Below are 144,179 nucleotides of genomic sequence, written 5' to 3' on the forward strand. Positions count from 1 at the left end.
AATCTGGAAGTATAGGTGTGGCTTAAAGTGATTGGGCTCTATCCTTGAGCAAAAGAAGCTCAGGGACAGTGCCCAGGCCCTGAATTCAATTTCCAGGACTAGAACACACACAAAAAAAGAGTCAAGAGATCCAAAAATACAAATAAAAGGCTGGATAAATGGGGTTGCATTAAACTGCAGAGTTTCAGCATGGCACAGGACATAGCTAGCAAAATAAACAGAAAGGCTACAGATTGGGAAAAGATCTTTACTATCTATACAACAGATAAGAAACATACCAAAAATATACTCAGAGCTCAAAAGATTAAACCCCTATTCCCCCCAAAAACCAAATACTCAAAGAAACAGCAACCCCATTAATAAGTGGGTTGAAGACTTAAAGAGAGCTTTCTCTGAAGAAAAAAATAAGAATGGCCAATAGACACATGAATGAATGCTTAATGTCTGTAGACAAAAAAGAAATACAAATAAAAGCAACATTGAGATTCCATCTCACCCTAGTTAGAATAGTTATTATCAAGAAAACTATGTAAACTTCTTCAACCACTCTGGAAAGCAGTATGAAGGTTCCTCAAAAGACCATACATAGAGCTTCCATATGACCCAACAATCGCACTTCTGAGCATTTACACAAAGACCACAAACAAGGCCACTCTAAAGCTAGAAGGACAACTGTGTTCACTGCAGCATTATTTACCATAGCTAAGATATGGAGTCAACCCAGATTCCTCTCAGTAGATGAATGGATCAAGAAAATGTGCTATATATACACAATGGAATTCTATGCTTCCATCAGACATTTCCCCATTCTTTTTTTTTTGGGGGGGGGGTCCAGTTGTGGGGCCTGAACTCTGGGCCTGGGCATTGTCCCTCAGCTCTTCAGCTCAAAGCTAGCACTCTACCACTTGAGCCACAGCGCCACTTCCAGCTTTTATCTTTTTGCTTATGTGGTGCTGAGGAATCGAACGCAGGACCTCTTGTATGCAAGACAAGCGCTCTACCACTGAGCCACCTCCCCAGCCCCATTGCCCCATTCTTAAGGAAATAGAAAGGTTTGGAAAAAAATATATTAAGAGAAGCAAGCCAGACCCAATAAACATAGGCTGCATGGTTGTCCTCATTTTTAATAATTAGAATATGTCCAGGATATTCTTAGCAAAGGATCACAATTACTTGATAGCTATGTGCATATGGCTATACAAAATGATGCTTATCAAAATGAACTCCAAGAAATCGAAACAAAATGCTTTCTTTTTGTTTTTTAGTATACTGTTTGCAGTTCCTCTCCCACCCCACTTTGGTTTATTCCCTAATTGTTACTGTTTTGGGTTTCTGTACCCTTTGTCTCTTTTATTTCCTCAGCTCTTGTTTATTTGTGACTCACTTTTTTAAAAAAAATTTTATTGTCAAGGTTGTACCCTTTGTCTTTTTTTTTTTTTTTTTTTTTTTGCCAGTCCTGGGGCTTGACTTCGGGGCCTGGGTCCCTAAGCTTCTTTTGCTCAAGGCTAGCCTTCTACCACTTGAGCCACAATGCCCCTTCTGGCTTTTCCTGCTTATGTGGTACTGAAGAACCAAAAACTCAGGGCTTTATGAATACTAGGCAAGCACTCTACCACTAATTCATTTTCCCAGCCCCCTTGTCTTATATATAACTTTATCTGACTTGGGGAAGGGAAGAGGAATCACAGAAATGGTGGGACAAAGTGTGAACCAATGCAACATTGATAGTAGACACTTGGTTGGATATGAACTTTACAACTTGGGAGGGGAGAGGAGTTGGGGGAAGGGTATGGGAGAAACTGAAGAGGGTAACACTGTTCAAAAAGAAATGTACTTGTTGTTAGGAAAATGGAGGAGAAGGGAAAAGGAATAGGCAGGACTCATCATCAACAGGTGAGGACTGTTTATTGAGGAACAGCGAGGGGCACAGGCCTTCCGGCAGGTTTGGAGGTTGTGCCCTAGAGTTGGGACAGGAGCTGGGTTTTTATTAAAGGAGGCCCGAGAAGGAGGCAGAGATCAATGAAAAAGCAACTAGGTCAAGGGAGGTGGGAGCCTTTCAGTTGGGCCCACAATGGATGTTTACAGCTGGGCTTTTGGATTGCCCTGCCTGCCCTTCAAACAAGTTCACAAATACCTGGGATTTTGCATGGCATCTGTATGGGCCTGGGATAATAGGATGGGTGTCAATTCTTCACTCATTACCTTACTTATGTAACTGTACCCCTCTGTATATCACTTTTTTTTTTCCGTTGGTCGTGGGACCTGAGCTCTTTTTCTGCTTATGTGATGCTGAGGAATTGAACCCAGGGCCTCTTTTGTTTTGCACAGCATCAGCTGTTCCCTCTTTCCCACTTGTTCCCTCCCTCCCATCACTGCCATTGAGTTGCTTAGTTCATTTTGATCAATGTCCTGTGCAGCTAATGGGTCCCGCTGTCGTATGTTTTTCCCTGATTCCCTCTAGTTCTGTGTCGTCCTCCTGGTTTTCCTCTGGTATGCACATATATACCATATATGTGATCAGCAGGATGGGGTTATTTAGTAGTGATTCAATCAGATGAGAGGAAGTCCTTTGTTTGTTAAGTCTTGTTAATTTTGTCATATCACCTTACATTTTGGATTTAGCATCTACTTATCACGGAGACCATAGGCCGTTTGTCTCTTTGCTCTTGGCTTACCTTGCTCAACATGATTTCTTCTAGCTCCATCCATTTCCCTGCAAATGGCATTATTTTGTCCTTTCTAATGGCTGCATAATATTCCATTGTGTATAGCTACCACAATTTTTGGATCCATTCATCTGTGGTGGGACATCTGGGTTGTTTCCATATCCTGGCTATTGTGAACAGTGCTGCAATAAACATGGAGGTGCATGTGTTCTTGTATACTGGTTCCTGTTGTTCCGGATAGATGCCTAGAAGTGGTATGACTGGGTCGTAAGGGAGGTCAGTATTTAGCTTTCTGAGGACCCTCCAGACTGCTTTCCAAAGTGGTTGTATAAATGTACATTCCCACTAGCAGTGCAATAGGGTTCCTCTTTCTCTGCATCCCCTCCAGCATTTGTCTTTGGCTGACTTTAGGAAGTAGGCCATTCTGATTGGGGTAAGATGGTATCTCAGCGTTGTCTTTATTTGCATTTCCTTCACAACCAGGGATGGTGAACATTTCCTCATGTGTTTCTTTGCCATTTTTACCTCTTCTTCTGAGAAGTCTCTCTTTATTTCCCTTGCCCATTTAGTAATTGGTTTGTTAGGTTTGGGAGGGCTTAGTTTCTTGAGTTCCCTGTATATACTGGATATTAACCCCTTGTCTGATATATTGCTGGTAAATATTTTTTCCCAGTTAGTTGGTTGTCTTTCTAGCTTGGTTGCTATATCTTTAACTGTGCTGAAACTTTTTATTTTAAGGTAGTCCCATTTGTTGAGTCTCTCTCCAATTTGTTGTGACCCTGGGATTCTGTTCAGGAAGTTCCTGCTTGTGCCTATAAGTTCAAGTGTCTCTCCTACTCTGTCCTGAAATAGTTTCAGAGATTCAGGTTTGATGTTAAGGTCTTTAATCCATTTTGAGTTGATGTTGGTGCATGGTGATAGGCTGGGGTCCACTTTTAGTTTTCTGCATGTGGCCTCCCAGTTTTCCCAGCACCAGAAGTTGAAGAGGCTGTGTTTCTTCCACTGTATGTCTTTGGCTCCTTTGTCAAATATCAGCTGACTATAGGCATGTGGTTTTATTTCTGGATCTTCTATTCTATTCCATTGGTCTTTGGGTGTTTTTGTGCCAGTACCAAGCTGTCTTTGTTATTATGGCTCTATAGTAGAGTTTGCAGTCCGGCATCGAGTTCCCTCCCATGTTGTCTTTTTTGCCTAGAATTGTTTTGGCTATTCTAGGTCTTTTGTTGTTCCATATGAATTTTTGGACTGTTTTCTGTATTTCAGAAATGTATGTCATTGGGATTTTAATAGGAATTGCATTGAATTTGTATATTAATTTTGGCAGTATTGCCATTTTCACTATATTAAGTCTGCGTATCCAAGAGCATGGAAGGTCTTTCCATTTCCTGGTGTCTTCTTTAAGTTTTTATAGTTTTCGTTAAATAGTTCTTTTACATCTTTGGTTAGGTTAATTCCTAAATATTTTATTTTGGGGGGGGGGTTATTGTCAATGGGGTTCTTCCTTTATGTCCCTCTCTGCTTATATATTGTCAGTGTACAGGAAGGTGACTGATTTTTGTGGGTTGATTTTGTATCCTGTGACTTTGCTGAAGTGATTTATAATAGCTAAGAGTTTGGGGATGGAGTTTTTGGGATCATGAAGGTATAGTATCATGTCATCTGCAAAAAGGGATAGTTTAGCCAGGCACTGGTGGCTCACGCCTGTAATCCTAGCTACTCAGGAGGCTGAGATCTGAGGATCACAGTTCAAAGCCAGCCCGGGCAGGAAAGTTGGTGAGACTCTTATTTCCAATAAAACCACTAGAAAACTGGAAGTGGCACTGTGGCTCAAGCGGTAGAGTGCTCGCCTTGAGCTGAAGAACGCAGGGACAGCACCCAAGCCTAGAGTTCAAGCCCCATGACCGACCAAAAAAAAAAAGAAAAAATGGATAGTTTAACTTCTTTCCCTATGCAGATATCTTTAATGTCTTTTTCTTGCCTTATTGCCCTGGCTAAGGGTTCCAGGACTATATTGAAGAGGAGTGGAGACAGTGGGCATCCTTGCCTTGTTCCTGTTCTTAGGATGTATATCACTTTTATAATAATTTTTTTTTTTTGGTCAGTCATGGGGCCTGAACATTGTCCCTCAGCTCTTCAGCTCCAGGCTAGCACTCTACCATTTGAGCCACAGCACCACTTCTGGCTTTTTTCTGCTTATGTGGTGCGTAGGAATCAAACCCAGGGCCTCATGCATGCTAGGTAAGCACTCTACCACTGAGCCAACTTCCTAGCCATTATAATAATTTTTTTAAAAGAGTCAAGCTAGGTGATAAATACATTGTCAAAGGTTATTGATTATAAGAATATGGTCCTGTGCATCCTATCAAGTGCTTTACCACTGAGTTACATCTCTAGCATTTCTATCTTTTCATCTTTGAAACAAATTAACAAAAAGTATTTAAAAACTTCACTACTTTCTGCTGAAAACAGGAAAGTTTCTTGAAATGAAAAGGACACAAAAATCCTTCACATGAATTAAACTAATCTGGGCTGGGAAGGTAGCTCAGTGGTAGAGCACTTGCCTTGCATGCATGAGGCCCTGGGTTCAATTCCTCAGCACGACATAAGCAAAAGAAAAAAGCCAGAAGTGGCGCTGTGGCTCAAGTGGTAGAGCGCTAGCCTTGAGCTGAAGAGCTGAGGAACAGCGTCCAGGCCCAGAGTTCAGGCCCTACAACCGGACCCAAAAAAAAAAAAAAAAAAAAAAGAATTAAACTAATCTGTCTCCATGCAGGAAGACATAGAAAAAAGCCAAAAGATGTTATCACTAATTCTTCAGTATTAGTATTATTATTATTTTGGTTAGTCATGGGGCCCAATTCTGTGCCTGGGCACGTTACCTGAGCTCTTCAGCTGATGAGCACTCTACCGCTTGAGCTACAGCACCACTTCTGGCTTTTTCTGCATTTTTGGTACTGAGGAATCAAACCCAGGGCCTCATGCATGCGAGGCAAGCGCTCTACCATTGAGCCAACTTCCCAGCCCATATTTATTTTTCAACAAAACCTAATCCTAATAATTTGAGGGGCTGGGAAGGTGGCTCAGTGATAGAGCGCTTGCCTTGCATGCATGAGGCCCTGGGTTCAATTCCTCAGCACCACATAAGCAAAAAGAAAAAAGCCAGAAGTGGCGCTGTGGCTCAAGTGGTATAGCGCTAGCCTTGAGCTGAAGAGCTGAGGGACAGTGCCCAGGCCAGAGTTCAGGCCCCACGACCGGACCCAAAAAAAAAAAAAAAAAAAAGAATAATTTGAGGCAGCTTACCTAACTTGATAATGATAGTCTAGTCCATTGCTTTGTATCAAAGTCTTATTTTTATTTGTTTGTGACAGGCCTGGGGCTTAAACTCAGAGCTTGGGTACTGTCCCTGAGCTTTTGTGCTCAAGGCTAGTGCTCTACCACTTGGAGCCACTGCACTATTTCTGGCTTTTTGTTGATTAATTGGAGATAAGAATCACATGTTGTTCTTACCTGGGCTGTGTTTCAACCAAGATCCTCAGATCTCAGCCTCCTGAATAGCTAGGATTACAAGCATGAGCCACTTAGCACCCAGCTCTCAAACTCTTATTTAGTGTTAAGTGGTGATAATGATGATATTTACTTTTCCATACTTGGAAACACAATACCAGTATGAAACAACTTGGCATACTTGCTAAAAAAAGAATACTGTCAACACTAACACATATGAATGTCTAAGTATATGAAAACCTAACACTGAGTTTTTTTAGAAACTATTGCTGCTTCCTCTGCTTTGTAATCATTTCATATACCCTTTGTCTCTTTCCTTTCTCATGCTAATTTTACTTCTTAGGAATAGGTATGAAGAGAGTGTAACAGCAACAGGTTTCAAAATGTGTTGCTTGACACAGAAGAAGCTTTGAGAGCTGAAGAGAGGGCCACGTCTACTTTTGCAGTAAGTTCCTGAGACTAAATTTACAGTCATTATAATCATTTGAGGATGGACATTGGCTTATACAATATGCAAAAGCCACGGGCTCTTTTTTTATTTTTTATTTTATTTTTATTTATTTATTTATTTTTTGGGCCCGGTTGTGGGGCCTGAACTCTGGGCCTGGGCGCTGCCCCTCAGCTCTTCAGCTCAAGGCTAGCACTCCACTACTTGAGCCACAGCACCACTTCTAGCTTTTTTCTTTTTGCTTATGTGGTGCTGAGGAATCGAACCCAGGGCCTTGTGCATGCAAGGCAAGCACTCTACCACTAAAACACCTTCCCAGCCCTCTTTTTTTTAATTTTTTATTTTTGGTCCAGTCGTGGGGTCTGAACTCTGGGCCTGGGCACTGTCCCTCAGCTCTTTAGCTCAAGGCTAGCGCTCTACCACTTGAGCCACAGTGCCACTTCCAGCTTTTTTCTTTTTGCTTATGTGGTGCTGAGGAATCAAACCCAGGACCTCATGCATGCAAGGCAAGCGCTCTACCACTGAGCCACCTTCCCAGCCAAACACAGGCTCTCTTTAAAACATCATACATTTCATTTAGGAAGCAGTCAACCATGTTGCTTATAGCAATAAGGGAAAGGGAAATTCAGATAATGGACAACTCGCAGGCAATTTACTTACCTTGTGCTAACTAGCAGTTTCTATCTCTTTTCTTTACTAAACTGTTTAGTCAAGGTGTCTAACTGAAAGCAGAATAAAACAGTTCTCTATTCCACCTTCTGCTGGAAGTGCCAAAGCCAGAGTGTAGATAAAGAGAGAACTTGAGTAGTTGATCTATAGTGGGCCTTTTTTTGTCCTGCTAAAGTATTAATTACAAAGGTTGCCCTATTACCATCATCTAGCACACTGAATTGATCAGGAAAAGGACAATTTTCACAGCTCTGGAAGATGCTCAAAGTTGGCTTCTTAAAGATTATGCCAGGTTAAACAGTACACAGTTATTTTTTTTTTTAGGCTGATTCTCACAATGTAATACAGGCTAAATTATGATTCTCCTGCCTCTGCCTCTTGACTCTTGGAATTACACACATGTGATTATACTGGCCCATTATTCCTTTTTCTATTTCTAGGTTTTTTGGACCTTTATATACACTTCAACTCATTAAAAAATTATCTTTCAGTAGTTCTAAAAGACATTTCAATTCAACATGTAATTTATGAGTACAATGCATTTTCATTAATGTTACTTCTTACAAAATCCTCCCCTACTGGCAAAAAAAACAAAACAAAACAACCCTCCCTATAAACTCTTTAAAACTTGCACTGGGCTGGATGTAGCTCAATGTCATATACTTAGTAAGCTTGCATGAGGCCTAGTACTATGAAAAGATCCAAATCAAGCAATAACAAATTTTGATAAAAATTTGTAATATTTTTCCTTTGGTGGTACTAGGTTTTGATTTTGGAGTCTAACTCTTTAGCTAGACAACTACTCTACCACATAAAACATGGTCTCATTCCTTATTGTTTTAGTTACTTTTCAAATAAGGCCAGGCAGTTTGGACCATGTTCCTCTTACCTTTGCCTGCTGTGTAACTGACCTGACAGGCTTATTGGTTGAAATTGGTTGAGACGTCTAGCTTATTGTTTGAGATGTCTTATTAACTTTTTGTCTTGACTTGCCTCAATTATCCTCCTGTTCCGTCTCCTGAGTAGTTGGGATTACAGGTATGAGGCACTGTGGCTGGTCTTGTACCCCCATCTAATTTCTTTTCCAGTACTGCATATCAAATATAAAACCTCATGCTTATTTGGCAAGTGTTGTACCACTCATCTACAGCCTCAGGCCTGTTCATTTCTATGGACAGGATATATAGCATCATTAGATTCATACAAGGTCATGACTGAGCACTAATTAGGAATCTTAGAACTAATTTGGATTACATGTATTGTACAAGAATGAAAAAGAAGATTGCAGTAATTGCAATTAGTATTTGTAGTTTGATTTAGAATTATAGCACAAGTATTGTAGTTCTGCTTTGACTTCTGGAAAAAAATAGAAAAAATAAGTTATTCAATTGAATCCTTTGTTCAGATTCAATTCATGGGTTTATCTCTCTCTGTCTCTCTGTCTCTGACTCTGTCTCTCTATCTCTCTGTCTCTCTTTCTCTTTCTTCCTCGCACCCCCTCCCCACAGTAGTAGGGCTTTAATCAGGGCCTGAGCACTGTCCCTTAGCTTTTTTACTCAAGACTGGAGCAACCTCATGAACCACAGCTCTACTTCAAACTTTTTACTGGTTAATTGAAGATAAAAATCTCATGGACTTTTCTGCCTAGGCTAGCTGTGAACTGCAATCTTAAAATCCCAGCCTCCTGACTAGCTAGAATTGCAGGCATGACCACTGATGTCTGGCTCTCTCACCCTCTTTTGTTTTGCCAGTCCTGGGGCTGGAACTCAGGGCCTGGGCACTGTCTCTGAGCTTCATTTGCTCAAGGCTAGAACTCTACCACTTGAGCCACAGCTCCACTTCCAGCTTTTTGTTTATGTGGTACTGAGGAATCGAACCCAAGGCTAGGCAAGCACTCTACCACTAGGCCACATTCCCAGCCCCTCTCTTACCCTCTTTTACAATAAGAGTATGAGCTAGAATCACTGTGTTGTTCCCACAATAAAATGCATGGCCAAGCTGGGTGCCAGTGGCTCACATCTGTAATCCTAGCTATTCAGGAGGCTGAGATCTGAGGATCGAGGTTCAAAGCCAGCCTGGGCAGGAACATCCATGAGACTCTTATCTCCAATAAACAACTAGAAAACCGGAAGTGGTGCTGTAGCTCAAATGGTAGAGCGCTAGTCTTGAGCTGAAGAGCTGAGGGACAGCGCTCAGGCCCAGAGTTCAAGCCCCCAACCTACAAAAAATAAATAAATAAATAAAAATAAAATAAAATACATGGCCAAAATTCTCTTCTGACTTTTGGAGTTTCTATAGGTTTCATCTAGTAGTTGGAGTTTTAAATCATATAGTAGATAATATAATTGGTAGCATTTTAAATCTAATTTATCCACTGCAGTGGCATAGCTATTTTCTACTTAATTCAAGTTACAAATATTTACAGTTCAAATCAAACAATCACATAATTAAATCTTGTTAAGAAAGTATTCATGCATATATGTATGTGTATGAAGATTATTTTGCTATGTCCCTATTAAGATATATCAAGGAAATACATGAGATAGTAGTTAGAAAAAGTGGTTTTCCTCTCTTTATAAGCTAAAAATAAATTGATTACATTTTCATCCAAATTATACAAATATATGAATAACATACAAATATACTAGTAATATACAAAAAATATACATACAAATTATACAAACATACAAATTAAGACCATGAAATTAGAGAAACACCCCTCAGTAGATGAAAGGATCAAGAAAACGTGATATATATATATACATATACACACAATGGAATGCTATGCCTCCATCAAAAATGACATTGCCCCATTTTTTTGTTGTTGTTGTTTTTTTGTTTTTGGGTCTGGTCGTGGGGCCTGAACTCTGGGCCTGGGCGCTGTCCCTCAGCTCTTCAGCTCAAGGCTAGCGCTCTACCACTTGAGCTACAGTGCCACTTCCGGCTTTTTTCTTTTTGCTTATGTGGTGCTGAGGAATCAAACCCAGGGCCTCATGCATGCAAGGCAAGCGCTCTACCACTGAGCCACCTTCCCAGCCTCGACATTGCCCCATTTGTTAGGAAATGGAAAGACTTGGAAAAATTTATAGGTCCCATGGTTTCCTTTATTTGCAATAACTAGTACATGTCTGGGATAAGTAGATACGGTCAAAAGCTATATACATATGACCAGATAAGATGAAGTTAAGCAAAATGAACCCTAAGATAGGGACACAGGTGATTTTTTCTTTCTTGCTATTGTTTCTAACATATTTGTAAAGTACCATGTGATTTTTTTGTTGTGTTGTATATCTCCCCTCCCCCCCAACGGTATAACCCCTGTTGTCACTGTATTTGATGTTGGTATAATTTGGGGAAGGGAAAAAGCAAAATATTTCAACAGGGATACAGGTTGACCCACTGCAACAATGAGATATACAAGACAATATGTTGAAAAATGAACTTTCCAATTTAGGTGGGGTGGGGGGAGTGTAGTTATGGAAGTGGAAGGGAAGTAGTAGGGGGAAAACAAACGAGGAGGCAACAATGCTTGATAAGAAATGTACTCATTACCTTGCTCATGTAACTGTAACCCTGTCCTACTCCTCAATCTGAATGCAGTAGATGGTTACAGTAACTGTAACCCTCTGTACAGTGTTTTCACAATAAAAACATATTTAAAAAGAAATTAGAAAAACACAAAATGTAATGTAAATGGAAAATGGAAATGTAAATAGGAAAAATGTGCCTAAATTCTGACTTTAAAAGCTTATAAGGGCTGGGAATGTGGCTTAGTGATAGACTGCTTGCCTAGCACTAGCATGAAGCTCTGGGTTCAATTCCTCAGTACCACATAAACAAAAAAGCCAGAAATGGTGTTGTGGTAGGGTGAGAGCCTTGAGCTCAGAGAGGCTCAGGGACAGAGTCCAGGCCCAGCCAAGCCCAGGACTGGCAAAAAAACAAAAAACAAAAAACAAACAAACTTATGAAAGAACAAAAATAATATAAGAAATCGAAAACCTTAATATAGAAATAATCTAGGTCAGGTAGTGTATGTTCATGGTTTTAACACAGAAAAATAGGATTTTACTGTAGCAGCTGAGTTTGTGCGACAGTGGTTATATGACACTGGGTTGAATCTGAGTGGGAATATGAAGTTGAATTTCAGCACCAGTGAACACCTGACTTATTGTAAACATTTAGACTTCAATGATGTTTTAATGAGGAAAAGTTATCTTATAATGACTTTATAATATTTTAGCATAATGTATAATGTATAATAAGGAAAAACTTAATGTCCTTAACATTTAAATATAATCACCACTTAGAAGTAGTGATTATAGTGTATGCCTAATGTAAAGAAGCAAAAATGTCATTTTCAGAAATGATTACTGTGAAATAGGAGTTTGTCATGCAAAGCAATTTAATACAATTAGGTGGACTTCTAATTTTTTTGGTTGAATGCTAGAACATAATTACTTAAAGGAGGCCATTACCCACAACCACTATTCTACTTTTCTATTTTTTCCTCCATTGAACTCATTGTATTCACCTAAAAACAAACAACAACAACAAAAACCACCACCACCACTTTCTATTTACTTCTTCCCTGAAGCTATCTACCAATTTAGGAAATCAGAAAACTGGACAGATAAGGCAATTAAAATAATAATAACCACAAGAATAGTAACAACAAGCAACATTTATAGTTCATGTTATTCTGTAAGATACAACTGCTACAATGATCTCATACATTACTCATAACACTAATAAAAAGGTACTATGATCTCTTTATGATAAAAGAAAACCAAACCTGAGATTGTAGAGTTTCAGCCACATGTCCAAGGACATACTGCTGTTAGAGCAAAGCGAGGATTCTAATCTGTAAGTTTGTCTGCCCAGCCCTGAGGCATTTTTCTTCTAACCATTTAAATATATGACATAAAGCTCAAAGAATCATTTATGTGTTTATTTATTTGATTATTTTTCTGGGGATGGAACTCAGGGCCTTATGCATGTTAAGGAAGTTCTCTACAGGAGGAAATATTTCACTGAAAAAAAAGAGTAGCTATTTTCAAGAGTTTAATAAGAAGATAAAATACTAATACATGAATGGTATGACATGTAGCAAGTACTAAGTAAATATGAGTTAATAGTTCTATCTTGTTTTTTTTTTAATTCTCACTCAACCTTCATGCCAGTAACAAAAATTACTCTAGCTTTGTATCATATGGTTTCTGTACACCTCTTTCCTTCTTGTTCTCTCTAGATAATCACCTTTGACCAGAAAAATACTCATCAAAGAATTTTAGTCTGAGAACATGGAAATGTCCATCTCCAATTTTCCACCTTCTTGTTTCACAGAAGGAAGCAACAGAGGGCTTGGATCAGCTAAGTGATCTTTAAAAAGCAAAGTAAAGCGTTTTTCATGATTAGCAAGAAGTATCATAGAAACAATTCTCGTTTTAATTTCTGGAAAAAGCAAAGCTAAAGATAGCAACTTAACTACACATAGAGCTCCCCTATGACATAGCAATCCCACTTTTGGGCATTTACCCAAAGGATCACAAAGCTACCAGCACAACTATGTTTATCGCAGTATTATTTACCAAAGCTAAGATATGGAACCAATCCAGATGCCCCTCAGTAGATGAATGGATCAAGAAAATGTGGTACATATATACAATGGAATTCTATGCTTCCATCAGAAAGAACAACATCGCCCAATTTGTTAGGAAATGGAAAGACTTAGAAAAAAATCATATTGGGGCTAGGAAGGTAGCTCAGTGGTAGAGCGCATGCCTTGCATGCCAGAGGCCCTGGGTTTGATTCCTCAGCACCACATAAGCAAAAGGAAAAAAGCCGGAAGTGGCGCTGTGGCTCAAGTGGTAGAGCGCTAGCCTTGAGCTGAAGAACTGAGGGACAGCGCCCAGGCCCAGAGTTCAGGCCCCATGACCGGACCTAAAAAAACAAACAAAAAAAAAAAAGAAAGAAAGAAAAAAGTCATATTAAGTGAAGTTACCCAGTCCCAAAGAAATTTAGGTACCATGGTTTCCCTTATTTGCAGTAATTAGCATCCATATAGGATAATCTCTTCAGATGAGCTGAAAAGCTCAAAAACAATGTACAAATGACCATATAAGTTGATGTTAAGTGAAATGAACCCCAAGATATGAACACAAGAGGCTGTCTTTATTGTTACTGTTTTAAATGTACCATGTGACTTTATTATTATTATTTTGGGGGGGGGGAGGTCCAGTCGTGGGCCTGAACTCTACCACTTGAGCCACAGCACCACTTCCAGCTTTTTTTTTTCCTGCTTATGTGGTGCTGAGGAATCGAACCCAGGGCCTCACGCATGCAACACAAGAGCTCTACCACTGAGCCACCTTCCCAGCCCGATTTTATTATTTTTTGTTGTGGTTGTTTCCTTTGTATGTTCTTTCCCCTATGGCATATCCCCTGTTGTCACTGTACTCGATTTTGATATCTTGAATCTTGTATATACATATGTCTAATCTGGGAACTAACAAAATGCTGAAATAAGGACACAGGATGACCCATTACAACGAAGATGCCTACTGGACAGTATATTGGAAATGAACTTTACAACTTTGGGCGGCAAGGGGAGGAGGAGGATAGGAGTGTGGGAGCTGGAGGAGGGAAGGGATAGTGGGACAGCAACAAGGAAGGGAAGGGGTAACAATGATCCACAAGTAACGGACCCACTGCCTTACTCGTGTAACTGTAACCCCTCTGTACAACTTATTAACAATAAAATAAAAATTTTTCAAAATGTGATTAAAGCATACTGATACTTTAAAAAGAAAAAGAAAGCAACTTAAAAGAGCCATTATATCAGTTAGGGAAAAGTATTCAGACTTCAGCTGAGAATTGAAGATTGTGACTATTTATAAAGATTTGGGCTCTAGTGGAAACTGGACTCATCTTCAGGGGTGCACAAAAAATGTAACGCCATCCAACTGGTCTTTAATACTATCACAGAAAAGAGCACATATGAATTTTGAATCACATTGATAAAGGATCCAGTATCAACTTTACCACTTTCTAGATTATGGCTTTTCAGTCATTAAAAAAATCATTGAAATTTCCTCATTTGTAAATAAAAAAGAATATAACCCAGTGGAAGAGCACTTGCCTACCATGCACAAGTCCCTGTATTTGACAGTAGCACAATATGTGTTAAAAAAAAAAAAAAAAAAAGAACAAAAAAATCAAACCAAAAATATAACATTTTTAAAGATTTCTTTTGCTACAGGTAGATGATAAAATAAACTGGAATAATAGGAGCTGACAGTACTAAAACATTTAATAATTGTTCATTATGATTATTACTACTATTATTATTCCTGGTTAGAGATATTGTAATAGTAGTCATACAAATTGTTACCCATTAAATCAAGTTTCACTGAAATAGAATCCCCACTCCCTTAAACAAAAGACCTGTTAAATCCTTGTTACTTCTGTGAGAATGGAGGAAGTAGGGAAGAAGGGGCAAAAGGAAAAACAGCAGTCTCCCAAAAAAGGTCTTAAAAAGCTTACATTCTATTGGCCAGAACATTGGTTGCAAGGTCAGAGTAAGTTGCAAGGGAGTCTGGGAGATGAAGTCTTTATTCTAGTTTTAAGACTAAAAGAGATTACACATTCCTCTACATATACACTGAACAAATAATATACATATGCATACAGCATGTGATTTTAATAACAAAATTCTTGATAAAAATGAAGAGAAATGAAAAATTGTAAATAGTTCCTTTAGATTTAATCTCTTTCACTCAATATACTTTATTACATATACTCTATTACAATTTGGAGTTAGCTTGTCTAACAATTAGTATAATAATATTAATTGAACAATAAGACTAGTCTCTACAGAGGTCTCCTTGGATAGTCTGAGTTACAAGTATCTGCACGCTTAGAAATATGACAGTAGCTTTTCTTGAGTAAAGAGTTGTTTTCAAATTCATGTCATTCTTGTCTGTTTAAATGTTAAACTTTAGAATTGGCTTATTTATAATTTTATTAAAAGAGCATTGATTTTCTTCCCCAACACTCAGCACCTTTTCTTTTCTGGCTGCCCTAAACTATTCAAGTGATTTTTCTTTCTTTCTTTTTTATTTTGGGGGGGGGGGGGGGGGAGTCCGGTTGTGGGGCCTGAACTCTGGGCCTGGGCACTGTCCCTCAGCTCTTCAGCTCAAGGCTAGCGCTCTACCACTTGAGCCATAGCGCCACTTCCGGCATTTATTCTTTTTGCTTATGTGGTGCTGAGGAGTCGAACCCAGGCCCTCATGCATGCAAGGCAAGCGCTCTACCACTGAGCCATCTTCCCAGCCCTTTAAGTGATTTTTCCTTCCCAGTTTTGCACTTAATTTCTCAGGCTTCAGATCCTGGCCTCTCGTAATTGAAAACGTTAGGGATCGGAGGTGTGGCTCAGTTCCTGGAGGCCAGTCAATGAGCGAAAGTGTCAGGCATGTCAAGAGTTCAAGTCCTGAACATGACCCTACCAAAAAAAAAAAAAAAAGAAGAAGAAGAAGAAAAAAGAAAAGAAATTAAAGTGTTAGTGATCAACTAACTAGAAAGTAATCAGGTATAGGAAATAATAGTAAATAGATGATCTCTGTGATGTGTTTGTATTTTTAAAAAGAGACCACGCAGCAAGAATTCAAAGCAATTTAGCTCTATGCATAGAATTCCAAAAGTACCCTGGCACTGGTGGTTTACGCCTGTAATCCTGGCTACTCAGGAGACTGAGATCCAACGATAGCGGTTCAAAGCCAGCCCGAAGTTCAAGCCCCACGACCGACAAAAAAAAAAAAATCCAAGTGTAGTATATGATTATGACATTTTATTATTATTAGGAATAGTATTATTTTAATAGTTCGTAAGGGAAACACCTTCAGTCTACTCTCTCTCTTGTTAAGATGCTAAAAGATTTTCATAAAAGTATAGTAGCTTTGGGCTGGGAAGATGGCTCAGTGGTAGAGCGCTTGCCTTGCATGCCTGAGGCCCTGGGTTCGATTTCTCAGCACCACATAAGCAAAAAGAAAAAAGCCGGAAGTGGTGCTGTGGCTCAAGTGGTGGAGCGCTAGCCTTGAGCTGAAGAGCTGAGGGACAGTGCCCAGGTCCAGAGTTCAGGCCCCACGACCAGACCTCCCCCCCCCTCCAAAAAAAAGAGTATAGTAGCTTTTAGAAATGTTTTAAGGCTATTATCACGTTTTTCTGAAGGGTTTTATTAATCCAATGATAGTTTATTAATTTTTAGAACTTTGTTACTGACCTAAATTAATAAATACAATCTGAAAGATTAACACAGAGAAAGAAGGTAAAATCCAAAATATCAAAGTGGTCTAACTTCTCTTGGTTGGAGTAGTTCAACCCAGTCATCCATCCATCACGTCGGTCCTTCATTTCTTCACCTTGGGGCGGTGGGAGGGGAGGGGAGGAGACAGCTAGCGTGTCAGTGGGAAGAACTGTTCAGGGGACCCACGAGATGGGAGGTAAAGTTTTCCAGGAGTGGGGTTTAGGGTGGAGGCTGACTCGCTCCCTGAATAAGCACGTCTTTATTGTGGCCTGCCAGGCGTCAGGGCCCGGGAGCGACTCCTCCGGATGGGTGTTCCCGGTTGACAAATGCCAGAGGCCGGTTATCTCAGGAACTTGAGTTCTTCCCACATCCGAGCTCCTCCCGCACCCAGTGTCTCGGGGAGCGGGAGTGGGGTGGGAGGGAGGCCGGGAGGGGAGCCGCGTTCCCTCCGAGCGCGACATCTGCTGTGTTCCGCGGGCAGCGTCTGTCAGGCCGTGGGGGGATGGAGGGAGGGCCGGGCGCGGGGAGCTGCCAGCCCGCTCTCCGGCGGCACTGGCTGACAAACACCCCCACCCCCAGGGTGTCTTTGGGGGTGCTGTGCCAAGGCCACTTTGGGAAACCTGGAGGAGAGGGGGTGGGGTGGGGTGGGACAAGCAGAGAAGAAGACATCAGGGGGTCCCCGCTTAGGCTTCGGGTTTGGCCCTCGAACCCCCAGGTCCCGCGGAGTGGTCCGCGGCTGTGAAGCCGAGCGGAGCGGACCCGGGCCCGCCGGCTGCAGTTCCTCGTCCGACCTGGCGGGGGCGCCGGCGCGCCCGATCAGGTGACCGCGCGCGGGTCCGGGGCTGCGGGAAGCGGCCTCGTTCTCAGCCGCCGGAGACGCCGCCGCCGCTGCCGCCGCCACACCTAGTGGAGGAGCCCGGGAAGGCCGCTCGGTGGGGGCTGGGGCGCAAGCGCCGGGGGTGGAGACGGAAGGGCGGCGGGCGGAAGGCGAGGAGGCTGCGGGGCGCAGGCTGCTTCTCGGGGGGCCGAGAGGGGGAAAGGAGCCCCGCGGGGAGGCGTCCGGCGCGCCTGGCTCTGTCACCCGCGCGGGGTTGGGGCGCGCGGGCCATGGGCGCGCTGGCCTGAGGCGAAGGTCTCGGGCGGCGGGGGAGGAGGCCCAGGCGCGGCTGCTGCGGAGGCCGCGGGCCGGGGACTGGGCGCGAGGCGGCCGGCGGCCGGCGGCGGCGTTGGCAGCGGCACCACCACCATCATCGCGACCACCACGGCGACCACCATGTCGCGCTCCGTGCTGCAGCCCAGTCAGCAGAAGCTGGCGGAGAAGCTCACCATCCTCAACGACCGGGGCGTCGGCATGCTCACCCGCCTCTACAACATCAAGAAGGTGCGCACCGGCCGGCGAGGCCGCGGCGGGGCGGGGGCGGGCGGGCGAGGCGGAGGACGGAGGCCGGGACGGAGGCCGGGGTGGGGGCGGCGGGCGGCGGGCGGCGCCCAGGGCCGGGAATCTCGGCCTCCTCGCCAGGCCGGGCCCGAGGTCGCCGGGGATGCGCCGCGGCCTAATGTGGAGTCCGGGGCGCTTCCCCCGGCGGCTCGCGGGCCGGCCCGAGGCTGGGAGAAGCCATTTCCCGGCTCCCGGAGGCGTGATCGGTGCCCTCGCGTCCCGGACCGTGTCCGTGGGAAGGAGGGTGATGGGTGGGTGGAATTCCGGAGGGGTCAGGGGAACTTGGGTGTCCCTCGGCTGAGGTTGAAGGGGGGGGGGGCTCTGGCATTGGGCCGGGAGTCTCCCCACCCCCACCGGCACAATTTTCTTTTTGGTCGATAAGTGTGGGAATGTGGAGAAGAAATGGCTGATGGGATGACCCTCGAATCCCCTCCACTGCCTTCTCGATTGCAAATACAAACCCTGTGGCGAGCGTGTTGACGTTTGGATTATTTCATTTTGAAGGTGAAGAGGAGGGAGGCGGGAGGGTGGAACCAATTTTCTTCTGAAATACTTCTAGGCTGTGAGTCACTAGAACAGGAATAACAACCTTCTCTCTCCGCTCCCTACTCCTCCTCGTTTTAGTGTTTTTTTTTTTAAGCCTTATCTGATAGTCCTGACACACCAATTCTTAAAGTGCAGTCTCTGCACATGAGCAAGCGATTTAGAGTGTAGTCTGATCATCTGAGTAACTAGCTAACAGGGTCACTGAATATTCCTTATTTCCTATGCAGAGAACTGCATAGAAAAAGTAGATGTAAAGACGGACACTAACATGACATTAACGTACCTTGGGGGAAAAGCCGTGCGAAGTTTGATAAATTTCAATGAATTTCATAGAGAACATTAGGAGGTTGTTTTTTGTACAGTAGATTTTGTGAGTTGCCATATTGTAATTATTTTTCTTGGACTTTTAATATACTACGAATGTTACCTTTCAAATTATAGTAGTAGATTTAGATTGTAGGTTGTGAGTTAGGGCTGTTGATTTTTTAAAAAAAAATTCCTATCAAGGTATTTGAGTATATAAAATTGATTTATATTTCAATTTGATTTTGACATTAAGTGTAAAAAAGATAATCCTGAGTTAATAGTGATATGTATTGGGAAAGGATAGATGTGTTTGTTAACCTGATTGCCAGGATCCATTCACTATAAACCCAGTGCAATAGTTTCCACATGCTTAGTCAGTTTGTTACAATCATGTGTCTAGAGCCCAGTGTCATGGCAAACAAGCTTTCTGCATTTACCATGGATCCTTGATTATAAATCTGTGTAGGTTATGGATTAACTTAATTTTAGATAGTAGTACTTACAAGTTGCCCTGTCCTAAACTTTTCGGTGAGATTAGCTTTTTAAGAAGTATACAAATTGTTTTGTATGTAAACTTTGTCCAAAAAAAATGAGCAAGTGAAACCTTACTAAAACTTACTAAACCTGTGGTATTGTGGTTAAAGGAAATGGTTATAATGGTTTTCAGAAGAGGAAGTGAGAGTAACATCAAAAGTGATTTGGGTTATTTGGGTAAAATACCTTATTTTAAGTAGTCGTCATAACATTTTCACAGTGTAAATGCAATAAAACTTGAATATACTAGTTTCATAGATAAATTCTGCTAAATTCTAAGCATTTGAGCTCTGATAATTCCAGTTTGCTGCCTTTACTCAAAGCAGTACTTTTATTCACTTCCTGTTTTGAGACATGTCAAGCTTTTGTATTTTTAACTACTAAACTTTAAGTTGAATGCAGTCATTATTATATCTAATTGTCAAATATTTTGAGTTATTGAAATACTATATTTCAGTACTTGCCAAATATTGATATTTTCCTGATAAGTGTTTTTCTTACCCTGCCTGATTATGAGGTTCTTCTTGAGCATATGTTTTTTGACATACTTGTATTTAGGATTATTACCTGGCCCATTAGGCTATGAGGCCATTGATTAGGGCTTGTTGAAATGAATTATATATATGTATCATATTTATGAATATAAACATTTGTAACTATGTAAACATGTGTGTTACTCTTAATTTTAATATTAATGGCTTTTATGTTGTTCTGGTCTATAATTTTGCTTATAAATGCATCAGATAGATTTTTAAAAATGTTTTTTATTGTAAAAATAGTGTACAGAGGGGTTACAGTTACATGAGTAAGGTAATGAGTACATTTCCTGTCCATCAAATAGATTTTTAATCTTTCAGTCTGGGGAATTGTCTGTAAGGCTCTTATATCTTCCCAGCTGGCTAGAGATTGAAACATTTGCTAAAATATTCTGCCAAAGAAGTAAGATCTGTTCACCATGTGTTTATAAGGTTCACACTGTCTTCATTTTTATAGGATAAGCCACATAATCTTTTCAATCTCTATCTCTTACAGTTCTCAAAAAAACTTTCCACCTTATAATACATATTGGCCAGTTAATTATTACATTTTTATTTATATGTGCATTAGATCATTTACCGAACTTGATTTTCTGCTCTATTTTTTTTTTTTTTGGGTCCGGTCGTGGGGCCTGAACTCTGGGCCTGGGCGCTGTCCCTCAGCTCTTCAGTTCAAGGCTAGCGCTCTACCACTTGAGCCACAGCACCACTTCCAGCTTTTTTCTTTTTGCTTATGTGGTGCTGAGGAATCGAACCCAGGGCCTCAGGCATGTAAGGCAAGCACTCTACCACTGAGCCACCTTCCCAGCCCTCTCCTCTATTTTGGTTAGAAGTAACAGATTTGGTTTAGAACTAATGAATTTCCTCAGATTTTGGAATATTTGGCCATATATAAATGAGATAATCTTGAGGGTGAGACCCAATTATAAAACCTGTATGATCTACATCTATGTGTGTGTTGTACACCCACACATACGGGCCCATGCAAATCCTAGGTGCTGTCCCTTAGCTTTTTTGCTCAAGGCCAGCAATTTACCACAGAAACCACATCTACGCTTTGGCCTTTTCTTAGTTAGTTGGAGATAAAGTGTTTCCTGGACTTCTCTGCCCAGGTTGGTTTTGAACCACATCTTTAGATCTTAACTTCTTGAATAGGCATGGCTCCAGGTACTTGGCTTCAAATACATCTTATACATCATAGTATAAGTATGTAACTTTACATAGTGGTTTTATTGCCTCTGCATTTTTTTTTTTTGGGTCCGGTTGTGGGGCATGAACCCTGGGCCTGGGCGCTGTCCCTCAGCTCTTCAGCTCAAGGCTAGCGTTCTACTACTTGAGCCACAGCGCCACTTCCGGCTTTTTTCTTTTTGCTTATGTGGTGCTGAGGAATCGAACCCAGGGCCTCAGGCATGCAAGGCAAGCGCTCTACCACAGAGCCATCTTCCCAGCCCTGCCTCTGCATTTTGACTGTGATCCGTCACACAGGTCAGGTGTGGAATTTTCCATGTGTGGTGTCAAAAAATTTCAGATTTTATTTTATTTATTTATTTATTTTTTGGGTCCAGTTGTGGGGCCTGAACTCTGGGCCTGAGCACTGTCCCTCAGCTCTTCAGCTCAAGGCTAGTGCCCTACCACTTGAGCCACAGCACCACTTCCGGTTTTTTTCTTTTTGCTTATGTGGTGCTGAGGAATCGAACCCAGGGCCTCAGGCATGCAAGGCAAGCGCTCTACCACTGAGCCAACTTCCCAGCCCCTCAGATTTTATTTTAGAGTATTTCAGATTTTAGATTTTCAGATTAGGGAAACATTCTGTATACAGTGGAAATGGTGCTAGTAAGCAAATGCAAAGAAACATACTTTAATGAGCTAAGTAAAATATATTTCTATAATTAATACATGTCAACATTTACTTGGAAAGCTTACCATGGTTCCTTGAAAATATTTTTGTAATTGATTTAGTCAAGAGTATTTGAAGCTAGCTGACCAGCCCCTGACAAAATTACTGAGACCCTATCTGAAACAACAAAATGTTTGTAATTCCAGCTCTGCAAGAGCAAGCCTCCTGGTCTGAGGCTAGCCTTGGTATTGAAGCCTTCTTGGGCAGAAAATTCACGAAGACCCTTTTCTTCAAGAAACCAGCAAAAATACTGAACTGGAAAAGTAGTTCAAGAGTGCTAGACTTAGCCCAGGTGCTGGTAGCTCATGCCTGTAATCCTAGCTACTCAGGAGGCTGAGATCTGAGAATCATGGTTTAAATCCAGACTGGGCAGGAAAGTCCATGAGACTCTTATCTCCAATAAACCACTAGAAAACTGGAAGTGGCGCTGTGGCTCAAGTGGTAGAGTGCTTACCTTGAGCTGAAGGGCTGAGGGCAGAGCCCCACGACTGACAAAAAAAAAAGGAGTGCTAGACTTGGGTGAAAAAGCCAGAGCTCAAAACTCTGAGTTCAATCCCTACTACTAACAATAAAAACAAATGAAAAGCCCTTTAGCAAAAAAGGGCAGGAATTGTCCTATCAAGTTTGATCTTCTAAATAATGTAAATCCTAGCATCACTAGATAAAAAATTAAAAAAACACAAACAAAAAACACTCCCCCACCCCAATATCAAAAAGTTGGAGATGTAGTGAACACTTGTAATCTCAAAATACCAGCACACCAGAAAAGTTAGGAGAATATTAGGTTTGGTCAGTTTAGGTAACATAAGAAAGAAAAAAATTGAGACCTAAATATTTACAAGTTGAGAAAATTTTAGAGGGCTTGTAGTTCGGTTGAAATTGTGAAAAAAAATAAGGGGCTTAATATAAAATATGTATTAAATTTATTTCTTAATTCATGAATATTTTATTTATTAAAAATATGCCTTCCCTTTCCAAACTTATTAATATTGCTCACTTGACTAGTGATTTTTTTTAAAGTGCTTAACCTAAGTTTTAATTGTTTAAAAATCGGCTAACAAGACAACTACAGAGGAATTTCTTACTTTAAAAGCAGCTGACAGGTCTGGACAGGAAAAGTAGAGTGATGGCAGCACTCAAGAAAGAACCTAAGTTAGGTGCTGGTGGCTCATGCCTATAATCCAAGCTACTCAGGAGGCTGAGATCTGGGGATTTCGGTTCAAAGCCAGTCAGGGCAGAAAAGCCCATGAGATTATTTCCAGCAAAAAGCTGGAAGTGGAGCTGTGGGGGCTCAATGAGAGAGCACTAGCCTTGACTGACAAAGCTAGGGACAGTGCTCAGGCCAAGTTCAAGCCATACACACACACACACACACACACACACACACACACACACACACCCACAAACACACACACACAGTTGACTGACAAAGCTAGGGACAGTGCTCAGGCTCAATGAGAGAGCACTAGCCTTGACTGACAAAGCTAGGGACAGTGCTCAGGCCAAGTTCAAGCCACACACACACACACACACACACACACACCCCACAAACACACACACACAGTTGACTGACAAAGCTAGGGACAGTGCTCAGGCCAAGTTCAAGCCACACACACACCACAAACACACACACACACACACACACACACACACACTTGACTGACAAAGCTAGGGACAGTGCTCAGGCCGAGTTCAAGCCACACACACACACACACACACACACACACACCACAAACACACACACACACACACACACACACACTTGACTGACAAAGCTAGGGACAGTGCTCAGGCCGCGTTCAAGACACACACACACACCACAAACACACACACACACACACACACACTTGACTGACAAAGCTAGGGACAGTGCTCAGGCCAAGTTCTAGACACACACACGCACACACGCACGCACACTCACACACACACACTGGTTGGTCACAGGGCTTGAACTTTGGGCCTGGGTGCTGTTCCTGAGCTCTTCAGCTCAAGGCGATTGCTCTACCACTTGAGCCACTGGGCGGGCCACTTCTGGTGTTCTGGTGGTTAATTGGAGAGTAGAGTCTTATGGACTTTCCTGCCTAGCCTAGCTTTGTACTGCTATCCTCAGATTTCAGCTACCTGAGTAGCTAGGATTACAAGTGTGAACCACTGGCACCAGTACTGTCCTTTACTCTTCTTTTTAATCCTTCCTCCCATGCCATCATTAATGTGAGATTTATCTCTGTGTCAAAAAGAGCTCAGTTAATTCTTCATAATTTTCTTTTTGTTAAATTATTGCACCAACTCATAAGGGCCAGAAAAGGAGAAAAAAGTCTTCTCAACAATGGCAGATCACTTGTATATGGACTGTTTTACCTTTTAAAAAATTTGATTGGAGGGACTGGGAAGGTGGCTCAGTGGTAGAGTGCTCAAGAGGCACAACATAAGCAAAAAGAAAAAAGCTGGAAGTGGCACTGTGGCTCAAGTGGTAGAGCACTAGCCTTGAGCTGAAGAGCTGAGGGACAGCGCCCAGGCCCAGAGTTCAGGCCCCACAACTGGACCCCCCCCAAAAAAAATTTGATTGGAGTATTTTCCCCCTACAATTATTTTTCTATGATTTTGGGTAACTGTTTCTTGAGGGAAAAATTAACCAGGTTAGCAGTGTAATGTTGAAAGTCTCTAGCTATATTTGCTTAATAATTGGCAATAAAAGATGTTTGTGAAGGGGTCCTTTCAAGGTGGGAACTAGTTTTAGCCTTCCCTTCCAGAATTGTTCTTGTCTCCATTTAGGGCATCATTTTTTTGGCTGATCATTCAAGAGCAGAGAAATTAGGTCAGTTGTTTGAAATTGGATGTGGCAGTTCTATGCTAATAGGAATGGTTAGTATAAAGTTTTTTTTTTCATATTGGATTTCATTATTGAGAGTGTTAGAGATGTTATGTAAATATCTCTCAGAAAAGCTGAATTTGCAGTATACAAGTAAATATAATAAATATAACTTTTAAGTCCTATTATGTTGGCTTGTAGTTGTTTCTCAAGGAAGCTTTGAAAGTAAGATGAATCTATGATTCTTTTTTAAAAATTCTGGTAGGCTGGGGCAGTAAAAATTTTTGGCAAATACTGAGGAAAAATGATTATTCTTAATTTTTTGATTGACAGTGATAGATTTTTCATATTATGTTTCCTTTGTGGAATTACAAAGTAACCTAAATATGAGAAAATCTATGGTTAACAAAGAAATACATATTATTTAAAACTTGAACATAACAGAAATGTGTGGCTTAAAAAATTCACTGTTCCCCTCACTTTAAAAAATAAGTCATGTATTTCTACCCTTTTCTGCATAAATGTTAACATATGTGCATGCATATTTTATTATAGTATGATTAAATTAGGTAGATTCTTCACAAAAATAAAACTGGAGAAGCAGCATGATGTAGTTTACGTGTAAATGAATTAGATTTCTTTTTTTTTTTTTTTTGGGTCCGGTCGTGGGCCTGAACTCTGGGCCTGGATGCTGTCCCTCAGCTCTTCAGCTCAAGGCTAGCGCTCTACCATTAGAGCCACAGCGCCACTTCCAGCTTTTTTCTTTTTGCTTATGTGGTGCTGAGGAATCGAACCCAGGGCCTCATGCATTCAAGGCAAGCGCTCTACCACTGAGCCACCTTCCCAGCCCCTGAATTAGATTTCTTAATCTGTTGCTTATATGTTTATGCTTAAGAAAAATTAATGGAATGGACACACATAACTAGTTATATCCAATATGCTAAAAGCGAGGAGGCCAGGATTAAAATGTGTCTGTGTGGAAATTTCTGTCCTTTTTAGTTAGGAAGAATGAAAATTTAATGCGTGTGTAATTTTCTAACAGTATTAGCATTAAGTAAAATTCCAACAATGCACATTTCTTGCTATTGAACTAAGCCATTTTATCCCTTAACTTTCTTAGACCAATTGTTTATTAAAAATAATTATGTATAATGCATAATAAAACTACTAATATCTACCATTTGTTAAGACTTCACACAGTGCTGTTTTTTATTGTCATTATTAAGGTTATATACACAGGGGTTCAGGTAATGAGTACAGTTCTCCCCCCCCCCCCCCCCGTTTTTTTTTTTTTTTTTTGGTAGATTGTGGGGCTTGAACTCAGTGCTTGGGTGCTATCCTTGAGCTTTTTTTGCTCTACCACTTTGAGCCATAGCTCCATTTTCTGTTTTTGAATGGTTAATTAGAGATAAGCATGTCATTGGGACTTTTTCACAGTTCCTTAGATCTCAGTCTCCTGAGTAGCTAGGATTACAGGCATGAGCCACTGGCCCCTGGTGATGAGTACATTTCTTAATGTCACCCCTTTCTTCACTTTCTCCCAGTTTCCCCATCTCAGTCCCAACCGCAACTTGTATAGTTCATTTTCAACATAGTATTGAGTACCACTACTACATTTGTTCACACTATTTGTATTTTTTCTTTTACTTATCTTTAGAACATTGATGTAAGTACCTATGCTGTAGAACAAAAATTGAAGTAATGTGGTGGCTGGTACAAAGAAATAAAGTGAATTAATGTTGGTTGTTGGTATTTCTCTCTGGAGCTTGGAAATCATGGATATTTAAAAATGTTCATTTTTTTCCTCATTAAGTCAAGCTCATAACCTTTAGGAGACATTTCTTAATTCCCTCTTGTAGATAATACAATTGGATATATATTTGCATGTATTACAAAATAATTATTAGTTGTGATGACTATTCTATAGTAGTGTGTGTGTGTGTGTGAGAGAGAGAGAGAGAGAGAGAGAGAGAGATGGGGTTTAAACTTAAGGCCTTATGTCCTTACTTGGCTCTTTTGCTCATGACTGGTACTCTTCCACTTGAGCCATGCCTTCAGTCTAGCATTTTGCTATTTGATAAGAGTCTCTAGTGCTTTTTTTGTTTTGTTTGTTTTTTGTTTTTGTTTTTGTTTTGGTCCAGTCGTGGGGCCTGAACTCTGGGCCTGGGCGCTGTCCCTCAGCTCTTCAACTGAAGGCTAGCGCTCTACCACTTCAACCACAGTACCACTTCCGGCTTTTTTCTTTTTGCTTATGTGGTACTGAGGAATCAAACCCAGGGCCTGCAAGGCAAGCGCTCTACCACTGAGCCACCTTCCCAGCCCCTCTAGCGCTTTTTTGCTTGGAATGACTTCAGACCACAAGCTTCATATCTCAGTTTCCTGAGCATCCAGGATTACAAGTGTGAGCTACAGGCAGATGGCCCAAACAACTTCTTAATAGCAAAAGTGTGACAGTATATAACACCTTTAAAAGACTATAATATCATTTTATAGACTGGAAATTTCTTGTATGTTGCAAACTAATATGTTTAAAGGCAATAATGACATAGCTTCTTTCGAATTGAATGGTAACTAGTTGCTCTCATTTGAGTCATTAAGGATACTATTTTTTCTTGGTCTGCAGCACAGGCTTTACAATTGGCCTTGGTCTTATTATTCTCTTGCCTCTCCAGCTAAAATAACTAAAATTTTAATATAGGATTCTGGAGCATGTGATAAATTATAAAGATTTTTCTTATCGTACAGTTTCCCCAGAATTTGTACTTAGGGAACAATAGCCATAATTTGTGTATCTTTAGATTTACTATTTGTGGATTGAAGTCATGGCTCAAGTGGTAGAGCAACAGCATTGAGAAGATCTTCTGTTTGTTTTAATCAGGAAATGTAGCTATTTAAATTCATTTGGAAACATTTACAATGATTTCAGTATGCTTTCCTATTAAGCCTTTTAATGGAAACTTACAGTGTGTTGTATTTCTTTTCACCTATCCAAGTTCAAGGCTAAATACTACTTTAAAGACTAAATACAGATAATGTGTAAGAAAAAAAATTGAGAAATTAAGCACTGATACTAGAATTCACGGTTTGATTTGATAGGTTTCTAAATACTCTGACAATTTTCACACCATATTGTTTAACTTTCATTATTTTAAAAACTAGAATACAAAAGGATGACAAGTAAATCACTTTTGTAGTTTATAATCTCAGTTGGTATCTATTCTCCTAGGTATTAATTTCAGTTTGCTAAAAACTCAGGAGCTTCTTGGTTTCATTCTGCCTACAGTTTTTCAAACCCTGCTTAAAAAGTTGTGATGTTTAGTTACAGAATGGAAGTTACATTGTCTTTCTAGCATAAATTGGTCACATTTTTTATATTTCCTCTCTTTTTTTACATGACTCAGTTATGGGTAATTCTTTTCCATATTCTCACAAATAGTGTTATTACTCTAACACTGAGCTTTTTGTTGACTTCCTTCAATTACTTCATTGAATAAAAATAAAATTTGGGGCTGGGAAGGTGGCTCAGTGGTAGAGCGCTTGCCTTGCATGCATGAGGTTCTGGGTTCGATTCCTCAGCACCACATAAGCAGAAAAAGCCAGAAGTGGGGCTGAGGCTCAAGTGGTAGAGCACTCTCCTTGAGCTGAAGAGATGAGGGACAGTGCCCAGGCCCAGAGTTCAGGACCCACCACTGACCAAAAAAAACCCAAAAAGTTCTTTGAATAAAAATAAAATTTTATTCTTCAGTATTTGTGCAAAAGAATGTTTTACTTATGTATTAGACTACAACTTAAACTGATCAAACTGATTGGAGGAAAGTTGAGGGTAGCTAAGTGTAGAAGGAATGAAATTAAATACGAATTTATATGTGGGTCCTGTTTGGCATTTGAAATGCCTTGAACAAATTAATTCTCTGAAGTTTCCTCCATCAGTATTGATAGTGTAGATCATTTCTAAAACGTAAGTGTTGGGCTGGGGAGGTAGCTCAGTGGTAGAACGCTTGCCGTGCATGCATGAGGCCCTGGGTTCGATTCCCCAGCACCGCATAAGCAAAAAGAAAAAAGCCGGAAGTGGCGCTGTGGCTCAAGTGGTAGAGCGCTAGCCTTGAGCTAAAAGAGCTGAGGGACAGCGCCCAGACCCAGAGTTCAGGCCCCGCGACCGGACCCCCCAAAAAAAAAAAAAAAAAAACACAATAAAACGTAAGTGTTTGCACACTGGAGTTGCCCAGTAACGTTTTTATTCTTGAGAAGTGTTCTTGTGTCTTGGTTGCTTGTTTCTTGATCTTTGCTTAATGTTGTTGGAATAGATAAAAGAAGTTTTAAGTCTACATTTGATTTTCTTAGCATCACTGCTTTTTAGAATCTTGATTAGTTCTTGTTAATATATGTAGAATAAACCATGGCATGTTAAGACATGGTATGTAATTTTATGTTTAACAACTTAGTGAAATGAATCAAGGGATTTGGCAGAAATGCCATTTTAAAGTTATATTTTAAAGTCCTATCAAGTCGATCATATGTTTTCTAGTCAAAGAAATTTACTTTGTGACCTAAATGAAGTATTAGTCTTTGTCCTTTATTCTTGTTAATAACATTAGGTTTGTGTTTTGTTTGTAACTAAACTTAGAGATACTTAATTGGCAATTATACTGACTTAGACTTGCTTTTGTCTAAGATCTTATTTTGAAATTGGGAATTCCCATGGTGCTGGGAATGTGGCTTAGTGGTAGAGCGCTTGCCTTGCATGCCTGAGGCCCTGGGTTCGATTCCTCAGCACCACATAAGCAAAAAAGAAAAAAGCCGGGCTGGGAAGGTGGCTGAGTGGTAGAGCGCTTGCCTTGCAAGCCTGAGGCCCTGGGTTCGATTCTTCAGCACCATATAAGCAAAAAAGAAAAAAGCCGGAAAGTGGCGCTGTGGCTCAAGTGGTAGAGTGCTAGCCTTGAGCTGAAGAGCTGAGGGACAGCGCCCAGACCCAGAGTTCAGGCCCCACAACCGGACCCCCCCAAAAAAAATGAAATTGGGAATTCCCTTTAGATGGCCATATATACTTATTTGTTTTAGGCACTGAAATAGCTTTTTTGTGTACCGTAATTTGCTTTTTAAGTATCATTAATGGCTGGACGCTGACAGCTGGGGTGCTGGTGCTTACGCCTTTAATTCTAGCTACTCAGGAGGCTGAGAACTGAGGATCTCGATTCAAAGCCAGCCTGCTGCAGGAAAGTCTGTGAGACTCCATCTTCAATAAACTACCAGAAAAACTGGAAGTGGCCCTGTGGCTCAAGTGGTGGAGCACTAACCTTGAGCTGAAGAGCTCAGGGCCAGTGCCCGGGCATAGAGTTCAAGCACCACTACCAACCCCCAAAATATATATGTAATTAACAGTCTGAAATAGGTAGAAATGGTGTACTCACTTTCTTAAGTAGGTAACTGAGGCATAGAAGTTAATCTAAGTTACATGCTATGTGTGCTGGGGATTGATCTCGTGCATTCTAGGCAAACACTTTACTATGGAGTTACCTCCTTAGCTTAGCAAGGTAGTGACATATTTTCTATAATAATACTGTGATTTTATCAGCCACTTTAAATAGTCTTCAACTTTTTGAATTTATAATTAGAATATTTATGGATAATATTTATGGAGAATGAAGTTCAAGTTATATGAACTAGAGATTTCTATCAATAAATTCATTTTAGATTTTCTGAAATTTCAAACAGTATTTAATGTATTATGAAATTAGTGAGCTAAGTAAAAATATTATAGTTTTTTTTTTTGTAATTTTGTGGTTCACGTGTTTCCTCTTTTATTTTTTTTTTTGTCGGTTGTGGGGCTTGTACTCTGGGCCTGAGCGCTGTCCCTCAGCTCTTCAGCTCAAGGCCAGTGCTCTCACTTGAGCCACAGCGCCACTTTGGTTTTCTGATGGTTTGTTGGAGATAAGACTCTCATGGACTTCCTGCCCAGGCTGGCTTTGAACCATGATCCTCAGATCTCAGCCTCCTGAGTAGTTAGGATTACAGGTGTGAGCCACTGGCGCCTGGCATGTTTCTTCTTTTGTGTTGTAAAATTTGCTCTTTTATTCAGTTCTGTGAAAAATAGTTGATAGAACTCTAGAACTTTATTAAAAGTCAAAATTTATTTATTTGTTTTTTCTCTCAGCTATGGTGGGGGATTGAATCCCAGGCCTTATGTATGCTAGACAAGCATTCTATTACTGAGCTACATTCCCAGTCACCCTTGATAGGTGATTTCTGGATTAAAGTCAGCTTTTTTGTTTGTTTTTTTGGAGAGCTGGAAAGGGATAGAAGTACTCCAAATTATTAATTCAGTCAGCAATTTATTAACTATTTCGATTTAGTCTTGTGTTAAGTCTTTGAAATGTAACTAAGTATAGTAGTATATATAGTTTCCTAAAATTTGGTTTTTTAATGATGATAAATTTAACAGTGAAGAATTAATTTTACATAATGCAGCTGTGGTAACATACATGGTTTCAAGTTTACTAACACCATACTCTGCTCAAAAAAATTGTGAATTGTTATCTTACAATTTCTTTGTCCTTGTATGAAATTCTTTTGTTAGGGTGGGCAAAATTAGTCTTTATAAAGAGACTACTGATTAGTTGGAATTTTGCTCTATTACTGTTGTTATAGTATAAAAACTTCCCTGACTGAATTGCAGTTACAGAATTGCAAAGTTAGATTTACTGCTATTCTAACTGTTGTTATACTGTTATTATAATTGTGTCATTGTTGTATATGGACACAGTGGTATTTTTATTTATATGACTAATATAAACTCCATAAATCTGTTGTATACTAAGACTCACAATTTAGGATATCTTTGCCAGTTTACCTGGTTATCACTTTAAGTAGTATCATAGTTTTATTTATTTATTTATTTATCTTGTCAGTCATGGAGCCTGAACTCTGGGCCTGGGCACTGTCCCTCAGCTGTTCAGCTCAAGACTAGAGCTCTACCACTTGGGCTACAGTGCCACTTCTGGCTTTTTCTGCTTATGTGGTGCTGAGGAATTGAACCCAGGGCCTCATGCATACAAGGCAAGCAGTCTACCACTGAGCCTCCTTCCCTGCCTCATAGTTTTATTTTTCTATTTTTATACTTTTTGTTTGAATAGTACTCATATTCATACTGAGACGTGAACTTAAGGTCTTCTTCCCTCAGTTTTTTTCCCCTGCTTACAGCTAGTGCACTACCGCTTGAGCCACACCTGCTTTTGACTGATTTATTGGGTTTAAGAGTCTCCTGTATTTGCCTGCCTAGGCTTGCTTTGAATAACAATCCTTAGATCTCAGCCTCCTGAGTAGCTAGGCCTATGACCATGAGAAACCAGTGCCTGGTTTGAGTGTCTCTTTTATTGAGTAAAAATTCAAGTAAGTTGAGAAAAAGTAAAATGGGGACCCTTAGTTTTGTATTTTTTATTGTTTTGTGTGTGTATGTGTGCACATGCACGTGTGTGCATGAGTGCGTGCGTGTATACCAGAAGTGGGAGTTGAACTCGAGGCCTGGTCATTCATCCTAAACTTTTTCACTTAAGGCTAACACTCTACCACTTGAACCATTGCTCCACCTCTGGCTTTTTTGGTGATTAATTGAATGTAAGAGTCTCACAGACTTTCTTGATTGGACTAGCTTTAAACTGTGATCCTCAGATCTCAGACTCCTAAGTAGCTAGGATTTCCTGGCGATTGTTTCCTGGCCACTGGCATACTTTGATTGCTCACGGTATACTATATACTCATAAATTCTATTCGTGCATGCTCTTTCCATGCATCTAAAACTTTTTATTGTATAGTTTGATTATATTCTGCAGTTTATTGTTAGAAGCACTGAAACAGAAGATAAAAATCATTTATTTGTGGTACATAGCTGCTATTCAGTGAAAGAGCCAGGATTTCAACATAGCTATCCTATGACAAAACTCATTCTCAGGACTGGCAGTGGTACAGTCTGCTTTTGGCATGTATAAAGCCCAAGGTTCAGTCCTCAGCACTAAAATAACAAAGCCACAAATATCTAATATTCTTAATTAACGGCTGAGTTCTTTCTATAAGTAAAGCCAGTGTAATATATGTAGATTTAGGCTAAATGGGGAAATAATACATTGAGAAGAAGAATCAATAATCATATAAGGAAATTACCACTAAATTTGCTTACTTTCATGTGTCATGAAGAGGACTGTTACTATGATTACTACCCAGATTAGACTTATCAGAACTGTTATTAACAAAGCTATAATAGTTGAGCACTTACATGCCAGTCATGTTGCTAAATGTTTTCACCTGGATTTATTTACCCTCTTTAGATCCTTATATTGAGGTAAGTACTGATTCCCACCCCATTTTACAGATGAAGAACCTGAGACTAGAGGATACTGTATAGTATTTTAAGGATCCCATGTCTAGTTTTATTTCAAAATCTGGTTTTAACCTTTTTGCCATGCTTTCTCATGTTTAAGACCCAATAAGCAATATGGAAAAAGGTAAATCATTTCTAAAAGGGATTATTTATAACTACTTTTCCACTAAAATACGGTTTCATTCTTATTGTTTTCAGACTAAGAAAGAGCTATTTACACATGCAAGTGCATACTCACACTCAACACTTTATTTTAGTTGATTAAATTGTTACACAGTAAAATCTGTGATCATGGAATATGGGTATTTTAGTCTTATATCTTCATTGCTTGATATGGATGCTATTAAAATAGATAGCTGGATTTTTAAATAATTAGAATAAAATACACGAAAAGAACTATTTGGAATTATTTTAGGATTTTGTACTATCTCAGGCATGTTTATGAAACTTGATTTTCATTATAACATTTATGTAAGGAAATGGCTATTTTAGAGTTGTTTCTTTTTGGGCAGATGGTTAGGTGTGATTTTACTTTGTTATATAATTACCTTATGAGGAATATGATCATTGGAAGCATATTTACAGGAAATAATATTTTAAAGAAATGATAGTCTGAGGAAAAGTGAGATTATATGTTAATATTATATGGAGATTGCATTTATTTAGTAGCTTTGTGTCAGTCTTGTTAAAAATAAAAATGATTAGGTTATAATTGTTTGATCTAGTTGTATTTGAGAATTAAGTTTTTTTTATTGCATTCCTATTTTCACTTCTAAAATACAGGAATGCTTGTATTGATTTTTTTATACTTTGGCTTGGAAGGAAGCTAGATGATACTTAAAATAGAGTTCAATTTGAGTTGAAGTGCAAAATTCACCCAATAACAATTTATTTTTATTCTTGGCTACCGTTTGTTTTTAAGGTATGTAAAATTTCACTGCTGGTTTTGCTCCCATTTTTATAGATGCATGTAGTCTTTATTTTTCCTTCTTTATATTATTATTTTAAATTGATTAAGAAAGACCACCAAGATACTGACGTGGGTTGTACACTTACACAATATATTTCAGTATATATGAATAGTATAAGTTATGAATCTATTGTATACTGACTCGCTATTTAGAATACCTTTAGAATATAGCAACATACAGTTCTAATCTTGATTTGTAATTCATAGTCTGCAGTGCATAAGTTTTCTACTGAGAAGTATGTCATAGTTTGACAATCATTGTTGACACGTAATTTTCTCTCTTTTTATTACAATGCTTCCCCAGCAAGGACAAGTTTGGAAGGTTTGCAAAGCTTTTCACCTTCCCTCTGCCCGCTTGCCCGCTTTCAGATCAGTTTCATGTTTCATAACTTCTCTTTCTGTAATTCACAACATAGCCATAGTAAATAATTTAAGAAATTACAATGCTTTATTTCCTTACACATGGCAGACAAATTATTTTTCAAAGGATACATCCTTTAAAAATGTAATAAAAATAATCAGGAATGCTACAATTTTAGTAATTTCTTAAGAAAGAACATCTCATTAGCAAGCAGTTAATTAAATGTCACAGAATGAAACAGTGACCAGTATTCAAGAGTCTATATTACTTTAAGGAAAAGTTCTAATGATATTTTTTACATTTGTATAATGCTTTATATATCACTACCTAGAATGCTGCACTGCTGATGTGGTCAGATGTAAACATTTTCATTTGTTCTGTGCTTATGAGATAGAGAACAAGGATAGGTTTCATTGTAGTCCTGCTGGTATGATGGAAAACAGTGTGATAACCTAAAGAACAGGGAACATATCTTAGCACTGTAAAGACAGTGTTTACAGCTTTCAGTTCTTTTGAACTAGGGCTCATATTAAAATGTTTAAAATGAATGAGGAGAACATTTTGGAAAAGACATTTTAAAACAGGCTTATCACACTTAGAAAGCAACATGTCCAGTAGTTTACTTAATAGCTAATTTTTAATACTTTGTTAGCTTTAGATGAATACAATTCTACCTCAAACCAAAATTATTTTCTTTTTCTTTTTCCTTTTCTTTTGTTTTTATTGATTTTTTTTTTTTTTTTTTTTAGGTTTGAGCTTTTCCCTTCACTGCTGTTCTGCGCTAACTGCTTTGGAACTTTTCCATGCATTTTTTTTTCAGTAGAAGAACATCTCTGTACTGTCTCCCATTGCATATTTCAGCTGTGACAATCCTTGCACTTTGCCTATTCATTTTATCACCTGCTCACCAAAAACAATAAAATATCGTTCTAATTTCTGATGGCAGATTGGCTATTCATTGATTTTAGGAGGAGGATGCATTTCACTCTTGTTTTTGTTACTGTTGTTTTTTAGGCATGTGGAGATCCCAAGGCCAAACCATCCTACCTTATTGACAAAAACCTGGAATCTGCTGTGAAATTCATAGTCAGAAAATTCCCTGCTGTAGAAACCCGCAACAACAATGTAAGTCTTCTCAATTTTCATATTGATTAGTCCTATCTGTTAGGAGAGCAATTATCAGTCTGTAGTGCTTGTAGTATTTATCTAATTCTTTATATTTTGGTGTGTACAGATTATATACATTGCTTAAGGACTTTGGAAGACATGCTTGTCATTGAAACTGCAAAAATATTTTAGTGTCATTACCAGTTGTTAAGAATGTAAGATTTAATTTCTCATGCACTAGTTCTTTCAAAGTACAACAAGAATAAGAAAATGAGATAAACATATAGTATCTTAAATTCTTTTTTTTTGTCAGTCGTGGGGCTTGAACTCTGGGCTTGAGTGCTGTCCCTCAGCTCTTCAGCTCAAGGCGAGCTCTCTACCACTTGAGCTACAATGCCACTTCCCGTTTTCTAGTGGTTTATTGGAGATAAGAGTCTCTTAACTCATGGACTTTCCTGCCTGGGCTGGCTTTGAACCGCGATCCTCAGTTCTCAGCCTCCTGAGTAGCTAGGATTACAGGCATGAGCCACTGGTGCCCGGCTTCTTATTTTGTTTTATAAGTCATAAACTTGGCCTTTTTTTTTTTTTTTTTTGGTCAGTAATGGGGCTTCAACTCAGGGCCTGGGTGCTGTTCCTGAGCTTTTTCAAGGCCAGCACTCTACCACTTTGAGCCAAAGCACCACTTCTGGTTTTCTGGTGGTTAATTGGAGATAATAGTCTCATGGACTTTCCTGCCCAGGCTGGTTTCGAACCACAATCCTCAGATCTCAGCCTCCTAAGTAGCTAGGATTATAGGCATGAGCACCTGGCTCATAGAGCTTTTATTGCTGTGGTATTTGCTGGGTTCAGTTTTGAACAAATATATCTGCTTCTCCAGTATTTTTTTTCTTTTTCTTTTTCTTTTTCTTTTTAATTTTGCCAGTCTTGGGGCTTGAACTCAGAATGGGCACTGTCCCTGAGCTTCTTTGTGCTCAGTGCTAGCATTCTACCACTTGAGCCACAGCAAACCTTGTTAGATAGGCACTCTACCACCGAGTCACACCTCTAGCCCTAAGTAATTTCTTCTATTCTTTCATTTTTATTTATTTATTTTGTCAATCGTGGGGCTTGAACTCTGGTGCTCTCCCTGTGCTCTTCAGCTCAAGGCTAGCACACTACCACTTGAGCCACAGTGCTACTTCTGGCTTTTCATGTTTATGTGGTACAGAGAAATTGAACCTAGATTGTGCATGCGAGGCAAGCACTCTACCACTAAGTCACATTCCCAGCCCTCACCAGTATTTTCATAACATGCAAAACATTTCTGAAAAGTAAATAATATAAGACTTTATTATTAGATTATTTATTGTTTCTGTACTGCTTTTTTTCTTGTTTTTGGTCCAAGATTGGGCCTATTTCACACATTGTTTAGCACTCTACCAACTGAGCTCCTCCAGGACCCCCTCCCCATTACTTTTCATGTGGAGCTTTTCTTTAGTGTATTGAAGTACAGTTGTATTCATCATCCTACTGGTATGTATACCTATTTTGGCACTTCTTTATAGTAACTTTTTTGAATTTTTAGAAAATTATAGCGTTTCACCTTATACTATGTCATTTTAATATGTTTTGTGTTGGGATCTTTCTATGTCTTTTTTTCCCTGTTTTTTTATTTTCCCATGCTATAGTCCTTGCTACCTCTTTCACTTTTTGTGCAAATGTAGTCTAGAAATCTCCTCTCATTATTTCCCTATTTTTGAAACCTGTTTAAAAGATACATTGTCATCTTTTCATTTTCTCAAATCATGTGTTGTTACCACTTAGAGCCATTTTGATGTAGAAGAAAAACCAGTCCAATAAAAATGAGTGAAGTGCTTCTTAGAGAAGTTTTTAAGTTCTGGCTTTTGGACTCAGGGACTTGCTAGATTTGTACTCTACTACTTTAACCACAGCCCTCTCTCATATTCATTATGTTTTAGATAGTGATTATCACTTAAGACCCAGGGCTGGCCTTTGGATAATAATCTTCCTACCTATGCTTCCTTCATCACAGCTGGGATTATAGGCATTACCCACCACAGAATGCCACCATGCTAGTTTATTGAAATGAAGTCTTGTTAAACTTCTGCCAGGCTGGCTTGGAACTGCAGTCATCCTGATCTTTGCTTTCTGAGTGGCTGAGATAAAAAGATTATGTTCTTAAAGTCTTGTTAAACTTTTGCCAGGGCTGGCTTGGAACTGCAGTCATCCTGATCTTTGCTTTCTGAGTAGCTGAGATAAAAAGATTATGTTCTTTAAATTTTGTTATTATGATTAGTAGTAATAATAATAATAATTATTACTTTGTGACAGTCCTGGGGTTTGAACACAGGGCCTAGGTGCTATCCCTGAGCTTCTTTTGCTCAAGGCTAGTGCTCTGTCACTTGAGCCATAGATCCACTTTTGGCTTTTTTGGTAGTTTAGTGGAGATGAGAGTCTCATAGACTTTCTTGCCTGGGCTAGCTTTGAACTGCAGTTCTCAGATCTCAGCCTCCTGAGTAGATAGGATTGCAGGCCTGGGCTACCTTCATCTGGCTAAGATTATGTTTTATAACTGGTATATTAAGGTATCATAATTCGTTTCTAATTAGAAAATAGATAATTCAAAGTATATATTTCTTTTTTTCAAAGTGTATATTTCTTTAATATACAATTATTATGTAGACAACTTTTTAGTTATTGACATTAGTTGTATAACTTTTTTGAGAGATTATATACTTGGAGAAACCTATCAATTAATTATTATTAAGTAATTGTACAAAGAGGTTACAATTTCATAAGTCAGGAGATGAGTACAATGCTTCTTGGTCAGCATCATTCCTTCCTTTTTTCTCCTCCATTTTCTCCCTCTTCTCCCTGCTTTCAGTTAACATAGTTTATTAAATCTCATGTTAATTCAGAATATATTATTATGTACTCATAAAATCATAAGCCAGAAAGAAGTTTTCAAATTTAATATGTGTGTTTATTTGTAATTTTCTTTTGAACAACATAAATTTATTCAACCATATAAGCCATTCATATTCTTGAACTGGTGACTAGAAGTGTGAGATCCAACATTGTCATGTTTTATTTGTGAATTTTAGTGTAGCATAGTCCTTATTGTGAGATCTTCCTTAGAAAATTGCTGGGGCTGGGAAGGTGGCTCAGTGGTAGAGCGCTTGCCTTGCATGCCTGAGGCCCTGGGTTCGATTCCTCAGCACCACATAAGCAGAAAAGAAAAGCCGGAAGTGGGGCTGTGGCTCAAGTGGTAGAGCGCTAGCCTTGAGCTGAAGAGCTGAGGGACAGAGCTCAGGCCCAGAGTTCAGGCCTCACGACCGGACCCAAAAAAAAAAAAAGAAAAGAAAATTGCCAAGAGTTAATTATATATATCTTCACTGTTTGATAATAGTATGTTTTTTTTGATTAAAGGCATCAGTAAGCTTTACTGTTCTTAATAGGATTAGCAAACTACTATGACAATAATGCTTTTGCTCTTTATTCTTTGATAGTTTTACTTTTTCAATTTTTGAAGTACAGAATTTTAATAACAGCTTTATTGAGATGTAATTATGTATACCATAAGTATAATACACTTTAATACACTGTTGAAATATATTATTTACTTTTTTTAGTTTACTCTCAGATTATAACTGTATTGATATATTATTCACATACCGTATAATTCACCCATTTTAAGTGTACTGTTTAATAGTGTTTAGTATATTCAATACCAAGACAATTTTAGAATATTTATATTGTCCCAACACAGAATGTCAGTGTCCATTACTATTCACTCCAGATTTCCTGCCAACTTCCTAGCACTCATTAAATGAATGCACTTTCTGTCTCTATACCTATTTGATTGTGATTGGCTTTTTGTCCTAGCATAGTGTTTTTCAAGGTTTATCCAAGTTGTCACATGTATAAATACTTCATATCTGTTTACTGCCAAATGATATTCTGTTATATGCCACATTTTATTTATAATCCATGTGTTGATGGATGTTTGGGTTGTTTTTACTTTTCTCGGCTATTTGGAATAATAATACTTTGAATTTGTATAAAAATTTTTCAGTGTATAGATATTCCAGTTTTATTGGCATATGTATAACTAGGTCTATATGGTTAATCTGTGTTGGAACCTATAAAATGGGTTGTATAATGTTGTTGAATATTGCAACTTCTTGTAGCATTTAGTGTGATTATTTGCAAAGCCTGGACTTGTCATATAGCTTTTACAGCTATTTTGTGTGATGTTACACTCTTTATTTTTTTTAAGTTGCTAAAGTACTACATACTACACATGAAGTCTTGTGATTTCAGTTTGTTTTGGGGCCTATAAAAACATTGATGAGAGTCTCCTGGCCAGCTTGATTAAGAGATGAGGAGTGAGGAGTTCAGTTTATTATTATTATTATTATTATTTGGTTGTGGGGCTTGAACTCTGGGCCTGGGCGCTGTCCCTGATCTCTTCAGCTCAAGGCTAGCACTCTACCACTTGAGCCATGGCACCACTTTCAGTTTTCTGGTGGTTAATTGGAGATAAGAGTCTCAGGAGGACTTTTCTGCCTGGGCTGCCTTTGAACCGCAATCCTCAGATCTCAGCCTCCCCAGTAGCTAGGATTACAGGTGTGAGCCACTAGCATCCAGCTAGTTTTATTATTTTTTAAGTCCATAGACTAGTACTTGAAATGTAATACCTGGGATTGATGGAAAGCTGCAAATTTCTGGCTGCTACCATGTTCAAGTGGTGTTATTACCTTCTTTGACAGGAAGTATAAGAAGTAATGGTTTTGGTAAAAATTCATCAAAAGAGTTGGGAATATGGCTTAGTGGTAGAGTGCTTCCTAGCATGCATAAAGCCTTGGGTTAGAATCCTCAGTACCATATAAACAGAAAAAGCCAAAGTGGCACTGTGGCTCAAGTGGTAGAGTGCTAGCCCTGAGCAAAAGAAGCTCAGGTTCAGTGCCCAGGCTTTGAGTTTAAGTCCCAGGGCTGACAAAAAAAAAAAAAAATTATTTTTATGAAGTTTTAAAAAATAGGCTTTTAAGTGTACAGCCAAAACATTGTTTTTGATTGCCTCTTTAGTAACTTCCCCCATCTCCATACTTTTCAATTCTACGAAAAGCCATGAGCACTTAACTATCCAGCCTTCATTGAGAGGGCACTCCTGATAGCTGTAGATATAATATGGCTTCTACAGTTATCATATTGGACTCCATTGAGTAAATTTTCCTGTCTTATTCCAGGCCACTGGTGACCATTGGTCCTTTTTTATTTATTTATTCAGTTCTAGATTTAGGGAAAACTTAGCATCAAGGAATGAGAGGTATGTCCCCACCTCCTGATGATCAATTAATAAATGATCATATGTTTAAAAGCAGGCTGATAAAAGTCAAATGAATTAAAATCATACTACTTTCATAAGTTTAACAGCCACTTATTTTATATATAATCCATGTTAGGCTAAGTGTTTTAGATTTCTTTATTTAATTTTAGTATAAACATAGTATTTGTTAATTGAGAGATAATCCAATTTATGATATGCCATCTTGAAAGTATAACTATGAAATGAGTTTTATTTTCCATGTTTCTCATTCATAGCTTTTACTCTACCATTTGGTTTGGTGTCCTTGATGGACAGATTTATTTACTTATTTAGTTAGTTGGTTGGTTGGTGGGTCGTGGGGCTTGAACTCTGGACCTGGGTGCTGTCCCTCAGCTCTTCATCTCAAGGCTAGCTCTTGAGCCACAGCGCCACTTCCTTACTCTACCATTTGAACCATACCTTCAGCTTTAACTGGGGATAGATTCTAAAGGCCCATGTAGTTGATTAAAAATTAGGATTAGTTGTAAGGACACTTAACTCCTAACCCCTTCTAGCTAGTCTTAGAGAGGATGAATTTTGGAGCCTGTGAAACTGAATTTGGAGTTCTGATCTTCCCATTTACTAAACGAATAATTTTGGGCAGTTGTTTATGATCTTGAGGTATAATTATGCTTATGTCTAAAATGAAGATGTCAATACTTATTTCAAGAACAGCACCTTCTAAATCATTTATTGCACTGTATGTCACAATTGCCCTTGAAGAATGGAAACTGTTACTTTTATTACTTCTGAACTTTTGGTCAACAGAACCAGTAATGGATTATTTCTAAAATATGTTCATATACTGTGCCAGCACTGTGTATGTAAAAAACCCTGAAGAGAGCTTCAGTCAAGTTATATACTAGCCTCTGTGTTTTGAATTTTGTTACCCTTTGCACAAATCCTCAAGTTTAACAGCAAACCTTTTCTGTAACATTAAACGTTGTCCTTTATTTTGTTTCTTTTTGTGTTTCCTCCTTTGTGCCAGCATCATGCACTTGTTTGCCTCAACTAGAACTTTCAGATCCTCCTTTGACTTTTATAAAACATTGAGCCGATCATTTAGGGCATGTCAATTTGTGACTCACAGTGGCTCATGAATTTATCCCCTTAAGGTGTACATTGTTTGCCATGATAATTCAGACATTGACTTTGTGACAAAAACTATTTTTTGATTGTACCCTATTACCTGTCTTTGTAGATCATGCATTCATCTTTGAATACTTACTAATTAGGAGGAAGTAGATCAACAAATAAGACGGGTTTAAAGGGAATTATCTCCTATACAGTAATGAGCGAGTTGTGACAATGTACCTCATTATGAGTAAATATGGCTCTATACAGAGACCCTAAGGACCCTGAAGGAATACTTGTGGTGTGTGTATGTTTATGTGTGTGTGTGTATGTGTGTGTGCGTATCTATCTATCTATCTATCTATCTATCTATCTATCTATCTATCTATCTATCTATCTATCTATCTATCTATCTATCTATCTATCTATCTATCTATCTATCTATCTATCTATCTATCTATCTATCTATCATCTATATGTGTGGTTTGAACTCTGGGCCTCATGCTTGCTAGCTAGGCAAGTGCTTTACCACTTGAGCTACTACCCCAGACCTTGGTCTTAAACTTAGGTTGCCAACATTCAAAATAATTTAATCTGAGAACTAATTTATGTGTCAGTATTCTTTTCAAAAGACTATGAGCAATAAAACCTCAAGGTTCTTGGCTTGAATGAATGTCAAAATTTTACCAGGACAAGGAAGCAAGAATAGGTTTGAGTGGTTAAAATGGAAGTAGTACTCAAAAGCTCAATATTATATCTGCTAGATTTAAAAGATGCATTAAAAATCTGAGTGGAAGTATTGAGCAACCAATTGAGTATATTAATTTAGAGCTCAGGCTGGAGTTAAGCTGAGAGCCAAATTGAATACTTATTGTGAGTTTTAAGAGGTACGAGTAGACATATAACAAACAATCTTTGAGGAAAGTGGGTAAGTGAATAAAGAATGAAAATAAAGTAGTAACTAGATGCAGGTGTCTTGTAATCCTGGCTACTCAGGTTGAGATCTGAGGATCATGGTTCAAAGCCAGTCCAGGCAGAAAAGTCAGGGAGACTCTTGTTTCCTATTAACCAGCAGAAATCTGGAATTGGAGATGTGGCCCAAGGGGTAGGGCTCTAGTTTAACGTTAAAAAGCTAAGCAGGAACAAAAGGCCCAAGTTGAAGCCTCAATATGGAGAGTGAGAGACAGAGGAAGGAAGGGAGGAGAGAAGGAGAATTTTCTAACTCAGTTATGGTCACATGTAATTAGGTTGAGATGAAGTTATCATGGGTATATACTTTCTCCTGCTGTAGGTTTTATAGTACTAACAGGACAAAAAGACAAGTGATTATAATGATGATTTAAATTTTTTTCTGTCAGAAAAAAATATTGTAGAGTAAATAGTTAAGGTGTCTTAGGTTCAAAGAAGTAGTGGAAATAGAATATTTAAGGTTTTAAGTAGGAATTATTCTCACACTAATGCTACCTTACCATGTCTCCCAAACCTCCTCCAAACAACAGATTCTAAGAAGACCTGAAAGAAACTAAGGTAGCTTAAAGACAAAGTTTATTCCTATTTTCAGGCTTACCACTTAAGGAAACAGTGTCAGCTTCCATTCTTTGCCAACATGTACATATATATACAGAAAAATCCCTAAGTGCCTTCTCAGTTCTAGGCCCATCTTTATCTTCCCTCATTTTAAGTATATAATCTTTTTTTGTTGTTGTTGCTGGTCGTGGTGGTGGTGGTACTGGGGTCTAAACTCAGAGCCTGAAACACTACCACTTGAGCGATGCTCATAGCCTATGTATGTAGTTCTGAGATACTCAGTACATTTACAGTGTTGTACAACCATCACCACCATCCCCAGGACTTTTTTCAAGTTCCTGCTAAACGTATATATTTATCCTAATTTTTCAGGTATAGAAGCAAACTAGGATAAAGTAGGTTCCTAATGCAGGCCTACCAGATTTCATGCATAAAACATCTTTCTTAATGCTTTCAACATTTAGGTTGCTATACAAGAAGACAAAAGTAGTGTAGGGACAAGCAGTGCTAAGGCTTTCTTTTAAGACAATACATGTATTAAGTGTAGTCTCATTAACCAGACGCAAAGACTCTTATCAGCTTCTCTAATGCAAAACCGATTTTTTTCCCCAAGTTTAAATTGCTAGTCATTTGTTTAATCCTGAAAAACAAATTAGGTCTAAAAAGAACTGAAAGGCAAAAAATAAATATAAAAATAAAGATATGCTCATACCTCTTTGAAATAAACTTACCATGCCTTCCTACAATAAGATTTAAGTTAAAAAAATAAAAATAGATGTCAGTATTGAAAAAAGAAGAGTTACAGTCCATAGAAAGCAGTGACATTTATTGGTTTTTTGTTGTTGTTGTTGTTGGTCTTGGGGCTTGAACTCTGGGCCTGGGTGCTGTCCCTGAGCTCTTCAGCTCAAGGCTAGCACTCTACCACCAGAGCCACAGAATCACTTCCAGTTTTCTGAGTAGTTTATTGGAGATTAGAGTCTCACGGACTTTTCCTGTCTGGGCTGGCTTTGAATGGTGATCCTCAGATCTCAGCCTCCTGAGTAGCTAGGATTACCGGCATTAGCTACCGGTGCTGGGCGGCTTGACATTTATAAGGGTGTTAAAGGACAACAGCTTCTTATTCTGCTCTCTTGAAACAATACCCTTATATGCTATGTATAAAGAAGCCTGAAATACCTTATAGAAAGAGAAAGTATTTTTGCTAGCAGACTAGCCCCGCTGCTGAATATAATTGTAACCTAGAGCTGGAAAGACCCAATAGAGAAACTGCCCAGACCAGCCACCAGCATTAAGAAGTAAGTTGTTGCTTTTCATCTACTTTTGTAGTAGGTAACTGTAATAATAATTAACATAAAAGTAATAAAATTAAACTATTTTATTACCTAAATATAATATTTTGTTTTTAGCTAAATATATTGGAAATTTAAGATTCTGGTTACAAAATGGGTAATGAATGCAAACATGAAATTTTTTTTTTTAGTATTAGAAAATCATTATGCTATTGTCTAATTGAGTTGGTCAAGTTATAACTTTTTAAATAAAAGACATCATACCACATTAGGGATAATACAACTTACCTCATTTAATGACATCATTTTCAATTACAAATTCAATTGAAATAGATAAACTAGATTCTTTACCTTCTATTTTAATAATTAAAAAATTCTTTAATATGATATATTCCTAAACTGAATATACCAGACATAATCAAGCTTTTCTAACTGATGAGATGTCATCTTGGTAATTAATTATGTCAGTGCTATTGACAGGTGCAGGTTAATCAGTCAGTATCCAGTTCTTGCCCTTACATACCTTTTAGTTTTTATTTTTCTTCATTTCAATTATCATTTGTTCCTGAAGACAGTATAATACAGTACCTTAGAAAATATACTGGGTACAGTTTTGCCTAAAAAAACTCAACAAATCTGGTCATAGGAGAATCATAAAGCCCTTCTCAAAATAAACTTCATTTATTATACAATACCATCTTTTTGCTCAAATCTATTTTTGCATAATTTTAGTAAATTTAGAGTTGTGAAACCATCAACCTGATTTAACTTTAGAATGGAGCTTGAATTCATCATCCTCACAAGATCACTTGTGTCCATTTATAATGAATCCTACTCTTATCCTCAGCCCAAGACAAATAATGGATCTGGTTTCTGTTTAAATAAACTTAGTGTTTCGAGGCATTTCCTGCAAAGGAGAATCACATAATATTAGGTATTTTTTTGTTTTTTAATGGTTGTTTTACAGTTGTTTTTGTCATTTAACTTACTGTGTTTGATGTTCAGTTGGCTTATATATACATAAGTAGTTCATTCCATTTAATTGTTGAATAGTATTCACTTAAAAGTATCTATCTTATTTTGTCTATTTATTTATTCATCCTTTGATGGGCACCTGAATTGTTTCCAATACGAGGTTGTTATGAATAATGAATGTGCTTCAGATGAATATTTTTTTCACTTGTGAAGCTTCTAATGTTTATAACTGCTTCCTTTTCTTCCAAACCATGCCTGGCTTGGAATAAAGATACTAGTATTATTTTGACCAAGAAAAATAGACAAAATTAGCTTTAGTATTATAAAAGGTAATAACTGAAAAGAAGAAAAAATTGTAATATCTTTCTATTAAAACTTGGAGTTGTATTAACCACTGGTTCCTTAGGGCAATTTTCTTTGAAAGAATGAAAACAGTAAACACTAAACTTAAATCAGTGTTTCATATAAAGTATGAGGAAAATGCTTCTTAACTGAACAAAGGTTAAATCTAAGATTTTTCCATGCAGAGATGAGAACTTTGTAGTTTGCATGCCTGATATTTACCATTTTTGTTACACTTTTTTTTTTTTTTAAATATTTGGTACCAGAGCTTGCACTTAGGAGATGGGTGCTATCCCCTTAGCTTTCCGCTCAAAGTTGAGCTTTACCACTTTAGCTATATCTTCACTTCTGGCTTTTTGCTAGTTAGGAAATAGAGTCTCACAGAGTTTTCAAAGCCCTAACTGGCTTTGAACTGTGACCTTCAGATTTCAGCCTCTTGAGTAGTAGAATTACAGGTGTGTACCACTGGTGCCCATCTCTATTATAAGCTATATATCTATAAGCTCTCTTATTCTTACCTAAAATTAAGAATAATGATCGAAATCTTTGTGGATGCACTATCATGTATGGTATGAATATGTCTAAATTATTAGTGAAAAGAATCTGTTTCCATGTAGTACTTTTCTAATGTCCTGTTGTATAATGACAGCTTATTACTGATGTATGTTTTAAATCTACTTCTCATTTTTTATGTATGTACTAAAAACTGTGAGGCTTCAAATTTTAAAATTTTTATGATAAGTGTTTTGGCTTATACCTGTAATCTTAGCACTTTAGGATTTAGTGATTGAGAGGATTGTAATTAGAGGTTAGCCTGGGGGAAAAAGTAGGAGACTGAAGCACAACCAACAAGCTTGGGTGGTACATATATCACTGTAATCCCAACTCCTGTAATTAATCCCAACTCCTGCAATTACTCCTGTAATTAAGAAGATCATGGCCCGGATGGGTACAGGCAAAAAAACAGGAGAACTTATTTGAAAAATAGCTACAGAAAACTGTGTTATTTTCAAATTTGTTACATGTTGTTTTGACCAAGTATGGTTTAAAAAATGAAAAGACATTTCAAAAGCAAAAATTTTGAATTAAGCAGTTGATACAGAAAGTTCTAAATCAGGACTGGGAAGTTGGCTCAGTGGTAGAGCACTTGCCTTGCATGTATGAGGCCCTGAGCAGAAAAAAAAACACGAAGTGGCGCTGTGGCTCAAGTGGTAGAGTGCTAGCCTTGAGCTGAAGAGCTGAGGGACAGCGCCCAGGCCCAGAGTTCAGGCCCGACGACAAGACCAAAAAAAAAAAAAAAGAAAGTAAGTTCTAAATCAGCCCTTTATCATTGTCAATTGTGACAATAATGTGTTACGAATTATGTGATCTGATAGGTTTTTTCCTATCCTTAATTTTGTGAAAATATGTCCACTGAAAGGCAAATGGTGCTCAGAATGCAATGAAAAATTTAATGTGCTTAATTTGTGATAAAGTAAAAATTTCAGATATGTTGAAAGATGCAGTATCTTTAAATAGAAGTTAGCAATGTTACAGGAAAAATGAGTCATCTTTGGTACAATATAGAACTCTACATATCCTGAACATTTCGGAGTTTTTCTTCATCGGTGGTATCTTTGGAATCATATGACTGGATACTTTAAGGATCTATGAAGAAAAGAGGACTGAGTGTGAGGATCAATTGGTAGATCACATAGCAAGTACAATGCCCTAGATTCAAACTCCAGTGCTAACAAAAGTAAAAGAAAACCTTAAGCTGGTTATTGAATCTGAAGTTGATACTTTCTGGTTGTGTTGATTCTCCTTTAAGAGTTAAAATGTAGGGGCTGGAAAGGTGGCTCAATGGTGGTAGAGTGCTTGCCTTGTATGTATGAGGCCCTGGGTTCAATTCCTCAGCACCACAAAAGCAGAAAAAGCTGGAAGTGGCACTGTGGCTCAAGTGGTAGAGTGCTCACCTTGAGTTGAAGAGCTGAGGGACAGTGCCCAGGCCCAGAGTTCAGGCCCCACGACCAGCCAAAAAAAAAAAAAAAGAATTAAAATGTAGCTATTTTTTTCTTTGAAGCTGAAGCCCCTTCTTGTAGGGTTTTGTGGAATTTATTTTTGCTGTTACATAATGTAACTATCTCATAGAGATATCTAGTGAATTGAGTGAAATACTTGTTAAATGTAATAGTGCCTGACACCTAAGAATCAGGGCATAACTGCTCAGTGCACAGTTACTTTTATTAGATGCACTAAAAGTAGTTTTAGAATTATTTAGAATAGTTTTATTTTTGCTTATTTTAAAGAACTGGTCTATGTGCCTCCTTTGTTATATATTCAACATTTAATGCACAATTTCTAGGTGTCAGGAACTTAGATGTTCTCATGTATATTATCTTGGTTAATTGCATGAATTAACTCCCATTTGATGATGCAGGTGTTAGGCTATGAGATACTAAATCACCTTGCCATGTTTTAACAGTAAGTGATGGACTTTCTAGCAGTACCTCCCAAAATTTGTCCTGATAAAATGTCCTTAAGTTTGAACTTTCATTCCCTCCCTTACTTGTTTTTTTTTGGGGGGGGGCGGGGAGGTGGTCTGGTCGTGGGGCCTGAACTCTGGGCCTGAGCGCTGTCCCTCAGCTCTTCAGCTCAAGACTAGTGCTCTACCACTTGAGCCACAGCGCCACTTCTGGCTTTTTTCTTTTTGCTTATGTGGTGCTGAGGATTCGAACCCAGGGCTCAGGCATGCAAAACAAGCGCTCTACCACTGAGCCAACTTCCCAGCCCCCCTCCCTTATTTGTTATATGTTTGTATTGGATGCTTTTTTATCTTCAGAGCTTTTGATAAGAACTAGGGAGACAAAAGCTTTAAGTCTAATGGATTGAAGGTAGCTATGATAAAATAGAAAGTGAATAGCTGCTGTTAGAAATTATGCTCATTTAGAGGAGGATAATGTTTACATTCTAGAAGAATGTAAAGGGTAGCTGTTGGAAAATCAAATGATAATTTAAACTGAGAGGTTTAATCAGTGTGATTTGGATATCCCAATAGGGAAACAATAATAACAAAGTATGAGATGTATATAGAAAATAATAAAATATACATACTGTATAGTGTATAAATGGATGTATGGGCAACTTAGATCAGGAAATGCAGTTAGCCAGATTGTAGGGGCCCCTAAATGCTTGATTTTGTATTTTGAACTTAGGTATTTTAGAGATCAATACACATTTGAAGTCAGCAAATAGTGAAATACAATTTTAGAATAAAATTGAGAAATTTAAACTATGATGTGACTATTAAGGAAGATGGTGAGCACATAGAAGAGTACACACTTTCTTATTTTTAGAAGAGATTTTTTATTTTTAGAATGAGATTTCCAATTTTGGATCTGTAATTTAGCATTTATTTAACTGGAAGAAAGCTCTTGTTTTATTGTTTTTGTTTTAGTTTGCGGTGCTGGGGTTTAAAGTCAGGACCTTGTACTTTCCAGTCAAGTGCCCTACCACTTTGTTTTAATTATTTTTTTGGATAAAATCTAGAGATTTAGACTGGGGTTCATCTACCTTGTTTCTTCCACATAGCTAGGATTATAGACTTAGACCATGACATTTGATTTATTTGTTGAGATGGAGGGAGGGAAGGTGTATCTCATTAGCTTTTTGTGGCCTCTATTGGCCTTGAGCAATGATCTTCCTGTTTCTGCCTCCCTAGGAGCTGGAATTACCAAGCATGAGATACTACACTTAGCCCTCTAAGTTTTGTTAGCAAAATGTTCTTAATAAATAAAATAAGGATTTGCATATGATTTTTAAGTTCTATAACAAAATTATGAGTTATTGTCTATAAACACTGAAGTTGGAGAGGGGCACTATTTATAATCATTCAGTTCTCCTGAAAGAAGTTGGAATTAACATGCCCATGAGCAACCAAATTAGGCTCTTCATAGCTTACTGTTATGAGTCTGCTTTTACCAGTTTTATTTTGGAAATACAAATTAGTACCAAAAAGCAAGATAGAAGGACTGAGTTATCAGTCATGGAAGTTCAGTGCTGTTGAACATGATAAAGGTAGTATAATCTGAGAAGATACAATCATTTCTTGAATATGTGTTCACTTAATAGTGATTGAACTAATGTAAGTCTAGGACAAGCAGAAAAGGTCAAAAGCAATGTACATATTACCATATAAGATGATCTTAAGTGAAATGAACCCCAAGATAGGGACACAAGTGGTTTTTTTCTTTTTTGCTATTGTTTTTAACGTATTTAAAATGTACTATGTGATTTTTTTTTTTTTTTGTATGTTCTTCCCCCACAGAATAACCCCTGTTTTCACTGTATTTAATGTCGGTGCCCTGCATCTTGTATAAACCTTTTTCTAATTTGGTGAGGGGAAGAGAAATAACAAAATACTGAAATAAGGATACAGGTTGACCCATTGTAACAATGAGATGTACAAGATACTACGTTGAAAACCAAATTTACAACTTGGGGCAGGAGAAGGGAGGAGATGGGGAGGTGGGGAGGAAAGAAATGGTAGGGGGAAAAACAAAGGAGGAGGTAACAATGCTTGATAGGAAATGTACTCATTACCTTACTCATGTAACTATAACCTCTGTGTACAGTATTTTTACAATAAAAAACACATAAAAATAGTGATTGAATATATGTACATAACATGGAAGTTATCACAAAGAGTATAAGCCTATTTTTTCTGAAATTTATAGAGAAATAAAATATTTCATTTGTGGATGTTTTCCACACCTAATTTACTTTTTCAGTTATCTTCAGGAAATGCAGTATTTAGGGTGGCTTACCCTATCATAAATTAGTCTACCAGACTGCTGTGATTGATGTGTTAAGTTGCATATTGGTAGTTCTTTTAAATATCTATATTTTCCTGATATTAGGTTTACTGTTATAAGTTTCTGATTTGCCATAATGTTTCATTACCATTATGGAGGCTCCCATAGAAGTGCTCCCATAGAAGACTAATAACTAACACATAAAGGCTTCAAACTTATGTGGATTTTGATGGAAAGTTTGATACTTTGACCCACTTTTTCATGTTTTCTAGCTTCTTCATATATTAGGTAAGTGTTTCTCATGGACAACAAGCTCACCTTGTTAGAAAAGCATTTGGTCTGAGGTGGCCTAGAGATTTTGCTTTCCTTATGAGTTCCTAAGTGAAGAGCTGCTGCTATTAAATAGGCTACACTCAAGAGTATCAGGGTTCTGACAGTATTATCATATGTAGGTCATTGGATATGACTTGATCCTTTCAGAAATTGTATCAATAATTGAATTTAAATGCAAAACTAGAACATGCAAATTTAATAACAGTCTATCCAAATATTTGTCTTTCACATTCCTTCTTCCATGTCTAATTCTAGTTTTGCTTTTTCTTCATTAGTTTTTTGTTGTGGTTTTGATTTTGTTCAATATGTATTGTGTTTCGTGGATCTGGTCAGGGAGCCGTTACTGTATTTTATGTTTGTATCTACATTTTATTTTGCATGCGTGACGTGGCTTTGCCTGGATGTTCTTTTTGGTAAGTTCCAATTTATATAGCATATTGTTTTTGTAGTGTAATTCATACTGTTTTTCATTTTTTTCTCCCACTTCTAGAAATGTGATCATGCTTATGATTTGTTTTAATTGTTTAAAATGTTCATTTGGTAACTGATTTTTTTCCCCCTAACATTTCCCAATTTTCCTTTATAGTAGTGCAGTTTGATACTAATATGCTTTGATTTGTTTTGTAGCCTCACACTATCAGTTGCTGATCACTAGCAGCAGTTGCTGTCTCAAGTATTTTGGCTTTTTTTTAAAAAGCTCTGTTCATTTAGAAATATTGCTCTAAAAGCTTATGCTTCCATATAGCAATCATAGAAGATTAGTTAAATTTTATATTGCTGTTCTCTGAAATACACTCTGTAATTTGTTTTTGCAGCAACAGCTTGCGCAGCTTCAGAAAGAAAAGTCAGAGATTCTGAAAAATCTGGCCTTGTATTACTTCACATTTGTAGATGTAATGGAATTTAAGGTATGTATTTTACATATAAAACTTGGTATTTCACAAGTGTACTTAATATATTAATTGTATAATTACTTTGTCACTCATAAATAATAAAGTTGAATTCTTCCAGAACTGAAATCTAAAATATACTTTCTGTGTTGCTGTCTTTTGAATCTAAAATTATTTTTAGAGGGCTGGAGATTGGCTTTGTGGTAGAACACTTTCTTGTTGAGTAGGTTGCTGGCCATGGGTTAAACTCCTTGCACTAGCACTAACCCTATCCCCTAAAAATAAAGACAGAAAAGAGTAATATAAAATTCTCTTTCCAGGATCATGTCTGTGAATTGCTAAACACTATTGATGTTTGCCAAGTCTTCTTCGATATTGTAAGTATCATTTTAAGGAAAAAAGTTTTATGTTTCTAGAAGGACTCGGGACTAACTGCTTTTGTTTGGAGAAAGTTCTGTAACTGGAGTACAAAGTTTAATAATGTTAAATTGGCTTGGTTAAAGAAGCATTTTTTTGGCTTAAAATTTTTTTTTATTGAGATTAGGTAATTACATAAATTTCACATATTTCACAATATTGTGGAATAGTGATACTTAGTTAAAGTTGTAGACACATTTTAATCTTCAGAAGGCAAATTGTCATTATCATGGTCTATAAAGTTTGTGAATTCTATGAGCTTTGACAGTACAACTATTCCATATCAGGTGATAGGTACATTTCTTTCCTTTTGTTTAGCGTAAGCTGTTCCCTCTTTCCCTGTCATTCCCTCCCTCCCATCACTGCCTTTGAGTTACTTAGTTCATTTTCATGTATGTTCAGTGCAGCTGATAGGCCCCTCTGTTGTATGTTTTCCCATTTCCCTCTGATTCTATGTCCTCCTCCTAGCTTCCCTCAGATGCGTGCTTACATATGCCATATATGTGGTCAAGAACATGGAGTTATTTAGCAATGATTTGACAAAATGACTAGAGTACAGTTTAAATTGGCTTCGTTAATGTAACTTTTTTTAAAAGTAAACATTTCATATTTTTTGCATTGTTACAGAATATAAATCTTGTACATATTGCAAAATAATTATAATTTTAATATTTTATCTTTGTCTAATTTTACCTTTTTTTAAATTTTTATTTTATTTTATTTTTGGGTTCAGTCGTGGTGCCTGAACTCTGGGCCTGGGCGCTGTCCCTCAGCTCTTCAACTCAAGGCTAGCGCTCTACCACTTGAGCCACAGCACCACTTGTGGCTTTTTTCTTTTTGCTTATGTGGTGCTGAGGATTTGAACCCAGGGCCATAGGCATGCAAGGCAAGCGCTCTACCACTGAGCCACCTCCCCAGCCCATAATTTTACTTTATTTTTTAAATTTTTATTTATTTATTTATTTTTTGTTGGTCCTGGGGCTTGAACTCTGGGCCTGGGAGCTGTCCCTCAGCTCTTCAGCTCAAGGTTAGTGCTCTACCATTTGAGCCACAGCGCCACTTCTGGTTTTCTGAGTGGTTAATTGGAGATAAGAGTCTCACGGATGTTTCCTGCCCGGGCTGGCTTTGAACTGTCATCCTCAGATCTCAGCCTCCTGAGTAGCTAGGATTACAGACATGAGCTACCGGCACCAGACTGGAATAGCATTGGCAATTTTTTTTTCTGTCGGTCGAGGGGCCTGAATTCTGGGCCAGGTCACTGTCCCTCAGCTCTTCAGCTCAAGGCTAGTGCTCTAACACTTGAGCCACAGCGCCACTTCCAGCTTTTTCTGCTTATGTGGTGCTGAGGAATTGAACCCAGGGCCTCATGTATGCAAGGCAAGCACTGTACCACTGAGCTACCTTCTAGCCCCCTTTGTCTAATTTTTAAAAGTAGACAATTTAGTTTTGTAAAGGCATGCATAACAATTTTTATTAATTTAACAATTCATTGATAGAGGAATTCATAATGACAGAGTCTCCTTTAAATTAATTAATGGTTAAAAATAACTCCCTGTTTTCTTCCTTCCTTTGCCCTTTTTCCTTCTTTTTCTCTTTTTTTATTGTGGTGCTTAGAATTGAACCAGGTCCTTGAATAAGCAAGACCACCTACCTGTTCAATCATTGTACTGTATCCCTAACCAGAAGAAAATGGCTCCTTTTTCTTTGATGAAATTGGTGCTAGTGTTTATTATTGCTTTTGTCCTTTAAGCTATTGCCAGTTTTAATACAATACTCATAAGCCCCTTTTATCTATTAGAATATCACAAATGCAAAGTTTTTTAAATCTGGAACTCCTAAGTTTCAGATATATTTTAAGATTCTGAATTAGATAGGATTCCAGAAATGGGGATAAAAATAGACAACTATAGAAAATTATTAACTTTCAGTAACTAATATGAAGTTTTTGTGTTTAAAAATTTGACATAAAGTTGAACTTTATTTTTTTTTTAGACTGTGAACTTTGATTTAACAAAGAACTACTTAGATTTGATTATAACTTACACAACATTAATGATACTGCTGTCTCGAATTGAAGAAAGGAAGGCAATAATTGGATTATACAACTATGCTCATGAAATGACACATGGAGCAAGGTAGACTACATTATAAAGCTTTTTCTAAATTTCTCAGTTTGATGGCTTACAACTCATTGAAATTTATGAATGTATTTTTTAAGTGACCGAGAATACCCACGCCTTGGTCAGATGATTGTGGATTATGAAAATCCTTTAAAAAAAATGATGGAAGAATTTGTACCCCATAGCAAGGTAAGAGCTACTTTTTCAGGAATGTTACTGTAGTTGTAAGAAATGACATAATCAATGGATAGTTAGAGATAAAGTTCTTTGGGAGAAAAATTATAGAAGATTTGAATGACTACTGTGTAGTTTTGCCTAATTGTGAACCATAAAATGAGTTAGATTCACAGTGGTATATACAGACTGAGATAGATAGATAGATAGTTTTTAGATTTAATATAGACAATATATGTTCATTGACAGGAGGTCTGCTCTCATTTCCATAAGGTTGTATTCTTAGTTCTTTTTTTTGTTTTTGTTTTTGTTTAAGTCAGTCATGGGGAGGAGGTGGGAGGGATGGGATGGTAGGGGAAAAACAAAGGAGGAGGCAGCAATGCTGGATAAGAAATGTACTCATTACCTTGGTCATGTAACTGTAACCCCCTCTGTACAATATTTTTACAATAAAACATTAAAAAAAAAATTCAGTCATGGGGCTTGAGCTTTGGGCCTGGGTGCAGTCCTTAATCCCTTTAGCTCAAGGCTAAGGCTCTACCACTTTGAGGCCTCAGTGCCACTTGTGGTTTTCTGGTGGTTAATTGGAGAGAAGAGTCTCATGGACTTTCTTGCTTGTGCTGGCTTTGAACTGTGATCATCAGATGTCAGCCTCCTGAGTAGGTAGAATTACAGGCATGAGCCACCAACACTTGGTTAATCTTAATTCTTTGTACTACTAACTATGTAATACTGTACAAGTTACTTAACTAACCTGACTTTTTTTGTTGTTGTTAACATAGAGTAAAAAATAACACTATTCATATGGGTTATTATGAATGTTAATTGCTTCATGAAAAGTGTTTATGTAGTATTTGATTTGTTTTAACTATATCATAATCACAGAAGAATTTTGTAGAAATAATTTGAGATGTCTGTCTTTAAAGATATATTTAAAATAGTTCTTGCCAGGCATCTGTGGCTCATGCTTGTAATCCAAGCTACTCAGGAGGCTGAGATCCGAGAATTGCAGTTTGAAGACAGCCAGTCTTGAGCAGGAAAGTTCATGAGACTAATATTTTCAGTTAAGCACCAGAATACCAGAAGTAGACCAGTGGTCAAGTGGTAGACCAGTTTGAATACAAAAGTTCAGTGATAGCACCCAGACCTTAAATTCAAGCCCCCAGGAATGGCATAAAAATGAATGAAATAATTTTGGTTGTACGGAGTATTGTCATTAGGGCTCATTCATAGAATGAAACAGTCCCTGTGTTCTTCAAGGACATTTTTAGTTACCTCATCCAGCCTTGTTCTTCATAGAGAAAATACTGGAGAAGTATCATGACAAGGTTAAAATATTTTGTAGCAAGAGTATCAAAACCATGCTGGGAATGTGGCTTAGTGGTAGAATGCTTGCTTACCACTTAGGTTCGATCCCTTAGTACCACATAAACAGAAAAAACCAGAAATGGCACTGTGGCTCAAGTGGTAGAATGCTAGCTAGCCTTTAGCGAGAGAAGCTCAGGGACAGTGCCCAGGCCCTGAGTTCAAACCCTAGGACTAGCAAAAAAAAAAAGTATCAAAACCAGAATTAAAGTTGAAAACATTACTATTGTGATCTACTGTCTTTGAATGTGAGTTAATTAGAATTCTTAATACTATTCTTTTTTTTTTTTTTCTTTTGGGTCAGTCATGGGGCTTGAACTCTGGGCCTGGGCACTGTCCATCAGTTCTTCAGCTCAGGCAAGCGTTCTACCACTTGAGCCACAGTGCCACCTCTAGTGTTCTGGTGGTTAATTGGAGATAAGAGTCTCACGGACTTTCTTGCCTGGGCTGGCTTTGAACCTTGATCCTCAGACCTCAGCCTCCTGAGTAGCTAGGATTACAGGTGTGAGCCATTGGCGCTGGCCTTTAATACTATATTTGACATACGGTTACTACAAGAATTTTCTTTCAATAAAAATGCTGAAGAAATTTTTCCAATATTATTTTGTTGTGTAGCTATATTATTTGCTAGTTGAATAATCCCAAGTTCAAAATGTCTGAAATCAGAAACTTTCTGAGCTGCTTTGGAGGGAGTTGGGAGGAGGTACTAAGATTTGAACTCAGGGTCTCTTGCTTGCACAATAGGCGCTTAACTATACCTAAACCACTGTTTTATGTTATTTATTTTTGATGAAGGGTCTTTGTTGAAGAACCACTATATGTAGTTTTTAGGTAGGAAGAATAAATAGCTGGAATAGTAAAAAAATGAAGTAAGAAACAAATACGATGAAACATTAAATACTTTGATGATAAAGTTGTAATGAACAGATAGAAGTAGACAAGACAGAATACAGATTATTTTTATAAGGCATTCTTTGGAGAAATAGAAAACATGTTAAATTCTCTTAAGACTTAGTCATACAGTCCTATGTTTTTCTTTAACAAGAACTGTCAACATAAAAGAGTTTTTATTATACAAAAGGATGACGATTCATCTCTATCCATTCTTAAATAAATATCCTGAGCTGAGAACATGGTTCATTGGGAGTATTTGTCTAGCATGTACATGGTCTGAGTTTGGTCCCCATCTCCACCACAATCAATCAATAGATAAATATTTCAGGTTGTTATACATTTTAACTTTTGAGAAAGTGACATGATTTCCTGAGTAAAGCTTTTGCACAGGGATGTAGAATTGAGGGGTGGGGGAATTAGATGGGCAAGTTTTACCTGTGTAGGAGTAGAACAATTATCTAATGCGTATATTATAGGCAGCATAGTTGTAATTAGGTTCTCTTGTAGCTGAAATTTAAATGAAAAAAAGAAAAAAATTTCTTAACTTTGTTCTTCCTGTTTTAATTAGTCTCTTTCAGATGCACTAATTTCCCTTCAGATGGTATATCCTAGAAGGAATCTTTCAGCTGATCAGTGGAGAAATGCCCAATTGTTAAGCCTCATAAGCGCACCTAGTACAATGCTTAATCCTGCACAGTCTGACACTGTATGTCTATATCCCTCTTTATGAATGAAAATTGGTGATGTTTTAAAAAAGTATATTGAAGCAATGTTGTTTCAATTTTTTTCTAATCAGCAGTTATCCTTCCAGTAATGTTTATTATAAAATGGTCATGAGTTAAGTTATGCTTTTTAATTTTTTAACTTTTAAGATTTCAACAGAAACTGAAATTCATATGACTAATAATGAGTACTTTTTCCTAATGTTTAAGCATTTGTTTTGTTCTATCAGTGCAAAAATTTGAAGATGTAGAAAAGTATAAAGAAAAAGACCCAGATTACTCCCTTACCAGCTGGAGAAAAGTATATATATATATCCTGTAGCCATTTCTCTTACTATAGACATAACATAGATGTTACAGACAAGGTACACAGATAGTCCATTGCTTTGGGCTGAGGATATGCAGAATTGAGCTCTTAATAGTACTTTATTGACTACTGTTTAAATATTATAAATTCTTATCCAGCTTATCAATTGTTGTATTTTTAAATTTTTTTTATTGTAAAAATACTGTATAGAGGGGTTTACAGTTATATGAGCAAGGTAATGAGTACATTTCTTATCAAGCATTGTTACCTCCTCCTTTGTTTTTCTCCTACTATCCCTTCCCTCCCACCTCCACAACTACACTTCCTCCCCCTCCCCCCCACCTAAATTGTAAAGTTTGCTTTTCAACATAGTGTCTTGTACATCTCATTGTTACAATGGGTCAACCTATATCCCTATTTAAGCGTTTTGTTTTTTGCCTTCTCCTCCCCAAATTAGAGAAGTGTATATTCAAGATGCAGGGCACCAACATCAAATACAGTGAGAACAGGGGTTATACCATGGGGGAGGAACATATAAAGAAACAAAAGAATCACATGGGATATTAAATTTTGTTGTATTATTTCAACCAAGAATTGAATTCTTAGGATGGTGACAGGTGACTCAAATGTTTTTTTTAAAGAATTTCTAATTGCAAATTTTTATATATGTTTTATCAAGATGCCTTGTGAATATCTTTCTTTGGATGCCATGGAGAAATGGATTATCTGTAAGTAAAATGGGTTAGTTTTGTAATTACTCCAAGTTTTAAATTTTAGAGAAAAACTTGTAACCTATCTTAACCTCTGCTTTTTATTCTTACTGTACTAAACCGTGTGTGTGTGTGTGTGTGTGTGTGTGTGTGTGTGTGTGTGTGTGTGTGTGTGTGTGTATCTCCTTATGCATTCCTCATCTTGATCCTATCAGAGTGTAGATAGTCCTGTGTATTTCATAGGTGAGAAATGTAAAGCTTTGGCTAGTGAGTGATAAAGGCAAAGTAAGCGCCCAAGCCAATTATAATGTAGCTTCTGAGCCATATTGTATTGTATCTTTTATTTTTATTTTTTGGTGCCAGAAGTGGGGCTTGAACTCAATAAGACCTCTAGCTCTCCATTACAACCCAGAAGTGACATTTCTTTTGTTTACTAGTGTGGGTTCAAGTAATTTATTTTTCAAAATACAGAAAATTACTATTGGAAAATTACAATAATTACAATTATGACTTGTCATAACCACAGTTAATGATTGTGGTTAAAAAGCTGCACTGTCGACAAAAGAATATAACTTTGGAATACTTTTACACTATATTTGTTTTTGTTTTTATTTAAAGTTGGCTTTATTTTGTGCCACGGAATCCTAAATACCGATGCTACAGCACTGAATCTTTGGAAGCTAGCTCTTCAAAGTAGTTCTTGCCTCTCTCTCTTTCGGGATGAAGTTTTCCACATTCACAAAGCTGCAGAAGATTTATTTGTAAACATACGAGGGTAAGGCATTTTCAGTTATTTTGTCTTTATAGTTATTTTAAGCCTATACTATCTTACCTGGTTCCAGCAAATTGCTTTTAACAACCATGCTGGAATGATAGGATAATATTTTTATAGATAACTTGACAAATCACAAAACTCTAGGATTCCTGCTCTTTTTTCAAACTTTTATTCTTAAGACATGATGATTTAAAAAATCATAATGTGGTTTTAGACATATTATTGAATGTACGATGCATATTTTAGACTTTAGTAGTATTGTTAAGAAAAATGTATATAATGTGAGATTTTATTTTCTAGGAAATTTGACTAAGGTACCTAAGATGGTAGGAACAGATACAGATAGATTTTGTTCATCTCTTTCATTTGAGGGCCAGTGGTTTTTTTTTTTGTTGTTGTTGTTAAAATAAGTGATTTTTAAGGTGATTTTTAGCATTTTACTTGCTCTTTTTGACTGTTACTTTTCAAATTAAGATTGACATGATTCAATTTTTTTTTTTTTTACATATAGCTACAACAAACGTATTAATGATATAAGAGAATGCAAAGAGGCAGCTGTCTCGCATGCGTAAGTAGTTTTGTTTTGTCTGTGGTACTTTAAACAAGAGGGATTTCTTTCTTACAATATGAGTGAGTACAGATTAATGGTGTGCAAGATACAGTAGAAAAGTATACCTTTTATTTAAGATGAAATAATCAGTGTATTTAAGCTCTATATGCAGTAAGTTTTGAATTAGTGCAGATTTTAAATAGTTTTGAAGTTATTAGTTTATATGCTCTAAGGAAATACCATCCAAAGCACTTTAGTTTTAGGTATCATCTTTTACTATCATTATACTTCCTGTAGCTTTTAAGCTTTGCAAATTGTGATTACTATCCCAAATAGCATTTACTATTATCTTTGAGTAGGGTTTTAACCCATCAAATTAATTTATTAAGTACAATGTATCTTGGTCACTGTCACCCCTTTTTATAGTTCTCCCCATCTTTCCCAACTTCACCCATATCCTTAAGTTGTGTAGCTCCCTTTTCAAACATATGTATATTGAATATGACTGTATTTACCTACTCGCCTCTTTTCAGTTGTCCAACCCTGCCCTTTGACTTCCCCACTCTATATTTTTGAAAGTGTGTTCACCTCATACATTTCCCCAATTTTAGTTTCTTATATTAATAAATGTATAAAAATCCTAAATTAGGACTTGGTATATTTAAGATCTTTGAACAACTTTGCAGTTTTCTCATAAAATAGTTTGAAATAATTTGAGGAAATTTGAGTAGCTTTAGTTATGTATATTGTATATATTTTTTCCAGTAATCTTAGGTAATAGAAATGGTAATATCTGACCCATTAGAAGTTTTTGTAAGTCAAAGAGAAAACAAGCACCTTCCATATATGAAAATATTGAACCATTAGAAGTTTAAAAATTCTTATTTTAGTAAGCATGCTATATGAAAATTTTAAAACATTATTTCCATGTGAAACTTTACTATGATTTAAGTCAGAGTACATAAGAATATTTTTACATTTAGCCAGGAAAGTAATAGATGAAGATTGGATATTTAAACAATCTTTATCTATTATATCTGTTCTGTCATCTTTATGCCTGCATTTTTCACCTTACTGATGAACAGGTGCTTCCATTGTTCAGAAGCGATTCTCTAGTACAGATAACATAGTTTTGAGTCTTTATTTTACATAAAATAATTTTAAATAGTATGCATGTAATTTGTTACATGTATCAGATCCAAATACATTAGATATCTTTTGTCAGTAATAATGAACATACAGACTCTTCACAGCAACCTTGCAAAGTAAAAATAGTCAAAGTAACATTTACTCATTTTCTCCTTAGAAATGACACCAGGTGACTTAATTATTGCAAAAAGAAAATGACACTGGAATTAAAGTAATATAGAAGTAGTATATATCAGGTGTCATGAAAGTTGTATGTAGCTTTTGAGGCAGTTATCATCATGCTTGTTTTATAATTGAGAAGTGAAACATAGTATTGAAGCCAAAGGTCATAGAGAGTGTCCTATAGGGACTTCCTTTTCCTTTTTTTTTTAATTGCCAAGGTGATGTACAGAGGGGTTTCAGTTACATAAGTAAGGTAATAAGTATATTTCTTGTCAAGCTTGTAACTCTTCCTTCATTTTTCTCCTACTTTCCCTCTCTCCCAGTTCCCAAGTTGTACAGATCATTTCCAACGTATTGTCTTGTGTATGTCGCTGTTGCATTGGTTCCCCCCTTGTCCTATGTCTCACCATTCTGCTGTTCCCCTTCTCTTCCCTAATTCAGATAAATGTATATACAATACCAGGATACTAAAATCAAATGCAGTAATAACAGAGGATATACTATAGGAGGAAAACATACCAAAAAAACCCCCTAAAATCACATAGTACATTAAAAACAACAAAAAAGAAAAACCCTCTTGTGTTTGTGTCTTAGAGTTCATTTTGTTTCGCATCATCTTACATGATCATATGTACATAGCTATTGATCTATTCTGCTCATCTGATAAGATTATCCTAAAGGTATACTAATTATTGCAAGTAAGGGAAACCGTGGGACCTGTTTTTTAGGGGTCCGGTTTACCTCACTTAATATGATTTTTTCCCCAAGTCTTTCCATTTCCTACTAAATGAGGCAGTCTCATTCTTTCTGATCTAAGCATAAAATTGTATGTATATATCTATCACATATTCTTGTGATAGATTCATCTGCTGAGGGGCATCTGGATTGTTCCATATCTTAGCTATGGTGAATAATGCTGCCATAAACATAGTTGTGCTGATAGCTTTCATGGGGCCTTGTTTGTGGTCATTTGGGTAAATGCCCAGAAGTGGGATTGTTGGGTGATAGGGGAGCTCTATGTATAGTCTTTTGAGGAACCTCCAGAGTGGTCGAACAAGTTTACACTCCCACCAACAATGTAATAGCGTTCCTTTTTGGCCACATCCCCTCCAGCGTCTGTTGTTTAAATTAGATTTCTTGATTCTAGCCATTCTGACTAGAGGTGGAATCTCAGTGTTGTTTTGATTTGCATTTCTTTTATGGCCAGAGTAGTTGAGCATTTCTTCATGTGTCTATTGAAGATTATATATTTCACGTAGTATGAGGAATTGGAAAGCAGAACATTTTGTGTTCCTCTTGTTAATAAAAATAAGATCAGGTTTGCATTTTAATTAAAAAATACATAAGTATGATTTTCCCCTATTCTATTTTTGAACTAACTTTTGCTTACTCACTCTTATATATTTATACGCATATACTTAATAAACAAGGATATAGATATTCAGATATTTATTAAGTTATTTGTATGAATTTTCTTGTGGAAATGACGAAAATGTACCAGTTCAAGTATTTCATAGTTAAGTTTAACCCACAAGGAACTAAAATTACAGAGATTATACAGAAATAGCTGACTATTGGGAAATGCTTTATGAAAGAATTGTATTAAAGTTGGGAAGAATTTTGGTAGATAGTAACAAAATAAATATGGTTTATGAAAGTAACAATATAAGCAACAATAACGTCAGCATTTTTATTGGGTCTTCTGCATCCTAAAAATAATGTGGAAGTTGATTTGACAAAGCTAGGTTACTTTAATTACCAGTAATTATTTTAGTAGAAACAGTTATACTCTAATGTCTTTCCCTGTAGTGGCTCAATGCACAGAGAAAGACGCAAGTTTTTAAGGTCTGCACTGAAAGAATTGGCTACTGTCTTGTCTGATCAACCTGGCTTGCTTGGTCCCAAGGTAATTGATGGGAATTTTTACTTTTATAAGTATGCTGTATGAAACAACTTAAAAACACTTTTTTTCTGTGCACATTTTTACTGTGATTTGAGCCGGAGACTATAAAGAGGATTTTTACATTTAGCCAAGAATGAATTGGCTAGCTAACGTATCGAACTTCCTCATACTTTTATCACTTACATGAATGTTCAACTAAATACAAAGCTCCACGTTCTCTCTTTTAAATGTATTTTTTTTTGTCTTCTCATGTTAGTCTCCTCTTTTGAATTTCATATTGTCATTGCTTGCTGGTGACTTTGACTTAGAAAAAGACTATGAGTAAATTTAGTTTTAATCTTTGAGAGTCAACAATGTTTGTCTGTTTGTTTTAAATAGGCACTTTTTGTTTTTATGGCATTATCTTTTGCCCGTGATGAAATTATCTGGCTACTTCGTCATGCAGATAACATGCCAAAGAAGAGTGCAGATGACTTTATAGATAAGTAAGTTAGTGACTTTAGAAACACACTGTTTGCTGTTTATTTTGATTTGTGGGCTGTAGAATATAAGAATTTATATTTGAAGCAAAGTTATTTTGCAAAACTGTTTTAGAACTTTTATGTTTGTCATAGCAGGAATGTTTGTACATATATTAGATGATATCAAATTAGAATGGGAAAGCGTTAGTGTTAATGTTTTCTCTAGTGCAGTAGGTTGTAATGAAGTTCTTTATTCTCTGGCTATATTCAGTAATATTACTTTGAATTTGTTTTTTACAGTTACATTCTGTACAAAGCAGTTAAATAAGAATTCTAGGAAAAAATTAAATATGAATACATTTAGTATACAAAAAAAAAGAACACTTGAATCACAGTGCCATTTGACATGACTATTCTTGTTTTAGCCCACATTCCCTCAACTCGAGTTAAATAAATGAGAACAGAGATAAGAGCATATAGAGCCAGGCACCAGTGGCTGTAATCCTAGCTACCTAGGAGGCTGAGATCTGAGGATCGTGGTTCAAAGCCAGCCCAGGCAAGAAAAGTCCATGAGACTCTTATCTCCAGTTAACCACCAGGAAACCAGAAGTTGCACTGTGGCTCAAGTGGTAGACTGCTGCCCTTGAGCTGAAGAGCTCAGGGATAGCACCTAGGCCTAGAATTCAAGCCCCACGACCGACCAAAAAAAAAAAAAACAAAGTCATATTTCTTGCTAATATTCTTTGTTTTTGATAATTTTAATGGTATAGTTATGAAATTTCCACATTTTATTTTCACTTTGGAATTTCTGCTATCAGTTATTAATCTTAGGGTTTTTTTGTTTTTTGTTATTTCCCATGGTTTCTGTATTCATGTAAAATCATTTAAAGAGGAAATAATGTTAAATATTAAACAATACTCCACCTAAGACAAAAGTTCTAAAATGATATCAAAACATTTAATGTTTTCTTTGATGACAAAAAGCTTATATTTGAAATATTTTTCTTCTTATAAAGGCACATTGCTGAGTTAATATTTTACATGGAAGAACTTAGAGCACATGTGAGGAAATATGGACCTGTAATGCAGAGGTATTACGTACAGTACCTTTCTGGCTTTGATGCTGTTGTCCTGAATGAACTTGTACAGGTAAAAGCTATTTCATTAGTACCCCTTTGGATTATTCTTGACTTAATAGTAATAGATTTATTTGTTTAACACTTTAAAAACATCTAATTATGTGCCAAGTAATATAAATACAGATATTAAATGGTCACTGTTAAAGAGATCATTGTCTTGAGATGAGAAAACAGTTACAATCCAGTGAAATTTGATTGTACAAACTTCAGAATGAGCACAAAGAAGAAAACAATTATTTATACTTAGGATACAGTTATACATTGGCCAAGTTATAGAAGTCTTTGTGAAACAGAGGGTTAGTCAGAAATCAGATCAACCTAGAAAGATCACTTTTGTACAGTGTGGATAATGGATTACTAAGACCTAGAGAAAAAACAGAGAAACCAGAGAGAAGAAAAACTGCTCTAGAAGGCAGATGAGAACTAAAGAGAATGTGAGCTTGGACAGTGCTGTGGGTATAGCAGTGATAACAATGTAGTTGATAATTAGGTATTAGAGGAAAAGTAGGGGAAAAAAGTGTTCTTGAGTAGTGTTTTTGATGTGGCCAAAAAGTAAAGGTTTATATTGTCATTCTAATTTAAATATTCTAATTTTACTTTTATTTTGAAATTTTCTCCACTGGTTTTCAGTTTTCTTTCTTTTAAATTTCTATATTTTACTCAGTCCTTTTTATATTACGTAAATTTCCTTTTATTTATATGTCCAGTAAACTAGCCATAACAAAATAGTATTTTACTTGATCCCTCAGCTATCTAAAAACTAAAGAGCAATGAAATGAAAATTACCTTTACTAGCCAGGCATGGTAGTACATGGATGTAACCCCAACATTTGGAAGGTTGAGACAAGAGGCTCACAAGTTGAAGATCAGCATGCACAATGTATTTGGAATCTGACTCAGAAAACAACTAAGAATTAAAACCCAAAACCCCCACAAATTCAAAGCTAATGGTTTTTCTGAGCTAGTTTATTTTTTGACCACTAGATGGAGCTCTGTTACTTCCTTTGTATACAACAATTTGTTACTAAAAAAGGAACAGAAAACCTGTTATACACCTTGATACTAGTGGCTTAGTAATTTTCCTTATATATAGTTATTACTAGATAAGCCAGAGGCTTTGGTTTATTATTTATTCATATTAGCATACTAGCTGAGAGGAACCCAAAACTCCTGGTTCCAGCTAACTTTTGAAATTATATTGTAGCCATTTAGACATTTATCAATATGATTTTTAGATACTTGATATGGTCTTCAAATGTTTGAGGCACTTGAAGTCTGTTTATGTTTTTTATATAAAATAAAGTGTGACAAAAAGAAAATTCTTAGCACTCAAGCCTTCATACTGAAAAAAAGAAAGTTCTTAGCATCTTTTGGTATTATACTAATAGTAGTATCACCAAGAAGAATAATAATGATATTAAAAATTGCTTTTTGATAGTATATGTTCTTAATTTTTTGTAGTAACTTTGATTAGGGTAGATTTCATTATTTGTTGATGAAAAAAGACAAAACCTAACGAATGAGAAACAATAGTTGATAGGGAATAGAGCAGAATTCAAACTTAAGATTTAACTCCAAATTTGACCTTTTTATCTTTCTCTTTTGTGGCAGAGTGTATTCAGTCCTTTTAACTTAGAAATAAATTTATAAACTTGTTAATGTAGTTCATTTTTATAGGTATTAGAATTTCATTATGATGACGTATATATAACAATTTATTATTTGGACTATTTTAATTGGTATACAATCCAGTGACATTATTTTGTACATTCACATTGTTATGTAGATTTTAATGTTCTGAAAATGTATTTTATATATGTTCTTTCTCAGATAAGCATCCACTTTTTAAAAGAATGTAATTTTAACACCCACTATAGATAACATTTTTTTGTTTTTTGCAGTGCTAGGGATTAATTCTAAAACCTCTTGCATGTTAGGCAAGCATTCTACCACTGAACTACATCTCTAGTCCTGAAATACTAACTTCCTTAGCCAGTTTGAAATGTTTATTTTCTTTTTGGAGGAGGGGAGGGATGAAGATAATACAAATTTAATTGAGTTATAATTTATATTAAAAGTCATAGCTGGGTATATGGGCTTGAGCCTGTAATTCTATTAGGGAGGCCAAAACTCTAGAACTGTGGCTCTAGGCCACATAAGAATTTGTAAGACTCAATCTCACTCAATAATGGCATGGTGGTGGGTATTTCTTATTTTAGCTACTAGAAAACAAAAAAGTAGGAGCCGGGTGCCGGTGGCTCACGCCTGTAAGCCTACCTACTCAGGAGGCTGAGATCTGAGGATCATGGTTCAAAGCCAGCCTGGGCAGGAAAGTCCGTGAGACTTATCTCCAATAAACCACTTGAAAACCGGAAGTGGCGCTGTGGCCCAAGCGGTAGAGCACTCGTCTTGAGCTGTAGAGCGCAGGGACAGCATCCAAGCCCAGAGTTCAAGCCCCATGACCGACAAAAAAAAAAAAAAAGAAAAAGAAAAAGAAAAAAGAAAACAAAGTAGGAAGCTCATAGCCCTCACTGTCATACAGTGATGTCATCTAGTTTTTAAACCTTTTTGAAATTTTTCATATAAGTGAGGTATATGATTCATGTACTTTATATAATCTTTACTTATTTCACATAAGTAAAGTATATGATTCATATACTTTATATAATGTTTTTGTTTTTTGTTTTTTTTTTTAATTTTATTTTATTTTATTTGAGAACATACTGTACAGAGGGGTTACAATTACATGGGCAGGATAATGCATACATTTCTTACCAAGCATTGCAGCCTCCTCCTTTGTTTACCCTTCACCTCCCTTCCCAGCCTCCCCCCTCCCTCCCACCCAGTCATACCCCCCCTCCCCCCCCACACCGACATTGTAAAGCTGGTTTTGACATGACATTTTGTACTTCTCATTGTTGCAACAGGTCCACCTGAATCCTTAAACGACTTGTTTGTCCCCATCTCCTCCACATGTTATACTGACATCAAATATAGTGAAAGCGGGGGTTACACTGTGGGGGAGGGACATACAAAGCAACAAAGAAATAATCTTATAAATGCGTTAGAAACACTTGCATGAAAGAAACAAAAACATTAAAATACATATTTGAGGTTTCGTTTTCCTAACATCACATTATCTGACTTTTTCCGCTTGACTCATACCTATACTAGATATTGCAAATAAGGGAAACCATGGGACCTATGTTTCTTTGGGCCTGGTATATAATGTTTTTATTTCTTTCACTTAGCATGGGTTTTTTGTTTTTTCATGCCAGTCCTAAGGCTTGAAATCAGGGCCTGGGTGCTGTCACTGAGTTTTTGTGTTCAAGTACAGCTTGAGCCACAGGTCCAATTCCACCTCATTGGTGGTTAATTAGAATCTCATGGACTTTGCCCAAGCTGGCTTCGAACCATGATCTTCAGATATCAGCTTTCTAAGTAGCTGGGGTTGCAGGGATGATCCACTGGCACCCAGCTAGTGTAGTGTTTTTTTGATATTGATGGTAAAGTACATATCAACAGTCTATTTCTTTTTTATTTTTGAACATTTTCTTGTTTGGTTTTTTGTCGGTCGTGGGGCCTGAACTCTGGGCCTGGGCGCTGTCCCTCAGCTCTTCAGCTGAAGGCTAGTGCTCTACCACTTGAGCCTCAGCCCCACTTGCGGCTTTTTCTGCTTATGTGGTGCTGAGGAATCGAACCCAGGGCTTCATGCATGCAAGGCAAGCACTCTACCACTGAGCCACCTTCCCAGCAGAACACTTTCTTAATGTGGATGTACCAGTTTGTTTACCTGTCTAGTAGTTGATGGACCTATGAATTGTTTCCCTACTAAATGTTTTTAAAGTTACTTTTTTTCCCCCAGAACCTTTCTGTTTGCCCTGAAGATGAATCAATTATCATGTCTTCTTTTGTTAACACTATGACTTCCCTAAGTGTAAAACAAGGTAAGTCTTAAATCAATGCATACTTCTTTCTGTAGATTTCATGCTTGATTAATAAGGAGAGAATTTAATAATGGATGTTTACCTAGTCATCTCAGTTTTCAATATATTTAATCTCTTCTTTTTTGTCTTAATTTTATTTTCTGTGAGGCAAAGATGAATCTGGAATGTTATTTATAAACAATCATAAGAATTATAGCTTGATATTTCTTATGTGGAGAAGAAAAGCAGGTTTTTTCAAGTAAAGCAACATGATACTGATTACAGAAATAAAGTATGTATTTGGTCCAAGCATGCCTGTAATAATAATGTGTAACATTTATAAAATGTGTAGCCTGTGCCAGATGGACCATGCAGTGTATATGTATAATCTATATCACTTTAAAAATTATTACTTTCATATAATAGATTTGTAAACTAGGGTTTGAGGAATTAACCTCTCAATTATGTAAGTTTTTGGAGCTAGTAGTACTTAGAGGTCAGCTATATCTATCCCCCTGATGGACAGTTTAAGTAGAATACCTACTCTTCATTTTAATAGTCTAGTCAACTATATTGTTTAATACTTTAGTAGTTTTTAAATTAAAGGTATCAAAAGCTTGAAAACTTTTGAGTAATAAATATGGAAACATTTATATTGGTTCAATCAATGTTTATGGTTACTGCATTTAAATAACAAATGTACCAAAATCTTGGTGGTGATGCTTGGTTTCTATAGAGGTATTTTAAGGAGCTTTAGTAAACTGTCCAAAATGCTATGAATGTTCTTTCCTTGTATTTTTTATGTAGTATACATTCATAGAATATCCCATACATAGGATTTTTTTATATTGTATACAGTTGTTTCAAGATGACATATAAGCACACTGAAAATCAGAGAGCTTAGGATAAGCTCTATACTTATCCTTCCATAACTGTTAATTTATCTTTATAGAATTTGAGAAGTGTTTCAATGTCAATTCTTCAATTAAAACATTAAGAAAATTTTGTTTTTCAATATTAAAATATAAGCCAAGCACTAGTGGCTCATGTCTTTAATCCTCATTACTTGGGAGGCTGAGATTGAGAGGATTGTGGTTCCAGGCCAGCCCAGACAGAAAAGTTTATGGGATTCCTTCTTAGTGGATAGAAGCTGGGCATGGTAGAATGTGTCTGCATCCGAGCAAGAAGGGCAAGCCTAAAATAGGCAGATTATAGTTCAGGTAATATACCTGGGAAGGTGAGTAAGTCCCTATCTCAAAAATGAACAGTACCAGTCAGGGCTGGAGGCATGGCTTAGTGATAGAGTACCTGCTTAGCAGGCATGACACCCTGAGGTCAAATCCCAGTACACCAGAAAAGAAATAATTGCTGGGCACTGGTAGCTCACACCTATAATCCTAGCTACTCAGGAGGCTGAAATCTTAGAATCTTTGAACCAAGGTTCAAAGCCAGCCTGGGCAGGAAAGTCTGTGAGGCTCTTGTCTCCAATTTACCACCAGAAACCAGAAGTGGAGCCGTAGCTGGAACTGGTAGAGCACTAGCCTTGAGCAAAAGAGCTCAGGGACAGAGCCCAAGCCCTGAGTTCAAGCCCTGTGACTGACACTGTTGCCCTCCCCCCAAAAATATATATAACTATAAAATGTACTTAATCTAAAATTTACCACCTTAATCAGTTTGTAATTGAATAGTGGTAGGTACTACCAGTATTGTTACATCATCAATCTCCAGAAATTCTGGCCATTAAACAACACTTGTCTTCTACCAGTTCTAGCAAGTCACCATTCTTTTAGTTTGTTCTGGATACCTCATATAAATAGAAACAATGCAGTTTTTATTTTTGTGCCTGGTTTCTTTTTTTCCTTTTTAGACAAGATCTAATTATGTTGCCCAGGCTGGCCTCAAATTCCTTTGGCTCAGGCAGTCCTTCTATCACAGCCTCCTAGGTAGGTGGAACGTAAGGCCTCTGCCACTGCACTTGGCTCTATAAATGTTTTATTTCATTGAGCATGATATCTTTAAGGTTCATCCATGTTATACCATGTGTCAGAAAGACTGAATAGTATCCATTGTAATTGTATACTACATTTTATTCATCTGTTCCTCTGTCAGTGGACATTTAAAATTTCTTCTTCTTTGGACTATTGTGAAGAATCTTGTTGTAATTACAGATATGTAAATATCCCTTTGAAACTCTCGTGTTCCTTTGCTCATATATATTGCCTTAGCTGTTAAGTTATTGTGAGATAAATGTGTCAAAATTTAATTTACTTTGTAATCTTCTTTCCATATTGTAGTTGAAGATGGGGAAGTATTTGATTTCAGAGGAATGAGATTAGATTGGTTTAGGTTACAGGTAAGAATACTTAATTTTCATTTTTTGTTATTGCATGCATAATTATTAACTAACATTAAGATTTGTATAGAACTATATAAATTGTTGTGTGCCTATTGAAAAGACTTGTTTTGTATACCTAACCTTAAAGAAACATTTTGTGTTAGTTACTATACTTGGATAAATGTATTTCTGATTTAAGGGTTGAGAATTTATTTTTATCCTATTTATAAAGTGGTAATGTTTCTTAATGTTTTATGGATACTGATGGAAGATATGAAGCTCTCAGGACAGATCCCAACCAGATCTTTCACAAACAGAAATTAGTGTGAGAATCAGCATATGTACATTTTCCCTGTCTCTCTTCTAAGTCCTGTAGAGGAGCCCAGATGAATACTGTGTATGCAGTGGGGTTGTTAAATGACAGGTTATTTGTCTCTACCTAAACTGCTTTTGTTCTTTTGTTGAACTTTACAGGCATATACTAGTGTCTCTAAGGCTTCACTTGGCCTTGCAGATCACCGAGAACTTGGAAAGATGATGAATACAATTATCTTTCATACAAAAATGGTAGATTCCTTAGTGGAAATGTTAGTGGAAACATCAGATCTCTCCATATTTTGGTATGTTATAGTTTTCCTTAAATCTAGCTTTGAAATTTTTAGTATCTGAAGTTAAGTTTCTTTATTGGGTTCATGTTAACTTGCACCTAAGACAATTCAATAATAGGTTCTTTAAAAAAGGAGGAGGGATTATAGACTTTAATAAAAACTTTGCAACAAAAGACACTTTCCAAATTGGGATTTTATTTATATTTTTAGGTTTTTGTAAGAGTACTTTTTATTGCTGTGATTTTTTTTTTTTTACTTTTGTTTGAAGACCTATAAAATAGCTCAGATTACCTTAAGACAGCCTCCTTTACATGATTAGACTAAGGGAAATTCAGAGTGGATCAGGTTCAAGTAAAATAAATATTGGAAATTAAATACTTAATAACGTCTGTGGTACTGAAATTTAATGCTTGTATCATGATATCTTTGCTTTATTCATAGCCTCTTTTATTATACTTGGTACTATAGCTTACTTTTCTCCCCTTCCTAATCAGAAAAATGTAACCTTTGAAAGGTTTTGTTTCCTTAGTGTCTAATATGATAACTACTTTTTTTTTTTTGGTCAGTTGTGGGGCTTGAACTCTGGGCCTGGGCGCTATCCCTCAGCTCTTCAGCTCAAGGCGAGTGCTGTACTATTTGACCCACAGTGCCAGTTTTCTGAGTGGTTTATTGGAGATAACAGTCTCACAGATTTTCCTTGCCCGGACTGGCCTAAACTGCGATCCTCAGATCTCAGCCTCCTGAGTAGCTAAGATTACAGATATGAGCCACCAACTCCGTGCTTGATAACTACTTTTAACATGATAGCTACTTAATAAAAGTTTGAATGAATAAGTGAACTTGGTGGTAATGAGACGAATAGACTCAAGTATTTAGTAGAATTGAACCACAGTTCAATATCAAATATTCTTAAATTCAGTGTTCCATAGTTTCAACTCTTGTCTTGCTTCTTGGCCTTGAGGGAAGTGAGTTGAATAACTTAGTTGTTTCCTTATTTCTAAAATGCTGAGATTAGCAGTTTCTACATATTGAATAAAATCATTAGAAAAGCTTTTCCTGCCTTTTACTTTGGAAAATAGTAAGTCCTTTATGATTTTGGTATTTATTAGAATGACTTTAATTAGTATTAGTGCAGAAGAAATCTAAATCACCAAGCAGAAAAGTCTTGCTTCTTAAAAGGAATTCATGATACATATAACCATATACACTTTTTAAAATGTGGTTTTAGTAAACCACATTTAAACTTGCAAGATTTTTAATGATTATCTGTTTGACCCAAAGGCTAGTCTAGAAAGAAAATGAAATATTTTATATTTAGACATATTTAGCTATGGAAAGTTTTGTAGTGCACGAGAGTATAATTAAAATTATCTTCAACTCTGAGTTAAAAAATACTTTGAATAATGTTTAAAATTTAAAATTTTTAATAATTTTTCATTTTTATATTTTATCCAAAATAAAGACATATTTACTGTTTGTTTGAGATTACTGTATTGTACCTATTATAATCTTTTACATTTAGAATTTATATATCTTGAATTTACATGTAATTTAAAATTGATGAAATGTGATTTTTTTAGTTGGCATTTTTTTCTTAATACTTAAAATGATGCTTCTGATAATTGATAGTGATTTGGCTTTGATAAAATTTGATAATACAGGATTTTATGTATTCATATTCTATGGTTATAACATGTTCTATATACATTTTTTCTTAAAATACTTACTGATGTTTATATAGATACTTTTTGTATACATTGAAATAATTATTAGCATATAAAAGATACTTTGGGGGAGAAATAGTTATTCTTAAAGGAATGAATGAAACCAATTAACTCTCATTCACTTCAGGCAAAGGAAAGTAACTGTAGTATACTGTAAGGAAAATTTTGTTTTAACTATAAACCATATAACTGTTTAACTACTAATGATAAAAGTTACGATTCTAGTTTTCATTTCATTTTCTAATATAGTTTTTATAGTCGTGCTTTTGAGAAGATGTTTCAACAGTGTTTGGAGTTACCCTCGCAGTCAAGATACTCAATTGCATTCCCACTACTTTGCACTCATTTTATGAGTTGTACACATGAACTGTGTCCAGAAGAGGTAATTTCAGTCTAATATTGTGATTATCTGGTATGCAAAGTACTCTAGATTAAATTAGTAGCCAAACACATGTTTATAAAGTCCTAATCTTTCTTTCTACTCAAACTATTTTTATGCAATCAGAAAAATGCTTAAGTGGATATATATGATAAAGATATCTATGTATTTATATACTTATTTATGTGTGTATATATGTATATATATGTGGTGGGTCAACATGTATATATCAGCCACATTTTGCTTATATTATATATATTCGTATATATAAATGGTGAAGCAGGTATTAATATTTGTAGATTTATTTCTTTGGATATATATTTATTTAGGTATATATAGTAATTAGGTCTGCATACCTGCTTTTCCTCTTAAATTATTACTGAAATGACTTGAAAATTGAATTTATAAATTACTGGGTAAAATCAAAGAGAATTTGAAAGTCAGGCACTGATGGGTCATATTTGTAATCCTAGATCTTGGGAGACTGAGATCAGAGGATTGTGATTCAAAGCCAGTCTGGGCAGAAAAGTCCATGAGACTCATGTCTCACCAGCAAATAACCAAAAGTGGAAATGTGCCTCAAGAGTGCCAGCAGCCTGTCAAAATTGTATTATGGCCGGGCGCTGGTGGCTCACACCTGTAATCCTAGCTACTCAGGAGGCTGAGATCTGAGGATAAGGGTTTGAAGCCAGTTGGAGCAGAAGAAATCCCCATGAAACTTTTATCTCCAATTAACCACTCAAAGACAGGAAGTAGCACGGTAGCTCAAGTGGTAGAGCCTTTGCCTTGAGCACAAAAAGGCTCAGGGATAGTGCACACGCCCTGAGTTCAAGCCCATCACCAACCAAAAAAAGAAAAAGAAAAAAATACTATATTATGTCTGGGTGCTGGTAGCTCACACCTGTAATCCTAACTACTAAGGAGGCTATGGTCTATTGTACTTGATGGTGGCACAGTTTAAAAGTGTACTGGCTCATGTTGCAGTTTTGCACTTGGGAGTCTGAAGTTAGGAAAACATAGGTTCAAGCTAGCTGAATAGTGAAATGATGGCTAATTCAAGCTACCTAACAAGATCTTTTTGGAAAACAAAAAAAATGTATTTTTAACTTGCTTAAAGAATAGATGTTTATTATTTGATGTACAATTTAAAAAGATTTCCATAAGCAAGCGAGAGTAGAAGCAGCTGTCTAATTAAGATACTCCGATCAATTCCAGATAGAATAGTTGCTTATACTAATTATACCACAATGGAGAGAGTAAGGAATGATTAAAAAAAAAAAAGAAAGAATAGCAGTTTATAGCTGGGCACTGGTCAATCATGCCTGTATGCTAGCTACTCAGGAAGCTGGATCTGAGGATTGCTAGCTATTTGAGGCTGGCCCAGGCAGGAAAGTCTGTGAGACTCTTATCTCGTTTACCACCAGAAAACTGGAAGTGTTGATGTAGCTCAAAGTGGTAGAGCACTAGCTTTGAGAAAAAAGCTCAGGGACAGTGCCCAGGCCCTGAGTTCAAGCCCCACAATCAACAACAAAAAACAATAGATTTTTACTGTTCTCACCATAAAAAAATTCAAGTGATAGGTTAATTACCTTAATTGCAACTTTCTGTAATCTACACAGATCTTAATTTTATTGTGGAGAAGGGTGGGCAACAGCTCAATGGCAGAATGCTTGTCTGGCATGTGTAAGACCTTGGGTTGAATCCTCAGTACTGAAAATAATAAAAACATAACGTTAAATTTTCTCCAGTAAGTCTACACAGTTGTCATTTGTCAATTGAAAGTAAGTAAATATTTTTGTCATATTTTAAAAAAAGTATCATTTTATAAGTGGTAAGAGTAAACATTAAAGTTAAGATGTAATTTTTTAATAACTTAGTGTTTAGTCCCTTAGATTTTTTTTTTTTTTTGTCGTCAGTTGTGGGGCTTGAACTCTGGGCCTGGGCACTGTCCCTCAGCTGTTCAGCTCAAGGCGAGCACTGTACCACTTGAGCCACAGTGCCACTTGCAGCCTTTTCTGCTTATGTGGTGCTGAGGAATCCAACCCAGGGCCTCATGATGCGAGGCAAGCACTCTACCACTGAGCCACCTTCCCAGCCCCTCATCCCTACTTTTAAGTGTGGGTAACATCTGTTGTTACTCAAAGGAGCATTTATAATAATGTTTTTTTCTCCCTTTGTGTTCAAGGAATACATGTCCAGCAGTTTTTCTTTTTCTGTGCCATGTGAAAGGAAGACTGATTTTAGAAATCTTGAATGTTTTATGAATTTATTTCCTGAAGTTGATTTGTAACATTTTTATTTAAATAGTTACGCTCCTTTTTGTCCTTAGTGTTACAAATTGTGACAGAATTTATACATGGTATGTAAATTTTTAAAAGAGATAAGTATGGTGGAAAATCTCGATTTAAATCTGTTCTTGTACATTATTTGCTTAATTTTTTAAATGTGTTACTGTAATTAAGACTATGGAATTGGAAGGTTAAATCCAGAGGGTTGCTGGTGTTAGTGTTGTGGGGTTTTTTTGTTTTGTTTTGTTTTGAGACATGGTATAGCTCTGTACTTTGGGCTGACTTCACATTTGTGTTCCTCCTGTCTTAACCTCCCAGGTCTTTGCCTCCACAGTGATTAAATGCATAGTTTTGTTTATTTTTTTGTTGGTTGTGGGGCTTGAACTTTGGGCCTGGGCACTGTCCCTCAGCTATTCAGCTCAAGGCCAGCGCTCCACTTGAGCCACAGGGCTACTTCCAGTTTTTGAGTGGATTATTGGAGATAAGAGTCTCACGGGGGCTGGGAAGGTGGCTCAGTTGTAGGGTGCTTGCCTTGCATGCCTGAGGCCCTGGGTTCGATTCCTCAGCACCACATAAGCAAAAAGCAAAAAGCCGGAAGTGACACTGTGGCTCAAGTGGTAGAGTGCTAGCCTTGAGCTGAAGAGCTGAGGGACAGCGCCAAGGCCCAGAGTTCAGGCCCCACGACCGGACCCCCCAAAAAAAGAGTCTCACGGACTCTCCTGTCTGGGCTGGCTTTGAACCTTGATCCTCAGATCTCAGCCTCCGGAGTAGCTAGTATTACGGGCATGAGCCACCAACTGGTGCCCGGCTAAATGCATAGTTTTTAAATGAAGATTCTTTCTACCTATACATTTCTTATGTAATCACTTCTTATATTTTATGTTAACTGTATACAGATATAAAATAGCAGGGTAGTAAGGTAGTTGTCACAAGAGAGAAAAGAAATCTATAACTTCATATACTTAAATTTTCATGTTTATTTAAACATGTTACAATTCAAACTACTTTGTAATTTTTACTACCGTACTTGTGCTTTACCAGCGGCATCATATTGGAGATCGCAGTCTTTCCTTATGTAATATGTTCCTGGATGAAATGGCCAAACAAGCTCGAAATCTTATCACTGATATTTGCACAGAACAATGTACTCTTAGTGACCAGGTAATAATTTAAATGTTTCTTTACAGATAGAAAATTTGACCATGAAGGCAAGGACATGAGCTGTTACTTACTGGTCTACTTTCCTTTCTTAATTCTCAAATTCTCAATAGAACCCCTTTATCTCTTGCTCTGAAATTCCATTGACAGGTATAATTTTTGTTTTTTACAAATACAAAGCTTTTAGCAAGACTGTACAGATTTGTGTTCTTTCATAGGAGACACATTATGTCTAGTTACATTTGGGATTCTTTTTGTTAGCACCTGATTCTGCTATTTCATTGGTGGTAACAAATATTGTATGTGTTTTTTACATATATTAGTTGTGATACATTTTGAAAAAGATTTCTTTATCATTTATTACAGTACTTATATTCCGTGGTATAGTTTGTAAAGGAAAGGCAAAAGAAATGTTTGTTTTTTTTTGTATTTATTGTCTCAGTAACTAGTAAATTATTTTATAGTATTATGAACTCTTGCAGTTAAGCATAGTTGGTGATATATATTACATATAAATACTAAATATTTATCATAATATTTATATCATAAATAAATATTGATATAACTATGTAATAGGTATAATATAGTTATAACATGTACACACACACACACACACACACACACACACACACACACACACACACACACTAAAAGGGGACAGGAGAAATTAGAGAGTGATGGAGGGGATGAGTCTAATCAAGGTACATTATATGGAAATGTTACATTGAAACTATAATACGTGCTAATACATTTAAAAAAATTTTTTTTATTGTGAAAATACTGTACAGAGGGGTTATAATTACATGGGCAAGATAATGAGTACATTTCTTATCAAGCATTGTAGCCTCCTCCTTTGTTTCCCCTTCCCATCCTCCCCCCCCTGCACCCCCACCCACCAATTCATTTTTCAAAGCCAAAAAAAAAATCTCTTCAGTTGTGATTCTGGTTTTCTTTTTGTTGTGTTATTGTCTTTGGGATTGTTACACTTTAAAATTCTACCTCTCTGGCTTTGCATGAAGGAGTTCCTGACCTCAAAACTAGTACTTTTTATCCTTCAGTTTATGCTTTACCCCTAGTAGTTTTCTAGAAGTGAAGTGTGTCATATCTTGAGATTATTTTACTTAACAGGCCATTTACTCCTAGTAACTATTATTTCTCATTCCTTGCTTACCTGGTATGCTTTTAGTTATCCTTTAAATAATAACTTGAATAAACTTTTATAGTGTTTTTAAATTAATAATTATTCATCAAATAAATACTTCTTAGGTACCTATAATATGCTGTTGCATCTAACATTTTGCGATTTATCTGTGAATAGAACAAAAATCCCCACCTAAGGTTCTGAGAATAACTTGAATGAACTTTGAAATAATCTCGAGGAAGTATTTGTTCACACCAGATTTACCGGTTTCTGTTTTCTACCATGTTTTGTGGGCTACCCAAGCTGGATTGGGTATGCTTCATACATGTATGTCTCCTTATTACTCACATGGTATTTGCTATATAGTCTGGATTCAGCTAAGATTTGCTTCAGTGGTTATTATACCTTCAAAGCAGTTGCTGTTATGTAAAATATTGTTTTTAATATTTAGTTGCTCCCTAAGCATTGTGCCAAAACCATCAGTCAAGCAGTGAATAAGAAGTCAAAAAAACAGACTGGTAAGAAAGGAGAACCTGAAAGGGAAAAACCAGGTGTTGAAAGCATGAGAAAAAACAGGCTGGTGGTAACCAAGTAAGCCATCTACTTTTATTCTTTTTGATCTTATAAGACGTTTCTCCCCTGTGTGGCATTGATACTGAGGCAATGGTAGAAGTTGCATAATATTTATTTTCCAGCCAGTTGCCTTTCAAAAATCTTTGCAAACTTGATTACAAAGTGCTTTATTTAGATTTTTAGTTTTAAGAGATAATATATGGTAGATAGTCTCTGTCTTAATACTTTGGATACTGAAGGACAAAAATTTTGTCTGAAAAATTTCTGAGGTACCCTATAAACCATGTAAAAATTTTAATTTATTTAAAATCAAATCACCAAGACTTTATTTTGGCATGTTGTGATATGGTACAGCATACTTCATATTATTATTTCAGAACAGAAATACCAGATCAGTTAGCAGTCAGGACTCTGCATAATTTGATTATTTGGAAGGGAAGCATGGGGAGAAACTGTGTCAGTATTTTTTGTTTAAATCCCTACTTCTTCCTAAGTTGAGCAAGACATTGCATGGTTCCTTCTCTTATAATAAATTTTAATATCACTAGGAAATGATTGTCTTAAGTCAGTATAATCATTAATTGAGTGTAGAAATGGATAAAGTTCTCTTTTAAAAATTTCCATAAGTTATGCCTATGATTTCTACTTTAAAAGGCTAAAAAAATCAAATTCTCCAATAATGTCTCCAAATAAGCTCTGATATGTTTATAAAATTAACTTTGCATTGCTTATGCTAACAGATGAAGCATTTTATTTACTGTTTATTGATTGTTTTTCAGCCTTGATAAATTGCACACTGCACTTTCGGAGTTATGTTTCTCTATAAATTATGTACCAAACATGGTGGTATGGGAACATACCTTTACACCACGAGAATACCTGACTTCTCATCTGGAAATCCGTTTTACTAAGTAAGAAAGAGTATAAACAGTTTTTTTTTTCCTGTTGGTTCAGTAATGATTTTGTTATTTTAATTGTTAATACAGTGTTTCTATACAGTGTTTTCCTTTATAAGAAAAAATATTAAGGGAACTGGTATAGTATAAAGACTAATAATCTGGGAAGCATGAAAAATAGTAAACTAAGAATTAATTAAATTACCCCAACTCTAACTATATACTTGTTACTGTTGCATAGTAACAACCTAGTAAGATTGACTAATTCATTTAATGTCTCTGAGTCTTAGCTTTCTCAACTGCAAGATGAATGATTGGAACAAATCAGTATATTTGTTTGAATGTTGCAAGCTAATAATGTCATGAAATAGGTTTAGTAAGTTGCTAAAAAAGAAGTGGGAGGAGAAAGAAGGAAAAAGAAATGAGTACATTCCATGTAGTAATTATAACTTTGGGAAACTGTTATATGTATGCATGCCTATAATGAATTGTGCATTTACATAAATACCTTGTAATAAGTAGGTTACAGTCAGTGCTTAGAAACCTCAGGACTAGCTGAACTTTTACATCTGTTCTGAATTCACATGTATGCTATTATTTTAGTAGGTTTTCACTGAAAGCCCAACTTTTTTTTTTTTTTTCTTCTTTGCCAGTACTTGGGCTTGAACTCAGGGCCTCACACTCACTTGATTTGGTTTCTCACAGCTGGTACTCTAACTCTATCCCTTGAGCCAGTCTTCCAGCCCAGCTTTTTGCAGGTTATTTTGGAGATGGAACCTTGTAGATATTTCTGCTTATTTTGGCTTGCCCAGATCTCAGGCCCCTGAGTAACTAGGATTATAAGCGTGATGCACCAACACCTGGCTACAGCTCCGTTCTGATTTAAATTTTGTGAGCAACATACATATTTCTTGACTGAATAACTTGAGAACTCCCTCATGTTGCTTTTCGCTTTTTGTACATATTACTGAAAATGATAATTTATTTTGATTTTTTTTTCTTGAAAGGCACTGCAACTTATAATTGTCGAAGTTTCTGTGGTTGTTAATGCTCAGAATTTTGCATTTGTCATATGCTTAACTGTGATAAAGTAATGTAAAGTAGTAAGGAGGTAGAATAAAGCTTACAATGTTAGTTTAAGATGAACAGTAAGAATAAAATATGAAGTATGTAAATGGTAATTAAACTGAGTTTTAAATCATCAGTTAGCTAGGCAGAAAAGGCTGGTGTTGAAGAGTGTCTTTTGCTCTCCTTAGTGAGGCAGGCATCCTGACAGTAAAACTCGAAATGCTCTAATAGTTGGACATTATGCCTTCTGATGTTTATTGTTCTCAACTGGATGAGGGTGGAAGATTGGTGAGTAGAAGGAAGGGTTCAGTTTACAGCTCACTTGTTTTCCTTATATAAACAGTTTGGTTCCCTGGAAAAGAAATGTTCTTTATACTAAACCCCTGTTTAGTGATCAGGACCAAGGCAAGGGAACAACTTGTTTTGTTTACCTAGGAAAGATGTTTATTCCAGAACAAATAGCTTGTGTATATTAGTAGATTGAGTTTTGCTGATGTCTTGAGCATTTTTTGACTCAGGGGATACATACAAGAATAGTCATTTTCATCTTGAGTTGGTTCATCTGGGCCTCTTTTTAGTGATAAGATTTGTCTATTGTCCTTAAAGATCCATCTCAACAAATAGAATTATAACTATATACATCTCGAATACCTGAGGAAGCCTTTTGCAGAAAGTAAAATAGGAGTGTCTTGATGTAGAAAAATGATCTTGTATTTCCCGTTAGCCTCTGCAGTCTTCTTAGGACATATGTGTTTTAGTGTGCTATGAGTAGATTAAAACAATGAAGTTGTTGCCTTGTTTTGACTGTGATGCAGTTTCTTGAGAGCAATAAATCAAGTAGACTTGGGGTCAATATCTAGACTGCTCACTTCCAAACAAAGGAACTTTTACTTTACTTGTATCCTAAACATTAGTCTTGTGTTTTTATTTGTAAAATGATGGTTTTAGTAACCTTCTAGTATTAAATATAGGGATTGTAGTTAATTTGCACAAAATATTAAAAAAAAAAACTTCTGGCAAAAAGTGCCCAAATGAGTATATGCTATGGGCTAAATAGCTTAATTGTTCTTGCTACAGCTGTCATGTGAAACAAATTTTAAAGCTTTCTTTATGTTTAAGTCACTTTCGATACTGTGCTTGTCTTAAAGAGTGTTTAAATCATTTGTGTTCCTATTTCAAGTATCATCTTTTTAGGTTGCTGGTATGGTAATGACAACAGTAATCTCATGGCTTTTAAGATTATATTTCTAGCTATTATCTATCAAGTTGAATGAATTGTTTCCATTAAATGGAAAAGTCATACGTCTTTCATTATTCCCTGCCTCCTGCCTCTTGCAGATCAATTGTTGGGATGACCATGTATAATCAAGCCACACAGGAAATCGCAAAACCATCAGAGCTTCTGACAAGTGTAAGAGCATATATGACCGTACTCCAGTCAATAGAAAACTATGTGCAGATTGATATTACAAGGGTGTTTAATAATGTTCTTCTTCAACAAACACAACATTTAGACAGTCATGGAGAGCCAACCATAACAAGCCTATACACAAATTGGTAAGGAACACATTTAAAAATTTGGAGTGACAGAAAGTTTTTTTGTACTTGAACTATTTAGGAAAATTAACTTTTTATGGATGATCATTCATGTTATCAGTCAACTTTAAATGCAGGATGTATACTATAATAAATTTTTTTAATTAAGTCACCTTTCTCAGTTATAAATTCACTTTTCTTTTAGGTATTTGGAAACTTTGTTAAGACAAGTCAGCAATGGCCATATAGCCTATTTCCCTGCAATGAAAGCATTTGTAAACTTACCTACAGAAAATGAGTTAACATTCAATGCGGAAGAATATTCTGACATATCAGGTGAGTAACATGAGTTACTTTGTCTTATTATTTTAGCTTTAGATTCTGTTGTGTCTTCATTTGTATATAATATATAGTCATATATTTGAGACTTCTGCATTGTGTGTGTGTGTGTGTGTGTGTGTGTGTGTGTATTTCTGTTTGCTAGTCCGGGGGTTGAACTCAGGGCCTGGGCAATGTCCATGAGCTTCTTATGCTCAAGGCTAGCACTCTACCACTTGAACCATAGTTCCACTCCAGCCTTTTCTGTTTATGTGGTACTGAGGGATTGAACCCAGGGGGTAGGCAAGCACTCCACCACTAGCCACATTCCCAGCCCTCTGTGTTTTTTTTAAACACAGAAACTTATCACAAGATATTATATTGACTTTTTTTTTTTTGCCGGTTGTGGGACTTGAACTCTGGGCCTGGCACTGTCCCTCAGCTCTTCAGCTCAAGGCTAGCATTCTACCACTTGAGCCACAGCTCCATTTCCAGCTTTTTGTGCTTTTGTGGTGCTGAGGAATGGAACCCAGGTCCTCATGCGTGCAAAGCAAGCACTCTACCATTAAGCCACCTTTCCAGCCCCTATTGACATTTCTATAATGGGATATTTCAATTTGTTAATAATTCATTTTCTTGGTGTATTTGCTCTGTCAATTATAAAACTGATTGCATTTCTTTCAGAAATGAGGTCATTATCAGAACTACTTGGTCCATATGGTATGAAGTTTCTAAGTGAAAGCCTTATGTGGCATATTTCATCACAAGTTGCTGAGCTTAAGGTAATATCTTTATTCATCTTAACTCTTTCCCCTTTTCTTTTCTTTTTCTTATGGTACTGAGGATTAAAGTCAGTGCCTTGTTCCTCTCACTTTTCAATTTTGAGACAGGATCTTGCCCTGGATGGTCTTGAACTGTGATCCTCATGCTTGGGATCACAGGTAGATGCTACCATGCCCAACTTTAGTTTTTACCCTTTTAAACAGGAAATACCTATAAAACATTGCAGAAATATCAACAGCAGCTTTGAATAGTCATTACCAGATAAGTCACACCAAAATGGAGATGGTACCCCCAACTCTGTTCGTCTTTAGTTATTTTATTTTTTGGGGGGGTGGGGGGTCTGGTCGTTGGGCCTGAACTCTGGGCCTGGGCACTGTCCCTCAGCTCTTTAGCTCAAGGCTAGCGCTCTACCACTTGAGCCACAGCGCCACTTCTGGGTTTTTTTCTTTTTTACTTATGTGGTGCTGAGGAATCGAACCCAGGGCCTCAGGCATGCAAGGCAAGCGCTCTACCACTGAGCCACCTTCCCAGCCCCGGCTTTAGTTATGTTTTAAGTAGGGTCTTGCTTTCTCTATTTAAGGTTAACCTCAGACCATAATCTTTCTGTCTACAGACTTCCTTGTAGCTGGGAGTATGCTACTAATGCTTGATTGGAATGAGATCTGGCTAATGTTTTGCCCAGCTTAGCCTTGAACCTTGAACTTTTTTGATCTCTGCTTCTAAATAGCTAGGATTGCAGATATGAACTACTGCTCCCTACCTTAATATTAGCATTCTTAAAAGGCTGCATATGTAGTCCTCACATTCCTGTCATTGTGTTTTCATCATTTAGGGTCTTCAAAGCAGAATAATTAGTCCTAAGAATTTAATTACTTGGAATTGCCCAATGTTTTACAAATTTTTAAAAATTTTTATTGTAAAGATGATGTACAAAGGGGTTACAGTTTCATAAGTCAGATAATGAAAGTACATTTCTTTTTGTGTTGCCCCCTCCTTCATTTTCTCCCTGTTTTTCCTCTCCCAACCCCTTCTCCCTCCCAAGCTGTATAGTTCATTTCCAATATAATGTCTAGTAAGTATCACTACTGAATTGGTTCACCCTTTTTCCCACTGTTTCTGTGCTTCCCCTTCACAAATCAGATAAACTCATATACAAGACAAAGGGTACAGAAATCAAAAACAGGGACAAAGGAGAATAAACCAAAGGGAGGGAGAGCTAGAAGGAAAACTGATAAGCATTATTTTATATGGTCATATGCACATAGCTGTTGAGCCCTTCCTAGTTCTCACTGTGTAAATGTTTAGAGTGCTGTTTATCCATGTCCAAGTGTAGTTTTTTTGTTTACTTGTAGTTTTATTGGCACGTTCTAATTATTACAAATGCAGGGAACCATGCAGCCTATGTTTCTTTTGGTCTGGCTTACTTTTCCACGTCTTTCCATTTCCTTACGAATGGGCAATGTCATTATTTAAGTGTAGGCATAGAATTCCATTAGGTATATATACACCAATTTCTTGATCCATTGGTCCACTGAGGGGCTGGGTTGATTCTATATCTTAGCTATTGTAAAGAATGCTGTGATGAACATGGTTGTGCTGGTAGCTTTCTGTGTGGCCTGGTTTGTGGTACACCATGTTTCTTAAGTTATTCTATCTCTTGCCACCTCTGTTTCTGTGTTCAGAGCCTTCCTTGTTGACAAACGCTTCTTAAAATGAAGAGGCAGTGGCTATGCAACTCACTACCACTGCCCATATAGACATATCATAACAATCCTCTTTTCATCCTTTCTATGTTACTGCCTTCATCCTTTCCTGTATCCTGAGACCTGAATTAAATTTTCTGTATGTTTTACAAGATACTCTATATCTCCTGTGCCTGGTACTTGCTAATCTAGTACAACTATCCCTTATTAGGCCTTGTTTACAGTGTTGATTCCTTTTCATTGTAGGCTTATGCCTTTTTTTCCCTCCTTGACTTCAGTGAACCTTTGAAAGGAGCTGAATTTTAGGGACATGCATAGCCACAAAGTGGAAACATTTCTGAAAGGCAAAATCCTGAAAGGAAAAATTTCAGAAAATGGGATGAAAATTTATTCTTTTTTTTTTTTTTTTTTTTCGTCGTGGGGCCTGAACTCTGGGCCTGGGCACTGTCCCTCAGCTCTTCAGCTCAAGGCTAGCACTCTACCACTTGAGCCACAGTGCCACTTCCGGCTTTTTTCTTTTTTCTTATATGGTGCTGAGGAATCGAACCCAGGGCCTCATGCTTGCAAGTCAAGCGCTCTACCACTGAGCCACCTTCCCAGCCCAATTTATTCTTTTTTAAATATATAAAATAACTGGCAAGTTGATAACTCATACTTGCTTCAGCAGAGGATTTAGGTACTTCTAAGACACTTTAGACTTTCTGAAATTAGTAAAGAGCTTGAGGAAATTTACATTTTTAAGGTTACTCTGTGTGATGGGCGGGGAAGGTGGCTCAGTGGTAGAGTGCTTGCCTTGCATGCCTGAGGCCCTGGGTTCGATTCCTCAGCACCACATAAGCAAAAAGAAAAAAGCCAGAAGTGGCGCTGTGGCTCAAGTGGTAGAGCGCTAGCCTTGAGCTGAAGAGCTGAGGGACAGCGCCCAGGCCCAGAGTTCAGGCCCCACGACCGGACCCCCCCCCAAAAAAAAAAAAAAAGATTACTCTGTGACATATTTGTTTTCCTTTTATTATTTTTTTAATGTTTAAATATCATGTAGCAGCTTCTTTTTATCTTAAAAGTGAGCTTAATTAGTTTCTGTTTTAGCTGAGGAATTGTTTCAGTTAGTAAATTTGTAAAACCTCCCCTCTCCAAAAATGCAGAACCATGAAAAGCAGAACTTCTTTATTTTTGATGGTTGTGTCAAACAAAGCCAACACACATGTGTGCTCCTGATGAAACACATTTATTACTTTCTGGAGGAAAAAACAGCCAGTCTTCTTTCCTACAAAAACTTTTTGATTGTTTAATTTGGAGTTGTAGCTTTTAAGTCAGTTTCTTCTTCCAGTCTTGCCAAAAGAATTATTTTGGCATTTTGCAGATCAATTCTAGTTCTTCATAGAATCTTTTTTTTTTTTTTTTGTCAGTCGTGGGGCGTGAACTCTAGGCCTAGGTACTGTCTTTCAGCTCTTGAGCCACAGCACCACTTCCAGTTTTCTGGTGGTTAATTGGAGATAAGAGTCTCAAGTACTTTCGTGCCTGCCCTGGCTAAACTTCAATCCTCAGATCTCAGCCTCCTGAGTAGCTAGGATTACAGGCATGAGCTACTAGTGCCTGGCTCTTGATGGGATCTTAAAAGATAAGAAATATAAATGTATGTTAGGAGGTTAATATTTTCTTTTTAGTACAATACCAAGTAAATTTTTAAAAATTTAAACATTCCAACCATTCACTCCCCTGGGGTGGTGAGGTAAATCAGCACCCACTGCTTCCTTGATGGTGACTGGGACAAGTGGCTAGTTTGGAGCCCTTAGGATTCCACGCAGGGGCAGGGAGGAAGGGAAGCAGCAGCTAATGCTAAGGTTCCTGACCACAAGATTATGAAAACCATCATGTTCTAAGTAGCGTTTCCAGCTACAGTTAGAAATTAACCTTGGGGCTGGGGCATGGTCCAAGTGGTGAATACTTGCTAATAAGAACAAAACCCTAAGTCCTAGTATTACCAAGAAGCAAGAACTAACTTGGCTCTGAGTCCAACTCAAAGGCCTGGTATTACTAACTCACACCTGTGCTCTGTCTTAGAAGCCTGCATTCTCTTCTGAAACCAAGCAGTCTGCACACACTTAAAACTCTGCTTGGCCTTGATTCAGGGCTCATTCTCATCACAAGGGAGACTTCTAGCTAGCTATATACAGATACACGTTCCTGTTTTCCTGTCTAGGCCCTGATCTTCTCACTCAGGGTGGGGGCAGAGGAGAGATGAAGGTGACTGATCATGCTGTGCCAATCCCCCACTGCCGACAGCCCACCTGTGTGTGGCATGGCATCTTCTCTCTCAGCTGTTAATATGTCCATGCTGATGGATCCAGGAGTTCACTCTCACGTTAGCTGAACATGTTTGTGATCTTGTACCTATCCTGGGGCATGTTGCCTTTCAGTATTGTCAGCTGTGCTAGGTACTCACTATGCATCAGAAAACCTGTGGGTAATTGTGTTCACATACTCCACTGTTACTGTGCTGCAAGTGACCGCTCATACTGTAATCTTCTCTTTGTCAGCTTTTACTGTCCTGTGGTTTGAGGACCTCTGAACATTCCTCCTCCTGTCAGGTGACCAGAAACAGAATGTAATTTGGAGGAAAGCTTTGTGATCACTTGTAATGTGTTTTGTTTTTAAAAAATTAGAAATAAAGTTTAGTTGTTTAAAAAAAAAAATTTAAGCATTCCTTTTTGTTTCACTTGATATGTCTCATTTTGTTAAAAAGTATTATTACATTGGTAGTTTATGCAATTATTCTGTTTTTATTCTATCATCATATTAAATTAGAGAATTTAAATGCGTAGAGAGCCCTGTTTTAGGTTATAGTTGAAGGGGAGATATTGAGATATGAAGTCTGGAGATAGACACATAACATATACATACATATTTTCTTTTTTGGACACAGTTCCCTAGATGATTATAATGTATAGTAAAGGCCTAATGCCATTATACAGATACTAAAGAAAATTCTGATTTAAAAAGAACTTTATAGAGCTCAGAAATGTGACATAACTAGGAAAGTATGCTAATGATGAACTTAGTTGTGGTAGTACCAGTAGTAGTGAAAGTACAATGTCTAACTCATTTTCCTTCTAGCTAAGCAAACTGTCTAGGCTTATCTCTGTCAAAATGAAATTCTATTTATTTTAGTTAAAACTTTTAATCAGATTTGCTCATCCAGTGCTGCTTTTAAGAAAAACATTTTTTTATTGAGTTACACTTTCCTTGAACAGCTGTTCTTTATTTCCCTCTGCTATATGTATCTCTTCTTTCTTTTCTCTTTTGTTTTCCTGGTGGTTCCTGAAGAAAAGTAGGTAGTTTACATATCCATGTTATAATTTGTGCTGGAAACATGGCTTTAATGAAATCCTTGTCAAGTGGTGCCATCCCCCAACAAGTTATTCTCTCTTTGTATGTATCTGGTAATATACTCATTGTCTAAAGACATACTGTAGACTGTTTTGTTGGCTACTTTTAGCTTTAGCAGTTCTTTTATTTTAGAATGTGATGCTCTTTATATGTTCACTCTAGTGTCTGCTTTTTATTATTGTTAATGTTCTGTATCTAAGCATAAGATGATTTTTTTATTCTTCTACTTCATTGATTTAAAAAAACTGATAAAAAGATTCCTGTATAAATTATTTATGATTCTTTTGTTGAAAAAAACAAAAATACAGCGTCTGGATCTCATGGCTTGAGTTTCTTACTTTCCATATTGTCATTTTCATGCATGTTCTTGTCTCAACACGGAAAGTCTGTGCCTGATCAAAGATCTTTCTTTTCAGAAACTGGTGGTGGAGAATGTTGATGTTCTAACACAAATGAGGACCAGCTTTGATAAACCAGACCAGATGGCTGCACTCTTTAAAAGATTATCATGTGAGTAACTCATACTACATTTTCTAAATATGATGTTGACACTCTGTATTTAACTTTTGCCCAAGATTTGTAACATAAATTCAAACAGTATATTTTAAAACTATACTCTGTTGTACGACGAGAACCAAAACATTTTTGCCATCAGAAGATCTATACAAAATATAAAACATGTTTATGAATTTTTTTAATGTGTCAGTTATTTTAATGAAAAGTCATTATCAATTAGTTCTTGAACCCAATAGATGGTAAGTTACATTAATTTAGAGTAAAGTAGAATTTGTTTCTGATCCTGTAACTTTGTAAACATCTACTCTATTGAGGTATAATTTCCATATAATGAAATACATTGAATAATGTGTTTTAGGGCTGTGAATGTATCTTTGTGGTATAGTGCTTGCCTAATATGCGTAGAGCCCTGAGTTCAAGTCCTCTGTACCACATAAACAGGAAAAGCTGAAAGTGGCACTGTAGCTCAAGTAGTAGAGTGCTAGCCTTGAGCAAAAGAAGCTCAGGGACAGTGCCCAGGTCCTCAGTCCAAGCCCCAGAACTGGCAGGAATTTTTTTTTTTTTTTACTGACAGGCGTATACATCTGTATAACTGTTGGCACAATCAAGATAGTGAATAGGTCCATTACCTAGGAAAATTTTTTCCTGTCTCTTAGTAGTCTCCTACTTCAGCCTCCAAACCTAAACTACCAAGGTCTTTAGAAAATTTATGTCTGGCTTCTTTCACTTAATATGATTATTTAAGACTCATCTATCAGTGTTGTTAAATGATTTGGTTTCATAGAAGTTGGAGCAAGTAACTTAAAATCTGCTTCAAATACCTTTTTGAAATTGATTTTGGGGGATATACTTTATTGATTACTTTAAAATTCTTCCAACACTAAAAAATGAGTGAAATTCTGAATAAAACCTTCTTCACATTGCAAGGTAAGGAAGAGGCTTATTTTCCCAGGTAAAAAATAATCTTTGGGGATGAAGGAATAGTCCAATGGTAGTGTGCATGCTTGAAATATGTTCAACCTAGAGTTCAAATCCAACACTAATAAAAATAATAATCATCAGCCGACCTAGGCACTGTGACTTACTCCTGTAATCCTAGCTAATTGGAAGGTGGAAATTAGGAGGAATGCTGGTTGAGATGAGTCCAGGCAAAAAGCTTCTGAGACCTTATCTCACAACAACAAAAACAAACACAAAACAAAACAAAATCTGGGCTTGGTGAGAGGTGTTTGTCATCCCAGCTATGGGTGGGGAAAATAAATAGTATTTCAGACTAGGTGGTCTGGGAAGAGACCTACCTAAAAAGACAACCAGAATAAAAAGGGCTGGAGTTTGTGGCTCAAGCAGTAGAGGGCATGCCTGGCAAGTATGACACCTTGAGTTCAAGGCCCAGTAATTTGCAAAAACAAAACAACTAATGAGCACAAAGTTAAAATATACTAAAGATCAACTTCTAGAACACCTGCATTAAGAATAAAGTGAAAAAAAATAATATTGGCTGGATATTGTAGAGAAGAACAGTATGGATAAATAAATCACTTTTAAAGTCTTATGTAGTTTTACTGTCTTTATATTTTCTGGTCATTTTTCTTTATATTTCTTATGTTTCAGATGGTTTTCCTCATTTTTAAGTCAGGTTTTCGCCTTACCAGCCTTACCGCTATTTTCCTAGTAATAAGCAATCTTGTGCCTGAACCTTCTAGATAGAACCAAGTTGAAAATACATTGAAATGTTTAAATGCTTTATTAACTCTCTTGTTTGTATAGTTGAACAAAATGGACTTGGTTAAACTTCCAAAGAGAATTTGCAGATTTTCAAGGCAAAGTGCAAGATCTTTTATCTAAACTCTGCTTACTTGAATTTTTAGTGTAACACTGATGACTTACTACTTTAAGATATACCAAAGCAAAATCTAAATTATTGAATCTTTATTGCACATATTTACATAATTTGTTTTTTAAGTTTGTTGTTATTATAAAGGTGATGTATAGAGGAGTTAGTTACATAAGTCAGGTAATGAATACATTTTTTTTTTGGACAATGTTACCCTTTCCCTTGCTCTCTCCCAGTTTTTCCCTCCCATTCCCACCCACAGCTCGCATAGTTCATTTTCCAAATTTGTTTTTAAATATAATTTATCAAATCTTTTTTCTGGTGTGTATTTTATTTTATTTTTTTAAATTTTATTTTATTTATTTTTATTGTAAAGATACTATACAGAGGGTTACAGTTACATGAGTAAGGTAATGAGTACACTTCCTATTGAGCATTGTTACCCCCTCCATAGTTTTCCCCCTACCATCCCTTCCCTCCCTGCCTTCCCTGAGGTTCTTTTTTTTTTTTATTGTGATTAAGTGATTACATAATTTCCCGAATTTCACAGTATTGTGGAATAATGATGCTCATTTAAAGTCACAAGTTCATTCTAACTTTCCTGGAGCAAATTGTCTATCACAGTCTATAACATATAACGGTGTACACATGTTATACATCTGGTGTGTATTTTAGAGAAAGGAAACGATTCAAATGAGAGAGTAACTTACTCAGTAGTGACTATTCTTTGCAATTGATGTGTATACAAAATGCCATTTTTTCTTTGATCTCTTTCTTGTGTTTTCTTCATCCACACAGAAGTCTTGTGTGTTTTTATAGGAGTCCAGTTTCACAAACACCAAATATATTCTGGAATTTATTTTCATTTCCAGGGCTTCTGGTGTGACTTGAGCAAATTTCATAATGTTCTTTCTCCTTCCTGTATAATCTCATACACTCTTTAATTTTGGAACTAAGTTCTTCATTTTATTTTGTCCCCTTGATTCACAACCATTATTTTTTAGTTCCATCCTCCAATTCTTCCTTTTTAAAACTCATTCCATTGACTTTGCCTTCCTTCCACCACCTGCAGTTTGTTCCAGAGACTTTACTGTAGCAATACTTTGCTAAAACTACTTCCACAGAAATACCTAGAATTCTGAAACACTTCTCAGAGAATAACCACATCTTTTTTTCCTATGTCTCTGTCCTGAAACTCTTATCTTAACTCAATGAAACCATGATGCCTCTACTTTCCTGAATATCCTCAAGTACAGTATTTGACTTATTCTGGACTAGCAGTTTTCATCAGTAAAGGTTTATTCTCTTCATTTACCAAATCAAAACACCAAAACTTCTGTCTGTAACCATAGCCTTTTTTTTTTTTCTTCAGTTCTGGGTTGAATTCAGGGCCTTCCACTTGATATCCAGGTAATCTACCACTTAAGGTATACTTCTGGCTCATATTTGCATTGTTTATTTTCCAGGTAGAAGTTTTACTTTATGCTGTTATCCTTTTACTTGTACACACCTTTGTCACTGGCGATGACAGTGTATCAATGCTTCCAACCATTGTGCTCTTTCAGCTTTGGTAGCTCGGATATCAGGTGTATGGTTGAGAGTTTCATGAAATTCTTTTTTTTTTTTTTTGGTTCCGGTCGTGGGGCCTGAACTCTGGGCCTGGGCGCTGTCCCTCAGCTCTTCAGCTCAAGGCTAGCGCTCTACCACTTGAGCCACAGCGCCACCTCCGGCTTTTTTCTTTTTGCTTATGTGGTGCTGAGGAATCGAACCCAGGGCCTCAGGCATGCAAGGCAAGCGCTCTACCACTGAGCCACCTTCCCAGCCCTCATGAAATTCTTTTCACCTACTGGCCTTCACCTGTAGTTCCCCATCTCTGTCTCCCAAGTAGCTAGGATTACAAATTTGAGCAACTTGTCTTGTTTTGTTGACTAATCTTTTATGTAGTGCCAATTTGAGATTTTCTCATTCTTTTATTTTTGCTCTAAAATTCTATTTAGTAAATTTTATTTCATCTTATTTACCAGTGAATCTTTAGCCTTAAGTTTTAAATTAATCCTGAACCTTAATTCTCTGTGTATGTTTACATACCAAGTGATAGTTTGACCATGTGTCTCTTAAGTATGATCCAAGAACCAGCAGCAGTAAGCAACATTACCAACTAGGATCTGGTTAAGAACACAGATTATTGTGCCTCACCCAAAATGTACTGACTTGTGAACTATGGGGATAGAATCCAACAACTTATGTCTAATAAGCCAAGTATGATTCACAGATAATTGATATGATCTCTGCAATGGAAAAATGTTCTGTCATGGGGAAGGGAGTAGGTTCAATAGATGGAGAGAAAAGGCTTGGTATTCTTTTTTTTTTTTTTTTTCAATTATTAACCATATCATTTCCCTTCTCATTTCCTTACATTCCTCAGGTAGTAGCTATGTCCTGTAGATGAAAGTTTTCAAATTTGTGGGTCACATGTGGTTTAAAGGAAGATTTTATTTAGTCCTATGCAAGGTGCTATTGTTGCTATTTTGGCTTTTATTTTATTTTATTATTACTATTACTACTATTATTAAAGTAGTTGTACAAAGAGATTTTAGTTCCTTAAGTCAGGTTATGAATGCAATACATTTTGATTAATGTTACCCCTTCCTTCCATCATTCTCCCACCTTCTCCACATTCCTACCCTCTAGTTACCTAGTTTAATTTTTTATATAGTGTACATTGTGTTCACTATATTTATTCAGTCTTCCTCCCTTTGTTTGTATACCCCCCCAACATGTTTCCACTTCCTGTTATTCACACCTAAAATTTTTTTTCACACCTAAAAAAAAGATCCAAACTTAAGACTTCTAAAAAACCTACACAGTACTTTCTGCATTGCAGTGACTTGCCGCACAAGAACTATTTAGTGTCCGTCACCCAGTTTACTTCACTGTTTTATGGTAGAAGCTGTGGTCATTTGGTCACAACTCTTGCTTCAGATCTTACCTCCTAAATGTAATACCTCAAATCTGTTGCTTTCTATTCCTATGGCTCTTGTTGATGGTTTCACTGTCTTTGTGTGTGTTTGTGTGTGAACAATACTCATGGGTTTGTTCTAAATATGCTTCCACTTTTCCTTTCTAACTTGGCCTTATTCAGTCAAAAGCTTAAACATCTGTTGTTATATAACCATATAATTCAAAAACACTGAACAACTTCATTGCTTAAAGAATATTATTAAGGGCTGGGAAGGTGGCTTAGTGGTAGAGTCCTTGCCCAGCATGCATGAAGGCCTGGGTTCGATTCCTCAGTATCACCTAAACAAAGAGCTGGAAGTGGAATTGTGGTTCAAGTGGTAGAGTGCTAGTTTTGAGCAAAAGAAGCTCAGGGACAATGCCTACGCCCTGAGTTCAAGCTCTAGAACTGGCAAGAAAAAAAAAGAAAAGAAAGAATACTCTTAACTCATGAGCAAGACATTTTTAGATTAACCTCACATTTAGCTATTATTTTCCTCCCTTTCCTCCATTACCTGTTGCTCTCCTGGCACCAGGCCCTATACTAGGTAGTATTAGTTCCTTAGGAACTAATGGAAATTATGAGAAATGAGGGCATATCAGTGGTCATATAGATTGGTAAATAATCTATTAAATAACAAATGAAGCAGATTGCTTCCTCTAAAGTTTTTTTTAGAACTTTTTTTTTTTTTGGGGGTCCAGTCATGGGGCCTGAACTCTGGGCCTGGGCGCTGTCCCTCAGCTCTTCAGCTCAAGGCTAGCGCTCTACCACTTGAGCCACAGTGCCACTTCTGGCTTTTTTTTTTTTTTTTTCATTTTGCTTATGTGGTGCTGAGGAATCGAACCCAGGGCCTCAGGCATGCAAGGCAAGCGCTCTACCACTGAGCCATCTTCCCAGCCCCTTTTTTAGAACTTTTAATGTGGTTGTAGGAGATAGTTTCTCCACTTTTAAATTCTGGGTGACATTCTTTTTTTTTTTGGGTCCGGTCGTGGGGCCTGAACTCTGGGCCTGGACACTGTTCCTCAGCTCTTCAGATCAAGGCTAGCGCTCTACCACTTGAGCCACAGCACCACTTCTGGCTTTTTTCTTTTTGCTTATGTGGTGCTGAGGAATCGAACCCAGGGCTTCAGGCATGCAAGACAAGCACTCTACCACTGAGCCACTTTCCCAGCCCTGGGTGACATTCTTTTATGTTGGTTCCAGTCTCTGCTACTTGAGACACTCACTACTCTTTAGTTGTCCCTTTAGTTGTTAATTGGAGATAACAGTCTCATGGACTTTCCTGCCAGGGAAACCATGATCTCAGCCTCCTGAGTAGCTAGGATTATAGACATGAGCCACCAGTGGTGGGCCTGGCCTGTCATTCCCTTTCATGGGTTTTGTTATTGTTTCGGTTTGTGACGTAGAATGGTTTTCTCTTTGTACTCTTCCTTTTCTTTTCTTTTCTTTTTTTTTTTTGGTTGGTCGTGGGGCTTGAACTCCAGGCTTGGGTGCTGTCCCTGTACTCTTCAGCTCAAGGTGAGTGCTCTACCCCTTGAGCCACAGTGCCACTTCTGGTTTTTAAGTGGTTTATTGGAGATAAGAGTCTCAGGACTCTCCTGTCCGGGCTGGCTTTGAACCGTGATCCTCAGATCTCAGCCTCCTGAGTAGCTAGGATTACAGGTGTGAGCCACCAATGCCTGGCTGTAGTCTGCCTTTATACTCAACTTGGATGACATTTTCTTAGAAAAAAATATTAATTTTACTTCTTTTTTGGTTAACAACAACTTAATTAGTCATATGTCATCATTTCCTTAAACATCTGCTAATCTTCTGGTAATTGGTCACTCTTGAATACTATAAGTTGATAAAAAAGATTAATAAGGCTGATTTTGCATATGTGAAATTTATAAGGTACTCATGCCTTAATGTCACTTTGTTTTTAAATTTTCATCACATTTTAGTTCATATTCCTGTTTGATTTAATAAAAGGTTGCTTATGATCAGAGGTTAAACAGCTATGCAAGAAGTAACATGCCTCTCCATTCTTCTTCACCTAGTAGCTATAACTGTTTCCTATATACCTCTTTCTAGAAATTTATTGTGTATGTACAAATAAATATATGCATATATTTATTTTTCTCTCAACTAATGTAATCTGTTAGTTGACTTAACAGCCCATTAATATAGTTTGCAACTTGAAGTCTCAAATCATTATCCCATTTATATAAATGTTCTTATTACATAGTTCAGTGCCTTTAATAATTGCTTAGCTTTATAAAGAATGAAAGTATTGTCCCTTCTAGTCCTAATCTGCCTGGATTTTGTTAACCCAGTTTGAGTATTATGCTTAGTAATCTTTGAAATAATATGCTCTAATCAGTATGAAAGTGATCAAATCCATTGGTAAGTTTCAGTAACCTGGGCCTGCCAAAGCTTCTTGTAATTTCAGTGTGTCCTAAGCCCACAATAACTTAAAATTTTAGTCTCTCAAAGTCCCTAAGCCATTTGAGAGAATTTAACTCTTACTAAGTCTGATAGTCTTCTTTTTTTTCACTAATTTCTTGTTCTTTGACTACCTCTACCCTTTTTCTAGAGCTGACTTACAGGTTTGATGATTTCCAGATCCTGAGCCATCTAACCCATTTATAAGGATGAAGTATTTTATATATATGTGTGTGTGTGTATAAATATGTGAATTAATAAACTACAATTACTTTAATTTCTAATTAGATTAAATATTAACCATGTGTTGATCAAATTTGCATTAGTCATGTCTTTTATCATGAAAATTTTATATGACTTCACAAGTTTTCTTCAAGGTTAAGAAACAATCCATTTCATACTTTTTCCTTCTTTTCTCCCCTTTCTACAAATATAGCTGTTGACAGTGTCTTGAAGAGGATGACAATAATTGGTGTAATTTTATCCTTCCGGTCATTGGCACAAGAAGCACTTAGAGATGTAAGAAACCATTACAAGTATATATATATATATAATATATATATATATATATATATATATTATATATATATATATATGTTCACCTAACCCCTTTTAGTTTCTTAAAATCACAATTGGCAGTAATGTAATTAAGATTTTGTTTTTTAAGTTATGAAAATAAAATTAAGCTTATTGTTTCCCTTTTGATATTGAAATTTGGAGGATATAGCTTACCCTGTTACTATTTTTTCAATTTTGTTATTTATTAATAATTTTACATTTGACCTATACTCAGTTTAACATTGAATCCATTCCATTTTCGTGTGTTTGGTTCTTTAGAAAAATAACAAGTAAATAATTTTTCAAAAACCAGAACTCCTCAAATGGTAATATTTCATGTATTTAGAGGTCACCATTTAAAACTCTGTTTTTATTTGTTGTCTTGTGTAGGTCCTATCCTATCACATTCCTTTTCTTGTAAGTTCAATTGAAGATTTCAAAGATCACATTCCAAGGGAAACTGATATGAAGGTAATAATATAAGTTCTATTTGGATTCTTACTGATTCTTAACTAAAGTATTTAAACTACATATGAAATAAAACCTAAATAGCTTTAATATTTCTCTTTTTAGAATTACCATGGTAGTCTTCAAAATTTTATCTTTTGAATGTGTAACACCAAAGTACTGTTAAGGCAGTCAGTAAAGCTGGTGAAAAATTAGTCTTATTTTACTTAAATTCATACCTATTGATACTTAGTCATAAGGCAGAATGAGAAAGCTGAGCCAATGAAAGGAGAGTTGTTTTAAATACATCTACTCTGTTGTTTGTTTGTTTGTTTGTTTCACAGTGTTGAGTATTTAAGATTGAACCTAGGGCTTATGTATGCTCCACAAGTGTGCTACCACTGTATCATCTCCCTGTAAAAGATGTTACTTATAGGCTGTCTTCGTTAGTATCTTTTTTTTTTTTTTTTGTCGGTCATGGGGCTTGAAATTCTGGGCCTGGGCACTGTCCCTCAGCTCTTCAGCTCAAGGCTAGCACTCTACTACTTGAGCCACAGCTCCACTTCCAGCTTTTCTGCTTATATGATGCTGAGGAATCGAACCCAGGGCCTCATGCATGCAAGGCAAGCGCTCTACCACTGAGTCACCCTCCCAGTCCTTCTTAGTATCTTTTTTGTTTTATTTTGATGTTTGGGACATAGTCTCACTATGTAGCCCAAGTTGGCCTTGGAACTTGCTATGTAGCCCAGGCACCTTAAAATTCTCAATCTTTATGCCTCCATGTTCTAAGTCCGGGAATTGAAGATACGTACTACCATGCCTAGCTAATATTAATTAATGAATATAAGGTAGAAGATGGACAGCTTCATGTGAGCCCATAGTTTTTGCTTTGAAGATTTACTGAGCCATGAAATAATAACCACTCATCTAATCCTAGCTGTGGTTTTCTAGTAATTATGTATCTACACATACGTTAATGCCAGAGCTTTCCTGTTTCTTAAGATTATTTTCATTCCTGTATATCTTGAAAAATACTGACTGAAAATAATTTCTAAATTCTTGTGTGATACAGATCGTAAACTGGTGTTGCTCAGTCTTCTTTTATAATCCTACCTCTTGTTCCTTCTTTTACCTTCTTTCTTAGTCTCCTTTTCCTTATATATTCTCTGTACTCACCAGATTTTGGGGCATTTGCATATAAATCAATTTTGTCCTCTTTATTTTGGTTGAAAATTTTTGCCTTTTGCCTTTTGAAATCCTATTTATCAGTTAAGTTTTATTTTAGTAGACATTTTGTTTAGTCTTCATTGATAAGAACTTTTTTCTTATTGAGAACTTTGTATTTGCTACCATGTAATTATGTTTTTCTACTATCCCAGATGTTCCTTTTAACTTTGTGTTTTCCTATAGTTCATTACAGAAATAAATATTTTAAATTAGTGAATTTTAGAGTTTTATCATTTAAACTGTATACATATAGGTCAGAACTGTTTTCTTTCTCTTTTGGAGGACAGGTGTGATACGAGGGTTTGAATTCAGGCCTCAAACTTGTGTCATACCTCTATCCCTTTTTGCTTTAGTTATTTTTCATAAAGGTCTTGCTTTTTGCCTGGGACCAGTTTCTGCAAACAATTTTCCCAATCTCAACTTCCTGAACAACTGGGATTATAGGCCTGTGCTTGGCTTTGAGATTATTTCTGCAATGGAAGTTGTGAAGGAAGCATAAAGTTAATTAATCATAAAAAAGCAATCAGTTCTTGACATGATACTAGTGGGGAGGTTACAGGAGTTCTAGTTAATATTCTAGCAACAATGAATTAACTTTTTAAACTTGTTATAATTATGTTGTTTCCAGCAAATTTTTAATAGAATTTACTGTTTAAAAAAAGAAAAAATTGGGCTGGGAAGGTGGCTCGGTAATAGAGTGCTTGCCTTGCATACATGAGGCCCTGGGTTCGATTCCTCAGCACCACATAAACAGGAAAAAAAGAAAAGCTGGAAGTGGCGCTGTGGCTTAAGTGGTAGAGTGCTAGCCTTGAGCTGAAGAGCTGAGGGACAGTGCCCCGGCCCAGAGTTCAAGCCCATGACTGAACCCAAAAAAAAAGAAAAATTATTTTTATTAGTTTTATTGAGTTAGAATTCACCTTTCATAAAATTTATATGGAGAATTCAGTATAGCCACAGACATACAATCATCACTACAAGCAAATTTTTTATTATTATTGTCATCATTTTTTATTTTCAAATATATTTTTTATTGTGAAAATACTGTACTGAGGGGTTACAATTACACGGGTAAAATAATGAATACATTTCTTTTTTTAATTTTTATTTATTTTTTATTGTGAAAATACTGTACAGAGGGGTTACAATTACATGGGCAAGATAATGAGTACATTTCTTATCAAGCATTGTAGCCTCCTCCTTTGTTTCCTCTTCCCATCTCTTCCCATCCTCCCCCCCACCTCCCCATCCAGTCCTTCTCCCTGCCCCACCAAAGTTGTAAAGTTCGTTTTCGACATAACGACTTGTACATCTCATTGTTGCAATGATTATTTCTTTGTTGCTTTGTATGTCCCTCCCCCACAGTATTACAATTTTTTAAAGATTCCTTCACCCCATTAACCAAGAGCAGTCACTTTCCTACCAAGATAGCCATTAATCATTCTGACTCTGTAGATTTACCCATTTTGAACACAACATGTAAATCACATAGCACAAAGTCTTTTTTTTAAATAATTTTACTGAGATTAAGTCATTACATAAATTTCACAAATTTCACAGTATTGTGAGGTGGTGATACTTAGTTCAAGTCACAAACACATTTTAACCTTCATGTGGCAAATTGTCATTATCATGGTCTATAATGTTTGTGAATTCTATGAGCTTTGATAATACAACTATTTCTTCCACTTCCGGTGATATGTGTGTTTCTTTCCTTTTGCTTGGTGTTAGCTGTTCCCTCTATCCCTCTCATTCCCTCCCTCCCATCGCTGCCCTTGAACTGCTTTTTCATCAGTGTCCAGTGCAGCTGATGAGCCCCTCTGTTGTATGTTTTCCCATTTCCCTCGGATTCTGTGTCCTCCTCCCAGCTTCCTTCAGATGTACACATATATATACCATATGTGTGGTCAAGAACATGGAGTCATTTAGTAATGATGTGACAAATTTGAGTGGAGGTCCTTTGTTTCTTGAGTCCTGTTTACTTTGTCACATCTCCTTGCATTTTGGATTTAATGTTCACATATCAGGGAGACCATGTGCTGTTTTTCTCTCTGCTCTTGGTTTACCTTGCTCAAAATGATTTCCTCTAGTTCCATCCATTTCTCTGTGAATGCCATTATTTTGTCCTTTTGAATGGCTGCATAATATTCCATTGTATAGGGCTGGGAAGGTGGCTCACTGGTAGAGCACTTGCCTTGCATGCCTGAGACCCTGGGTTCAATTCCTCAGCACCACATAAGCAGAAAAAGCCAGAAGTGACCCTGTGGCTCAAGTGGTAGAGCGCTAGCCTTGAGCTGAAGAGCTGAAGGACCAAAAAAAAAAAAAAAAAAAAATTCCATTGTATATAGGTACCACAGTTTCTGGATCCATTCATCTGTAGTGGAGCATCTGGGTTGTTTCCATGTCTTGGCTATTGTGAACAGAGCACATAGTCTTTTGACACTGACATCTTTCACTTAATATTGTAAAGTTGTCATGGTTCCTTCATATTTACTGTATATCTTCCTTTTAAAAATTATTATTGAACAATGTTTTATTGCATGGATGTATCCCAGTTTATTCATTCACAGATTGATAAACATTTGAGTGAAACGAGGGAGTTATGTGGAAACTTTTATGTTTATATATATTTTTGTTTTATTATTTTTTTTATTTTTTATTTTTTTGGGTCCGGTCGTGGGGCCTGGACTCTAGACTGGGCGCTGTCCCTCAGCTCTTCAGCTTAAGGCTAGTGCTCTACCACTTGAGCCACAGTGCCACTTCTGGCTTTTTTCTTTTTGCTTATGTGGTGCTGAGGAATCGAACCCAGGGCCTCATGCATGCAAGGCAAGCGCTCTACCACTGAGCCACCTTCCCAACCCCTTATGTTTAAATTTTTGAGGAACCACCAAACTGTTTTCAAAGAGAATGCACCATTTATGTATTTATGTATTTATATTTTTTTTGTCAATCATGGGGCCTGAACTCTGGCCTGGGCACTGTCCCTCAGCTCTTCAGCTCAAGGCTAGCACTCTGTCATTTGAGCCACAACACCACTTCCCGCTTTTTCTGCTTATGTGATGCTGAGGAATGGAATGCAGGGTCTCATACATGCAATGCAAGCGCTCTACCACTGAGCCACCTTCCCAACCTGAAAATGCACCATTTTATAACAGTGTTATAAGGAGTTTTACTTTAAAATAATTAAAACTTTATGTGGTACTGAGGTTTGAACTCAGGGCTCAGTTTTGCCTTTGTTAGATAAGTGCTCTACCACTTGAGCCATGTCTCCATCATGCTTTCACATTTTCTGCATCCTTACAATATTTTTTGGTTACAACTATTCTTTCTAATGGATGTGAATTGGCATTTCATTTGTTTTGATTTATATTTCCTTAATGGCAAATGATACTACCTTTTTATGTATTTTTTGCCTATTTGTATATCTTTAAAGAAGTATACATTCAGAACTTTTGTCAATTTTGAATTAGGTAGTCTTTTTATTTTTGAAATGTAAGAGTCTATATATTCTGGAAAGAAGACCATTAATAAGTAATTTTTATTGAATATAGACATAAGCATAAGTCAGTAATATTCCATTTTTGTGTCTCTCAGTTGCATATTTTATACTCACACATTTAAGGAAAGTTGTAACTTTACAGTGTTTTGATTGGAATTTGCCACAAAATATACGTAAGATTTGTCTGACCTAATAGTAGGGAGTTATAACTAGCAGTATATCACAGAGTACAAAAGCACTCATACTATATGTTAACCGCTTCAGCCAAGTTCTGCAAGTTCTTGCAAGCAAAAGGAGTCTGATTGAAACACTAAATATTTGCCTAATAAAGTGAAATTGTTCAGGTGTTTGTTAAAATATTTCTTACTTTGTAATTTCTATGTATTTACCAGGTTGCAATGAATGTGTATGAGTTATCATCAGCTGCTGGATTACCTTGTGAGATTGATCCTGCACTGGTGGTGGCTCTTTCCTCACAAAAATCAGGTAAAATGGGGTAGTAAACATGTAGCACCCTTATTAAAATTACCAGGGCAATATAGTTACATGTGTATATTTATCCATTTATGAAAAAACATACTTTAATATTACTTCTAATGATTTAAGTACATCAGTTCAGAAAAGACGAAGATCCCTTTTTCCTGGAGCCTAGGTTGTCTTATAGTCAGCATACAGAAGCCAGCTAAGCCAGAAGACGGGGTGCGGTGACGTAGTCTGTTTTAGTGTATGTTGGTGCTGCAATGAAGAGGATTAAAGTTTGAACCTTAAGTTACTCCAGCTTTCATCAGCTTAATGAGAAAAGGAAGCAGTGCCAAAAATATACTGCACTGGAAGCACCAGTGAAGTTGAAGAAAAACTAGGGAAAAACTCCTAGGAAAGTGGAAAGAGAATGACCAACTCTGAATGTTAATGGCTTATGCTGACAAAATCAGTTCCAGCAGTTACAGTCAAAAGACTGAATTCTTACTGGTGAAAAAAAAAATTGGAGATAGTGTCAGATGCTGGTTTCTCATGCCTACCATCCTAGCTACTCAGGGGACTGAGATTTGAGGATCACAGTTTGAAGATAGCCTGGGCAGGAAAGGCTCAGAGACTCTAATCTCCAATTAACCACCTAAACTGGAGGTAGAGCTGTGGCTCAAAGTGGTAGAGCTCTAGTCTTGAGCAAAACAGCTTTGGGACAGGCCCCGGGTTAAAGCCTCATGATCAACAAAAATTTTAAAAAAAACAATAAAAAAATGGGAGACAGTAAGTATAAAACAACTTTGCCAAAGTTTTATTGTAAGGGAGAAAAATAGTAAAATACCTAGAGTAGGGAGAAAAACCAAGGGAAGTATTTTTTGGTTTGGTTTCTGTTGTTTTCTTTTCCTTCTTTCTCACCCACCCCTAACCTCCTCTTTTATGTTACTTTAGTCATACAATACATTAATTATAGTCATAGATTATTTTTTAAATTTTATTATCAAGGTGAAATACAGAGGGGTTACAATTACATAAGTAAGGTAGTGATTACATTTCTTGCCTGAGTGAGTTGTTAGCCCTTCCCTCATTTTTCTCCTCTTTCCCTTCTCTCCCCCCCCAATTCTCCCTCCCAAAGTTGTATGGATCTATCTTGTGAGTATTACTGTTTCATTGGTTCCCTCTTTGCCCTTTGTCTCACCATTTTCTTGTTCCTATTCCCTTCCCTAGTTCAGATAAAGATATATACAATACCCAGGGTACCAAAATTGAAAACAGTGACAACAGGGGATAAACCATAGGGGGAAAAACACAAAAGAATGAAGAAATCACCTAGTACATTGAGAACAACAACAACAAAGAAAAACCTCTTGTGTCCGTGTCTTGGAGTCCATTTAGCTTAGCATCAACTTATGTGGTCATATATACATAGCTATTGAGCTTATCTGATAAGATTATCCTAGATGTATACTAATTATTACAAATAAGGGAGACCATGGGACCTATGTTTTTTGCGGTCTGGTTTACTTAATATGATTTTTTCCAAGTCTATTTCCTAACACATGTGGCAGTGTCATTCTTTCTAATGGAGGCATAGAATTCCAGTGTGTGTGTGTGTGTGTTTGTGTGTGTGTGTGTGTGTGTATTCTTTCTGATGGAGGCATAGAATTCCAGTGAGAGAGAGAGAGAGAGTGTGTGTGTGTGTGTGTGTGTGTGTGTGTATTCTTTCTGATGGAGGCATAGAATTCCAGTGAGAGAGTGTGTGTGTGTGTGTGTGTGTGTGTGTGTGTGTGTATTCTTTCTGATGGAGGCATAGAATTCCAGTGTGTGTGTGTGTGTGTGTGTGTGTGTGTGTGTGTGTGTATTCTTTCTGATGGAGGCATAGAATTCCAGTGTGTGTGTGTGTGTGTGTGTGTGTATTCTGGAGGCATAGAATTCCAGTGTGTGTGTGTATATGTGTGTATTCTTTCTGATGGAGGCATAGAATTCCAGTGTGTGTGTATCACATTTTCTTGATCCATTCATCTACTGAGGGGTATCTAGGTTGCTTCCATATCTTAGCTATGGTAAATAATGCTGCGATAAACATAATTGTGCTGGTACCTTTAGTGTGGCCTTGTTTGTGGTCATTTGGACTGGGCCATAGGGGAGCTCTATGTGGAGTCTTTTGAGGAACCTCCATACTGCTTTCCAGAGTGGTTTAACAAGTTTACACTCCCACCAACAGTACAGTAGCATTCCCTTTTGACCACATCCCTGCCAACATCTGTTGTTACTAGATTTCTTGATTCTAGCCATTCTGACTGGGGTAAGGTGGAATCCTAATGTTGTTTTGATTTGCATTTCTTTTATGGCCTAAGTAGTTGAGAATTTCTTCATATGTTTATTGGCCATTCTTATTTCCTCTTCAGAGAAGTCTCTCTTTAAGTCTTTAACCCATTTATTAATGGGCAGTTGTTTCTTTGAAGACTTGTTTTTGGGGGATTTAATTTCTTGAGTTCCAAGTATATTTTAAATATGAGATCTTTGTCTGTTGTATGGCTAGTGAAGATCTCCCGATCTGTGGGCTTTCTACTGATCTTGCTTACTATGTCCTTTGCCATGCAGAAGCTCTGCAGTTCAATGAAGTCCCACTTACCCAACCTTTCTTTCATTTGTTGTTTTTCTGGGTCTATATTAAGAAAATTTCGGCCTGTGTTAAGGAGACCTAGGTTTCTCCTATTCCGTCCTGTAATGTTTTCAGAGTGTCTGCTTTGAGTCTGAGGTCTTTGATCATTTGGAGTCGATTCTGGTGCAGGGTGATATATAATGGTCTAGCTTTAGTTTTCTACAAGTAGTTAACCAATTTGCCAGCACCATTTACTGAAGAGGCTGTCTTTCTTCCATTCTACTTTTTTTGACTCCCTTATTGAAGATTAGTTGGCTATCGGTCTGCGGGTTCATTTCTGGGTCTTCAGTTCTATTCCATTGGTCCTGAGGTCTGTTCTTGTGCCAGTACTAAGCTGTTTTGAATACTATAGCTTTGTAATAGAGTTTGAAGTTATTGTTATTCCTCCAGCACTGTTCTTTCTGCTGATTGTTTCTGCTATTTGGAGTATTTTATTGTTCCATATGAATTTTTAAATTGCTTCCTCTATTTCATTTAAGAATGAGGTTAGGATATTGATGAGTATTACATTGACTTTGTGGATAGCTTTTGTCAGTATTGCTATTTTCACGATGTTGATCCTCCCAATTCAGGAGCATGGGAAGTTTTTCCACTTTCTTAGTTCTGCTTGAATTTCCTTTTTCAGATTTTTAAAGTTTTCATCATAGAGGTCCTTCGCTTCTTTGGTTAATTCCTAGGTATTTTATTTTGGCAGGGTTGGGGAGGGGGCTGTTACAAAAGGAGTTGCTTTCCTGATTTCACCTACACTTACTATTGACATACAGAAAAGCCATTGATTTTTGAGGGTTAATTTTATACCGTGCAACTTTGCCGAAGTTTGTTTCAGCTTGAGTAATTTAGGAGTGGAGTCTATGGGATTCTTTAAATACAAGATCGTCATCTGCAAAGAGGGAGACTTTTACTTCATCGTTCCCTATTTGGAATCCCTTTATGTTTGCATCATATTTCTCTAGCAAGGCATTCTAATAGTAAGTTGAAGAGGAGTGGAGAGAGTGAACATCCTTGTCTCATTCCTGAATTTAGAGGAAATGGCTTTAGCTTTTTGCCATTAAGTATAATGCTAGCTGTAAGTTTGTCATATACACCTTTATTATATTGAGGAATGTTCCATGGATTCCTAGTTTCTCCAGAGCTTTCATCATAAATGGGTGTTGGATCTTGTCAAATGCTTTTTTTGCATCTGTTGAGATCATGTGGTTCTTGTCCTTGCTCCTGTTGATGTGATGAATTACATTAATTGACTTATGTATATTGAATCAGCTTTGCATCCCTGGAATGAATCCTATTTGATTATCCTGTATGATTTTTTTGATGAATTATTAAAATAGACTGGCCAGAATTTTGTTGAAAAGTTTTGCATCGATGTTCATCATAAAAAATGGGTCTGTAGTTCTCTTTCTTTGATGAATCCCTCTCTGGTTTGGGGATGAGGGAGAGTTATGATGGCCTCATAGAAAGAGTTTTGTAGTGAACTTTCACTTTCAGTTTCACTGAAGAGTGAGGTGTGAGTTCTGCTTTGAAGCCTTGTAGAATTCAGCTGTGAATCCATCTTTTCTTGGATGGGAGGTCTCTTATTGCTGTTTGTATTTCAGTGCTTGATATGGTTCTGTTTAGTTGGTTTAAATCTTCTTGGTTTAGTTTGGGCATATCAATATTTGCTAGAAATTCTTCCATTTCTTCTAAATTCTCAAATTTGTTAGGATAAAGGTTTGAGAAGTATTCCCTTATAATGTTCAGAATCTTGGTTGTTTCTGTGGTGATGTTTCCATTCTCATCTCTGATTTTGTTTATTTGAGTGTGTTCTCTTCTATTTGCTAAGGAGTCTGTCAATTTTGTTAAGTTTTTCAAAGAACCAACTCTTGGTTTTGTTGATTCTTTCTATGGGATTTTGGACTCTAGTTCATTTAATTCTGATTTAATTTTAATTATTTGTTTCTATCTACTGGATTGGGGTTTGGCTTGTTGCTCTTTTTCAAGGAGATTCAGGTGCATCATTAAATTGCTGGTTTGAGATCTCTCCAGTTTGTTTATATAGGAACTCAGAGCTATAAATTTTCCTCTTAGTACTGCCTTTGCTGTGTCCCAGAGGAGCTGGTAATTAGTATTTTCATTTTTGTTAAATATCATGAACATTTGAAAAATGTTTAATTCTTAGTTATATGTGATAATGGATAGTTGGATAATTATAAGTTCCTGGATATCCATTAAGTATTTTCTGAATAAGACTCCAGATGTCTAATTACTAATTAGAGCAAGAATTGACTAATGGAGTAAGAAGATGCTACAGTTACATTGATGTCTAGTTCAGGAAAAATAAATAATTTTTTTCTTAAGGTGATTTTTGTAGAATAATTTATGAGATAATAGATTATATAAATTGTAGTAAATAAGAATTTTTTGATAATTTCTCATCAATTTTCAATTATGAAATTTAAGCATTTAGTTATCCTAACTATATTTTTGCCCTAAAATGTTACTGTTTTTGTTTTTGTTTTTGCTTTCTTTAAAGTAATAAAAGCCAGGCACTGGTGGCTCACACCTGTAATCCTGGCTGCTCTGGAGACTGAGATCTGATAATTGTGGCTCAAAGCCAGTTGGGTAGGAACAGCTGAGATACTTTTATCTCCAATTAACTACCTAAAAAACTATAAAAGTGCAGCTCTAAACTATAAAAGTGCAGCACTAAAAAAGTGTACCTCAAAGTGGTGGAGCACTAGCCTTGAGCAAATAAACTCAGGAACAGTGCCCAGGTTTTGAATTCAAGTCTCATGACTGACAAAAAAGTGAATAACTAAAATAAAATCTTGCTTTATTGTTATATTGGGAGTCCTCTTAGTATGCCTGGAAAGTTGATTATAGCCAGTAGTAATACATATTATTTCTACTTTATTTCTTCTAACAAAATTTTAGTCAATTCTATAAAACCCCAGTGAAATATTTTATTTCAGTATAAGAAATAAGTAATTGAATATTCAATAAATTCATTTTGTCTAGTTTAATTATCAAGTCTTAACTAATCTTGAAGAAATAACTTGATTTTATTCTTATTTTTTCTCCCATAGAAAACATTAGTCCTGAAGAAGAATATAAAATTGCCTGCCTCCTCATGGTCTTTGTAGCTGTTTCTTTGCCAACACTTGCCAGCAATGTGATGTCTCAGTACAGCCCTGCCATAGAAGGTAATAGTGGTTTAAAATCATCTTGGGAATAAAAAGAATTGTTAGTTTTGGTGTTATGTCTTTAAATAATTTAGCCTTAATTCCCTTATTAACTATGTAACTTTGGACAGTCTATTTTCTTTTTTTCTTTCTTTCTTTTTTTTTTTTTTTTGTCAGTCGTGGGGCTTGAACTCTGGGCCTGGGTGCTGTCCCTCAGCTCTTCAGTGCAAGGCGAGCGCTCTACTGCATGAGCTACAATGCCACTTCCGGTTTTCTAGTGGTTTATTGGAGTTAAGAGTCTCATAGACTTTCCTGCCCGGGCTGGCTTTGAACTGTGATCCTCAGATCTCAGCCTCCTGATTAGCTAGGATTACAAGCGTGAGCCACCAGCACCTGGCTCTATTTTCTTTTTTTGAAGTCTCAGTTTTCTGATAATGAAATGAGATAGGATTATTTTAGGAATTGGGTGATAAATGTTTGTAAAACCACTTAGTATGTCTCTTAATTTTCTAAGATAGTATAAAATGGTTGCATGGTTTATTTTAAGGAGTTTTGAAAGTATTTGCCTATTTGATATAATATAGACCTGATTATTTGTTCTTTATTTGCCCACAGCATTTTTAAAACATAATCTTCAGGAAAGTAAGGGAACAAGTCAGTTTGTGCTGTACTTTTAATCATGTTACAATTTATGTAGATTGTGAAATCATTAAAAACTTATTTTCTATGTGTTACATGAAATTTTGGGGTCACTCAGAATGTACAGAAAACTTTTTGTCCTTTCTCAGGGCACTGCAACAATATACATTGCTTGGCGAAGGCTATCAACCAGATTGCTGCAGCTTTATTTACAATTCATAAAGGAAGCATTGAAGATCGTCTCAAAGAATTTTTAGCGGTATGTATAGGGAGTAACAAAATTCATGACATTTTACAAAGGAAATAAAATTATGACTGAGTTCTAACAGTAAATCCTCTTCACTTTCATTCTACTTTGTATGCTCTGGTGGCATTTTTTTGTTTTGTTTTTGAATTCTTTTTTCAAGTATATAAATTTTGCTTTTCCTTGAATGTTTTTTGTTTTGGGAAGAACAACAAGTGAAAGCAGACAGTAAGACTAAGGAACAGAAGAAGGTCCTGAGTTCAAGCACTATTACTAGCACCAGTAACAGAAAAAAAGATAAATCAAGGATAGTCAATTTATGGTTTTTTTCCTTCTAGCTTAGAAATTTCTTCTCCACTTACAGAGCTTTTCAAAGTGACTTTATTTTTTTCACTGAAGCTGGGTGCTGGTGGCTCATGCTTGTAATCCTAGCCACTCAAGAGACTGAGATATGAGAATCATGGTTTGAAGCTAGCCTGGGCTAGAAAGTCCATTAGATTCTTACCTTCAGTTAACTGTGGTTCAACTGGTGGTACACTAGCCTTGAGCTAAAAAGTTCAGGGATAGTGCCCAAGTCCTACCAATGGCACAGTATCAATTTTTTCTGATGGATAAGTAGAATTCCATTGTGTATATATACCACATGGTCTGGATTTATTTGTCCATCGAGAAGCATCTGGGCTGATTACATATTTTGAGTATGGTAAATAAAGGAAACACTTCAGAAGCTCTCCTTTGGAATATCCAGATCACAACATGGCTGTTGATATGGGTTATATGTGTTGTCAACATTATTGAGTAAAATAAGGATTACTTGAACACAGACATAGCATGACTATGACAGTTAACGGGCAGGTAGCATAGACCTACACAGTGAAGATGTTCTGGACAAAGGGATGAATCATGTCCCTGGTAGGATAGAGTCAGATGGTATAAGATTTCATCACATTACTTAGAATGGCATGCAATTTAAAATTTAGTAAATTATATATGGAATTTTCCATTTAGTATTTTCTAACACAATTGGCCACAGAAAATGAAACCGTGGTTTAGGGGAAAGTTTACTATATAGTTAATGTAAATACTAGTAAGAGAGAAAATAATTTGAATCATTGTAAGAAACGTGCTTATTCTGAAAAACAGCAGTTTTAAAGACTAGAATGAATATTTGGTTAAATATATCCCTTAATAGTTCTCTAAAGTATTTGAATGAAAAGTAAGTGAGTTAAATTACTCATTATTTTATATATATAGCACTGAGTGATAGAAATGTGTTAGGAATTGAAGCATACTGAAAGTAAATAACTTTAAAAAACTCTATGTATGTATGTACTTTTAAGCTTGCATCCTCCAGTCTACTGAAAATTGGTCAAGAGACAGATAAAACTACAACAAGAAATAGAGAATCTGTTTATTTACTGCTGGATATGGTAAGCTTTATTTATTTTTTTTACTAATAGAATTTCTAGTCATTCCTCAATGTCTTGACAAGCTAGAACACTTGTTTCCATCTCTTGCTTTCACTCTACCCAAGTTATACACTTGCTAAAAATTACTGAAAAGCACTGACATACTATCTTACTCTTAAGATATCATATCAGACTCCAATAAAATAAAAGATTACCATTAACCTAGAATATTCTTCTATGAATCCTGTTTAATCTGTTGTTTGTATTTTCCTAGTTTCTCTGTTCTTTTCCAGCTTACTGTTTTTTACATTTGACCATTCTGTCCTTCTAATATAATTTCCTGAAGTTCCCTGGGCCTTGCCGAGTCTACCCCTGTATTATCTATGAGCCATCTATGTCTGTGTCAATGCTCTGCCTGCCTTGTGCCTTTCCTTTGGTTCTTTCTTGTACTTCCTGAGGTCTGTATTCTAATGAGTTAAACAAAACAACAACAGAAAAACCCATACCTTAGCTGGGCGCCCAGTGGCTCCTGCCTGTAATCCTAGCTACTCAGGAGGCTGAGATCTGAAGATTATGGTTCAGAGCCAGCCCAGGCAGAAAAGTCCATGAGACTTTTATCTCCATTTAACTACCAGAAAATCGAAAGTGGTGCTATGACTCAAAGTGGTAGCCCTAGCCCTCATTGAAAGAGCTCTGGGACAGCACTCAGGCCCTGAGTCCATGTCTCATGACCAACCACCCCAAAAATCCAAAGCTTAATTTTTTTTTCTGGATGATGTTTCTACCTACTGTAATCAATGTTAATCTTTCTTTCCTTTACAACTCTAGAATTTATACCTTTTCATTTAATTATAGTTAAGTCTTATGTTTGCTTATTTTCTAGCTTAATCTTGAGTTCATAGTTGTGCTTAGTGATATAGACCATATTTTAAATATTTTTGTATTCTCTTATAGTTAATATATATTTGAAGATAGTGAAAGTGCTCAATATTTTCCCATTGATAAATTGATTTCATTAAAAAGGAGCATTTAAAAATATTATGGTCTACATTTTAAAGTTTTAGTAAAAGGACAATGATTTGGGAATGGGTGGGGTTGGGAGAGATGAGGGCATGGTGGAAAGTATGACAGTGATCAAGATACATTGTACTCTGACATTTTGAATTGACACTCCTTTGTACATCTGCTTAAGAATAATTTAAAGGAGGCTGGGAAGATGGCTCAGTGGTAAAGCGCTTGCCTTCCATGCATGAGGCCCTGGGTTCGATTCCCCAGCACCACATAAGAAAAAGAGCCAGAAGTGGCGCTATCGCTCAAGTGGTAGAGCGCTAGCCTTGAGCTGAAGAGCTGAGGGACAGTGCCCAGGCCCAGAGTTCAGGCCCCACGACCGGACCCAAAAAAAAAAAAGAATAAAGGAAAGAAAAATATTGGGGTCTGTTCTACCAAGAACAGTTAAAAAATTGTGTCTTTTTAGTTGTCAGTAAATGTCCCATTATAAAATACTTGAATTTTGACAAATGTTTGGAATTTTTCAGATTGTACAGGAATCACCATTCCTGACTATGGATCTCTTGGAATCCTGTTTTCCTTATGTGTTGCTGAGAAATGCATACCATGCTGTCTACAAACAAAGTGTTACATCTTCTGCATAAAATATCTACTTATTCAAGACAAGCACGCATTTTTGTTGCCTTGGTTTATCTGTAAACTGTGGAAATATTTTACCTTGAGGCCTGAAAAACCGTTTTGTGGATTATAAGTTTCTTTCATACGGTTGTATTTTCTGATCATTGGTTTCTTAATATGGCTATAATACAATACACTTGGTTGATTTAGGTTGCACATTCACTAATATAATTCCTATAATTTTGGAGTATCATTTGTTTGAAAAACATGTTTTTGATAATTGATAATGAAAAAATTGCTTGGTTTATTTCTGAAAAAGAATTGTATTTAGTGATTATTTTAGATAGTGATATTATAGCATTCATCTGTGTGTAAATTATTTCATATAGAGAGGAGTTCTGATCTGTACCTATGGTTCTTATTGAAAACAAAAATTGGATGTGCATTTGTGTGATGTTATGAATACATTTTTACCTTATTTTGAAACATTTGCCAAACTAAATACTCTAATATTGTATAACATTAAAAATGTTAAAGGACTGCTTAGCATTAGAAGCAGATTATGTCCTGACCTTCTAAAACAGCAGCATATGTTGTTGCTTGTACAAAGCCTGGTGATAATTTTTAGACTTACTTCCATGGTGCCCTGTTGGCATAAGCACTACCATTGTATCCTGCTGTATAATAAACAATCTTAGACATTTATCAACTGTTGATAAAAATGTTAGTCCTTAACCACTTTTTATATGTTTTAAAATTTTGAAATTCAAGTGTATCTGCCATAACATAAAATAAACACTAGACTATATCACATTTTGAATGGATTTCTTTAAGATCTTTGCAAAATTATATGACAGTATGAAAGTTGTAGTTTAAACTTAGTTTAAAACGAACTTTGGCTTAGAAATAACACATCATTTTGCTATGGTTAGCTATTATAAGAACTACCTAAATGTTTTAGAAAATATTCTCCTGGGGGGAAAATAATGAAATAAAATACAATTATATAAAACTGTTTAAAGTTAAGAACTTAAAGAAAACTTTTGTGCCATCAGTTTACTGGTTATATCTGTTCCCAAATGCAGTTACTTAAAGGAATGGGGGAAGAAATGATAGGTCGTCACCAGTGCAAATGTTGAAAAGTGCTGTTTCAGTCAGTAGTGAATGGAAACCCACAAAGGGCCTTTTGCTCACTGATTGGCTTGAAGGCCAAAGCAGCTCATTTAGTTTAAAAATTAAACAGATGTTTTTTGCTCTTTGATTGGCATTGTAAAGACTATTTTTCAACAGTTTGGTTTCTGGATAACATAAAGAGCTGTTTTTTCACAGCTTCTTATGTATATACTGGTAGCTTGTGTTGAGATAAAAGAAAGCTGCTGAGAATTCAGTTATAATATTTTTCTTAGTTCAGATATAGACAGTGGGATGTAATCAATGTGCACAAGATCCCTGTACTGCTATTTGACGTGTTGTTTGTGTACTTTATATTTGTTAGGGAATAATTGTCATGTGAAGAATTTTAGTAGTTCCATAAGGATTTTTTAAAGAGAAATCTTTAAACGGAATAGTTTCAGACTTAAAATAGTTTCAACTACTTATTGTATATAAACAGACTATGATTTAACATTGTTAACTTTAAAATAGAAGGATCCTAGAGTGGTAATAAATTTGTTGGCAGTACTGTTCTAAGAGGAAAGCAGGCACTGAATATGTACACTTTGAAATATGAAATAAAAAAGCCATGTACTACCATTGTTAGATTAGGCCAAGAAAGATCACCCTTGAATATGTATGAAGTCTTTCTTGTCCAGATTTTTTTCTCATATACTCAGCTTCATATACTGACTGGCCTTTAATTGAATTACTTTTTACAGAAAATTTTTCTACCAAAAAAAGAGAAAAATAGTGGTGGGAGAGGTACGTAGAATAATTTGGAAGAAAAGTTTAAAAGTAAATTGACAACTAACTATTTTTTCTAATTACTATTTTTAATGTCTTATTTCAATCTTTGTTATTTTCTTCTAGCTTAATATTAACCATACTGTTTTTGTTGTTTTCTTTATAATATGATCATACAGTACATATTGATCTGTGATCTGCTTATGTCATTCTTTGTAACTCCTCCATATATACCATGAATTATTTAGCAACTTTATTTGGATGGACATTTAGGAAAGGTCTTCTTTTTCTTTATTGGAAATATCATGGATCTATGTCCTGGTGAACTTGACCCTTAGGAAACATCTGAGAAATAAAATTGATTCCTATCACTTTCCTATTCATTAATTCAACAGATAGTTTTAGATGCCTGGTTAAAATGGTGAGTAAAATAGAGAAGTTCGCCCTTTCACTAAATTTGCATTTACTGATGGGAGAAAGCCTCCTGGAGTTACACTTCAGGATGATATTCTGGGGGGAATCTATAAAGGTGTTATTTGAGAAAGCTTTATCAGGGAAGAGAAAACATTTGAGCTGATACATAGATCAGAGAGGGGAACATTGAAAGTGAAGGCCCTAGAGGTGAATACAGACTTGGCAACATATGAGAAGTTATAAGTATACCAATTAGTGTCTTGTCACAGGGAGTCCTAGAGTTTCTCTTGTGCCCCTCATTAGCCAGCTAGTTCTTTTCTTGTCTGCTTGCATTTTTTTTCCCCTCCTTTACCCAATATTGGTAAATAAAGAAGGAAATGCACATAAATTCACTGGTAAGTTATTATGAAATAATAAAGTATTACATATCAGGAGACCTAAACAAGGCCCAAATTCTGTCAGACAATGAACTGAAACCTAATATATACATAATGTACTATTGTAGTTATGCTTCTTTTTTTTTTTTTTTGGTCAGTTGTGGGCTTGAACTCTGGGCTTGGGCGCTTGTCCCTGCGCTCTTCAGCTCAAGGCGAGCACTCTACTGCTTGAGCCACAGCACCACTTCTGGTTTTCTAGTGGTTTATTGGAGATAAGAGTCTCACGGACTTTCCTGCCCAGGCTGGCTTTGAACTGCGATCCTCAGATCTCAGCCTCCTGAATAGCTAGGATTGCAGGTGTGAACCACTAGCGCCTGGCTATGCGTATTCTTTTACAATGACTGGACTTCTTAAGTCTTTAATGACTTCTTTATAGCCACTCAAAATGGCAGCATAAACCATCAACACAAGTGGGCACTCACTGCTGGCTCATACCTATAATCCTAGCTACTCAGGAGTCTAATATCAGAATTGTGGTTCAAAGCCAGCCTGCATAGGGAAGTCCATGAGACTCTTACCTCCAGTAAGCCACCAAAAAAAAGCCCAAATAGAACTATGGCTAGCATAGTAGAGGACTAGTCTTGAACAAAAATAAATCTCAGACAGTCCCCAGGACTGTTCAAGGCCCAGGATTTGCATGTGTGTGCATGTGCACATGCATAGACACAATAGGATAAGCTTGCTATCTGAAGTCCAGAACCCAGTGACAGGACCATGTCTTCTTCCTGGTTTAAAAGCCCCTGTCTTAGTCCCACTTACCTTCTTGAGGGGTGAGGTGGATAAGCATATTATTGAGGTGGATAATGGGAGGGGATCCTATAAAGACATGTGACTTGAGTGATAACCACATTGTACTGGTAGTATTTGGTTGAGTCACATTCATAGTGTCCTTAAATCACACTTGACCCGGGCTGGGAGTGTGGTTTAGTGCTAGACTACTTGCCTAGCAAGTATGAAGCCCTGGGTTTGATTTCTCAGTACCACATAAACAGAAAAGGCTGGAAGTGATGTTGTGACTCAAGTGGTAGAGGGCTAGCCTTGAGTAAAGAGAAACTCAGGGACAGTGCTCAGGCCCTGAGTTCAAGCCCCAGGACTGGCAAAAAATATTTTTTTATTAAAAAAAATCAATGGCTGAGTCTTGAAATCAGCATTTGGATAAAATAAACAATAATATCAGAAGAGTTGGGCTCTGGTGATTCACACCTGTAATCCTAACTATTCAGGAGGCTGAGATCTGAGGATCGTAGTTCAAAGCCAGCCCCAGCAGGAAAGTCCGAGAGATTTATCTCCAACTAACCCAGAAAACTGGAAGTAGTGCAGTGGCACAAAGTGGTAGTGCACTGGCCTTGAGCTTAAGAGCTCAGGGACAGGGCTCAGGCCCAGAGTTCAAGTCCCATGACTGACCAAAAAAAAAAAAAAAAGTATCAGAAGAGAAGCTTATAGAATATGTGACAGTAGTTACTTTCAGTTATGGAGTAGGGAGTTAAAGGCTTAACAAAACAAAACCAAAACACCACTTCTACTTTTAACAGGATTTGAAGATGTTGAAGATCTGGGCAGTAGAAGTAGAAAATTTCACTGAAGCATTTTCACAAACTGTGTTACTTGATGGTGTTTTCAAAAACCTAGCATATATTTTCTTTTTAAAAAAAAAAAACTGGGTGTAAATCTTATGCTATGATCTGAATATCTGTATACTCCAAAATTTTGCATGTTGAAAACTAACCAACAAATATGGCAGTATTAGGAGGTGGCCTTTGGAAAGTGATGACCGAATAAGGGTGTAGCTCTCCAGTGATTAGAATCCTAAATGTCTCCTGAGCGCTACCGTGCACCTTCCAGTATGTCAGTATGCAGTGAGAAGTCACCACCTCCTGAACCAGGTCCTCAGCACATCAACTTAATCTTCAGCTTCACAGTTTCCAGAGTTTGAGAAATGATTTTTTCTTCTTCTTTAATGTATTTTGAGACAGGGTCTTGCTGGATAGCTCAGGCTAGCCTGAAATTCTCTACCCATTGCCTGCCTGGAACCTACAGTTCTCTTACATTTTTAGTGCTGGGATTACAGGCATGCACCATCATGCCTAGCTAGAAATGAATTTCTGTTCCTTATAAGTCACTCAGTTTAAGGCGTTTTGCTACAGTAGCCCAAAGGGACTATAGGCATCTTGATTCTAGAAATATGACATTATACAATATAAGTGGCTGCCAAGATCGAAGTACTGCTTCAGAACTTGCATTTGCCTATCATCTTTAATTGTATGCGCACAAGTTTCAGCAGCTTCCCTTGAGTAGAAATAGTTGCATTTTGGAGGCTATTCACATTTCAATGATGGAAAAATTCATTACATAAAGCACAAAGGGAAATTTTCACTCCAAGATACATATGCAATGCTAATCTTTATTTGAAAGGGAACTTTCAGTTATAACAAAATGCAATACAGGGAAGGGAAGCAGGACAATTGTGAGTTTGATACGAGACTGGGCTACATAGTAAAAATGCCCCTCCAAAAAATGCTAATTTTTGTGACCATAACCTATGCAGTCACATGTTCATTGATAACACACAAATTTTGAATGCCAGGTGTCACTGTGAAGAAGGCATTGTTAGACTTGCAAAGGCTGAAGCTGACTCAGTTCATCCTAATTTGTTCTTCAGCCAAAATGTTCAAGTGTCTATGAGTAAGTAGCTGACAAAACTTAGGCTGGCAAGGAAGGAGAAATTTTACCTTGGCTGGTGCTAGGGATTATGTCCGATCCAGAAGTGCCAACTATAGAGTAATAAGAGTAAGCTCTGCACCAGAACTGTGCTGTTTAATTTAGTCCTCGTAAGGATTTTCATATTGTCTTCAACCTTATGTGATCAAGCTCAATTACTGGTGTGGAAATTGAGGGTCAAAGAAGGGTCACTTGTATAAATACTCAATGGACGTGGCAGAGACCGAGATTTTAAATGTGGCCCACGGGCTGAATTGTCATTGCACTGCGTCTGATATTGCTCACGTGTATCTTCTGTCTAATAGCGTGCTTATGTAAAGTTGTCTTACAATGACTACAGCCTAAAGGACAGAAACACAGCTTATATAATGCTAATCTTCAAATTAGAAATTTTCATGCCCTTTACCTCATTTAATCTGAAAATTAAAGTGCTCAGTGAGAACGTTCTCCAATTTTCATGAATTAGGGAACTGCATCTCAAACTGAACTTCTTACCCAGTGTCACAGAATGATAGAATAGAGCTGAGGTTAATATTTAATAAGGATGATGTATTTCTAGCCCACTTTTTTCCTGTATATATTGTTCTGTATATATTGCCCAGTATATAAAGCATTGGAAAGCATTTCCTGGATAATTAATTAACAGTGAGCTTGGGAGAACTGTGCCCAACTTCCTGCCTTTGTTTGTTCAATTTTGATTCCTTGAGTAAGTTTGTCTCTGCTCCTCCTCAGCTGCATCTACTGAATTTCTCTCATGATCTCCACCTGTTACTTGGAATCTGACATGACCCCTGAAGGATCGTGTGTTTGAAGGGTTGATACTAGTTGATGGATTTTAAGGGAAGAGGCTGAATCGTAAGGGACCTAATTATAGATTAATAGATTAATACCTCAGTGGATTCATAATATGGTATTATTGGAAGGTGGTGGGAAACTAGATGATGTCCCCTGAAAATATTGTTGGGAATGTCTCAGGATAATGGATGCCAACTCCAAAAGAACTCAGCACGGCACGGTTCTACTTCTGCAGAAGGATGTGCTAACAGGAAGCCAAGTGAGCAAGCATTCTGGGAGGGCATTTCACCCAGGTTTTATCCCCAATGAAGTTACTGTACTTAGTTCTGATTGGTCAGAACTTTGGCTCACAACCTGCACAACTGGATCCTTTGAAAGGGATTTAAAAATTTCCAGAATACCTGAACAAAGCAGGAACTTTGTCAGAAAAACAATTCTTTTTTTAATTCTTTTTTATTTACTTATTTATTTATTTATTTTTATTGTGAACATACTGTACAGAGGGGTTACAATTACATGGGCAAGATAATGAGTACATTTCTTATCAAGCATTGTAGCCTCCTCTGTTTATCCTTCACATCCCTTCCCAGGCCTCCCCCTGTCCCCCCCAATACTCCCCCCAGAAAAACAGTTCTTACTCAGCTGGATCTCTACCACTTGAGCTACTCCTCCAATCCCTAGAAAAACAAAATCTTCTGACAAGGTGTGGCTCAACAAAAATATCTTCTTCTAAGAAGCTATCCTTGAAGATGATGCTGTGTCCTACAATCTGTAGCTTGCCCTTAGCTCCTTCCTAATGCTTTCTGCTTTTGGTCTGCCACATGCTGAGCAACTCTGCTGCACCATGCCCTCGCTGCCTCTCAGAAGCAGCTACCGACAGACACCACTGAAACTGCAAGCCACAATGAATCTTGCTTCAGCTAAGTGGTTTCTTTCCGGTACTTGTTATTATCACTCCTAGAAAGAAAGCATGTCACAAATTTGCCAGTTTTGAAAGTTCCCAACTTCTCCCATATTTAGATACAGAATCTCACTACATAGGCCCAGCTAGCTTCAAACTTTTGATCCGCTGCTTTCCAAATGCTGGACCATAGACCTGTGCCATCATACACAGCATTCCTTTGGTTTTTAAGTTTTAAACATACAGTATTACTTTCTTTTTTCTTTCTTTTGATGCAAGATCAGGATTTAAACTTAGTACCTGACACTTTTACTCATTGGCTGGTGCTCTACCAACTGAGCCATGGCTTTAACTCCAAGTGCTTAATTTCTATATGAACAAAAAATGACATTTGGGCTATTCTGGGAAGGGATCTGGCTGTTGAAGTGAGTTTGCTCCTTGTAACAATACCTGTTCTGCTAATGGATGTAGGGTGTTCTCTGTTTGTGGTTGATTGCATCTTTTTAACAGATGACAGCTGGATGCTGGTGGATCATGGTTTGAAGCCAGCCTGGAACTCCATGAGACTCTTAATGAAAGCTGGAAGTGGTGCTTTGACTCAAGTGGTAGGGTGCTTGCCTTGAACAAAAGAAGTTCAGGGACAGCACCCAGGCCTGGAGTTCAAGCCCCAGAATTGGGGGGGGTGGGGAAGGAGGGAGGAATATATATATATATATATATGATGAAGCTATTTTCAATAATAATGACTAATACTTGAATGGGCCACTCACGTAGCAATGATTACAATCATGGAGCATTTTAATCTTTCATAGCTGAATAGAGCTTAGAAATACCGGTTTACCTACACACAAGTTAAGTAATTTAACTAAAGACACAGAAGTGGATGATTGGGGACTAGAACACTAGTTGCTCAACTCACAGTGTAGTGCTTCTACTATGCCATACTTAGCCTTATTACTATAGTCATAGTGAAATGCTAATGGTCATTTATTTACTGGTTCCTTAGTAGATTAAAGGGATGGATGGGCAATATAACATAGCTTCAAGCAAATGTGACATTTGAATCCTAGCTGTATTATGTACAAATTCTCTGAATTTGTTTCCTTAAGTGTTTAATGAACTCTTCAAATAGCTCTTTTTTTTTTTTTAATTGTGAGAATACTGTACAGAGGAGTTACAATTACATGGGCAAGATAACGAGTACATTTCTTATCAAGCATTGTTGCCTCCTCTTTGTTTCCCCTTCCCATCGCTTCCCATACTCCCCCCCTCCCCCCACCTGATCCTCCCCTCCCCCCCACCAAAGTTGTAAAGTTCATTTTTCGACATAATGACTTGTACATCTCATTGTTGCAATGGGTCCACCTGTATCCCTAGTTATACTCAAATAGCTCTTGTAAGCATTAACTGACAAACATTTTTTTCAATTTATATTGTATTTAATAGTTGTAGAAAGGGTTTCCATTTAACTTGTCAATTTATGAGTACAATGCATCCTGATCAGTGTCACTCAATATCATAAATACAAATAAATGAGATTGGGGCCTGCCACATAGTAGGTATTCTGTAAATGGTGACTTTTTCTCTACGTTTATTAGATGATTGAGTTTTTACACCTTATAAGATTTCCCTCAAATAGTAATCATATACTTTTAGAAGTATATGAGAGCGTTCGCTCCTGAAAATGTGACATGTTTATGTTAGACTATTCACCACCTCTGGATCCATCCCCACCAAAGAAAAGGTCAAAAACCTTTATATTATCTGAAACAAAAAGGAATGTTTCCTTCATTGTTAACATGACTCAAATTAATTTTAAATTGGGCACCAGCTCCTCATGCTTGTGATCCTAGCTACTTAGGAGGCTGAGAGCTGAGGATCAAGGCTTGGAACCAACTTGGGCAAAAAGAAAGAAACAGAAATCCATGAGACACTTATCTCCAATTCCCCCCTCCCCTCCAAAAAAAAAAGCCTGAAGTGGAGCTGTGGCTTAAGTGGTAGAGTGCTAGCCTTGAACATAAAAGGTAAAGGAGAGCACCCTGGCCTTGAGTTCAAGTCCCAATACTGACAAATAATAATTTTAAGATTATTCTGCATATTATTCTTTATGTATTTATATACAGCAGATGTATGAGATAGAAAATTATGCTTTATGTATTTATACACAGCAGATGTATGAGATAGAAAATTATGCTGTATGCATTTATATGCAGCAGATGTATGAGACAGAAAGCACACATGTCACTGTGCCCAAAGGAATTGCAACAGTGGTTGCTTGGACATCTTTACTCTTCCACATGTGATTCCCTACCTCAGAAAAGGATATTCTCTTATATTCAGGTTTGCAAACCTTAGTCATACTGCAAACGTCACTCTTTTCCTTAACACACTACCCTCTTTCTTCTAATCCTTGTAAATACCTTTATAATACAATTTAATCAGTGTAATTATAACTATATCACTGTCTCCAATTCTATGAATTCCTTAAGGTGATAGTGTTAGGTTTTTAAAAGAGGTAGCCGAGTGTAAGAACAGCACCAGCTCGCATGTGGTATTCAGGTAAGGGGTAGGTTTATTCGGTAGACCTGCTGGGACCTGGCAAGGTTGGCACTCCACGTGGCTGGAAAGGCCTGGGAAAGAGAGAGAGGAAAGAGCTAGAGCAGAGAGAAAGCAGAGAGAGCTAGAAAAGAACAGTGAGGGAGATAGGTAGCAGAGGGAGCTAGAATAGAGCGGTGAGAGAGCAGAGAGCTAGAAACGAACAGAGAGAGAGCGTCTGGGCCTGGGCTAGGCCTTATCTAGAGTATGGGCGGAGAAAGGTGTGGCCACATCAAATTCAGATGTGACCTCAGCAGATGCAGATGTGACCTATTCCAGGTGTCTCAGTTGCCTAGGTAACGCAGGTACTGGGTGGAGACTTTGCTGCGAGGAGGGTGGAGTCTGCTAGCCATCCAGGAGTGGACCTTACAGAAAGTATATATTTGTTCCTGTCTATTTACACCAATCTCCAAGCTGCATCATTCTCAGGAACTATAGTGTGAAATGGGAATGGTTGCTGGCTAGACAGACCTCCACTGGTAGAGACCCTTCGCTTTATATAGAGAACAAATGGTTATACTTCTCTCCTTTAAGGAGAAGCAGGGCATTGTTAGTTATAGGTATGGGGTTGGGGGGGTGGGAGTTCTAGTACCTGGTATAGTAGTAGCTTGAATAATAGTAGCTCAATGGTATTTTCTCATACTTCTGGTGCATTTGGGGGAGAATACAAAGAATTTGAACAGCTTGAATAAAAATAATGATTGAGCACTAGTAGAACATGAAAAAGATGTCCCTTGTTAGAGAAAAAAAAATGTTGTCTTAATCTGGAAATGTAAGTGAAATACTAAAGAGCAATAGAAAAATCACAAAGTGATTATCCTGATGAAGAAATGATCTTTTCATTCTAGTGACTCACCTCTAATTAGACTCCATACTTCATGGGGGAAAAAGGCTAGAGGTTTGAGGCACTTAACTGTAATCATATCCCTTTTCTGAAATGCCTCCTGAACGCGGGCTGTGCTGATGATCTCATGTCATCAAGAATAAGGGATTAATAAGCCTTGAAATTTTATACTTTCGGTATAATTCTTCATCTCTGCTCAAGATTGCACTAGCAATTCCTTTGGCAGCTGATCACACAGTGAGGACTGCAGAGGCTCCTAGGCTTTCAAGACAGCAGATCGACCTTGGGGAATGAATGCCTCTGCTGCTGGAGGTCACAGCACCAAAAGTAACTGGAGGAGTCAGTGATGACCTCTCTAGTGACTTCTGCTATTTCTGTCACATCTGAGCACAGGTCCCAAGGTTGCTGGCAAATGAATAATATGCTCTGGACTGCACCCTAGATCACACAACTCTGAACTACACACATTTGAGTTGTGAACCATCTCCAAAAGCACGATCTGACCATTTGTATTCTACAGAGAATGTTATACTTAGAATATAGATGTAGCATTTTGCAAAAAGCTTCCCAGACCTCCAAACTATCTTATATCAAGACTATTCAGGAAGCTCTGCCTTGTTCATATGCTAACCTCAGTATACTTTATGTACTTTTTTATTTGCAGTACGTGGCTTGGATTCAAGGTCTTATAATTAATAAGTCAAGGCTCTACCATTTGAGCTGTGCTTCCAGCCCTCATAGTATCTTTTGAAGTAGAGATTACTAAAAGTCTACAGAGAGATTGAGCCTTTAGGATGAGTTTTAATTGCCTGTCTATGAGAGGGGGAGAATTTACCTGACCTGTTTCATTCAACAGCGATACTTCAGATGGAGTTACTATCTGTGATTGCATAATCTTACCTCAATGTCTGACTTTTTCCTGGCTACTTAATGAAGGAAAAAAAATAAATGAGGGGGGAAAAAACTCAACAGAAGTAGTCCGGTTACTTGGAAATGTTCTGCTCTTTTGTTTATTAGGCTTATCTCACATAAATTAGAAACAAAAAGCCAAGAGTCATGGGGGCTGTTAGCATCAGGCCCACCTTTGCTCCTCCGCTCCACCCATACCTGAGCTCCTTCCTGCCCAAGAGTTCCCGCCATAGAGCTGGCCACTCCCTCTCTCCGCCCAGACCCACCTGAGTACCCACCTACCTCACTTCCTGCCCCCAGACCCTCCTGCTACCTGGATAGGGACGGTATAAGAAAATAGCCAGATTCTTTTTGTTGTTGTTTATTTGAGCTAGTTTGACTACATTTACATTTCTTGAAGTCAAATCTGCGCAGATAAAGTCCTCAATAAATTTATGTTAGATGAATGAACACATTGTGTCCTAAATGCTTGGTTGTGTGCAAAAAAAGATACGATCCTAATGCCACAAAGCATATTATGTTATGGAGGGGACATTTTACATATTTGATCTTGACCATAACACCAATGACAACACCCATTACCTGATGCCACAGGCAATCAGTAAAACAAAGAATGACTATTCAACATGATTGTGTTAAAACTAGACAGGGGCTAATTTTCAGCGCCTCACACCTGTAATCCTAGCTACTCCCTAAACTGAGATCTAAGTATTGTGGTTCAAAGCCAGTCTAGGCAGGAAAGTATGTGGCTTAAATGGTACGGTGATAACCTTGAGTGAAAAAAAAGAAACTGAGGGACAGTGCCCAGACACCGAGTTCAAGCCTCAGTACCAGCATTAAAAAAATAAAGGGCTGGGAAGGTGGCTCAGTGGTAGAGCGCTTGCCTTGCAAGCCTGAGGCCCTGGGTTCGATTCCTCAGCACCACATAAGCAAAAGAAAAAAAAAAGCCAGAAGTGTCGCTGTGGCTCAAGTGGTAGAGCGCTAGCCTTGAGCTGAAGAGCTGAGGGACAGCGCCCAGGCCCAGAGTTCAAGCCCCACGACCGGACCCAAAAAAAAAAAATTAAAAAAAAATAAAATAAAAGTTATAAAAACTAGAGATTAGGTGAAAGTTTCAATGTCACTAATAATACCCAATGGAAACCCCAATTCACTAGAAAATTAATATATTACTAGCAAACAAAATATCTTATTATTAGCAATCAAAATGAATTGCCCTCCCTCTTTTCCTCCCTTCCCTCTTCGCTCCCTCCCTTCCTTCCTTCCTTCTTGTTTGAAACCTGGCTACAGTATTCTGCTAGCATATATTATTTAATGTGGCTCAAGGCATGCATAACAGAGTAAGTGAAAAGCAGTGAATGTTGGACATCATACTTATTCCAATGACTAAAAAAAAATAGATCATTTTGTCAAGTTGCACTCTAGCATTAAAATTCTGCCCATATTGTGGCTAAGTAGCAAAGTGTTCACAACTGTGAATTCCACAGAATAGAGAAAAAATGTATTATCACAATGGATCACTGAACTTGTTAAATGTACCTTTTCTAATTCATACTTTCTCCTTTGTGCTGAGAAAAAAATGCCTTTCTGGAATATGTAACTTTTACAGGATTGGAAGAGGCCTGCATAACAGGATTATTATAGTGTGCTTCTAAGGGATGGCACTTGTATCTCATTGACATGTGGGGAGCTCTTGTGAAACCTCTTTGATCTTTGCTGGCTTTTTCACTGAAAGGATTTAGAAATCTTTTTGGCAGAAACAGAACCCTGGCGGCTGTTTGTAGTTGGATGATTTTTAGCGATGGATAAGAAAGTCTTTGTGGAAGCCAGTTTCTTAGAACATAATAGGCAACATTTTATCTAAAAGGAAAGACTATTTTGCATCTATCAAAAAAGCCTGATTTTTAAAATAACATCCAAAGATATTGAAAATAGGTTATGTTTTCTCTTTGTTTTTTTCTGTCCTCTCATATGCTGAGATATAGGAATGGCAAGCTTCTGAACTAAAGATTTTTCTTTTAAGTTAGTAAAGATTTATTTTGGCACAATGGGGTTAAAGTAGGGAAAAATTAAAATGAAAAGTAAAGGAAACATTTTTTTATTCCCCATGCAGGAAATAGGAGCTAAAGACTCCAAATGGTAGTTTCTATCTAGCTTTTATACTTGCTGAATTGGGAATGTCGTTTAGCAACTCCTAATCCTTAGACAATGATTTTGGGGTAAGGTCCACACAAATTCAGCAGGTTTTTAGACAAAAAGAATTTTTCATGACATAATTGAATCATATCTACTTAGTTGGACAAATGCTCTTAAAGGGCTGAGTCTATTTGGTGTTTTATTTACATTTGCTACACTAATAAATAATTCAAACATGAAATGTACCTTGTGAAAGATGATAAAGCAAAAGTCATTCCCAAGAGGCCTTTCAGAAAAAAATTGTCAATGCAATTACTGCTTTCTAATAAAATTAACAAAAAAAAGGGCTGGAACGCTGGCTCAGCGGTAGAGTGCTTGCCTTGCATACATGAGGCTCTGGGTTCGATTCCTCAGCACCACAGAAGCAGTAAAAGCCAGAAGTGGAGCTGTGGCTCAAGGGGTAGAGCACTCACCTTGAGCTGAAGAGCTGAGGGACAGTGCCCAGGCCCAGAGTTCAGCTCCCACGACTGCAAAAAATAAACAAATAAATAAGTAAAAATTGAAGTATATTCATCCCCAATTTGTACAGGCAATTATAAAACAGTACAGGAAAATGTTTAATTTGAGGTCTGTTTTTTGTTCTTTTTGTCAATTGTGAGGTTTGAACTCTGGGCCTGGAAGCTGACCCTCAGCTCTTCAGCTCAAGGTGAGTGCTTTACCACTTTGGGCCACAGCGGAGAAAAGTCTCAGGGACTTTACTGCCTGGGCTGGCTTTGAACCATGATCCTCAGATCTCAGCCTCCTGAGTAGCTAGGATTACAGATGTGAGCAGCTGGTGCCCAGCTCTTTTTTGTTGTTTTTAAATGAACAAGTTCTATCAGCAGTCGTCTCTTTCCCCAAAGTACAAGTAGCTACACACTTAGCATCAAGGTTCAAGCAGCTGGCAGGATGGGAGGTGGACAAAAGGGAAACAAAGAAGACATTGCAACTCTGATGAATCTGTACCTCTTGATCCTCATAAAAATGAGCTAAATAACCCTCTTCTTTATAAGTTCCCTACTCTTTTGTTAGAGTTACCCTAAATGGTAGAACATTACCATTTTCTTTGTATTTGGCCTTTATTCAATTCTGCACTTTCCTTGTCCCAACAGATATGATTATGCATGTGTAAACTCCGAATAAATCAGAATTTGGAGTTGTTGTTGTTGTTTTGTCAGTTGTAGGACCTGAACTCTGGGCCTGGGCGCTGTCCCTCAGCTCTTCAGCATAAGGCTAACGCTCTACCACTTGAGCCACAGTGCCACTTTGGCTTTTGCTGCTCATGTGGTGCTGAAGAATTGAACCCAGGGCCTGATGCATACAAGGCAAGTTTTCCACCACTGAGCTACCTTCCCAGCCCTATGAATCAGAATTTGTATTTTTTTTTAAATCAGGAATTGATTTTTTTTTTTTTTTTTGTCGGTCGTGGGGCTTGAACTCTGGGCCTGGGCGCTGTCCCTCAGCTCTTCAGCTCAAGGCGAGCGCTCTACCACTTGAGCTACAGTGCCACTTCTGGTTTTCTGGTGGTTTATTGGAGATAGGAGTCTCACGGTCTCTCCTACCCGGGCTGGCTTTGAACCACGATCTCAGCCTCCTGAGTAGCTAGAATTACAGGCGTGAGCCACCAGCGCCAGGAAGGAATTGTTATATTTTTAAATAAATATTTTGCTGTAAATAGACTCCAGGAAAGGTTATTCTTAGGAGTCTGAAAGGAGCTTATTTTGAACCCTGTTGTTCTACCCTTGTTTTGTACCCTGGCTCCATTTTGAGTAATACAAATCAAATTCAAAATGCAGCACAGAAAACTCTGATTTCTATGCAAGTTATTTGTGTTTTAGTGCTCTGGGTCCTAAAAGTGGTTTTTCACTTGAATAAACCAGTATACAAGAGCCAAGCATTGGTGGTTCACTCATGTAATTCTAGCTATTCAGAAGGCTGAGATGTGAGGACCTTGGTTTAAAGCCAGCTGGGGAAGGAAAATCTGTGAAAGTCTAACTCTAATTAACCACCTTAAAACTGGAAGTGGCGCTGTGGCTCAAATGGTAGAGCACTAGCCTGGAGTACAAAAGTTCAGGGATTGTACTCAGGCCCTGATTTCAAGCTCCATGATCAATAAAAAAAATGCAATATACAAGAAAATGCAGCAAATCTAAGTACTATCAACGAACAAATGGGTAAGCAAAATGATGTATACACACACATATATTATAAGGTATATACTTATAAATTATAAGTATGTATATGTATTTATAAACATAATTTATAAATGATGTATAAATAATGGTACATGTATATAATATAATTTATAATTATATGTAATATATTTATTTATAATTTATAAATACATGTAACTTATAATTATAACATATTTATAAACATATTATATACACTATTTTATACTGTATATTATAATGTATAATAGTATATACATTTTATAATATATAAATATATACTATTATATAATATATAATGTGATATAAATGTGACATATTGTGATATAAAATATACTGTACATATTTTAAATATGTATGTTTCAATATTAAGATTAAAAAGGAAATAAATTTGCTTAAAAATATTTGCAGTAGAGTCTATTTTTCTAAATGATTTCATTCAATGTATCTATCCTAAATATCACAATAAACTCCTGTTGTACAACTAATGTACACTAAGAAAAAATTACCCTTTGAGCAGGTGCCTATAATCCTAGCTACTCAGGAGGCTGAGTTCTGAGGATCTTGGCATGAAGCTAACCCAGAGCAGCACAGTCTGGGAGATTCTTATCTCCAATTAACCACACACAAAGAAAGCCACAAGTGGAGCTGTGACTCAAGTGGTAGAGTGCCAGCCTTGAACAAAATAGCTCAGGGACAGTGCCCAGGCTCTGAGTTCAAGCTTCTGGACTAGTACACGCATGCGCGCGCGCACAGACTCAGACACAGACACACAGACACACAGACACACAGACACACAGACACACACACACACACACACACACACACACACACACACACACACACACACACAATCTTCCTCCCCACCCTGTCCCACTCCTTTTCTGCTTCCTTATTTTTCATCCTTCCAATTTAAGAGACAAAATTTTCTGAAAGCTTGGGGAGCTACCTGGGAGATTGTGGGCAGGTTGATTCCCAAACATACACAACAGTAGACTGTCATCAGTTACTTGGGGACCCATCCTGTTCTGGGGATACTTACATAAACAATCACACTATTTCTTTGTTTTAATAGGTTACTGGTGACAGGCAGAGGTGGAATGAGGCAGCAGAAATGTGAAATCTTGCAAGTATGCTAAGAAAAGCAATCATGCATTCATTACACAGACTTGCAAGTGTTACTTGGAGCAATCTAGAGTAAAGCCGGGTTTTTGACCCCCTGAGCTGCAAGCATTTGAAATCCTCACTGGTGTCTTGGGGGGTGGGAAATTACCATAACTTCCTTCTCTCACAGTCTTGTCTTCCAGCCTCCCAGTGGGGTTTCTCTTTGAAATAAGAGTTGTGTGTGTGGAAAAGATTCAGCAGCAAAGCTTGCAAGCCAAAAAGAAAAGCAACGGGTCTATTTCCCATCCCGAGTAACCAAATACAGCTGGGACTTCAGACTGAGGTGCTTGGGAAAACGATTTTATTATTATTACTTATTATCTTTTCAGATGCAACTGTGCATTACTAAGAAAAAGACTTCAAACCTGACTTAGGAAATCTAGCTTTGATGCTATCATTTGATATAGTATATAAAAAGTTAGCATGTTAGTGGATTTTCTCTTAAGAATCCCACTATCATTTTTTTAAAGACAGACTAATTAATTATCAACTCAGAAATGTAAACCAGAGAGTTCCAGAACCTAGAAGGTAATATATATATATAATATATTTTAATAAATACATATAATATAATAAAATATATTTTTATAAATATATATATTTTTATTCCAAGCGGAAAAATCTATATTTCCATCTATATAGCTAAATTCAGTTTATGCAATTATTAAAGAAAGTTAAAATTCTCCTGTGTTTTGTCTACCTGTGGAAACAATTCTTCTGCAGACACAGGAAATGTACAACAAATCCCTCTTTTATTACTATAAGTGAGTGTGTTTTTATGATTTTTGCAATAGGCATGTAACTATGGGGCAAGCACATAAAGAAATTTTAAGTTATGTATTACTAAAATCTCTGCTGAATAGTAATCTACTTTAATGTATTTAGCACCTTTTAAATAGTAGCTTGTGTCTGCACTGTAGGTAGCAATTAATCAACTGTCACACTGAAATTAATAGAACAGAGGCATTACTGAACCTGTGAAGATTACTGGTAATGATATTTATCAGAGAGCAAATTAGAAGACAATATATGTGTTTTGCTGGTTTGAATAGAAAAGTGTTATGACTCAATGACTTAAAAACTAGGAAAACTTCCAGGAATATTACAGCTTCTTAGCCTGGTAGGTATTTTTTTCAAGTAGTCTGTAATGTAGGAAGCTGGTACTAGATACAGCCAAGAGTTCAACCAAGAGAGATATAGCCAAAGGTTCTGCTCATTTTAGCCCATTCCAGAGAAAATCCATTCAATTATCCTTCAGGTATTCTTCACCAGAAAGCTAACTTTTCAGAAAGAAGCATCAGTCTTATTTTTCTATAGTCTTAAATATAGTCTACACAACTATATTTGAGAAAATGGAAGAACAAAGAAAAGCTCTTCCAATGGGACCTCTAAGCCAACCCTCAGTATATCTGCTTTTCTATGCCACGTGCTATTTTTCTAGAGATTCAGCAGCCCATATAAGCACATAAACATGGGCTGTTTGTTTCTTCCTGTCTTTTTCATGCATGATGTCTGGGCCTCAGGTTGAATCCTAACCATCAAAAGTTGCAAAAGTAAATTCTTTTTTCTTTAGAACAGTTTGCAGAGAAGCTGACATTCTTTAGAGAAGGCATTACATCAGCAGTGCTTGGCTGTAAAAGGGAAGTTCTTACCAAGGTGACCACATTGCCTTCTCTGTTTCTGAGTAGGGGAGGCAAGCCCCAGATGCGTACAGCAAGCAGGAGCTGAGTTTTCTGTTCTCTCTGCTCCCAGACATTAGTACTTGGCCTGAGGGGTTAAGATTCAATTCCTCCTCACTTTGAAAATCTGAAGATGTTTCCGCATAGAGTGTATTAAATAAGGGACTTTTAATTTATGTTTCAAACACTGGGTGGCTTAGTGCCCTAGGATTGGTGTGAAAAGTCAGATATATCTCAAAGTTCCTAGGAGATCAAAAGTGCTAGTACAGTTGACCCCAAGTAGCTGTGAGACTATGTTACAACCATCAACCCACATGCATGCGAGATACAGACCTGCCTAATGAAATGAAAATGAAACCCACAGGGGAAAAAAAAAAACTGCATTTGTAAACCCTAGCGTTTGGGAAGTGTAAATATAAGTGTAATCATATGCTTTGTTTTCTCAGAATAAGTATGCTATAATCTATTATTTGTTTACATATTTTTTACTATTGATTCACTTTAATGAGTTTTCTGTTTTGCAATTAACATAATAGTTTTCATTGAAGAAAACCAACAACATATTTATAGAAGAAAATTCATGAGCATTTAGGAAAAATGCAAGTAAGCAAAAAACCACAGACTTTAAAATTCACTGAATTTTGCCACCCAGAAAATCTCTATCTTAAACATATCTCTATCTATATGTAAAATTGTTCTAAATGGAATACTATACATTAAGCCATTAAATTTGTATCTATATACATACATATATTCGAGAGTAATATGTATTTCTATAGCTCCATCTACATTTATATCTACAACTACATCTATATGAATCTATCTATCTATCATCTGCATTTATATAAGATCATGCAATACCCAAATGATATAACCTATGGAAAACACATAGAACAAGGCCTAGCATAAAGTAGCTAGTCATTATTCTGTCTCTTATTTTTATTGTCACTCTTTTTTTTTTTTTTTTGGTCCAGTATTGGGGCCTGAACTCTGGGCCTGGGCGCTGTCCCTCAGCTCTTCAGCTCAAGGCTAGCGCTCTACCACTTGAGCCACAGCGCCACTTCCGGCTTTTTTCTTTTGGCTTATGTGGTGCTGAGGAATCAAACCCAGGGCCTCAAGCATGCAAGGCAAGCGCTCTACCACTGAGCCACCTTCCCAGCCCACTTTATTGTCACTCTTATATGTCATTTTCATTAATTACTGGCCTGTCACCATGTGGCTTGATCCTTCTCTCTGTGTCTCTTCTCTTTCTTCTGCCTTCTGAATTCATGCTTGCTTCTTGGCGGCTGCAGACCTTTAGCTCTGGAATCCATCTGATATTTATAAAAGCATTTCCTAAACAGATACAGTTTCCTTTCTAAGAATGCTCGGGCCAACCATTAAATTAAAACATTTTGTTGGCCCTCTGCTTACATATGTAGAGGCTTTTAACAGTTGCAGCTCTCATCCCCATGTCATGAAGTCTGTGACCCAGTTTACTGATAGACCAAGTAATGTGTATTTTTTTTTGGGGGGTCCGGTCGTGGGGCCTGAACTCTGGGCCTGGGCGCTGTCCCTCAGCTCTTCAGCTCAAGGCTAGCGCTCTACCACTTGAGCCACAGCGCCACTTCCAGCTTTTTTCTTTTTGCTTATGTGGTGCTAAGGAATCGAACCCAGGGCCTCATGCATGCAAGGCAAGCGCTCTACCACTGAGCCACCTTCCCAGCCCTGTAATGTGTGTTTTTTTTAAATCTTTACTCAAAGAGTGTGTACTCCCTGACAACAAGGTTGTGTCTGATATACTTGGTTAGGACATGGAAATTTGCATAGAGACAGATGTAATAAGTGACCGAATCTCTCCTTTCTCCACTATTATGGTGTGAATTGTGGAGTCCATGACAGACATTTCCACATCTTCTGATAAGAGATCATTTGATCTCTTTTGCTGTATTTTTAAATAGATGCAACATTCTCTTTATCTATCATGGTAACATGTGACTGAAAGACTCATGTGACTGAAAAGTCTGAGCTAACCTGGCTTTTTTAGACTCCCAAGTGGGGGAGTACTAAAGAGAGTAGTACAGGCAACCAGAGCTAATGTGACCCTACAAACATCAGACAAGGAGTGTAGATATCTATCCTTCCAGTCCAGAAATAACAAGCAGTGAAAAGTCTAGACACTGGGCAAGCTATCTCATCAAAGCCAGAAATTTTCTCATTGACAACTACCAGGATATGGAAAAAAAAACCTGTAGTTGCTTCTCTTGACTTCATATGGAACTATGAAACTCCTACACAGAGAAATATGAGTAATTCTACATGATCTATTTTCTTTTGATGAGAACATGTAAGTAACATGTAAATGCAAGAAATGTCAAAGCCTCATACATTGGGTACCATGAAACCTAGGATGCTTAGAATGAAAATAGGGTTCAGAATTTGTCTTTAGGAGGGAAGAGATGACTTGAAAGGTGAAAAATAAAAATAACTAACATTTACTAGGTTTTATTACATAATCAGAATTGTTCTAAACCTTAATACATATTAGCTTGTTTAATCTTCACCTTCACTATATGAGGCAAAGTATTATTATCATTGACATTTACAGAGGAGGAAATCAAGACTGAAAAAGGTGAAGACACTTGCTCAAGATTACAAAAAAAGCACAGCACTAATGTGGTGAAGTTCAGCACTACAATAATAATAATAGTAACAACAACAACAATGGAGGACTAAAATTCTATGGAGCTTTTTAGAAACCACATCTAACAGAGAGCACAAGCAGTTTACAAACTTAGAACCTTCTTATCTTAGTTATCTTGTCATTCCTCTCTAATTCCTGCAAAAATTCTCCTCACAATCTTTTAAATGAGAAGAAATTAAGTATTTATCTTAGTGATAGTGGAGAAAATTGAGCTTCAGACCAGTCACAATGTAGGAAACTACAAGGCACTGAGTTAGGCTCAGAGATGTTGGCAATAACCAGGTAATTTCTGAAAACACAAACTGTCTAAGCTGATGAAGCACACTCAAGTCATCATTGTTGGAGATCATGAATGCTCTTATCTGAAGGTGGTAGGATTTTGGAAGGTTTTAAGCTTTGTTTCCTACATCTCTGTGTTTTTCTTTAAACCTTAAAAAGGACATCAGTTTCCTGATTTTTGGCCATAGCATTTGAAAGACTTTCTTCCCATTCTGACCAGCTACTCCTGCCCTGGGTGGTTGGAATAGACTTTTCAGAATAGAAAAGAATCTATTCTCGTTGAGATTACAAATATGAATCTGCTTTGAGATAAGACACTCTAAGGATAGGGCTGGGAAGGTGGCTCAGTGGTAGAGCGCTTGCCTTGCATGCCTGAGGCCCTGGGTTCGACTCCTCAGTACCACATAAGCAAAAAGAAAAAAGCCGGAAGCGCTGTGGCTCAAGTGGTAGAGTGCTAGCCTTGAGCTGAAGAGCTGAGGGACAGTGCCCAGGCCCAGAGTTCAGGCCCCACGACCGGACCCCCCCCAAAAAAAAAAAGACACTCTAAGGAATAAAAGAGTTACACTATGGCCTTCAACATAGAGATGTCAGAAATCCATATATGCATATATATCCAACAAGAAGCAATGTGACTAGGGATATAGTCCTGAAAAGGTACAGTTTATACAGGCTGCCAAGGCCAGGAAAGAGTTCACGAAGTTCATGTTTATTAGTCTGGCTGGAAAAGAGTTTTGTGTTGGCTTGAGAATGAGGTGGAAGGAAAAACAGTCATCCAAGAATAGAGAGCTTTGGGATGGTTTTACTGAACAGCAAAGCATGGTTTAAATGGTGGAGAATGTCAGAGGTCTATTGATCCTAGGAATTATTACTCAAACTTCAAAGGCTAAGTCTCAACCTCAGCCTCAGTTTACTTGTTATGCCTCTTTGAAGAAGTTCTGGGAAGGCTGAATCTTAAGACTCTGGGCACTGCCTCATGTGGAGATTGAGTGAATAGCCCACTGACCATCTGGATCCTCCCTGAAGCTCTGGACAGGAGGGAAATGTTGGGTAACTCCTAAGGGCTGATTCCTTTCTACCCTTCACTCACAAGAGTTGAAACAAATTTCACTAGGAAAATGTGCTGTGACATAAAAAAAATTATGAGATAGGGTTTCTAGGTGACCCTGGCTAATCTTTTTTTTTTTTCCAGTCATGGGGCCTGAACTGTGGGCCTGGGTGCTGTCCCTCAGCTCTTCAGCAAGGCTAGCGCTCTACCACTGAGCCACCTTCCCAGCCCCACCCAGGCTAATCTTGAACTCAAGATTCGCCTACCTCTTCCTCCTAAGTGCTAGGATTATGCATATGCACCACTACATATGGCTTTAAAAAACATTATATCGTATGTCAAAAATCTTTAGAGCTGAAAGTTGTGATACTAACAATAATAACAAAAATCTAAATCCTATGTTTTATTCTCTTACCCTCATTTGCTCATTCTCACACTCTACATTTATTAGCTAGGATACCCATTGTACAATCTACCCTTTTCTGTGTCTGGTTTATTTCACTTGTAATGTTGTCCAATTTCATCTGCTTTCCTACAAATGATAGGATTTCATCTTTCTATGGAAGAATTATATTATTTAAAAATATATGTCTATACATGCCACATTTTTTTCCATTCACTATTGATGAGCATCTGTATGGCTTTCATATCTTGTCTGTTTTGAAGAGTGCAGAATAAAAATGAGAATAAAGGTATCTTGGTAAGATGATTTGATTTCCTCTGGATATATACTCAGATCAGTAGATTACATGGGAGATTTATGTTTAGTTTTCCTTGGGTGGACAGTACTGGTGTTTGAACTCAGGGTCTCACACATTCTAAGAAGGTGTTCTAGCACTTGAGCCATATCTACAACTTGGCTTTGTGTGCTGCTTATTTTGGAGATAGAGTCTACTGAATTTTTCTGCCTCGGCTGTTCTTGAACCTTTATCTTCTGGATCTAAGTTTCCTGAGTATCTAAGATTAACCCATAAATATTTTATGAAAAACTAGAAATGATGAGTGAACTCTCAAAACAAAAAGAAATGACAAGGAGAAAAAATGCTAATAACCTGAATTTGATTAATACAGATTGTGCCCATGTGTTAAAATATCATAGTGTATCCCATACATTTATGAAATTGTCAGTTCCGTGCTGAGGGCATGATAATGGATAGAGTATTTTTTTTTTTTTGGTGCTGGTACTGGGGCTTTAACTCAGAACTTCATACTCTTATGTAGCTTTTTTTTTGCTCAAATCTAGCATTCTACCATTTGAGCCACAGCTCCACTTCTTACCTTCTCCAGATGCACTGACTTGTGCTCACAGCATGTTAGGCTATGATTGAACATCTTTTGGTGAGAGAAACTCATTTGAATTTGCTTTTGAGAACCTTGAAGTGGGCTTAGTGTTACTCAGCCACTTGCTGACCCTGTGTGCCCCAGAAGAGAAAGTAGTGTCTGAACACTACTAAATGAGGCCATATTCTTATCATTGCACTTGCTCATAGGCCTCAGATTATTCTTGCATTCACTCTGAAGTATAATAGCTTACAGAACAGCCCAGCAATAAATTCAGTTTTATAATTGTATTCCAATACAAAGTGATGCTTTCTAGGAAAGAAACATAAGGTGACACTAAATTTGGCAAGAAAAAGAAACCAGCCAACTTAGAAAGAATTTGAAGGCTGAGAAGGTGGCTCAGTGGTAGAGCGCTTGCCTTGCATGCCTGAGGCCCTGGGTTCTATTCCTCAGCACCACATAAGCAAAAAGAAAAAAGCCAGAAGTAGCGCTGTGGCTCAAGTGGTAGAGTGCTAGCCTTGAGCTGAAGAGCTGAGAGACAGTGCCCAGGCCCAGAGTTCAGGCCCCACGACCAGACCAAAAAAAAAAAAAAAAAGAAAGAAAAGAAAGAATTTGAGATTTCTAGAGAATTTTCCAAAATTATACAAAGGCAATACTTCTAACTTCAGACTTTTGAGATTTATTTTTCATGAGTGTCTAAAACAGACTGCTTAATGTGTGTTCCCAAAGCATCAAATATACAAGATAACCAAAACTTCTGGTTCCAGATGATGGCTGAAATGGAATGGTACCTTTAGGAGAATTTTCAAGTGAATGAAATGCTTTGTGGGATTCTACCTGTGTAATATTTATGTAAGTTATTATAGAACCTAAATTTTGGATAGAGAAATTATCAAACTGCCCTGCCAAGTCCAATTCATTCAAGGATTTTTTTCCCTTCTTAAAACAATCATTTTTATTTTTTCTTTTTAAAATTATCTTTACGTAGCTGTACAAAGGGCTTTCAATTTAATACGCCACTTTGTGAGTGCAATGCATCTCGATCAATGTCGTCTCTAAATGTTTAAAATCAAGTAGATTTTACCGTGATGCTAGATCCTTTTCAGAATGCCTTTCTAACCAGTTGGGGCTTAGTTCAGATTTCTATCCAAGTGTAAGAGCAAAGTTTCCTGTTCTGTGACTCTGTATTGCAGGAAGGCTAGGGCCAGGCCTTAGCTAGAGCTGCCTGTGTTAGTCACAGTATGAACTGCTTTGTCTTTCCTAGAAGTCATATTGGTGAGATGTGGAATGGAATTGTAACCTATCATAACTCATTCGTCCAATCAGGACCATTTAATCAGAATTACAAAGGAGGAAAGGGGTAGTATTGAAGAAGAGCTGATAACTGGGGTTGGCACACTTCTTCCTGTGCAACCTGATTGCTAGCTCTAGACAGTTTCTGTTCTTGGCTCCATGACCTACTGTTTCTCCTTCTTTTTCCTTTCTCTCTAATAAAGATTTAAGCTACAAATATTTTGTTGAATGATAGTTTATCATTGAAAATAGGTTTTGTTGTTTGTGGCTTGGTTGTGAGGCCTGAACTCTGGGCCTGGGCCGTGTCCCTCAGCTCTTCAGCTCAAGGCTAGCGCTCTACCACTTGAGCCACAGCGCCACTTCCGGTTTTTTTTTCTTCTGCTTATGTGGTGCTGAGGAATCGAACCCAGGGCCTCAGGCATGCAAGGCAAGCGCTCTACCACTGAGCCACCTTACCAGCGCTGTTTGTTTGCTTTTTATTGCTACTATTTTTTGTTTTATTTTGTTTTTTTTTTTGGTGTCTATCCTGGGGCTTGAACTCAGGGCCTTGTCACTGCCTCCTGCTTCTGGTTTTTTGGTGGTTCATTGGAAATAAGCATCTCACAGATTTTCTTGCCTGGGCTGACTTTCAACTGTGATCCTCAGATCTCAGCCTTCTGAGTAACTACGATTATAAGCAGAAGCCACTATTTCCTGGCTTGCTACTAGAGGTTGAGTTCAGGGGCTGCAAGCTCTTGCTTGGCTTCTTTTTTGCTAAAGGCTGGCACTCTACCACGTGAGCCACACCTCTACTTGTGGCTTGTTAGTGGTTAAAAGTCTTGGGAATTTTTTTCTGCCTGAGCTGACTTTAAACCTCCATCCTCAGATCTCTGTCTCTTAAGAACGTAGGATTACAGGTATTAGCCACTGGTTCCCAGTTACTTTCTTCTAATAATCTATTTCAATAATTTATAGTAGCTTAGGTGATATATTAGTATAGTTATAATAATTTATAAATAAGGACATATTATTTACATATTTTGTGACCTATATGTGAAATGACACAGATCTTAAGTAAACTTGCATTCAATTGAAAACATGGGATCTATGAATGTATAAAGCAAATTAGGATACATAAATGTATGCATAAACAAATGGTAGTTTTTGTTTTCCTAGCAATAATAATAGATAGAAAGCATTGATTGACTAATTTTTTTTTCTTTTCTAAATGTGATTGAACTCTTCTATGTAGTTAACTCAATTGTCTTTGTCTTACTAAGAATTTAGTGTTGGAATTTTAGGGTTTTCTGCTTGGTTCTTAAATACTTTAGGGAACATCTTAGCTTATGGCTGGCTTGCCCACACACTTCAGAGACAAGTAAGCTTGAAAATAAAATGCAGAGCAGATGTAATGCACAGAAAAGCTTTCCTCCCAGCCTTTAACTGTAAGTGATATTTTTAACACTAGGCTGCATCACTGAATTGTTGATGTGGCACCTAGAGACAGTGTTCCACGACTTTCATGCAAACCTGACAATTATGGTCTTACAGATACTTCTAGTTAAGACTTTTTATACCTAGAAGGGGAAATGCAATTTTCTGCAGAAAGCATGTTCATGGATGATGTGGGAGAAGAAACAGAAAGAAAGTAAAAATATGCACTTATACTTTAGTGAAATGAAACATCAAATATGTTTCCTGAGGGACCAACAGTAATTTCAAGTGTATATATTTGGCCTTGTACTAGGTGAAAATGTATAAATAATACATGCCAATATTGAAATATGTCAGTAAAATGAAAGCAAATTTTTCTTTTTTAAAAATAAATTTAAAAATTTTAAACTGTGTGTGTGTGTGTGTGTGTGTGTGTGTGTGTGTGTGTGTGTGTGTGTGTGTGTGTGTGTGTGTGTGTGTGTGTGTGTGTGTGTGTGTGTGTGTGTGTGTGTGTGTGTGTGTGTGAGTCCTGGAGCTTGACTCAGATCCCAGTTGCTGTTCCTCGGGTTTTTGCTCAAAGCTAGAACTCTACCACTTAAGACACACCTCCACTTCTGGCTTTTGGTAGTTAATTGGAGATAAGAGTCTCAAGGACTTCATTGCCCAGGCTGGCTTCGAATTGTGATCCTCAGATCTTGGCCTCCTGAGTAGCTAAGATTAGAATTGTAAGCACCTGTTTTTAATTATCTTTAATTGGTTGTTTAACAAAGAGGTTTCAATTCAATTCATTGTGTCAGTTTATTAGTACAATACATGTCAATGTTACATCATTCTTCCTCTAAACAGTTTTTCCAATGCAGACATATGTACTATAAAAACTTTCAGGTTATTTTCCACCAGCCAGTTCATTCAAAACCTCATGTTTTGGGGCTGGGAAGGTGGCTCAGTGGTAGAGCGCTTGTCTTGTGAAAGGTTAAAGTTTGAGGCAGTGACCATCACGTGTTGCTTGTTTCGGTCTAGCAAAGCAACACGTGGAGGTAATCAAAACACCTGGTTGATTGTGTGCCTATATAAGACCTGCAAATCCTTAGCTCGGGGCTCTCCTCCTGGGCTCCGCTGTGTTGGAGTATGGGACGAGGCCCAAGCTGCAGCTCGTCTAAATAAAACAGCTGTAGAGTCTGACTCTCGGTGGTCTTCTTGCGGGGTTCCTGCGACCTTGGCATAAAACCTTGCATGCCTGAGGCCCTGGGTTCGATTCCTCAGCACCACATAAGCAAAAAGAAAAAAGCTGGAAGTGGCGCTGTGGCTCAAGTGGTAGAGCACTAGCCTTGAGCTGAAGAGCTGAGGGACAGCACCCAGGCCCAGAGTTCAGGCCCCACAACCGGACCCCCCCCCCCCAAAAAAAAAACCCTCATGTTTCAAGTCCCTCACCCAATGTTATGTTTAAGGCCTAAAGAAAACAGTGGTAGCCAGGTGCTGGTGGCTCACACCTGTAATCCTAGCTACTCAGGATGCTGAGATCTGAGGATCACCGTTCAAAGCCAGCCCCAGCAGGAAAAGTCATGAGACTCTTATCTCCAATAAACCACCAGAAAACCACAAGTGGCACTGTGGCTCAAGTGGTAGAGCACGTGCCTTGAGCTGAAGAGCTAAGAGACAGTGCCCAAGCCCAGAATTCAAGCTCCATGACCACCACCACCAACAACAAAAGAAAACAATGATATGGGCTGGCTTGTAGGACAGTGAATGTCATCTAAGTTCTTTTCCTAAGGAAACAAAAGAAAATTTTTTTTCTACATAACTAAAAATTTTAAGTTTGGGAATACATTAAGCTCTACACTAGAACAATCTTCTTGCTGTAACATACACAATAGCTTAGTCAGTCACTGGGCTAGCCATGATACGACTTTTCCACGTTATAGAGAAAACTTAGTACAATTTATGTTTTATGATGGGATACTGCTTTGCTTATTGTGTTATCTCTACAACCTAAGATCTTAATACTTCGAAAGTGAGCTGGGAACATTCAATGAATAAATAGATGAATGAATAATCTTTTCACAAAAACAATTTTGTTTGAAAGCTTCTCCAGAAATTCTATTCTACCTCCTCTCCAAAAGAACTTTGATCATTCCCTCTGTATCCTGTTCAGTTTGGTCCTTCTATACACAGCATTCCTGTGTCCTAGACCTCCAAAGATATGACAGAAATGGCTATGTGATCATTGTGTTAATCAACATTATGGTTATCATGATTAGATACATTAAGATAAATCATACAAATAGAGTTTAATGGGCATTCCACTCCAAGACCTTCTGAGGATGCTATTACTTTTTTTTTTTTTTTTTTTTTAGTCAAAGAAGATTGTATTCTACATACAAATTAAATCATTTTGTACTCTGGGTACTGGTGGCTCATGCCTGTAATCCTAGCTACTCAGGAGGCTGAGATCAGAGGATCACAGTTCAAAGCCAGCCCTGGCAGGAAAGTCCGTGAATCTCCCATAAACCACCAGAAAACCTGAAGTGGCGCTGTAGCTCAAGTGGTAGAGTGCTTGCCTTGAGCTGAAGAGCTGAGAGACAGCGCCCAGGCCTAGAGTTCAAGCCCCATGACCGACCCCCCCCAAAAGAATTGTTTTCAAAACTGTAAAGGTAGGAAATCCTACAAAAAGGGTGAGATTCTTTCCTCTTGCAAAGTATTAAAAAAAATCCAAATGGTTTTCAGTAATGTGTAATGAAATGTCAAACTTTGAATACCTATAAGAGAGAAGAGGAAGGGTTTAGAGAAATTCTGCACTTAGAATGAACCTGGATGGTTCAAAACTTAGTTTCTTTCTTTTTTTTTTTGGTTGGTCGTGGGGCCTAAACTCTGGGCCTGGGCGCTGTCCCTCAGCTCTTCAGCTCAAGGTTAGCGCTCTACCACTTGAGCCACAGTGCCACTTCTGGCCTTTTCTACTCATGTGGTGCTGAGGAATCAAACCCAGGGCCTCATGCATGCGAGGCAAGCACTCTACCACCGAGCCACCTTCCAAGCCTGCAAAACTTACTTTCAAAACTTATGTTATCACAGAGAGAGAAAGCACAGCTGGTCTTAGATGCAATAACTGAGTGTGGGCACTTCACATACACCTTTTAGAAAATATTTTATATATTTTTCAATAGGATCTCACTATGTAGTCCAGACAGGCAAAAAACCCAGGATTCCCTTTGCCCAGCCTTCTGAGAGCTATTCTGCCAGATTGTGTATCATTCATGACCTTCTTTTAGTTCTCTTTTGGCGACTTCCTGTGTTCTGTACTTCCTTTTACATGGTGTGTGTGTACTTGAAAAGCAAGAGAAGCAATAGCCCCAGAGCACCTAGATGCAGAATCCTATCAAACATTAAGCCTCATCAAATCAATCCAGGATATGGACAGACTCATTCTCCTTACTGTTTTTTATTTTATCAAATCCAATATGTTTGATTTTTATTTTTTTGGTTGGGAATGGGGCTTGAACTCTAGGCCTGGAAGCTGCCCTTCAGCTCTTCTGCTCAAGGCAAGTGCTCTACCACTTGAGCCACAGCGCCACTTCTGGTTTTCTGGTGGTTAATTGGAGATAAGGTCTCACGGACTTTCCTGCCCAGGCTGGCTTTGAACCTCAATCCTCAGATCTCAACCTCCTGAGTAGCTAGAATTACAGGCGTGAGCCCCGGCACCTGTCTTCAAATACAATATGTTAATAATGCACATGTTCAAACTGGCAGCCTATCTTGAAGATCCAAATAAATGTTTTTTTATTATCAATGATAATTTAAATTTTATTTTATGGGGGAAATAAGTAAAAGTAGAATTTTAGAGACAAATTTCTCCTAGACTTCTAGAGCGTCATGTATAGCATTTATAGTATGTATAGTATAATATGTATAGTATGTATAGTAATTAATGGATTTGCCTAGATCACTTTTCCTTAAGAAATTATTTATTATTGTATTTCCTTTAATATTATATCAGTCATATATCTATAAAATTCTGAAGGTAGAGATAGGAAGTTATAGCTTTCCTGTCTGGCCTTAGCATTTTTGAAGTTTTGCTTAAGGGAAACAGACTTTACAAGAAGTTCCTAAACCAGTACTAATCTTGGTGGTAAGGTCTTCACTACTATTTTTTTTTTTTTTTTTTGGTCATGGGGCTTGAACTCAGAGCCTGGATGCTGTCCCTGAGCTCTTTTTCTCAAGGCTAGCAAGCTACCACTTTGAACCACAGGGCCACTTCCAGTTTTTGAGTGGTTAATTGGAGATAAGGTCTTGCGGGGACTTTTCTGCCTGGGCTGGCTTTGAACTGCAGCTGTCAGATCTTAGCCCCCTGAGTATCTTGGATTATGGGCATGAGGCACTGGTGCTGGGCTTTAGGAATTATTATTAAAATGAGTCAAGATATCCAGGAAACCAAAGAGTTGTAGTGCAGCTCAAAAGTAGGCTGTGTGCTCAGCATGTGCTCTGGATTCTACTTCCACCAGCAAAAACAAAATAAGAACACAATTCTAGGGATTCAATGAATTAGAAACAAATATTTCAGCAATTAGTGCTAAGACAACTAAATAGGTGCATGCAAAAGAATGAAGTTAGACCCCCTTCCTCACACCATGCCTGAAACTCAGAATGGGTCATAAATTGAAATACTAGACCAGGCATGACTCTAGAGTCACACAAGACAAAAGAAAAAATAGTCAATTGAACTTCCCCAATGATAAAGACTTCTGTGTTTTAATGGCCACTATTTAAAAAAAAAAAAAAAAAAACAGTCAGGTGCTGGTGGCTTATGCCTTTAATCCTACTCAAGAGGCTGAGATCTAAGGATCACTGTTCAAAGCCAGCCTGGGCAGGAATGTCTGTGAGACTCTTATCTCCAATTAACCATCAGAAAACCGAAGTGGTGCTGTGGTATGGGGGGGGGGGGAGACACATATATTCATAAACCATGCATCTGAGACAGTGCTTGCACAAACAGAATATAGCTATTAAAAAGTGACAAGAGTTCTGACTCCTCCAAAGAAGTTATGGAGACAATGGATGCTCACCATCAGTA

At 37.2% G+C, this 144,179-nt stretch overlaps 1 protein-coding gene across 2 annotated transcripts; it reads left to right on the forward strand.

The window, feature by feature from the left end:
* The first annotated feature begins 17,761 nt into the window (after nucleotides 1-17,761).
* Nucleotides 17,762-113,235, forward strand: Nckap1 (NCK associated protein 1). 2 transcript variants are annotated; one of them, XM_042688235.1, is made up of 31 exons: nucleotides 17,762-17,966; nucleotides 35,368-35,478; nucleotides 51,977-52,069; nucleotides 52,372-52,428; nucleotides 54,461-54,603; nucleotides 54,687-54,777; nucleotides 57,590-57,727; nucleotides 58,730-58,778; nucleotides 59,379-59,535; nucleotides 60,047-60,103; nucleotides 63,206-63,302; nucleotides 63,678-63,784; nucleotides 64,777-64,909; nucleotides 68,765-68,846; nucleotides 71,120-71,178; nucleotides 71,635-71,780; nucleotides 73,742-73,874; nucleotides 77,201-77,320; nucleotides 78,910-79,049; nucleotides 79,811-79,942; nucleotides 82,334-82,552; nucleotides 82,737-82,867; nucleotides 83,534-83,631; nucleotides 89,136-89,229; nucleotides 96,928-97,010; nucleotides 97,440-97,520; nucleotides 102,612-102,705; nucleotides 108,409-108,525; nucleotides 109,293-109,402; nucleotides 110,728-110,817; nucleotides 112,332-113,235. In XM_042688235.1, exons 1-31 carry the CDS (start codon nucleotides 17,859-17,861, stop codon nucleotides 112,446-112,448), a joined length of 3,387 nt encoding a protein of 1,128 aa, XP_042544169.1. In that variant the 5' UTR covers nucleotides 17,762-17,858; the 3' UTR covers nucleotides 112,449-113,235. The 2 variants fall into 2 exon arrangements, with proteins under 2 accessions (XP_042544169.1, XP_042544170.1); XM_042688236.1 differs by having other exon boundaries at nucleotides 51,983-52,069.
* The last annotated feature ends 30,944 nt before the right edge of the window (nucleotides 113,236-144,179 follow it).

This window comes from Dipodomys spectabilis, unplaced genomic scaffold (assembly GCF_019054845.1).
Source record: "Dipodomys spectabilis isolate Male_0828 unplaced genomic scaffold, ASM1905484v1 ptg000115l, whole genome shotgun sequence".
In the NCBI taxonomy this organism is placed as follows: domain Eukaryota; kingdom Metazoa; phylum Chordata; class Mammalia; order Rodentia; family Heteromyidae; genus Dipodomys; species Dipodomys spectabilis.

Coding starts and splice junctions, on each gene's coding strand:
- Nckap1 (XM_042688235.1), top strand. CDS start 17,859: ATGTCGCGCTCCGTGCTGCAGCCCAGTCAGCAGAAGCTGGCGGAGAAG. Junction 83,632..89,135: donor CACAAGTTGCTGAGCTTAAG/GTAATATCTTTA, acceptor CTTTCTTTTCAG/AAACTGGTGGTGGAGAATGT. Junction 97,011..97,439: donor CACAAGAAGCACTTAGAGAT/GTAAGAAACCAT, acceptor TGTCTTGTGTAG/GTCCTATCCTATCACATTCC.